At 42.3% G+C, this 144,179-nt stretch overlaps 4 protein-coding genes across 5 annotated transcripts in view; 2 read left to right on the forward strand and 2 right to left on the reverse strand.

Annotated features, from left to right (window-relative positions):
* Nucleotides 1-13,979: 13,979 nt before the first annotated feature.
* Nucleotides 13,980-24,779, reverse strand: ppp4r2b (protein phosphatase 4, regulatory subunit 2b). The gene is made up of 9 exons (XM_087840521.1): nucleotides 24,629-24,779; nucleotides 23,906-23,987; nucleotides 21,974-22,144; nucleotides 20,934-21,027; nucleotides 20,816-20,853; nucleotides 20,629-20,703; nucleotides 20,398-20,538; nucleotides 18,852-19,150; nucleotides 13,980-15,409 (listed from the first exon to the last, which is right to left on the reverse strand). Exons 1-9 carry the CDS (start codon nucleotides 24,660-24,662, stop codon nucleotides 15,039-15,041), a joined length of 1,305 nt encoding a protein of 434 aa, XP_087696647.1. The 5' UTR covers nucleotides 24,663-24,779; the 3' UTR covers nucleotides 13,980-15,038.
* A 2,844-nt stretch (nucleotides 24,780-27,623) lies between these two features.
* Nucleotides 27,624-44,350, reverse strand: gxylt2 (glucoside xylosyltransferase 2). The gene is made up of 7 exons (XM_087840522.1): nucleotides 43,921-44,350; nucleotides 35,352-35,550; nucleotides 34,220-34,351; nucleotides 31,872-32,123; nucleotides 31,420-31,543; nucleotides 30,429-30,601; nucleotides 27,624-28,824 (listed from the first exon to the last, which is right to left on the reverse strand). The coding sequence occupies exons 1-7, from the start codon at nucleotides 44,205-44,207 to the stop codon at nucleotides 28,648-28,650; spliced, it is 1,344 nt and encodes a 447-aa protein (XP_087696648.1). The 5' UTR covers nucleotides 44,208-44,350; the 3' UTR covers nucleotides 27,624-28,647.
* A 926-nt stretch (nucleotides 44,351-45,276) lies between these two features.
* Nucleotides 45,277-100,429, forward strand: shq1 (SHQ1, H/ACA ribonucleoprotein assembly factor). Of its 2 annotated transcripts, XM_006784751.3 has the most exons (12): nucleotides 45,277-45,343; nucleotides 46,241-46,407; nucleotides 46,542-46,606; nucleotides 51,891-52,019; nucleotides 53,231-53,391; nucleotides 53,466-53,578; nucleotides 53,667-53,764; nucleotides 61,458-61,615; nucleotides 62,137-62,190; nucleotides 79,425-79,548; nucleotides 88,042-88,162; nucleotides 99,228-100,429. In XM_006784751.3, the coding sequence occupies exons 2-12, from the start codon at nucleotides 46,265-46,267 to the stop codon at nucleotides 99,862-99,864; spliced, it is 1,803 nt and encodes a 600-aa protein (XP_006784814.2). In that variant the 5' UTR covers nucleotides 45,277-45,343; nucleotides 46,241-46,264; the 3' UTR covers nucleotides 99,865-100,429. The 2 variants fall into 2 exon arrangements, with proteins under 2 accessions (XP_006784814.2, XP_087696650.1); XM_087840524.1 differs by lacking the exon at nucleotides 45,277-45,343 and having other exon boundaries at nucleotides 46,232-46,407.
* Nucleotides 100,430-140,480: 40,051 nt separating this feature from the next.
* rybpb (RING1 and YY1 binding protein b) overlaps nucleotides 140,481-144,179 on the forward strand; it is an 18,847-nt gene continuing 15,148 nt past the window's right edge. Inside the window, exons 1-2 of the mRNA XM_006784750.3 lie at nucleotides 140,481-140,640; nucleotides 141,252-141,377. Coding sequence (XP_006784813.1) covers nucleotides 140,615-140,640; nucleotides 141,252-141,377 — 152 coding nt within the window. The 5' untranslated portion in view covers nucleotides 140,481-140,614. The remainder of the gene's footprint in view (nucleotides 140,641-141,251; nucleotides 141,378-144,179) is intronic.

Raw genomic sequence — 144,179 nt, forward strand, 5'->3', positions numbered from 1 at the left:
CATTAAAAAAAACAGTTTTATTGATTAAAAACACACTATATCGGATTCATATCGGTATCGGCAGATATCCAAATTTATGATATCGGTATCGGACACAAAAAAGCGGTATTGTGCCATCTCTAGTTAAAAGCAAGAAAAATGTGCAGGCGTGAGGATTTGAACAAGTTTGACGAGGACAAAGGTTGGTGGTTCAATTCTTGGCAGATCCAAAGTAGCGCCAAACTATCCTTGGGCAAGATACTGAACTACAAGTTGCTCTCTGATGTATTCATTGGAGGCGTCAATGTGTGTGAGGACAAATTGCTTGGAGGGATTGGGCGAATGAAGCTTGTATGAAATGCTCGAGAACAATAGAAAAGCAGTATAAAGGAACAAGTCTATTTACCATTGGTACTCCCTGATGGTTGTGGCCTCTTTCAGCAGGATAGTTCACCCTGAGGTGTTGACTTGGCCTCCAAATTCCCCAGATCTCAATCAAGTCGAGCATCTGTGGGATGGGATGGACGAATGAGTCCGATCTATAGAGGCCCCTTCTCACAACTTACAGGATTTACTGCTATCATCTTGGAGTCCAGCTACAGGGTTGTTTTGGCAGCAAAAAGGGGCGGGCAGACAGGCGGTCATAATGTTGCGCCTTATCAGTGTACATGTTCCTCCCTTCTGTAGCCTATCACAAAAAGACTGACTTAAAATTCCTTTATGAACTGGCAGTGCTGTCTTCAGTTTGTATTATTAGTCAGTCTGGATAGTTCATGAATCCCTCTCGTCTCCATTCTTGAGTCTGCATCACTTATGAGGGATGATTATGATAATGAGGGGTGCAAGCTCAGCCTCTCCCTCTGTGTCTGGTAGAGTATAATTGATGACTCCAAGCTCTTTACGCTTGACCAAACCCAAGCCTCGTGATTTATGTCTGGGTACAAATCTCCGTGCGCACTCTTTTAATAGGAGATAACAATGTGCCATGCAAGGCAAACTATAAGATATAGCATCAATTCTGGGTTGCCCCACCAGCAGCATCACAGACTCCTTAGAGATTATTTGATCACGTACCTGTTTTGCTACCTCCGTGTGTTTTTATTATCGTTGGGATGAAAGTGTTGCTCTTCCCTTCCCCACATGGTTTGACAGTTCAGTGTTTGGCTTGGACTGAGGGACTCATCAGTTTAAATGTCAGCGTGGAGAAGAGGCCGACATTCCGGTGCACTTACCCATTAACTGATAAGGAGGCGGCTCCTCTGCTTCCTGCGAGCGCTGCCGATCCCAATGCTGTCTCACTATGGAGACGAAAATGGTCATACCTGCTCGATAAGTCTGGAAACTCCACCTCAGCTTGCCAGTATTTACAAGCAGACTGTTACTGCCTCTATATGAGATTTTACACATAACAATAGAATTCATCTCATTCACGTCTTGCCAAAAAAGAACACACACACACACAAAAACCATGTACTTGACCTACATTAACATGGCCAACTTTTTCCATCTTTTTGCTCGGTGTGACGATCCTCGGAGGCACGGCATCGCTCCAGCGAGTTCAGCATGTGCTGAGACTGTGTTTGCACATGTTGGATTAAAGAGAACAAGCTGCTGGATAAACAGGAAGAATCGCTGAACCGCATGTTTGTGTCTCAACATCAGTGGAAAAAAAGGGAACGCTCAATTGTCGAATCGTGCCCTCTGGGACTTTGATTTTTCACAATAAAACTTAAAACTAAAACCCCAAAAGTACTGCAGATGTGAAACTGGAGCCCAGCAACATTTTTTGGTGCTTTTCTTTTAAGTAGGCATCCGTATTGAGAGCGATTGTTCTGACCTTGACTTGCATGACAGATCATTAAGATTACCGCGCTAACCCTGGTAGATATTAAGAAAAGTGGATTTATGGTTTCATGTGGTTCTTTTTTAGTTATTGCTACTATGTAGCTACTATTAATGTACTACCATTAACTCATATGTAATTTTTTAAACAGGTCCCGGAAGCCAAAAATAAGAAGAACACACACGAGTGGATTTTTTCTGTGTAAAAACTATAACCATAATTTTTCTGAGTGAGCTGGAGAATAGCAAATGACATGTGTTTGTGTGTTGCTTTTAAATGCATTTTATCACTTCAACACATCTGCTGTGAAATCATGCAGTATGAGACAGTCAGGAGAGATGAATCACTCTCCATACGGTGGACAGTGATCGGGTACATAAAAAGAATAATAAAATCCACAAGGACGTATGTCATTTACCTCCTCGGGATATGAGCTCAGACAACATCCAGGAAACTGACAGTTTGATTTCGAGCTCTTTTCCACAGAGTATCCTGCCCCCCTCACCCCTAACCGGTGGCAGCAGATGCATCCCCCTCCCCGAGCCTGGTTCTGGTTAAAAGGGAGTTTTTCCTTCCCACTGTTGCCAAGAGCTTGGCCATAGAGAGCTGTCTGATTCTTGTGTTTTCTCTGTAATGGTGTAGGGTCTTTACTTTACAATATAAAGTGCTTTGAGGTCAGTGATCTGGCGCTATATGAATAAAACTGAATGGAACTGAACTGAAATATGGGAACGGATGTTAGAATGTGTGCTCACAAAGCAGTAACACATACATTTTATTAACTACAAACATAGGCGTGAAGTTAATTCATAATGAGTTTATTAAACTGAATTATAAGATGCCCTGGAGAGGTCGCCGATCCATTGCGGGGGAAATGCAAATAGGCAAACATTTACGCTCACAGCCACACTGATGGCCAATTTAGAGTCACCAATTAACCTAACAAACTGGAGCACCCAGAGAAAACCCACAAACTGCTCTTTGAACCCGGGATTTTCTAGCTGTGAGGTGAGTCGCCCCATCACTCCCACACACACATGCACTTTTTGTTCTCCATGCTAATGACATTTGTAGGGAATTTGGAAGAAACATCATCTATTTCCAGTGTAATCGTTGGTTCATCTCCTATTATTTGACTTTAAAAAATAAATTTACATTAAAGTGACATAAAATGTTTTGTTCAAAAGAATGTGTCTAAAAGCTCATACAAAAAGTATAAACCTATCTATGCATATCTATATTTTATTATCTATCTATATTTGTTTTATTGATCCACCCACCTCTGTTGAAAAGCACTGCAGTAAGAATCGCAGGCTCAAAGGGACCTGGATAATTGACAGAGAAGCAGTTCCATGGTCAGGTGAGACCAGCTCCCTCATTATTCAGTGGCAAACTGGGCAGATAATAAATCTGGAGTTGGTTCAAATTGTTGAATTTGTGTTATTTTACATACGAAACCCTAAGGAATTGTCTCTGTATTGAGGGAGGACGTTATTAGGCTGAAAATATAAGACAATAAAATGTAAACCTACTAAAGACACAGCAAAAATGTTGTACTTTCTTAAAAAGAGCAACAAGGTGCAAACCGCTGGTTACACTCAAGATTAGGAAATGAGATCAGATCTTGCCAGAAAACCAAATCCATCCAGTCATGAAAAAAATACTTTGGGCGGATGAAACCAAGGTCATCTTGTACCAGAATGATGGGGAAAATGTTTAAAAAAGGAAAGGAACAACTCACGGCCCAACACATGATCTCTCAAACATAGTGTTAATAAACTCTAATGGACTGGTGATGTATGGCTGCCAGTGGAACTGGGTGTCTAATTTTTATTGATGACACAGATCGAAGGATGAATTCTGATGTATACAGAGTTATACTCTTCTCAGATTCAGCCAAATGCTGCAGAACAGATGAGCCACAGCGTCACAGTGTAGATGGATATTGATTCAAAGCAATCTGTAAAAGCAACCTGGAGTTTCTCAAGGCAAACAAATGGGATTTTTTCAATGACCAAATCAGACGCCTGATCTCAACCCAGTACAGCATGCTTTCTAGCTACTGAAGACAAAAATCAATGCAGAAAGTCCCATAAACAAGCAGCAACTGAAGGTGGCTACAGTAAAGCCTCAGCAGGTCATCTCAAGGGACGGAAACAGAGCATTTTGGGATGTCCATGTGTTCCAGACTTCAGGCGTTCATCAGTGAAGACAAAGGAATTTCATCCAAGTCTGTACATATAAATTATGTTAGTTTAGTATAAAATCCTCAACAAATTCTTACTTGGTTAGCTTTAGGAAAACATTGTGGTTTGGGTTGAAATATGCTCCTTTCTCAGCACGAAGAGTGGATGTGGAAAGATTACACTAACCCAATGTGTTACCAAAAACAAGTATATTAACAAGTGTTCATATGTAACGATTTAGGAGTGACAGATCCTCTTGCTATTACTTAAAGCCATAAATTTTACATGCTTGGAATGAAAACTAACTTACTCACACAGTAAGTCAAAGAGGCTGACGAGAATGGAAGGCAATATTTTGCAAAACCCTGGATTCGAATAAAAAAATCCAGCAGCAAGACAGGGCTGTCAAGAGACTTGCGGAGGAACAGGAAAAGATAAAAAGTAAGTTGTATGGTTTGAGTCAAAGAGGGAAGGAAGAATATTTTGAAAGGTTCTTAATTAACTCTAAGAAACCTTCACCGGGGTTTGATACAGCTGCACCGTGGCACCATCACTGCCTGCTGCTCCTGCTTCTGTCTTCAAGTCATTTCTTTGCACTTTTGCTAAAAGGTCAGGACGGGCAATAAGGCAGCAAGTTCCCTGTCTGCTAAAGCCGGTGTGCCACCTAATCTTCTCTTTAATTAGACAGACGGCTGGCAGAAACAGGACTGACTTTCAGAAGTGACATCTACTATCAGGGGTTGCCAGTGAACCTAGAAATATAATTTCTTCATTTAAGAAGAAATTCAGAACTTAGAATGAAACACTGTATTATATATTTTGGCCAAATGAGAGCTTTATAATGTGAAATGTATCTTTGCTTTCCATCTAACAGCCTTTCCTCTTCTGTCCTTTGAATGAATACAAAACTCTTTGAATACTAAAGACACATTAAATGCCTCTGAGTACGTTTTTGACCCTTGCGTGGTCTTGTTAGCTTCAAAGGCCCCTTTTCCTGTGTTTTGTTTATGGCCCAGCAGAGCCGTAACTCACTGCAGCCCGTCCTCCCACACCCGCTAAACTATTCTCTCTGCACAGTTTCCTGGGTCAGATCGCATGAACCTCTGTGGCTCCCTTTTCTGCAGATTTATTGGTTGACAGCTAATTTATCCATTATACACATTCCAAATTATAGGCTTCGGTCAACAGGATGGCGGCAAAAGAGCAAGGATCAAGAGAAAGAACGGGAAAGACGAGCTGTCCACCACATTACCCACTGGATCCGAAGGACTCATCTCACCCCTGAGCAGGGCCTGATGTTTGCAGGCTCAGCCAGTGAGGTTTTGGCTTTGGAAGGAATCAAAGCTTTTGATCATTGCCTGAGTCATACTTGTTAGAGAATCTCTACTTGTGTTTTTCTTCTACCACCCACTAACATTACTGATATCATCTTCATGCACATTGTAGTAACAAATGCAAGATCATTCATCAGCAGCTCCGGGGTTCTTCATGACCCTGGAGTTTCTTCAGTGGTTCTTGATGTTATATGGGGGACAAGCGGGTATAATGTCCAGTGACTAAAGTGTTAATGCTCCCCACTCCATTCTAGATGTTCAAAAAACTTTGTGTGATAGTTAGGAAGTTAGGAATAGTTATATTTGCAATAGAGAAATGTTGACATTTTTGCCATTTTCGCCATCAAGTGGTGAACACCTGATTAGCCCTGTATGATAAGAAAAAAAGGAAGAACGTGCAAATTAGTGAGGTTTAGAGATGCCAGTAAGTGTATTTTTTTAACTTGACCTAGCTGATTAGGCTCAGTTCCACCTCCCTGCAGTTCTGTACTTGATACCGAGGCTTTAACGTTTCATCTCACCCTAATAAACCAAAAAAAAAAAGCAACTAAAAGCATTTATCAAAAGTCAGCAAACTCTTTTTCAATTTTCCTTAAAACCAAATTTAATTTAAGCAGCTATTCTGGAGCGCTATAAAGCTTCAGATACGACCCCAACCCCCCTGAAATAGAAATTAGCAAATCTGATTCATGAAGCTAGCTAAGCTAACAGCTATTCATGAAGCTAGCTAAGCTAACAGCTATTCATAAAGCTAGCTAAGCTAACTGCCCTCATATTACTCCTGGGTCGAGCAGTTTGATGCAGGTTACAGGTGGAGGTTTGTCTAAACGTTTGTCCCTGTACAAACTATTGCTCAGCAGGGTAGGTATCGATGTGTAACCACTTCACTGTCTATTGTACTAAAAAGTAGAAAAGTAGACCCCCAATACTCCAGTGTCACAGTCTTGCCACTGTAGTCTGTAGAGGCTGTTAGCAAGCCTTTAGAATTTCAGTCTTGTTATGTCAAATAACATTGTTTGATCAGGTCAGTTCAGAAAGTGCACTTTGAAGGAGTCCACAGGTATCATTTAGATACAGTTACTTTGTCTTGCCAAAAGAAAATTTAGTCACAAGTACCATACAGCTTTGAAAAAACAAAGCCTTAAATATTCCAAACTCCCAAAACGATTGTTGAAATAATGATGGAATTAAAATCCACCCCACTCTCCATCGTTAAACACTGTTGTTTCTGTTCTCTTAGGAACTATGCTAGCATTTGGCTTTGATTCTGCACATCTGCGAGCTAAACCAACAGCGCCACTGTACTAAATGAAATGGCGGGAAAAAATAAAATTAATCTGTTCTTCATTTTCAAAGCATTTCCTCTCTAGACCTTTCCAGCAAGCTCAGTGAGTCCTGCCTGTTGATTTAAAATAGTGACAGGAGGCCTATTGTTGTGTTGAAAGCACGCTGCTTGTGGCATGGGATTTTTGTTTTTTTCTGGCCTCCCACAGCAGCAGCTTTCAGCCATGCATAGCATGTTCTCTCAAGCTACATTTCAACTTTATGTTCTTCCAGCTGAAGCTTAAATCAATAAAGCTTAAGTGGCCACAACAGAGGAGCTTGTGTTATTTAGCTGTTTTTGAAGGCTTCAGACAAAGAAATGCTGAATGCATTTATTTTTCAGAGCTGAAGTGAAGCGCGCACTCAGTTTGTTGCTTATTTTTGCTTTTGTCCATTAGAATAATAACTATATGTCTGGTTTTTGCATGGACAGGTATCTCAGGCAGATCCTCTCCCATGTGCCTCTTCACTGTGGCCAAACAATCCATTATCATCATCATAAAGCATCCTGGCAACCTGCCTCCTCAGCCACAGGACGCACACATGCACAGACCCACTCAGAGGCCGTATCACCGCATACACACACACAATCGCTATAATTGCACCTTTATTAGTCTCCCATTCACACTTTTTACAACCCGGCGCAAAGAGCAGGTCGCATCTCTGGAAATGGCCTCTAAAAGCACGGGACTGTTATAAACAAGACCCTCCAGTGCCATTAGGCTGAGTGGCTCAGGGAAGCAGGCAGGCCCTATGCTGCCAGCATGGTGAGTAAAGTCAGTTAGTGTACTTCACAGGAGTGTCACATGCAGAAAGGCTATCAAGGAAACTTTTTTCTGTTACACTGGATGGCCCGTGATGCTTTTTTAAGGTAAAGACCTGGATGTCAGCTGGTGGCATCTTAGCTGAAGTGCTACAGATTGGACTGAGAAGCCATCAGGGTCATAAGAAAATCATAAGATTCTATCTATGTCCATCTAACCAGGATGTAGCACATCCTAGATGATGATTTTAATTGTGGGCAGACCTCCACTTCTATAAACACGCATACAAGACATGGGTGCCCCATAGCAAATATGGTGGCTGCACAGAAGCACATGATAGATTTGTAGTTATGGCGCTAACAAAATACAGTCTGGTTGCAAGTGAAGGAAAACTTTGAAAACATCCACTCTGAATGAGGAAAAACGTCATGCTGGATATATATATATACTGATATATAGACTAAGTAATGTGTTAGGAACAAACAAATGTCATATTGTTTAATAGAAAATAAAATGATCGACCTACAGAATTCAAAGACATGTCAGTGGCCTCCACTTGTAAAACCCTTCCTGTTTTGGGGGTTGCCCACTCTATGTAGACTTCTCATGAGCTTGCAGTGTACGACCAACGTTTTTCCCATGAAAGGTTTACCATCCATACATCACACCATGCCTGTATCCCAATTCAGGGTCTGCAGCCTTAAAGTACGCAGCCTCAACGATCCGCAAGGACCGCGTACTTAAAGACCGCTAAGGCCGGAAGAGCGAGGCTTGTGAAATGGGACGGTCTAGCCTTCGTTGCGCTGCCCAGGTTGCCTAGCAACCATGATACTAGCAGCTGGAAACGTTTCATACAGCTTTGTTTGACAGAAATGAAGGAGAAAATCTTTTGTTCATTTGTTTGTTTGTTTCTACATGAGCTTTGATCATTCTCTGTAAGATTAAGCTCAGCTATTGAACGGCGTATATTTTAAAGTAAAGGCTTTAAAACCAAGTTAGTACAAACGTCACTAATGTCACATAACTTTGCCGACATGTGGCCAACAGTAATGTTTTAATGTTCTTCGTTATTAAACATTTGCACATAAATAAGTGACATAATATTCAGTACTTACTTAAAGTTTACTCTTCGGGCGCCCCTCATCCGCCGTTTTTTGCGGCAAAATTATCCACACCCACCGCTGCGCTATGCATTCTGGGATATGTTGGGCCACGAAGTCTACACCGCCACGTCTTTAAAATTCAGGGAAATGAGGGACGCATTTCAAGCAGCCTTCGAATTGGGACAGCCTTCGTCGCGTCGCGGTGACGTAATCGGCCTTAAAATGCGGCCTTTAAGGCTGCAGACCCTGAATTGGGATACAGCCCATATTTCTGTCTTTTTGTGGGGTTGTGCCACCCCAGGGCCCCCTTTAGTTAAACAACTGGCACAAATTGTTTTCAGTTTTGTTTGTTTTGACTTTTTGCCAATAAGACCCCATGTGACCTTACTCTGCAGTGCCTCTCTGGACTGCTTATCAAATATTGTAGAAGACAGCTCAGGCCTTCAGGCTGTTTTAAGTGTTACATAAAAGATTTGCGAAGCTGCATCCCGTGGTTGCTCATTTCCTATTTTCTCAATATTGCAGTGTCTATGGGACTAAGATGCACAGCTTTCAAACGTAAGGTTAAGCGCTTCAGTACGAGTCAAATCGACAATCTCTTTTTTAACACTGACCTGATTTTCCCCAGCCAGGCTCACTGCCAGCATTTTATCACCAGCCATAAATGTCACATAATGTGTAATGTCCTACAATTTCCTGCCTTGGCGTTCTTGACAGGTCTTGAAGCCGATCAGAAGGATGATGCTGAAAGGCGCTGAAACAAATAGACTGGCTAGATCAAAGCATTAACCCAATATACTGTCTCTTTGTGATGATGCCATTCTGACAGCAAAGTGGAAATTCAAACAGCAGCCACCTGAGGACGGTGCCCTCAGAGTGCACCGCCTCCACGAGGAGTTGCATAAAACTCCACTCCGCAAAAACCCCCAGTCTGGGCATCAATCCCTACCTTTTTCAGCACACCCATTCAGGACATTACATAGTATTTCTCAGTGTCCGCACTTTGCGAAGCGCTTCTTGTGAAGTCTGTCCGGAGGCCTCCTGTGGTTGAACCAAATCCATTTTTAGATACGCCTCATGTTCTTGAAATACGTAGAGACTTTATGTTTTTTTTCCCCAGCGACTTGTCTCGTCTGCCAACACACTGAACAGAGTCCCACCCACTGCTGCTGCACGCCGTTTTGACAGAGGGGTTCAGAATGTTAAACCCTGCTGTGCATCAAATAATGCAACCTGACATTGACACCAACCTGCAGACCAGAAGAAATCCAGCGGGGACACTAGCTGTTTACAGAAAGTCAAAAAGACACCGAACTAGCAACCAGATACAAGCAGCATATTCAAATAAAATATTTTTGTCCCGTGAGAAACGAAACACGTGGGAGTTGATCGGATGCGGTTCTCAAACAGGCGTGATAAATGCATCGGTAGCAGGAGCAGCCAACACGCTGTCTGGCTGTTAGACGGTGAAGAAAAAGACAGCTGTGTCATCTTCATTCACAAGCAATCGCAGACTGAGCACCCACAGAAAGAAAATTAGACGGGCGAGGGTTCATTGTGCGGACAGCGCTGGATGGAACCGAAAGGGGTCATGATGATTCAAGGCAGTGTATTAGGAGGCATACTGAATATGTCACCATGAGCAGCAGCAGCGAGAGGACGCGGGGGAGGAGGGGGAGAAAGAAAACCTGGGCTGCATTCTGATCTTAGAGGAGGATATAAGCATGTTTGGTCTGCCTGCGAAACTAAACAGTACCCTCTATTGGATGACACAGAGATTGCGTCTGCCGGTCTCTTACTGGTCAGGGAGGACGTGCTGATGCTGACACTGCTGCTGCTCCATCTGTGAACTTTCAATCCTATTGAGCCACTCGCATGCTCCAATCTGTCATAATGACTTTCAAAAGACTCGGTATATTTCTTCTTTTAATCCTGTCACTGTCGCTGACTGTATCCAACGCTGAACTCCTTCCACTTAACACGACGACTCAGGGGAGCGATTATGATTTGACAAAAACTTCCAAAGACACCCCCAATCCCCAGTGGGGTGCAGAGTGGGTTGGATTTTAATTTCATAGTTATTTTACTGAGGACTTTGATCAAAGGCTCCACTTTATTCGCTCCACCTATCACTCCAACCTCTACATAAACTCTTATAATTACTTGCTAACAACATGTCTGCCGGCAGTGAGACAATTTACACCATGTGAAGGGTTTTGAAATATATATTTTTTATCTGAAAGATGTTTTCTTTTCTTTTATTCCAGCAGTTTAAATAATGCTAACACTAATGGTAAAGCTACTACTATTGTTGTTATTATTACTATTATTACTGATTATGTGAGACAAAGTTTTTACAGGAGCTCTGTGATTCATATAAAATTAATCAATAGCCTGTAGAAGCACTAGCATTTGAGAGTAAGGTCTGGACTGCTATACCTTCATGTTTGAGTCGATGACTGCAAGTCGCCCAAGTAAATGAACCCAAATCATCAAGCCTCCGCCACCGTGCAGGACAGTTGGTATGAGGTCTTTGTGTTGATATGCTTTTGGTTTACCCTAAATGTGATGCTGTTCATTATGACCAAACAGCTTCACTTCAGTCTCAACGGTCGGACAATATTGTTCCAGAGGTCTTGTGGCTTGTTCAGATGCAAGTTTGCAAGCTTAAACCGTGCGACCAAATTCTCTGGAGAGAAGACGCTTCCTGCTGGCAACCCTTGGCAGCCGTACTTGTTTTGTATTTTTCTGCACTGTCATGAAATTTAACATGGTAACTGATTCCTTTAATATCTGAGCTCAAGGGCAGGTTGCCATTTGGGGTGAGTAAAATTCAAGTATTTTATTAGTGTGTTGCTTAACATTAATTACCAGATAAATACGGATGCAATTTGCTAATACCAGCATTTGCTAACAATAAAAGGCTCCAGTCTCACTTTTAGCTCCAAAACTCATAACGGCAGATCGTAAAATGCTGACATTGATGTTTCAAACTGTCAACAACCAATGGGTTACATGACGGTGGTTATTCCAACATTTATATACAGTCTATGGGAATAACATATGCACTAAAGAGTAGTTATGAAAACCACAAAACCTATGAAAACTGCCATCTTCCTCTGTGGACAGCACCTGCCATTCATGAATCTCGGGTCAGATTAAAAATCATCTTGGGTCAAAGCTGTGTTTAATATCCCTCCGGACCTGGCATTTGTCTCCCTGGAGACTAGACTTCAAAGCCCACCGTTTAATCAGAGCTGCACAGATTAATGCAGTCCGCTCTTTATTTCCTCTGTGAGCCTGGATAAATTTCAGCAGTGAAGGCAGCGGCAAAAGATGATAATGTGAACATACAGGCAGAAGCATCTCTTATGCTTATGGGTTTACCGAAGAAAGAGAGGTGAAAGGTCATCTTTATTTAAAAGTCAAAGGTTTACTCCTTTTTATATTTCCATTGTAGCCATAGGCCCAGAAATGCTTGTGAGCTTTAACAGAAAACATGTCTTTAATATCTCCAAAGTCAAACAGATCATGTTTTTTTCCTCTTTTATGTAAAATGAAAAATTACATCCATTTTTTAACATCATTATCCAATTCAGCGTTGCAGTGGGGGCAGGAGTCTCTCCCTGCTCTCACAGGGCAAAGAGGAAGGGTACACCTGTGAACAGAAAACATGATTCTTGTAATTGGCCTATGAGGAACCTAACAGAAGTACAAACTGCACTTCGTACACCATGTGCGCATGATGGCATCAAAGCTGGACATTAAAGTCGACCGCTACACATGTAACAGAGGAATAAACCTAACAAAGCAACTGCTGGAGGAACAGAACAGCTGCATTTCATTACAGGTTGTTGTCATGCAGGCTATGTGGCACGTTTTACCTCGGCTCATAAAAGGATTAGAAGCTCTGTTAAAGTTCTTAGCACCAGCTGTCTTTCATGATCCCAGCATGTTATTGCAGTGCTGCCAGTGTTGAGGCTGAATTGCATCAGTCAACATGCAATACTTGGAACAGAGTTGTGTCACAATGCAGGGTAAACAACAATTTTGATTTTTTCTTCTCGTTTGTTCTGATGAATTTACATAAGTTATCATTACATTACTATCTTTAATACTAAGTAGTGCTGTGTAATACTTTAGGTAGTATTGATCTGATACAAAGTAAATACAGGGCCAGTAGAGCAGTGTGTCGTGATTTATGAATTTGACTTTCCTCAATAATTAGTTAACGCAACAAAACACACCTTTCAGCTTTTCACGTATTTTGAAAACTGGGTTCTGATCCAAAGCAGTTTGGATCATTGTGTTATTTAAATGCGATATAGGCTATAAATAAAATAAGAGGACAGAATGAAAGTATTGATCTGATACAAATACCACCGTTGGAATCAACTATCAACATCTGGACTGATCCACCTACCTTTACTGTTAAAACTATGATATGCCATGTGTGCATGTGATGCAGAATTAGAGTACAGCAGAACTTTGTATGGCTAGGAAAAACCAGGGTACGAAAATTATTTCCAAATCAGAAACTACTGTAAAACCAGGCATCCATGTGCATCACTCATTTTAGTTCGAGGGCCACACGTCTCATCAAGTGTTTTTATATTATGTATAAAAACAATTGTTTTGTTTTTTGATCTTAAGTATAAAAACATTCTGAAAATTCAATTTGATTTTTATATTGCCACATTTACAACAACAATTGCCTCAAGGCACTTTAGGGAAAAGACCCTTCAGCAGGGGTGGGGGAACTCCAGGCCTCAAGGGCCGGTGTCCTGCAGGGTTTAGATCTCACCATGGATCAAGACACCGGAATCAGATGATTAGCTCATTACCAGGCTTCTGGTGAACTTCAAGACATGTTGAAGAGTTGATTTAGCCATTTAAATCAGCTGTGTTGGATCAGGGACATATCTAAAACCTGCAGGACACCAGCCCTTGAGGCCTGAGTTCCCCCACCCCTGACCTACAGTATTGGAAAGGAAAATCAGCAATCACATGACTAACACTTGGTGACAGTGGGAAGGGAAAACTCCCTTTTACCAGGAAGAAATGTCCAGTAAAACTAGGCTTGGAAAAAAAACATAAGTGGAAATGTGCCAGGATTTGCTTAACCAACTTATCACCAACACTCTGTGGCAATCTAAGCCATAGGTAGCAACTTCATTATTAAAAAGGGCTGTAAAGCCGACAAGGATTCAGACAGAAATAATATACGGACAGTGTCAAGTCCAAATATTACACAACCATTTAGTGAGCTGGACTTCCTGCTCATTCACAAATGAGCACGCACACACACCCAAACTGGACCCTGGAAAGAACACGCCCCTAAATTAACTAAAGCCATCAAAAATATGCTTGTTGTTCACATCATCTACATATTCCTAAATAATTAATGCACAACATGAATGGTTAAGTGAGCAAGACCACCAACCATAAAAATGTTAACATTTATTGCTGTTTCTGAATACCCCATTGAAAGCAAAAGCATTCAGAGTATACACAGAAATTGTACAATTAGATATGGTTTCACAAAGGCAGTGAACACATACTGTATTACAATCTACAAAAAAATCTACTTTACAGAAATTTAAAATTCTAAATATCAAAAAGTACAGCTGCAGAAACAAGTGTAGAACTGGATCCAGAAAACTGCTCTGGATATCGGTTGGTGAAACAACATGGTGACATCACAATACAAAGAAAGCATCTGATCTTTGTACTTACAGCTGGTATTTGGAAACTACAACTGGCAGACGAAACTAAACAAAAAACAAATATACGTCAAAATAACTCATTGAAATGATCATAAATTATGTTGGTTTTATGCATCCGAAATATCATTTTACAAAGGACGCCTCTACAAGGTAGACCGTCATAGTACTGTTCAGTAGGATTGGTAGTGTATCAATGTGGGGTGGGTTAAACAGGACACGGGGGGGATCTCACATCTCTGGTGGAACACACGTTGGTTAGTTGGTTGCCATAGTTTAGGTCAGGAACAGATTTGCTGGTTTGTTTAGCTTACATGTGAAATTCTTAAATAATGACGATCTGATGCAGCTCTGTTCTGACCCTGGCAGTGTGCTACACTACGGTTAAAGACTACCAATCCTGTAATAATGTCAAAATGGCTGGAGTGAGTGGCATTAAACAACCAGACCACCACAGAACTCAAACAACCCCAGTGAAAGAGACAAAAACAAAAACACAGCTGCAGAAACCAACCCCCTTTTAAGGGAAACTTAAAAGCAAACTTAAAAACAGAAGAGAGGAAGATCAATAAAATATTCCAGTTAAAAAGAAGGAAAAGAAAAAATTTTTGGGATGCCCACATCAGTGCCAGGTAGCCATTTTGGAGGAGTGTCCAAAGCGTAACGAGGCGTTCTTCTTGTGTTTGAGGTGCTGTCCTCGTTCCCAGTGACAGTCAAGCTGGAGTCAAGGACAAGCTGGTTTATGGTCACACATGGCTGCAAAGGGAGGGGGAGGCTCTCAGTCTAGTCCTGCTCCATAGGCTCCTCGGTGTTCCCAGTGTTTAAGATGGCACTTCCCATATCGCCCTCTGTAGGAGGTTCACTTGTACTGCTGGAGGGAGTGAGAGCTACATCTTCACTGGCCGCTTCTGCTCTCTCCTCTATGCTACAGCTGCTATCACTGCTGCTACTGCTGCTGATGACTGGGTCACTGTTGCTCTCCTCACTGTCTCTGCTGGTCTCGGGGCTTTCCAGGTCGCCTGTGGGTGCCTGCTGCTCTGTCTGATCCATGTCGCTGCCCTCGTCCTCTGAGCCGCACGGCACTTCCCTCTCGGCCTGCTCGGCCTCCTGGCCCGAGTCTGCACATGCATCGGCCGCCGTGCTGCTAGTTGGTTCTGTAAAGAAAAGTGCAAAAGAGCAGAGGAAAAACGAAATCAAAAGTAGTTCCAGAGGGGGAGGGATGTACGCGATCCCAACATTACACTGGGGAGTACAGTATGAAGATATTTACAGAAAGAAAATTATATATTCTTGAGAATTCACTCTCACCTCCAATAATGCTTCTGCATTATAATAAATTAAATGTTACCTTTTGTATCAGTAAATGAACTCTTTATGTGGTTTACATCATTTAAAACTATCCTTTCATGCCTACAAATAATTCCTTTTTACTTTACTTAACCATCTGTCCAGGTCTTGCACTACGAGTACACATACAGAGGTATTCTGGTCTAAACTACTTAATGCGAGAACCACAGCCACCACATTGTCATTGCAGTAAAAGGTACTGACAGCATCTTCAGGTATCAGCAGACCTGGCCTCTTAAACCTGGATTATATTGTGCTGAGAATACAGCTGGAGACCCAACGGCCAAGTAGTCATTCGTATTATACTTGTTTGATATCCGCTTGAAGTCCGATGCCTGGATTGTAATGCAAGTTCACCACAAACAAACAAACAAAAAAACAACAGGCACAGAGACGTCTGCATGAATCCTTTTGCTAACAGCGTAATGATGACATTTACACCAGTGGAACTCGCAGACTTGCGAGTGCAGAGTAATCCCTGCTTCATCGTTAACAAATCCAGCACCACTCGGCCCTCAGCTCGGCTGTCCCTCTCTTCTGCCAGCTGCCCAAATTACACACACTGTGCATCAAATTATATGGTATTAATAGGACATGGGGTCAGTTTTATTTTCAACACTATTCCTTAGTTAACTAGTTAAGCTGCAGCTTACATCAATGACTTGATGTACTGTATGTAGCGACAATTTATGAAACTGGACTGGAAACTGGTTACAATCAATTCCTCAGTCATGATGTCGAATACTGGGCAAAAAAGCCACAGCGCACCCCTCCCCAATTTCAAAAGGGACTTTATAAAGACAATTGTGTAGCCTGCTCTGATTATTTGGTCTGAGAGCATTTTTACCTTAATAAGACAAAGAACATTTTCACATCAGTAGTCTGGATGTAACTCACTAAATTAAATGACACAAAAAACAAAAAATTGTGAGGATATAGACATGGAGTAATTTCTAATATGCATCTTTGAACTTGTTTGGTTCACCAAGTTGTCACAAGTGAAGGTGCTGCTGAGAAGAACAGTGACAACATGAAATCCACGGTTGAAGGAGTGGGAAAAAAAAGCGTATTTGCAACTTACCAAACAGTTTCCAAAAATGTTCAAACAGATGAATGACTAGTTAACTTCATAAATATTTCCCACAACCACAGCGCGGAAACAACTGTGGTTACTACTTTAACAGAGGAAGTTACATTGAACTGCATGCAGTCACACTTTACACAAAAGGTACTGCTTGAATTGTTCAACAACCAACAAGAGACGCCAAAACATGTGTTTGTGAAAAGTACCCTTGAAAATCTAAAAGCCACAAGTTGTCCCTTTATTCAGATCAAAGAAAAAGTACCAGATGTTCACACCTTACGTGTTATAGTTATATATGTTAGAGTTAAAGCCAACTCTGACTTTGATGTTTCATGTTGCAGTGTAAAGTCAGAGCAAGCATGTCATTTGTAAGAAAGTGAGTAGTCTCGCTTTTCTTTTCTTTTCTTTTTCCACATAAAAACAATTACTTTTTAACCAAAATAGTGACAAGCTGTTTTGCCGTACCATGACTTGTTCTCCAGGTTCCCTATGGTAAAGTTCTGAATAGGGATGCACCGATACCGGTATCGGCCTCGATACCACATTTTCTAAAGTACTTGTACTCGTTAAAAGTCCCCCGAAACCACGGTCTGAGACCTGTCTATGCATGTAAGGGGTTAATCACAGGCGCCGAGTGCCCGCCCCCAGGCCCCGGCTGCAGCTCAGAGCTGAGAGAAGGGCAGGCGAGACAAGTCAGCCGTGTGGAACTATTTCAAAGTGAACGAAGACGCGAAAACAAAGGCGGACTGCAAATTGTGCTCAGCGAAATTGTCCAGAGGAGGCTCAAAAGGTAGCGCATTTAACACAAGTAATTTAATCAAGCACCAAAATCCCAACACGACAACGAGCACAAAGAGTTTACCCACGCTTATTTACCCATGCTTATTAGCACAGAGGAGCATAGCTGATGCTATAGCAGTGGGACGGAAAATAGTTGGGCATTTTAAACATTCCGCCTTAGCCTACTCCCGCCTCGAGGACATTCAGGGACAGCTCAACCAGCCAATAAAGAGACTCCAGCAGGACGTACAGACGCGCTGGAACAGCACGTATTACATGCTCCAGTCCCTCATTGAGCAAAAGCGAGTGCTGGGGGTGTATGTGTCCGACACGAACTCCGTGACTATCTCACCGCTCACCAATGGGCTCTTATGGAGACGACTGTTGCCATCCTCGCCCCCTTTGAGGAACTAACTAAAAAAGTGATCAGCTACGACGCACTAGCCTCTGATGTCATCCCAGCTGTGACTGTGCTTGTGAGACTTCTAAACAGAGAAACAGACGAGTAAATACCTCTCAGCCCCATGTAGCAGTGTGGAAAGTGAAAGGCTTTTTAGCTCAGTGTCACACATTATAGATGAAAACAGAAACAGTCTGACTGCTGATAATGCAGAAAAGCTACTTTTCTTTAAAAAAAAAAAACAAACCCTGCCACCCACTTTTTCTCTCCATTAAGTGAGTCATCTTAGACTTGATGTTAATACCTACCTCAGTTGCACTGACTGCCACAGTTCTATGTCGGTGGATGTTGTTAGTTTATTCAAATATTGTGCACTAAATAGCAAAGATGTTTATTAATGCCCCTTGTGTTGTCCAAAGCGGCAGAGTTTACAATAAACTGAAAACAATACTTGAGTTGCACTGTCACTGTTTAAATTGTTTTCATAATTATTTATTCTGTAATATGTTGCATACAACATGCTTTTCATTTTAAATAAATGTTCTTAATTCCAAACCAGTCCCTTGTTTTTTTTTGTTAAATTATAGGACTAAAGCTGTTACCTGTAAATTTAAATCATGTTTTTATTAAGTACTCGGTATCGGCAAGTACTGAAATGCAAGTACTCGTACTTGTACTCGTTTCCAAAAAAGCGGTATCGGTGCATCCCTAGTTCTGAAGCATGTTTTTGAACAAGGAAAACTATCACAAAGCATCTGAGCTGTTTCTGTTTTTAAACTCTGTAATCTGATTGTTAACTGGGGTTGGTTTAGTGCGCTAGAAACCTGAACAACCAATACAGCCAGCACATTTGCACGATCGCTTGTATTTTTCATTATCTACGTTTGTAGAGTCAGCTTGACTTTGTAGCCTCAAACTGCTCAGTACTAAATTTATTGCCTTAACGTCCACAACCAATGAACAAACAGCTCTGAAGAACACCTACCTTGGTCTTCAGTGGCAGCAGCACTGCTAGAGGCTTCATCCTCCTTATATGCAACCTTTTCTTCTTCCTCTTCTTGGACCATGGCTTCTGCTTCTTTTGAGTGGCAGGTGGCATCTGAAGGCCTCAATGCATCCACCCCATGCTCCTCCTCTTCATCCTCCTCCTCATCTTCTTCCTCTTCATCCTTGCTGAACTTAAGTCTCTTCACCTCTTGCTGTTCAGCTTCCATGTCCTCTTCTGTTTCATCGTGTTTGTTCTTTACCGAGCTTCCCGGGGATCCGCCTGATGCCGAAACCTCACTAACAATGAAATAAGAAACCAGAGATACACGTGAGACCAGCAGCTTTGATTGCACTCGACAGTAGTGATGGGTCGTTTGCGAACGAAATGGCTCTTAGAGCCGGGTCTTTGAAGTGAACGACGCAAGCCGGCTCCTTATTGGGAGCCGTGAGTGTTGTTTGTTTTTTCCCCCCCCTTTCTCTCACCCTCTCTCTCGCCCTTTTTTCCGCTAAACTCCGCACGCGCGGCCTGTAATTTGCACTGGGCAGAGGGGGGAGGGGCGTTAGTTACACTGGCAGTAGCACAGGAACAGAGCCAGAGAGAAAGAAAGCAAGGGACAACAACGTCACATTAGAAAGGTATAGTAATCATCCACTATTTTCAGTTGCAGATGATAAAGGATTCAGAAATCATGCAGGCCCATATGACAGAGAATGTGCATCTTCTTTTTGTTTTAATATTTTAATTTATATTTAATTGTGTTGTGGTTTGCAGTGTTTTGTGTTGTTTCACGTTAAATTTGTTTAAAAGGAAAAAGCTGAAAATTTAAATAGTTAAAAGTTTAAAATGTAAATAGTTGTTTTTTGTATTATATGATTTATTTATTACATTTTATGTGGAGTGAATAAATAAAGTATATTTATGGTGGCCCTTAGAGACAAAGCACGTACAAACTCCAAAACACGTACAAACTCCAAAACACGTAAAAACGACAACAGAAGTGCTCCAGGATGCTAGGGCGCAGTGTTGAGCTTTTGTTACCTAGTGGCTACACAAGCCAGGAAGTACCAACAACCGGATTTGGGGTGTGGTAGTAACAGGTAAATGAACTTTTTTTTTTTTAATTATTTGAATAAATATGAGTGCTTGTCTATAAATACACAAACAATACACACATGCTTTCAATTGTGTAATTTAAGTGATCTGGGTAGCTCTGTTTTGGAAGTTCAGTAAACGCTAGAAATGTGTTTTGGAGTTTGTATATGCTTTAGAGTTTGTACGTGCTTTGTCTCTAGTGGCCATATATAAACATATATAAATAAAACCACCTTTTTTACATTAGTAATTCCTTTTCTGCATAATGTTATATTATTGTTAATAATTAAATAATTAAAGCAACAAAACAACCTGAAGAGCCGGTTCGGAGCCGAAAGAGCCGGCTCTTTTTAGTGAGCCGACCCGAAAGAGCCGGATCTCTAAAAAGAGCCGGAAATCCCATCACTACTCGACAGGGTGTGCTCCTGGTGTGTTAAGAATTCGGACATACCTGGAATCTTTGTCGCCATCTGGGTCCGTGTCAGTGTCTTTGTTGTCTGTGCTGTCTGGCAGACCATTAGCTGTTAGTGAGCTGGCCAGAGAAACTTTCGGTCTGTTCAGTGGTCGTGGAGTTCCTGGACCATTCACTTTCCTATCAAAAAAGCAAACCAAAACAAATAAATAAATGAAAATACATATTTTTTTTTTTTAAATCAGGTCAATAATCTGTCCTCAACACAACCTCTCTGTAAACGCAGATGTGCTTCCAGGAGGCATTACTCCATTCATTCTATTCACAGCACTGCATCCATTTTTCCTGCAAAAGCATGAAAGAGAAAAAAATATTAATGCATTATTAAAACCCTCTGCATGGACACTGAATGCAGATAAATATTCTATTAAACTCTAAACTTGAACACATCACTTACTCTGAGATTGGATGGACACAGCTTACCACCATTACATTCTAGAGGGAAATAAAAATTTCTAAGTTAATCACAGACGTTATTAGTTGAAAAATAACTAACTTTTCTGTTCATGTCTTACCTTCTCCACCCCCCGAAGAAACTTATCTGTTCCTGTATAGTTCCTCTTAGGTTCTGTAAGTAGCTCACACAGGCGCTGGATCGTGAACGGGATTCTACAAATGGAAGCAGAACAACAGATTCACCATACAGTGACCAGGACAAGTGTCCTTCAGAAGGTCCATGAATCTATTTTATGTGGTTCGTAAGTGGGAAGTCACCAGTTATAAAAATCAACAGGGAAGGACAGATAATATTGAGAAACACTGTTCTGAGCTCTAATAGTCTCCCTTTAAGAAATGAGATTCAACTCTGTGTTGATTGATATACCCCCAAATCACAACAGTCACCTCAAGGTGCTTCATACTGTAGAGTAAAGACCCTACACTAATACAGAGAAAACCCCAGCAATCAGGTAACCCCTTACGAGCGAGTTTTATGGCAACAGTGGGAAGGAAAAGCTCCCTTTAAACAGAAAGAAACCTGTGGCAGAACAAGGCTAAGAGAGGGTCCAGTTGGGCAACCAGTTGAGGATGAGATGAAGAGAAACAAACTTAGTTGGGTACAACTCTAGTTGAATCAGGTTTTGAACAATCTTTGTGCTCTGCTAATTTAATCTAGTTTTACAGCATAGCCTTCATCTAGAACTGGTCTTATGTGGTCTAGATTGTGCTGAAGGTTTGGAGGTGGGCTAAATCCCAACTCTGAAAGTAGGTTATAAATAGTAGCATGGTTCCTTTAACTATAGGTTTAACAGCAAAATTGTGCAAATAACTGAACTAGTTGTTCAGTACACTCATTTATTTAAAGCTGCCAACCAAAAATTAACTTGAAATGTATCTAAAATTGATGAATAAAAGTACTGTTGACACACATTATGCAAAATTCTGAAAGAAAGTGCAAACTGACTGGCCTGAAAAGACTAGGGCAATAGGAAATGCTTTCACAACAAGCAAAAAGAAAAAGTGTATATGTGCACATATAACACACAGGGTAACCTTGCTTGGCTTCTCTATTGATACCACTTCTGATTCACGTGTTCCACTTCAGCTCAGTACTCACCCATTGTATCCGTTCACAATCTTCAGAATTCTCTCCTTCATATCTTCAAATGGAACAGACTCCACATTGGGATTCACAGGACCTCTTTGCTCAGGTGCTGAGGCTCTGAAGTCATCCATCACTTTCTCCAATTTAAACAGAAAGTAGTTCTTAAATTGAGACCATTGAACCCTAAAGGAAATACAGTGAATAATTAGAAACAGGTCAACACACTGGCAGAAGACATGTTAGAAGCTTAAAACAATTCAAAGTTCAGCATTTCCATCACTGTGACAAATGGCACATAAATTAGAAACTGCAATGTTGTTAAAGTTGACAGACCTATGCTATATGAAAGAAATGGACCCTTCCACTGTATTTTTACAGTCTGAAATCTACCCCACACTTTTGTATTTTTGCGATTATCTAATAAGGCCAGGTAATGTCAGATACCACAAATCATTTTGGAAATCAAATGCCATCCATCCATCCATCCATCCATTCACTTCCGCTTATCCTTTCCAGGGTCGCGGGGGCGCTGGAGCCTATCCCAGCTGTCATAGGGCGAGAGGCAGGGTACACCCTGGACAGGTCGCCAGTCTGTCACAGGGCCAACACACAGGAACAGACAACCATTCGCACTCACATTCACTCGCACATTCACACCTAGTGGCAATTTGGATTATCCAATTAACCTATCCCCACAAGCTGCATGTCTTTGGACGGTGGGAGGAAGCCGGAGTACCCGGAGGGAACCCACGCAAACACGGGGAGAACATGCAAACTCCACACAGAAAGACCCCGGCCTGATGTTGGAATTGAACTCAGGACCTTCTTGCTGTGCGGCAACAGTGCTAACCACCGTGCCACCGTGCTGCCAAATGCAATATAAAAAACAAAACAAAACAGTCAAATAAACAATTTTAAAAAATGTTAAAAAAAAAAAAAAAAACTTTATTGGTTATTATTATTGATTATTCTGTGAAAAGAGTAATTTTATCATGGCCTTAAAAACATGTTACCCCTAGACTGAATATGTGTTTACGTGTGTAGTAAAATTTTACCAGGGTTAGGTCTATCTGCAAAAAAAAAGGGCGTTAGGCAAACACTGTGGTTGATGTTTATCTGTTGTGTCAAATCAGTTTGTACTAACCATAAATGTATGAAAGTTAGATACTCCAAAACATCTTTAGCTCGACACCAAAACTACAACCACACACACTGACTAGCTGCTTCAAATCCCTGCAGAGGGCCCTGGACATCTGACACCTCCGTTTGAAAAAGCTCTTACAACACTTACAAAAAGAAAGCTAGTGGTCATTTTGTGTACACCTCTTGTCATTTGCCACCGTTTCCTCCTGCTGGCTTGAGGGGCTGCTGTCTGCACCAGCATGTGGAATTGTGGAATTTCTGGTAGCAGGTCAATGCTGACCCACCACAAACTCCTCACTTCCTATCCCCAAAATACAGGTGAATGCCCATCATAGGTCTTTGTTAGTACCTTAAACTTTTCTCATTACAATATTTTAATAATTGTTCTGTTTACCATTTCCTTTTTAATCACCCAACCCCACGTGTTTATTTGGCCTATTTTCTTTAATCTTACGCCTTATGTAAGAATAACGCACTTAAATTTCAACAGTACTTACTACAGGATACTGCAGTAAGAAACCCTTATGATTTTAAATGATCCCATTATAAAAACGTGTGTTAACTAATATAACAGCAAATTGAATTGACTTATAGTCATGAAAGCTTTGAGCCACACATGCTTTAGGCTGTTATCTCAAGTCCAAAAAGTCTATAAAATGTCATCATACAGGGCCTATTTAAAATGATAACAGTTGTATTTGTGTGTGTGTGTGAGAGAGAGAGAGAGTGAGAGAGAGTGTGTGTGTATGAGTGAGAGAGAGAGCAAAGGGATAAAATAAATAGGTCTGTAGTTTCACCTACATGGTATCGCCAGTTTTGGCGATATGGCATAGAAACTGTTCCAGTAGAGGAGATGGCTCCTTCTTTCCTTTCTTGTCGAAATCTGTTAAGATGAAAAATAAAATTAAAAAAACCCTGACTGGCTTAACATGACCATTTAACTAGTGGAGGTGCACAGGCTTTGATTTACCTCAGCTTTCCCAACAGTTTTGATAACTCTGCCAATAAACCTGGATATTTTGTTTACTTTCAGTTATAATCTACTCTAGCCGACACATAAAAAGCTGGCAGCAGATCCCTGAGGAATCACCCTGTCTCGTTAAAGTTATCTATTTACATAACCAGTGTTGCTAATTCGCTGGCTAGCCTAAGTTTAGCATGTTAAGTTAGCCAGAAGACCATAGCCGGCAAATAACTGTACAAAAAGCCGGTGACAGTAGTCATATACTTAATACATATCTGTGAAAATATTATCAGTTACTGAGGGCAAATACATAAGAACTTTTCAGTAAATCCGAAGGAATAAGTTGTATTTTCTCGTCGTTCTTTCATGACTAAACCATTTCCGTGAAACCGCTTATAATGCTAGCCTTAGCTAACGCTAGCCTCGAGTATCAGCTAGCTAGCGCCATTAGCGTGAGAGATACAATCCGATCATTTGTTACAAAAGAGTAATCTGGGGCGGACACAAATATCGTGTGGTCTCGGCCGATGAAAGAACAAGAGAAATAAACTGAGTATAACCTCTGAGAGCTTCTTGAAGCGAATCAATTTCCATCACGTCGTTGCCCTCTGTCAGTCTTGTAGATGTAAAAAAGCAGACTGGCGGCTAGCTGCGGCTGCTAAGCTACAACCTTACAGACAGGCAAAGAGGAGGAAGCATTTTAATATGGCGCCGTGAGGTCACTGCCTGTTCGCTGAAACACACGGGGGGAGTGAAGCACTCCACTTATGAATGAATGTGGATTTACACAAACAGACGGAGAAAACGAGACAGTGTTTTAAGGGGCGACATTCTTTTAACACAATATCGACTTAAAACAAAATTTATACCAAAACAAATTAATCTTAAACATAAAAAAATATATTAGAAAAATGTGAACCAAACTAGTAATTTAAATGTATTTATCAGCACAAGTTTTGGATTTATGCTATCCAATACAATGCATGTGCATTTCTTTTTAAACGTGAAAAAATGCATGATGGCTGAATGCCAATCTATTTGCGTTATGTAACATTATGATATACACATATAGATGTGGGAAATTCAAGCTCAGCTGTATAATTTTTTTTAATAACAAGTGAATCAGAATGATTTGTATAAAAGTACACTGAACATAAAAAGATGCTGCATGTGAAATATCGATACATTAAGATGCTATGCACAGATACAATCTGGGACTGAGAGGCACTCATCACCATTTGCAGACAGAGAATATTTACAAAGATATTTTTCTGAATCATTAGTTATGATACCTGACAATTTAAAATGTCTATTCTAGATATAGATTTTGTATCTTAAGTTACATTTAGACTAAATTTAGGAGGGGTGTCAAATTTAGGTTTACCCACTGGGAAGCTGTGAACACAGGAGTTTGACAGCTGACATTCTTTAATTAACACCATCCCTGCCAATGACAATATATTCCAGCAATATGTTTTGCATATTCTGGGAGGTCTTGGATGATTAGTGATTCATAAGTCACTGGAAGGTTTGAAACAATACTCTGGGAAAATGTCCATAATTTAAGAAATCCTTGATAATATTGTTTATTGTCTCATATATTCTTCCTACATCCAATTGGTCTGTGCACACAATGGCCTCTGTAAATAATTTCCAACATATTGCTTACCATTATATGATTTATTCAAGAATACCAGTTACCATTTACAAAGTATGGGAGGTAAAGAAATATATCCTCATGTAAAAACAAAATAATCAATCTTTATTTCTTTACATATTTGTTAAGGGCCCAGACATGGCATCTCAAATCTTAAGAGAAACTGCCATTTAAAAAGGAAAAGAAAAAAGATATTTCATCGTGTAGACGCTTGTTTACATATTCTATATAGCCTTCAAGTGTGAAAAAAGGCACATGATAAGCAACAAACCACAATCTACTTTTTCCAGGTTTCTGGAGCCCTGATAAGTGGGTCAAAAGGTCCCCGGGCCTTGAGTTTGACACACACGATAGAGAGTTAGGTGAGTGTTAGCTTCACTTTCAAATCGCTTTGGCTGTATTATCATATTTGGATCAAAATATACTGACATCAGATACTTACTGATCTTGTTGAAACAAATCTTCAGTAACCATTGTCTGTACTCTGTCACCATCTAAAGAATATAATTCATCCTCGTTTATTGTTTCAAACATATTAAAACACAATTGATTATTATGCAGTCATGGTGAAAACAAACAAACACACAAAAAAGCAACAACAAACATTTGTATTAGGACATAATTAAAACTACCTGGTCTTTAATAAGTCTTAAAATGAGATGAACAACAACACATGACGTATTATTATACCGTGTTATTAACAAAAATAAGGCCAACATGTAGAAGCACTGTATAAAAACTAAGGACACCCTTACTGCTTTCTAGTGGCCAGGTGCTGCTAATGAAATGCATTTGATCATTGATCATCAGCAACCTCTATAAAAGTTTTGGCAGTTTGCTGGTCTGAGATCAGCAATGTTCTTATAGTAGCAATTGGTGCTCTCCATCAGTCTTGGAAGGGGCCATTTACAAATAATTGTAAGAAAGATTATTTACCAGTGGAAAACATTCATTACAGCTAACAGTCTTCCACTAAGTGCACATCCCAAATTCACCCCAAAACAGAATGTGCAATACTTGGAGGAAGTTAAAAAAAAACCCAAGCTGTATCTCTACAGGCCTCAGTTAGCATGTTAAATACTAAAGCTCATTGCAGTACAATTAGAAAAAGACACTTGTTTTGTTTTTTTCTAATTGTTCTGCAATTAGTTTGTTTGGAATGATTGGCAGGAGAAAGTCTCCTCTCCATAAAAAAATCCCAAAGAAAAACAAGGCAGCACAGCTGATGTTTGGAAGATTGTATCTGAACAAACTATAAGACTTCTCGAACACTGTCTCTTAGACAGATGAGACCAAAGTGGAGATTTTTGACCACAAGGTACAGCAAACACCAAACAAAGCACCTAATACCAGCTCTCAAGCATGGTGGTGGAGGGGTGATGATTTGGGGTTGTTTTGAAGTCCCAGTCATTGAGCAGACTGTTAACTCCTCTGTAATGCATAAGTATTACAGAGTCAAGACCATCTCCAACAACTAAAGCTTAGCCCAAACTGGATCAGAGAATGGCTGAAAGAGAAAAGAATCAAGGTGTTTTAATGGCCAAGTCAAAGTTCAGACCTGAAACGTACTGAAATTAACAGAAGTGTGCAAACCTCAATGAACTGAAGCAACACTGTAATGAAAACTGGGCCATAAGTCCTCCACAACGATGTCTGAGTCGCACAGGAAGTTATTACTGCTACTCAATTTTTCACACACAGCTTCTGCCTTTTGGCTTCATTTTTGTTAAATAAACAACACAGTGATGTGTCACATGTTCCTGTCCTTACTTTAAGACCTGCTCAGAATTAGATACTTTTTTCTTTTATGATGTTGTGATGTGTAAAACCTCAGAGCTGACAGATGTGGTACGTTCTTTTCACCAAGACTATATGAGCATAAATGAGACTAAGGTAAACTCAGGACATTGCATTGTTTTATTAAGAAACACACGCTGAGTGTACAGCTATTTTCAGTTTCCAGGTTGAATGATTTGATACATTTGGCTCTTTATACCCCTTTAAAAGCAACTTTAAAACATACAGCCCATGCGTTCACCATTGATCACATGGTACGTACACCACACATCAGATTACAGGCTCGGAGACTCTCTCAAACACACAAATCTACAGCACTTATTTTCTTCTGCCAGGAAAAAAAAACGACAGACATGAATATTTATACGGTACATCATCTGCTGTGGTTTGACACCTTTTTTTTTTCTTCCTTTTTTTCAAAATCTAGCACTTTTGGTTTTGATTTCAGTCGAGTCGTGTTGTATCTAATGGAGACATATGTGCAACAACAACAACCTTCCAGTCCTAATGTCAAAGTGCATTGTGACATTCAGTATTCAACACAAAAGTCTACATTTCTTCTGCTGTGCTGTGTGTAATACTGTCAGCGGCATTTGGCAACTGCAAAACAGACCACAAACTCAAATACACACATTCACACTTCAAGTTATTTGCTGATAAAACATTCACAATTTTAGAGGAGTGGTTTATAAATCTACTACTTCAAGGTAGTAAAGCTGTCCAACGTTGACTCTGTGTAGCACATACACATCTCCCTAATGGTTAGGAGGAGTACTTCAAATGCTTGTGAGGAGAAGTAAAAAAAGACAAGACACCTTTGTACAAGTCTTGACAAAAACACGGCTTAAATTTTTCTTACACACTTGAGATGAGCTGATACTTTCTAGTTTTCCAACATTCTTATACGTTACATCACTTGTGATGTCAAAATAAAGACGGTTATAAGGCAAACCTATTCGGCGACGTCACTGACCAGCACTGTATGCATAGGGTGATTACTCATCACCAGAGGCTCATAATGTTCATGAGACCCTTATTCCAGAAAGTGTCATGCGCTGAACACTGCAAATGCAGAGCCACCAGTTTGATCTGAGAATCCACAGGGACACCCACTTTCTCCATCAGTTATTTATGTGGCCTGACGTGGCGGACCACTTTGTCCTCAAACACCTTCCTCATTGTCTTTTCGATCTGCTTGAGGAAGACTTGGGGAATCCGACCACAGAGCGTGTTGACCGTGTCCAGGAACTTGGTCTGGATGGGGTAGAAGAGCGACTGGAACATGTTGTCCTCAAAGGGAAACTGCAGAGACGGAGACATCGGCCCATGTCAGTTCCAAACCCAAAGTTTTGTGCGTTTGTGCGTTTTTTTTTTTTGTTTGATCTAGAATATATCACAGGCTAAATGATATTTACACATTCGGTTGGCAGGGGTGGGGCGGGCCTCAGTATTAATCATAAATTACGACCCTGCTCGTCTTTAAGAGGCTTATCTCAGCAGAGCAGGGGGGAACCGACTCTGCTGCCGGAGAAAACAAATTCTAATTTTAAACTGACCCAGATTGTTTCATGAGTGCAAGGGGAGAGAATTTGAAATCACAAAATAAATAGTCATAGCTGTTCTTTTTTTCTGAGCTAAACAATGCTGCTACAGAAACAGGTCTACGTACACTTATATGTAGAATTGCTCCTTTAGTAGCTTGTTGGGACACATTTTCATTTGCATGACTTCCACTCTGTATTTTAGCAGCTTTATCAGAGCTAAGCAAGTATTCCTCCAATCATGACGCCAAGCTATGCTACAGCTTTCAGGCCTTATTGTAGCACAGTGGAAATTTGTACTGAGCAAGTGCATCTACCTGAATGTGTGTTTTGCTCCACTGAATTTGAGGTATTTTCCAACAACTACCACATGAGCCTGTGGTGGAAGTGCTATGACCTGTCATTGCTTCAGTTGATCAGATTCAGCAACATTATTTGCCCCAAAAATGAGGTCAGCTGATTGCCTGCACCGTTGCCTCACAGCAAGAAGGTCCTGAGTTCAATTCCACCATCAGGCCGGGGTGGAGTTTGCATGGGTTCTTTCCTGGTACTCTGGCTTCCTCCCACAGTCCAAAGAAATGTAGTTAGTGGGGATTAATTGGAAAGTGTAAATTGCCCAAAGGTGTAAATGTGAGTGCGAATGGTTGTCTGTGTCTATGTGTTAGCCCTGCGATTCACTATGTGTAGTAGTAGTGTTCCAACTGTGCATCACTGCCATACTGAGTCAGTAAAGCTTGATTTTATATGTGTGAAATCAACATCCTAACTAACGTAGTAACTGCAAACTCCTTTTAATCCCCACACCGCAACCTTCCATAATATTCAAACCATTGTGGTATGCTACAACCTGATGTGTAGCTGCATTTCTCAGGAGGTGCACGTCAGGTTCCTTCAAAACATCAACATGTCCCAGTCCTATAAGACTGCTAAAAAAGACCTACCATTAATTATTTTATTAGTTATCAGTTATTTATTAGTTATTAATCATCTCTGGCTCTCTTCCACGGTGTGTCTTTACTCCATCTTCCTCCCCTCACCCCAACCGGGCGCGGCAGATGGCCGCTTCTCCCTTAGCCAAATTCTGCTGGAAGGGTCTTCCTGTTAAAAGGGAGTTTTTTCTTCCCACTGTCCCATTGTTGTTGTTGTTGTTGTTGATTGTTGTTTTTTATTTTTCTGGTTTTCTTTGTATTATTGTAGGGTGTTTACCGTACAATATAAAGCACCTTGAGGCAACTGCTGTTGCGATTTGGCACTATGTAAATAAAACTGAACTGATTATAAACGTTACGTAAGAGGTTGTGGCGTAGGGATAAATGTAAGAAGCATAATTCACACATAACTTTCAGATCCTCCTGGGATACTCACATTATGGATTGCATCATAGACTACTTTAAACGCTGGCTGCTTGTCATCATGATATACGCCACGGTTGCCATGGAGGATGGACACGCCTTCCTCTTCAGCCCCTTTGCAGTTACTACCGTACATACAGTGGTCAGGTCTGTAGTTCCACTGGCATGGAAAGATGAAGAGACGCTCTGGGGGGGGGGGGACGACGATGAAATGGTTTATTTCTTTATCAGGTAATTGCATCAATGTGTTTCTTGAAGGGGAAACTAAATATGCATCCAGACATACCAGAAGATTGTAGAATATACAGAGTTGGGAAAATAGATCGTTTTAATGTCAGCACAGAGAACAAAAAACCTGCTTCTGCTGTAATAGAGGAGCTGATCATTGAATTGCATGATAAAAATCAATAGAAAAAGAAACACAAATATTGATTAACTTATTTGTTCCGAATCCTCAATAGTAGTGCATTAGCTTAGGGAACATGAGGTCCTTGATTGATATGTACGCTACTACCAGGAGAAAAAGTTTCCTCACCAAGAAAAACACAGATCAGAAAAACGCTGATGGACCAACATGAATATATGAATATACTCAGACAGCAGAGAACACAAAGCGCTTTATATACAAAAACAAAACACTCCATTTGGCTCTGAGCAAATGCGAATGATGCCAACTCTGTTGACGGCTCTGAGCATTTGATGCCTACATCTGGCGACTGCAGCTGGATCTCAGTTTGCTTTCACCTGCAGCCACAGCCTTGGTGTTTACACAGCCAGATTCATGAAGCAGACTTTAGCAAAAGTGAAAATAAGATGCAATTTTTGGAAACATGTTGATGGTGAGAAGCTGTGGTTTGGGCTGTCTGCAGACTGGTATTTCAAAGTGCACTCATATGCATGGATAAGCAGTTTGGATTAGGCCTTAAACATAACATAACATAGTGCAATTAATGCATTTCTTATGTATACAGACAAACACACACACTTGAAAAAAGAGCTTGTACCTGGGTTGTAGTGGAAGATGATGTTGAGGAGGTCCTGATCTCCCCAGGTGATATGGTTCTTGTATTTCTGGTAGAGTGGATGAAGAAGATCCTCCCAAGACAGGCCAGTAGGGATCATACTGTTCTGAAATACAAGGATTAATAAAAAGAACAGCTTAAGAGGAGCATTAAAAAAAATAAATAAATAAATCATCAAAGGCGGAGCACATTTACATTCCCGCTTCCATGTGCAATCTGCTGCCAGTATTAGAGCTGTTAAATTGAGTTCTGAGGGCAGAAGTCTGTGATGCTGTCATGGTAATCTGGAAAGCTTTAATCACAGCCCACTCATAGCACTCTGCCTGTCACTTGAGCTCAAGGAAACAGCCCTTCAGAATGCAAATAGGAAATTGCAGCCCACTTTAGCTTTCTACCGATCAGAGTGTGGGGAAATAGTACTGTTTTGACCTTACTTTGAACAGCGTGCTGCGGATCCGTGTGAGATTCATCAGCATGACACCAGAGTTGACGCCCGTGACTCCGTAGAAAGGGTGGCGGGCAAACCGGCTGTACCAGCCAATCTTGGGTACCTCGTGCTCTGGGGCCATCGCTGCCAGCTGCGTCCTGTTGAAGGACTTCAGTAGATTCCAGATATCATCCATAGGGCGCAGAAACAGCACATCAGTGTCCACGTAGAGTAAAGAGTCCACGTCCTTCAAGATGACCTGGATGTACAATTTTAGACGTGAATACAATATTTATGCCAGCGGTCCCCAACCTTTTTTGCGCCAACAGACCAGTTTATGTCCGACAATATTTTCACAGACCGGTCTTTAAGGTGTCGCGGATAAATACAACAAAATAAAACCAGTACCCCCAAAAAAAGATTTATTCATAACACACGGGAAAAGACCAAGGAAACCGAGTTAACGATAAAAACGACAAAAAATAACAATAAAAACTGATAAAAACCCTGAAAACCATAAATGTCACACCTGAGCCTCAACTCTCGCGGCCCAGTACCAAACGACTCACGGAACGGTACCGGTCCGTGGCCCGGGGGTTGGGGACCGCTGGTTTATGCCACACATTATCAATATGTACTAAAAAAAGAATACAGGGAAAATTAATTCCCAAATTCAATTAAATTTTATTTATATAGTACCAAATGCTAACAGCAGTTGCCTCAAAGCACTTTATATTTTAAGTTACAGACCCTACAATAATACAGTTTGTTCGTTTGTCCAGTTGGGCTGGAGGAAAATTACTGTTAGAGCGGTTGCAAAAAGACTTCGGGTCCTTACAAGTACTCCGGTGCAGTGGTTTGTATCATGTATATCTAATAATCTCCAATTTGTTTATGTAAATGGAGAGTCCTCTTCAAACACTGAAGTTAATTATGGAGTACCACAGGGTTCTGTGCTAGGACCACTTCTGTTTACATTATACAGGCTTCTCTTAGGCAGTATCATCAGACGGCAAAGCACATGTAAATGAATGTCAGTATTAATGAACCCCAACTATCCCAACCAATACGTGAAGCTAGCTATTTCCTTCAAAACATACTGTAGTATCTGCTCTGTAGCAGCAAAACAGACGACTGCTTTATTTTTTCCTGGCTCAGCTGACAGGAAGATGCAGAGGAAGAACACTAAAGAACAAAGTGGAGGATGCAGTGCACAAGTTTTAGTTCTTCAAGAGGAAATCTGGGTTTCATTACACTGCTACAGGAATGTTGCGTGACTTTACGAAGTCAAACAACGTTACTTGGAAAAACAATTAAACCAGCACCAATCCAATCTGTACAAACTAGAGTTTACATGGAAGGATAAATGAAACAAAACACAGAACCTGTTGTTCATATACGGAGAGAAACCGTAAATATGTTTTTTCCTTTAAATACCTCATCCATTTGGAGACTGGTAAAGATTTGTAGCTGCTTTGACTGACACATGTGCTTAAAGAGGATGCTGTAGTTGTGGTTAGACTTGAACCAGAGCTCTCCACAATGTTTTTTATGTTGCTGCCTTTTGAACCTTTTTGCACGGCGACCCTGAGCGGTCAAACGGACTGCAACTTAAGAAAATGTCAATAAAGAGAAAGATGCTGAAAAACCGCGTCTTTTTCTCCCCAACAACATCAGTGAGTCCTCTGCTTATTCTAAGCATGTCACAGTGCCATCCTTCGCATGTCAAAATTGCTTCAATTGTGAGGTTTTTATATTGAACTTCCACTGTGCTTTTGAGTCCTTTTTTGCAGCCTTTTCTATTTGTTTTAATGCATTTGACCTTTCAGGGCCACTGTACTTTTGAGCAGAATTAATTGAGAAATAGTACAGTTTGCTGTGTGTTCCAGCAAAACCTACTAGAGGATTATACAGCGTTGGCGGGTGAAGTCCATATATGGTAAGTTACGCCTTAAAATAAAGCCTAATAAAGTGAATAGTGAATGTCTATTGATTGCCTTGCAGCAAGAGAAAAAAAACACCTATTGATCTGCCACATGTTCATTACATGGTAAGAACGCTGGCTGTTACTGCAATGAACCGTGTCAGAAAAAGGAAATCAATAGGCGGGCATGAGTCTCACTTGATGGAATTACTGGATTTGTTCTCTGGGGAATTCTTATTTGTTACATAATTGCTGCTGAGAAGGTATGAAATCATCAATAAACAAGCCAGTATCTAGCTGTAATCATCCAGTGAAGAGGGTAATAAGATTGTTTAAGCAGAAAAAAGATGGATTAACATTTTTTTCTTAACACCGGCTAATGACATTAAGCATGGTGGGGATATTAGGTGAGATAAATGTGTCAGGCTTACGGGGAGGAAGAGTCTCTGAGCAGCGCAGGGTTTGAAGAGCTTCTTCCACTCGTCAGCGTTTCCCACCGAGAAGGAGATGGAGTAGATTCTGTACTGGAACTTGGCTGCGACAGAGCGAGGCCACTGGTTCAGCTGAAAGTAAAGCAACATGCGGTGTGTTACGCCAAAAAAAAGGGTCTAACTGACTTTGAGTAAGGCAGGCTGCATGAGAAAGAGTCAAGATAAACAACAATTAGACTGAAAGCTAATCTCCCTTTCGCTCTTTTCACAGACTTATCAGCTTGTGCAGGTGGCCATTTCAAACAATGAAGTCACGTCTCCGGCTGCTGATTGGCTCTTTTCGGTACGCGTGCAGCAGCCAGCTGCTATTTTATTAAAACGCAATCATCTAAACAAGGGAAGGCACCATCTTAAAGCATGGCGAGGTTCGCTGAAGCTCGCGTTATCCGACCAGTTAGGCGTTAAATCTCTCCATAGTCACCAGTTCAACAGTTTGGCCCTGAGAAGAGCGAGAGAGACAGAGAGAGCGCCACAAGCAGGAGGAGGATAAGAGATCAAGGGAGGTGAGACTAACCTTTCCTGTGGCTCCTTTCTGCTCAAACCTGGCATATGTGTCACATTATTACAGGCCTCGGCTACCACGACTCCCCCCTCCCCCCTCATGAGAATTTTCAACACATGGCAGTGATTCACCGCACACAGGAACGCTGGCTCACGGGGCTTTTAGGATTAAGATTTAAAGCTGTTTAAAAGGTACTTCTGGTGATATTTGTGGCCCATCAATTGAAGCAATGTTAAAAGGCTGTTAGTTACAGTATCAGTGGAACTAATCAAAGTCACGCCAACGCACCTCCGCAAAGGTGACTTTGAGGCGGGGGAGGCGGAATAACGCAGCGTGTCTCGGTGATATATTACGCCGCGGCCTTGAGATAAAAGGGTACAAGAGTGAGTAAGAGAGGCTCCGAGTTAGAACTGCTGTGATCTCGGTGTCATCTATTACAAAGAAAGGAGGAGTGTTTAACATGTGCTGTGGTAACTCACAAATCAGAGTAAGATCCTGAACAGCAAAGCAGACAGCAAGGTGCGTTGAAAATACAGGTTTTTGGCTCAAAACACATTACAGGGTTCTTACCCTTTCTTTAAACTGCAGGGCCAAGGGGTCCTCAGCAAAAATGTGAAACTTGATCTTCTTTAAGCTGAACAGGAGGGCTGATTTTACCATGGTGAGGGTCTCGTTCAGACGGTTCCCACAAGCCACCACAGCCAAATGCATGACGTCCTCCGCCTTGGTGCGCCTGGTTACGGGTCGGGCTACATTACTCCGTGGTTTACTAGAAAAGAGTAAACGTAGAAGATGAAGCACTGGCAGTCTTGTATAAAAGAAAAACAATAACACCTCAGTATAGTGAAATTACTATATCGAGATCAATAGCTGGCAGTAATTGCAACAAAAGATGTGCCGGATGTCGAGTTTTTCCTCCACCTAGCTGTCCGTTTTAGATTTCAATGGGCCAAGGCCACACGTTTGGGCGGGGTGGGGGTGTATGTGCTGACAATCACAAACCTTGTTCCCCTCACTCATCGCCTGCAAATTGGCCTGCAAGCTGCAGAGCTTGTGAAGAGCAATTTGTGCTCAACAGATGGACCACAGCACAGTGGAACCAAAACATACACAGAAAAATGAAATTACTGAAACGGACGCCATAATTTCAGACTTCCACAAGAGCTCTAACCCATATGGTCTTTGGAAAGCTGACACCTATATTTATATTTCTTGTAAGCCAACATAAACTGATGGCTTTTGGTTATAACTACACATATATCCCCATGAACACCATTTACAAAAATACCCCAAAATAATATTATACTTAAGCACGACACCTTTAACTTTTTACTTGGTGGGGAAGCCCATAAGTGAATAAATAGATAATAATTATTAAGATAATTCTAAGTTTTTTTAACCTTATAAACCCTACGTAATTGTACTGCTGGAACATAGTTCATCACCAAGACAATTTGATGCTAGGTTTTTGTTCAGCAAGATAATATTCACATTTATGCCTTAAAGCAAACGTTGTTGTGATTTGGTGCTATATAAATTAAAGTAAAAATATTACATTTTCAATGAAAGTATGCAAATGCCAGAAATAAAATGCTAACCTCGAGCTTTAGCGTCACCTCCACTTAGCTCCAGTGTTTAGCATGACGGCTGCTTCAGCAGTTTGATTTAGCCACACTATTTAAAAATGTCCTTTATGTTATAGAAAAAAACTAATTAAAAAAAACAACAACAACACACTGCATATGTAAAATATCAACCCAATTTGAGATTTTTAGATTCATTCTGTCATTTATTTATTCAGCTAAAGGTTTTTACTGAAGATATTACCGTTTATTTTCTACCACACTCAACGGCTACCAAGCTAGCTGCACACAAACCACACCAAAAAAAAAAAAACTTGGAAGAAATTTTGAGAGACCCACAGTCAAGTGAAAAACAGCGTTTTCAAAAGATGTACTGTGTAGTCCTGTTATAAAGAAAACTAAGTATACCCTCACTGCTTACATCGGAGTTGTTTACATTTGATTAGCAGGTGCTGCTAATCAAATACATAGCGCGGTGAGCGCCTCTATAAAAGCACAAGTTTTGACAGCTTGCTGGGAGCAAACATTCAGATGTGTGTTAAAACAATGGCACAACCTTTCCAGGAGTCCACACTGGGAATAATTATATCTGTTAAAAAACAAATGCATTCAGCCTTAAGCTCTTTTTGCCACTTGTATGGATGTCAGTATTAATAGTACCGGCTTCTTACTTCAACAACAAAAACATCATTTGGGATTTATATGGATGACAACAGGAGGAAGTGAAGAATTTAAAAAAATAACAAGCAGCTATCCCCCTATTGAAATGAAAGGTCAACTATTTTTCTCAGTCATGTTACATGTGCGCCTCAGTATATCATTTAACAAACACCTTCACACACGTCTACCTCTGCGAGTTCCCACTGGACTTTGCTCTTCCATGTTCAAAGGGAAGAGGGTTCTTTATCGGGTTTAAGCGCTCTCTCTGCAGAGCAGCGCGGCCTAGCTCGCTCTATGATAGGGAAACATTTATGTGATGGGGCAGCCTAAAGTTAAGGTCAACATCATCTATTTTTCTTCTGTGTAAGCACTACATGGGGCCGCTTGTGATAACAATACCTTCAACATGAATGTTGACATAGCCAAAGAGGAAAAAGCTTGGCACCAAAAAAGAACAAAGAACCTTTTGTTTCAACATATAGCTTTTTTTGCTTTTTTTTTTCTTTGAGGAGGAGAGCTGGGGAAGGCAAAATGGAGAAGACAGTTGTAGAAGACATGTATTTCCTCTGCGTCTGAAACAAGCGGGAACCTAGCATAAAATGGATAGGAAGGGAGAAGAGTGAAACTCGACAGGTGGGTTGCAGGGCAGTCCTCAAGCGTGACACTTCGTTTTCTGCATGGGTGCGGGACAATGATGAACTGCAGATTAGGATGAACGAGAAGGTGCTGAGAAATCTGTCCGCCACGCTTCAGGGGCTGATGTTCTGTCAAGGTTGTTGAACACACAACCCATTTCCCCACAGAAAAATGCATTCCCTATCCCCTGCAAGGATGCAATCGCGTTGCACTTAGTCATGCAAAATAAATAAAGGCTTTTTTGCATAAACCTGAATGACAAAGACAAAAAAAAACGACATAAAAAATACATAAATAATGTGTTTGCCACATTAAGCATGGGCTGCTCACATAATGGTTTGTGTCATGGCACCGCTCCTCACATCTGGAAGCAGTCAAAAAGCACAGACGAGGTACAAAAGGACTTGAATTCCTTATCGGCTGCATAGCAGGCACAAGAGGAACCCTTCGCCTACAGAAGCACCACCACCGACCCTTTCACAGCATGCAAGGAGAGGAAAAAGGCAGCACCTCTACAGATAAAAGAAAAATGTACAAGCGCAGAGTAAAGCCTGTCCCAGAGAACACCTTGAAGACATTTAATTAATCCGAATGTAACTCTGTTCTGGACTTCTGACCGATGTGTTCGCATTAGTTTGAAGAAGCCCGTCTCAAAGCGGTTAAACAGAATTCAGCTGATTAAAGTTGAGACTATACGACAGAGAGTGCCAGAGCTACTTCTCGGGGCTGATCCGCTGGATTCTTTGCTTGAATTTTATTCAGCTGGGGCACAAGAGAAACAGAAGAAAACCTCCGATCGCATGTGACCACTCATGAACAATCACCGACGCAGCTGCCACAAGAATCTGGTTTTATGTGTTCATTTCAGCTGCCCTCTCAGAACATTTGCATTCATCAGCATGCTCAGCCGAACGTGCTAAAATAAACATGCAACGTGTCAGCGCAGTTCTTAAACGACCAAAAGGCGCTGACTCAGGCCGGAGATATTCACTTTCACAAACTCTAAAACCCAGTAAGAGATTCATCAGAGAGGCCGATGCAAAGAAACCCGAACAGAGAGCGGCAGGCACGCACTGCTGCCATTATCATATCCTCTTTTCTGTGTCCACCACAAACCTTGACCAAGTTCTCTACATATTAAATGCAAATCAAAGTATTATACAGCAGTAGGATGCACTGATACTAAATATGGACATTTCTAATAGATTTTAAAACTTGATTCCCACACATAGACGGTTAAAAAGAAGGAAACAGCTTCTGGGTCTGAAAACTGAAGCCACCTCATAAATGTCTAATAACCAAAATGGCAAGATGGTTGCAAAAGATGGTTGCAAAAGGACTTGGGGTCCTATAAATGTCTATGGGAAAATGGCCCTCGGATTGATGTCTGTAAACAGTAAGTTGCTTATTTCATGCCATACTGAATCTTCTTCTTCATATTTTATGAACCAGATGTTTGATTTAGCTACGATTTTATGCCAAATGCACTTCATGACACAACCCTCTCCATTTATCTCTGCTTTGGACTGGTACTAAAAGTACACTGCCATTCTGCCTAATCGTGTTTTCTATACGCGCCTACATGCAGGTCTAATGTGTAGAACACCAAACGCGGAAGAGAGCAGAACTTGTAGGCGTTTGTGTGCATGGAGGCAAGTTTTAATGCAAGCCTGCACCTTCAGACTCAAGATATGAAGGAGCATACCAATGGTTTATCATCTGAAAATCAAAATGCAAAGGACAGTAACAACATGTCTGGCATCTGGATAAAACGTCACGCTCTTCCTCCTCACCTCAAGCCTCATCTCCTGAACTGAATTCGGGGCTCTAACACACGAAAACATGCATAAACATTCTTATTTATTTACGATATTGTGACAGTTATTGTCAGCAGATGTGACATGTGACCTTTCCATCTCCGAGCAGCTGACGTTAAGTCGGCTAAATAACAAAAACAGATTGATTACAACTGTTTGATTACATTCTCATACTGTATGAGTTCTTGAAGCTTCCAAGTCCAGCAATGTTAGACCCGCTAACGCCAGCTAACAGCAGCTAACACTGACAAAAACACCAGCGCTTACTGACAGAAAACGTTGAGGATATCCTCAACATCAGTATATCTGTCAGTGCACAGAAGCGACCTTCGCTGACTCCTCGACTCCTTTTACCTCCTCCAGACTAAAAGGGCTCACTAAAGAGTAATGGTGATCCTACTGTATCTATGACTACGCTCTGTAATCTATGGAGATTTTCCACGCTGCACTTTTAAATTGATTTTTCAAAGTTTTGACATTCTAAACGTTGGAAATACACATCTTGTCCCTGGCCTATAGCTTCATGGGATGAGGTGGTAGTGATAGATATGTCATGGGTAAACTGCTGCTTCCTTCAGCAGAGTGATACGGCTGCAGTGTTGGGAAGGTTACTTTTAAAATGTATTCCATTACAGAATACAGAATACATGCCCCAAAATGTATTCTGTAACGTATTCCGTTACGTTACTCAATGAGAGTAACGTATTCTGAATACTTTGGATTACTTAACATATTATCATGCTGTTTACAACTACATGAATGTACTATTGCTGTGATTTATTACTGTTACTGAAGGTCCGCGGCTCCGAACCGTAGTAAAGGGACCTCTGGCTAATACGGCGGGTTCTGTGTCGGCTTGTAGCCGAAAACTAGCTTTACTTTGTTGTCTGGGTCAACTTTGCTAGCGAGAGATAAAGAGAGGCGTTGAAAGGCTGCTCCAACGGAACTTATTGTTTTTGGAGGAAAACACGAACACAGCGTACAGTCGAGTCTTAATAGCTTACTTACAACTGGGCTCGTCAGGCTCTCTTCTTGGCTGCAGTGGTTATTATTATATTTACATGCTTCCAGCTCCCGTTTTTGCTCGATGACAGCTCGTACTTTTCCTTTTTCTCCCTCCCTCGCTCACAGACACATAACGGGTATGGCAGTCCATTCTCCCTGCAGCACGGACTACACTGCCTATGATGCTACATTCTTTAGAGCTATACCTGTAGCATTCTGCCTATTAGCTTAGCACAACAACAACAACAGGCGCTCTCTCACCCAGGAAACACGCAGAGAGAGAGCGTCACCCTGTAACCATGGCAACCGTAACGCTGCCGCCTGGAACTACAGAACGTAGCTGCCAAACAAAACCCAAACAGGCCTGACCCGCCACAATATGAAACAGGGAAGTACCGCCGTGTAATCCATTTATTTCAACAAAGTAACTGTATTCTAAATACCACCTTTTTAAACGGTAACTGTAACGGAATACAGTTACTCATATTTTGTATTTTAAATACGTAACGGCGGTACGTGTATTCCGTTACTCCCCAACACTGTACGGCTGATGGATGTTAGTGGAGAGTTTAGCAAATGTGTGTTTGGTGAGATCTTTACAGCAGGTATCTCCATCTCATATCAGAACATCCCAGATCTTTAAGCATATATGAAATGTTTATTTAACTTTTACCAGTAAGAGAAACCAATGGTATATAAGAACCAAAAAAGCACCACGCAAACACCTCTTTTACAGTGATAACAACCATCAAACACCAGCATGGTGAGTTCCTATGCCATGACTGCCTGTGTATCACACACCCCTGCAGCTCAAAGACACTTTGGAAATGAAGTGAAAGTGGGAACTACCACAAAAATCCGTTTTTCTAACTTTGGCATGCGTAAATGCGATTAACAGCGTAGTCAGTCATGAAAAAAAATGCAAATGTGGGGTTGACGTTAAAAGACTTTCTGTGAAAGCTGGAATGTGCGCAAGAAAACTTCCAAAAATGAGTTGAATACACCAATCACCACCTCCCTGATCCCACAGTGACATCTTCAAATAGCTTTATTGAATTGTCCAAAAGTTTAAAAGATTTTTTTCCCTATAATGTCAAACTGCCAGAAACGAGTACAAAGCAAACATCTGGCATCTCTGAGTCCTACTCATCCCAGTAGATCAAAGTTTTCGCAGCTTGGCTGATCAATGAATCAGCTTAGTGCTCAGTAAATGCTTCTACTATTAATCATTTATTATCTTTATTTTTGTCGTTGTTGTCAAGTTCAAAGCTATGACTTTCAAACCCAGCTCTTTACAGATGAGGGATTTTACCCAGCCCCACTCTATCTTTCTGCCTCAGAATGACTCATTTACTGGCAATTTAAAAGTGAGTTAGCCAAACTAAAAGAGAGGCAAAACACAAGCACCCTCTCCAGCCACGTCGGGCTGCACAGGCAAGCAGGGAGATTTCAAAAACCTCTCCGAGCTGAGTGAGTGCTCACTCATGCAAGATGACATTTTTATAGCTATGCATAATGCCACCGCAAGGCAGTGACTTCTTTACTGGGAAGAATGCTGCTTAGCTATATCTGAAGTGACAGGGCAGGGGATTTGTTTCGACACAGAGTATCAACACCAGTCTCACCCTGCAGATTCACGCTTTAACGCAGTGCAACAAAGCATCTGGAGGACAAACTGAAGGTAATGAAGACGTCAGAGTGAAGGAACGGGAAAGTTACAGGTAAGGATCGTGAGTCACAGAGCCTGGAACTAAACCCTAATTCTGTTTTTAATTAAGCTGAGGGCGGGGGGCACATTAACCAATCACGCTCTGTTTAAAAATCGTAAAAAAAAAAAAAGGAAAAACACTTCACATTTTGGGCGTGTGGACCTCGCAAGCGTTGGGCGTTTGAAGTGATAAAGACAACAACGCATTATAGCCTCCAGTACGTGTGGGTTGGGGCGACATAGAGGACGTTCTTCGCTATTTTTGGCCACAGGAAACGGTGTGATGTGTCAAGAGGAAATTATATGATTAGGGGAAAAAAGGCATGTTTGTCTAATAAGAAAGCTGCACAGGAAATCTGTTCAGCGCTTCAGATTCACAAACAAAGGGAGAGATACAAGTTATGAAACATGGATTGAACAGACAGTTGTAATAAAAGAGAGTGTTAACTTAACTCTCCGTTTGTGTCGTTATGATTCTCTGTCAGAGCTTTACAGTCTGCAAAGTGTGTCTGCAGACCTGAAAACTACTCTTTTGTTCCCAGTCCTCTGGCCCGATACTCTCAGCTTGAGCAATGAGACAAAACAAAGTTGTTTTTTTAGAGGTTCTGGCAAAGATCCTCAGTGCTCTTCCCCTAATCGCAGCAGTCAGTCTTGAGCATTTTCCAACCTGTTCGTGTTTGTTTAATGGCCACCGGTGACCCCTTCCACCCCATCTTCCTTATCAGCGTGCAGCACACATGGAGGAGCGTGGTTTCTGCAAAGACGCAAAGGTCCTTTCACGGCGTAACGCCTTGATGGCTTTTATCTGCCGAACAGTGTCCCCAACCTTGAGTACGGCTATGGAGTGGAATACATATTACGGCAGCCTGCCAGCGTGGGTAATCTCCACGGCCACATAGTGGCCATTATGGCACAGCTGGCATGCAAGACAGGAGGAAATGCAAGGCTGAAATTAGAAAGCTGGAAGACAACATGCCCTCAATCTTAAACACAAATAGCAGCTGACGATATCTGAGATACTGCCACAGTGCTGATTTATTCAGGTCATCTGTCTTTGTGGCAGCTTCTTTGTAACAAACGAAAATAAAAATCACACCTGATAAGCTTTTCTGTAAATAGTTCTAGCAGACTACTTCCCATAATGTCTGACTCATGTTCAAGTGAAACCAAATGGGAGCCCAGGCTGCTCCGCACACAGTAGCAGCCTTTATGAAGTGCACTTTGTCTTTCAAGGTGACCTTTTACCCCATTTAACACCAACAGAGGACCATGCCCCGCCTTCACACATAATAAGGCACAAATGATCGAGATGTTGAGCTCACGTGACAGTTCATCACCCTGTTGTGCTTTGTGTTTGATCTCCTCTTTGACAACACTTCCACCTAACCACATCAGTCAAGCTCTCTGGCCATATTTCAGCCACATACTTTAGAAACTCGTGTCTGCAAAAGCGAAAAAAGAGAAAATTAAAGCAGCCCAGCAGATGCATGATGGGGTGTCCTTTAAAAGATCTGGCTTTTGTGAAGCCTGCGTCCTTGAGCACAACGTAGGCAGTTTGATAGATGAGGATAAGGCTCACTCAAAGCACGATTATAACCCGACACCCTCACTTTGAAACTTCCCAGAGGCTAGGAAAGATGGGGATGAGAAAGCGGAGACGTTCATTTAGGGAGAGCCTTGAGGAAATCGGCTCTTAAACGGAAACACCCCCCACCCCCCTCACTCCTCACCTCTTTACATTCACGCTGGCCCCTCTACTAATTGGTCTCCCCTGTTTTCGTCCCTTAAGAGGCTCTTCCGGACGCACGCCGACTCCTGCGGGCGATTTCCTCGGAAACTTTGCAACAACATTGTGCTCGAGCAGGGAGGGCGACTGGGAAGAGCTGCTGTCCTCCTCCGGCTCCTCTCCAACTTCTTTCAACAGCGGATCATCCGCGGCATTGCCCCCCAAAAAGTACAAAAGTAAGAAAACTCCAAAACACACGGCGATCACAACTACTTTGCAGTGGATCCGCATGGTGAGAGCAACTTGTTGCGGTTGGAAGAGGCGGTCGGGACTGCGCTCATGTCTGCGGCGGAGGGAGGGCAGCGCGAGCTGACATTTTCTTACCGCTCCCCGCTCGCATTTTTCCGCAGATGATGATGGAGAGCGGAGTGCTGCTTCTCATCGTCCATAGAGGATTATACGGCGGAGGCGTGGCTTCCCCAGCCTTGCCGTAATGATTGAAGTAATAGCGCCACACGATATTTCGACCAGACCTAAAGTATCTGAAGCTTACCTTCCTGAGGCAATGCTAATGCTTATGCTTAAATCTTAATAAATGCAATAGATTAACGATGGTGTCAGACTAGCTGCTGATTTGGCCATGGGAGTAATTTCATTCAGGGGATGCGAATTTTCAGCGAATTTAACTCGCGGTGCTACACTAGAACTGAGGGTTAAATATTCAATGTAAAGATTCGTGGTGCTTTCTTTCTTGTGTATGATCGGCACAATCCTTGTCTTTGTGTTCCTTATTCATGTATTTATTTTACATAGACATTTAATGTAAAACCATTAATGAAAGTTAAATCAGCTCTGACTTTGGGTTTCACAGATCCTGTATTTAAAACCACGCTTAGCTAAAAGTGCTTCAGATGACTGGGGATAGAAGAGTACAAACAAAAATGATCTGCTAGAATACTTACAAGTTTGCATTGACAAGGGAGTGTTTCTCTTTGTGTCACACCACCTACAGTGGAGGTGCTTTCATCAAGTCCAAAATTAAGGGAATGAAAAATAGATGTGCGTCACTTGAGCAGTTACATTATTATTATTATTATTATTATTATTATTATTATTATTATTATTATTATTTTAATATTTTAAATAATAATATTAATTAAAGTATCAAGAGTGGCTAAATGTCTTCATTGTCCCCAATTTCAGCATATATCTACTAATATATAAGTTATAAATAATTTTAAATAAATTGATTATTATGTCATCTTCTGACAAAACCTTAGATTTTTCATTTCAATTGTTGACAGTAATGATTTTTTTAAAATCAGCACTTTGTAACTGCCGTTTTCGACTCTGCATTACGGTAAAAGATGGACGCCACATCAAAGAGCAGCCAGCACTGCTTTTTGGGATAAGTCACAGTATTTGGGGTGAGTGTGGCTGCGTGTTAACTTTTTTCAACATGCGTTGTTTCAGCGATTTACTTGAACGTATTCGCAAGTCAGTTTTCAATAAATACAGCAGATTAAAAGTCCTGTTGTAGCGGCTAGTACTACTGCGTGCTACATCAGCCCCAGACATGTGTTAGCTTGCTATACAGGCTAGTAGCTTGCTAACCACGAGCGGAACTTCGTTTAAAAAATTTGTCAAAATTGTTTGGCATAAAGATTATCAATACCGCTCTCGCCTCATTGACTAGCACTTAATGTCGCGTAATTGTTATGGTGTGAGGTTAAATTCGGGCAGTTAGAAAGCTAATAAACAACACGTTTTTGAATAAAAATGTTTATTGTTTATGCACTGTGTATGTACATACCCAATTCATATTTCGCTCTTAGACTGCGGTAATGTCACGTTAATGAATTGCTTACAGATGATTAAGAAATGAATTTCAGCTGTCACACCGGAGACAGGTTTTTCATTGCAGCTTCAAGAACATGATAAGACAAAATTTAGAGATCTCACGTGTTTGCCAAAAAGCAGTACCAGTTTTAATGTCCAGATTTCTTTAACGTAGTTTGGTGTGATACTGCGTCTAGGCGACCGAAAACATGAAGGACTTAAAAGCTAGCATTAAGCCACCAGAAAGACCCCTTTTGTAAGTTACTAAAGATACAAGAAGCTGCCCGTTATGTTTGACGTGACCTGTGTTGACAGTTTTCACTGTCAGTGGGACGTACGTGGTCTGGTCACGTGGTCAGCAACATTTAATAGAGTTATCCACCAGGTGGCATGCTATAATCAGCTGCCCCGTGTTAACACGGTCGGGCATGCATTCCTATACAGTGAAATTGACGCTTATGTCATTTCTGTAATTTATGCTACAGAGCAGTATTACATCATCATTCAAGATGATAACGCCTGCGTTTGACCTGAGCCAAGAGCCTGACCACCTGATCCTCAGCATCCGTGTGCCCTACACCAGAACGTCAGACTTTGACCTTTACATTGATGGAACAGATTTAAAGTTTTTTGCAAAGCCCTACTTTCTGAGGTGAGTTAAGCAATGTACATTTAATTGTTTCAAATGGCACCACCTACACCGGGCCTAAATTAATATTCAGAATGTTTGTTTGTTTTTTTAATCGCAATGTTGAACTTAAAAGGGACGTAATATTTGATTTTCAGGCTAACTCTTCCTGGAAGAATTATAGAGGATGGAAGGGAAAAGGCAAAGTTTGACATAGATAAAGGTAGGTCGCACGGCATTAACGGTATGACGCAAATCAAAAGCTTGCTTGGGTGTTTTAGCTGCTCTAATTGGGTACCAGAGGACCACCTCCCCCTTTGTAAAGTTCCTGCTTGTGAATGTCTCTTACTCTGCAATGAATAAAATATCAGCACTCGATGAGGCAAGAGGGGGAAAAAGCAACTGTTGTCGTTTCCATTGTTTAAAAAAAAAAAGCTTCTTGTTAAAAAAAAAAACATGCAACATTTCTTTTCAGTATCAAACATCTAATCTGCTGATATTAACCACTGAATTATACCATAATTTCCAATAATCCAGAAACTGAATAGGAGCTGCGAGGAGGCTTCGTAGACTGAATGACGATTCAGACACAAGACCTCTGGTATGAAACGCAGTGTCCCTGTGTGGAGGGATACACAGTGTTTCAAGTACTTGGGAGAATCTGTCACTGTCCTGTTGCACATATTCACTTGTTGTATGGCCCCGTTTTTCTTTTTGTAGGAGCCTGGCTGTGTGTTTGGGTGCTTTGTCAGGCTGCAGATTTTATTTGTGACCAATGTTATGTGATGTTAGCTCATAACCAGCTGTTGTTGTTTAGCCGGCTCGTTGTCAGCTGTCTGGAGACAGGAGGGTCGCACGTCTAATCTGCTGACGATAAAAAAAACAAATTCAAATTCAAATTTTATTTGTCACATACACAGTGCAGTGAAATGCTTACACAACTGCTCGTGACCTAAAGAAAAAAGAAAAGGCTGTGAATAAGATAGTAAATAAATATGAAAATTAAAAAGGGTAAATTTAACTAGGAAGGAATAAAATAAAATAAAATATAAAAATTAAAGTTAAAAATGAAATAACTGTACAACACAAATTAGAATGAAGGGTAAATTTAACTGGGAAAGAATAAGATAAAATTAAAGTTGAAAATAAAATAACTGTACAACAAAATACACAATACACAGTATAGAAATATATAAGAATGTATGAGAAAAAAATAAAAAAAAAAAAAAAAAAATATATATATATATATATATATATATATATATACACACACACAATAACAGGAGCTGTACAGGTATTAAATGGAAATGAAGAAATATAATGTCCAGTGTTGTGCAATCCACATTATTAAGTGTCTTGTGCAGTGCAAATATGCTTAAAGTGATTTAAGTGATGAAGTGAAAACAAAGTCCAGAATGTCCAGTGTGTGTGTACGAACCATATGTGTGGGTCGGTACTGTGCGGTGGTGTGATTGAGAGACCATATCGCCTGCGGGAAGAAGCTCCTCCTCAGTCTCTCTGTGTTGGTCTTCAAGGAGCGGAATCGCTTTCCTGACCTCAACAGAGAGAACAGTCTGTTGTTGGGATGGCTGAGGTCCTTCACGATCTTCCTGGCCTTGGTCCAGCACCGCCTGCTGTAGATTGAGTGCAGGTCAGGGAGCTCGGAGCGGATGGTGCGCTCAGCTGATCGCAAAACTGCAATAATATTGGGAATACATAAGCACGGTTTTGTGTGTTTCAGCCCGACTTCCGTTCAGGACATGAGGCTTGAGGTGAGGAGGAAGAGGCTGTGGTAGAGATGAATGAGAGAGATGATGAGAAAGAGATGATGAAAATATGCACAGATAGATGTTAAATGGTCATGTATAGCTTGAAATGGATACTTTTCATTTAAAGATCACAAATAACTTCTGAGTCATACTATGACTGTGGCCGGTGTATAGCTACATACATAAAATGCGATTAAATGGAACGGCGGTGTCCATCCTGCCCACTGTATGCAAGATGTTGGGGCAACACGTTAGCTTTATGGATTCTTTCTAAGTTTATTAGAAGGCATCAGTTTGCTGGAAGATGTAATAATGCACGAATCAATGTATAAAAAAACCAAAGAAAACTTACTGCACCTTTAAGATATTCACCATGGGGAATGAAATATCAAAGCAAAAATGTGGCAGCAGCATGCTTGTTTGAGGTGTCTATGTGAACACAACTTACAAGTGGTACTTTCGGTAAATGCTAAGGTTGTAGACTGTATTATGTATGTACATAGTTTACTGTAGCCATGCTTTCTTTGCATTTACTGGCTTTACAGAGCATTAGACCCTAATCAAGACTTGTGGAAATCTGAAATAAATTGAGGTGCACACATCCTGGTTGTCTGTGTGAGTTTTGTTTACCTTTGAAAAGGGGTCAGACAAAAGTACAGACAGCCTGACAGCAGTCTGCATGTTTCTGACAAAGAGGGATTGTAACCGTAGAATATTTGTAGACACAAGCTATCTGTCTGCCATGGTCACAGAATACATTCAGAACGTCGTGTACAAAAGATAACTCTCAGAAAATGTGTGATGTATCTGAAAGATACAGACAGAATAAGGCAGTATGGAGCTTTTCATTCAACAAGGTCAGCTTGACACAGAAGTAGTGGTCTTACAATCTTTTTTTTATTGGAGACATAGTTGGTAACACGACGTCTTTTGTTAATTCAGGATGTGATGTGATTTCTTTGTTTCTGCTTCAGAGTGTGAGCGCACTTGAGGTTTTTTTTGTCACATTGTTTGACCCTTCTGTCATATATTTGCTTTACCCCTTTAGTGTGATTGTTTTTTTTAAGGATAACTCAGAAATTTGAGCAGAAGAAGAGGCTGGATTCAACATATAATCACAGACTCAGTTCTAATTTAACATGGAAAACGTGGGAGCGATTGTCTTAATGTTCCCAGGGAAATGTTGTTTTGGTTTTATTGCTTGAGCAGTGATGTTTCATGCATTAGAGCTCAGAAAGCCTCATTTAAACATGTTATGAATATGCAATTTTTCCTGTCAGCTGACATCTAGATCACTTTTAGAACATGTGATTCTGTGACGATGTGGCACTTCCTGTAGATTTTAAACCGAACCTCTGTGTTCAGCACACGTTACCTTGGTAATCTTTTTAGGTGGAAAAAATGAGATTCACAGTATAAATGTTCTTGCTTTAAACCTGCTGGCTCTCTGGGGACTTTGCTGTGTGGAGTTTGTGTCTTGTCTCTCTTGGGCTTCCTCCCACAGCCCAAAGACATGCATGCTAGTTTAGTCGGTGAGTCTAAATTGGCTGTAGCTGTGGCCATGAGTCCGCCTCTCTGTGTTAGCCTTGTGATGACCGAGCAGACAGACCTCACGTCTTGTGCTGTGACAGCTGAGAATAGGCTCTGACCTTCTCCTCTCTGCCTCTCCTTTTAATGACTCCAGTTTGGGTGAAGAAGGGTGTTAAGTGGATATCAAAAATAACATTTTTTTCATACTTTAGAAAACCAATTTTGTTTGTGTTTGATTGTATTTAGACTTCATGGCATATTGTGACAAAATTCTGGCTGTGTTTGCTTCACATGATGTTGGTGATGATGTTGCACTGTCACAGTTCCAGTAGCAGTCACCGATTGTACCTCGGGGGCATCTCCCCTTTATGCTTCAGTCATTCAATAAATGGTAAATTAGCCTTAGCTGGTCATGTTATTTTATCCCATTTAAATGGATGCTGGAGCCATGTTTAATGTCATAATGATTACAGAGTGCAGGAAGCTCTGTTGCACTGACTGTGACAGCTCATGTGGGATTTTCTTTAACTCTTTAATGAGCAAATCATAATGCTTATGAGTGTGATGTTGACTACTTCCCATCACTGTGGTCTGTCTTTGACGTTCCTTTGCCCATAATCAGTCATAATGAAGCCGTCTTTACGCAGACATCTGCCTTATGGACTCTGACACCTCGTTGCCTGTCTGTCAGCATGGCCCCAGTTAACACGCAGCGTCTAAATAAGCCTGTAACATCTGCTAATAAAGCTCCGCTAATGAGTGTCCTTGTTTAGACTTATAATGAGCAATCATTAAGATCCCTCTTCCGGGCTCTCCATTCTGCAAGGCCTGCAACTCGAGCAATTAGTCATCTCCCATTGTAAAGCACTTCAAAGCCCTAACGCTTGGGTGCATTGAAAGTTTATGAGGTCTTTAGGCAACCATCAGATTATCTCTGCGTCGTTGCCAAGCCGTTCAAATCATCAATCATGTGTTGCCTATTTAGTTTTAATAGCGGTTCTGTGAAGCAGCTCCTGGAGTATGAGGCACGGTGCGGACAGATGGCCTGGTTGATCAGCAATGGTTTGTTGTAGAAACATGCATGGGAATCAGTGACTTCAGTAATCCATGATTTGAGTTGGATTTGATGCTGTATGGTGTCAGGTATTTGTCATGTTGTTAGGCAGGACTTAAGATCTTCTCTGATATTTATTGTGGTGTCTCTTAAAATGTCTGTGATCTAAATTCTCATCTAAAAGTTACCCCAGCGCAGTGTGAAGTCTAAAAGCAGCTTTGTTTGGCTCATCAGCAGTCACACGCACTCAGTCTAAAATGTTATGAAATGCAGGAAAGCAAGTAAATACTCATTTGAGGAATGCTAATTATCTAGCTTTGCAGGTCAGCTAATCATAGCTACAATTTTAACCATTCCTTATTATGATTTTTCTTCCCCAAAGGAAACTGCAGGTTTTGAAAAATCTTAAAAAAAACATTGAATTAAGGTACAGAACAGTGTCTCTCACCCTGGGTAGAGAGTAGTGTCGGTTGGAAAACAGTTTTTGTGTCTGGCTGGAGGCTGTTTAGATGTTGTGTACTTCTTGTGATCTAAAGTATGGAGACATTGGACTGTGTGGGCAGTGGCTGCCTTTCCACTGCAGGGTGGGAAAAACAGTCTGCTTGTTGCGACTGTGGAGCCCTACTCAGTAGGTTTATCAGGCATGCTCACAAGTACATACCCCACAGTAGGTGCTTTTTCCTACAGCGGCGGTTCAAGCCCTTTCACACACTCTGCCAGATGCTGGGGGGGTCTGCTCGCCAGGAGGGTCGTGAGGTCAATGTATGTGCAGGTGCTTCTTTGTGTTTTGGGTATTGGGTGGTTCTCGGGTACCTGGAGCCCTTGGACCCTGATCTCTGTTCACACCAGGGAGGGAGGCCCCTAATGGAGTCGGCTGCACATTGCCTCTGGGACTTCCATCTCTTGGCGCCCTTTTAGGGCCTCCCTCCTTCTCCTGGTGGGATGGGTGCACAGATATCGCAGAGATGTGTGGTCTTAGGTCTCCAGTCCTCTTGCATCATGGATGGCGCAGTCCTCCCAGATCTATTTCTGTCTGCCTCTGGCTCCTGGGGGGTGTTATTGCTGCTTCCCGCCCTCATTTTTAAGTACATTTCATGACAAAGACACACAGTACATTAAACATGGGATCTCTTACACGTGCTATGTTGCTATAGGTCTTTTCACTCTTTGGGTCCCTAAGGAGACACCGGGAGAGCACTTCGAAGGTCTTCAGATGCTAACAAGTCTCCTCGCCCCAAAGGGCTCCCGTTCAGCCAAACCATTGGTGGAAGAAGTGAGTACTGGTAAGTCATTTATTCATTTGCTTACCTCGCTTGTCCAGACAGTGTTAAGTTTGTGCACACGGGTGGAAAAGATGGCATACACTCTACAATGGTGGCTAGGGCTGGGCGATATGACACTGGGCGATATGACCCAAAATTCATATCTCGATATTTTTAGCTGGATGGCGATATAAGATATATCTCAATTTTTTTTTAAGCCATAAGGTAAGAACAAAAAGAGAGTTCTTAGTCAAAGCTGTGTCCCAGATGTCACACAGGCATTTTTATTAACATGCAGCGTAGATGTACATGAAGAAATTACTCAAAAATAAATTATCAGCATTTATTAAATAATAATGCTCCACAAATAAAAGAAAACAATGTTGGTTTTGTGCATAACAAAAAGCTCACAATTGTGCAGTCAAAATGTAAACTAACAGACGCTGGGTAAAATAACAAAGAGACAGATTTCACAGCTACTCCATTCCCAAGTTCTACTGCGTGACTGACAGCCTGGAGTTTAAAATCTGCTTCGTAACCGTGTCTCTTAACAGGTGCCATTTATGGTCCTTATACACACACAATACGGTAATATTACGTTGAAGCACAGTACGTATCACCCCGCCGTTAGCCGTTAGCCGTAATGCTCAGACAATCCATGAAGCGGTGCAGCTCCGTAGCTTACCAAAGTCGAACTAAAACATTTATTGACAGATTGCTGAGCGCCGTGTATCACATAAAAACGGTTCGCGGTCAGTAAGCACAACCAGAATTCATACATAAGGCGCACTATCGATTTTTCAGAAAGGATTTTAGGCCATGCATGTCGTTAGCGCGGTTAGCTCGTTAGCGCAGTTAGCTCGTTAGCGCGGTTAGCTCGCTAACACGTTGACGCCGTCCAGCCCCACGCACGGGGAGATCCGCGGTAACTCGTTAACAGAGATTTGCCGTGTCCATCTTGTCGTTGCCTGCAGTTGAAGCGATGGGGGAGGGGGAGTTGTGTTCAGTGAAGGAGAGGCGAGGCCCAGTAACGTTGCATAGAGACAAAAGTGAACGAAAGAGAGGCAAACTTGCGGCTCCACAAGTATAATTATAATGTAACATAGACTATATCGATATAAACGATATTGTCACATCTTATATCTCGTATGAAAATATATCGATTTTTTTTTTTTTTTTTTTAAATCGATATATTGCCCAGTCCTAATGGTGGCTTTTTATCATTTCTAAAGAGTGCAGTGAAAGGGTGGGAGATAATGAAGACGAAGATGAAGAAGACTTTGATTGGCAGGTTGAGCAGGAGATTTACACGGAGAAGTCTGAGGAAGAGCTGAGAGCCCTGCAGAAATACGGCTTTGGCAATCAGAGGTGTGGAGTATTTGCCCGACTGCAGGTAAGATCCATGGAGAGATGAAGGTGCGTTACAGATTTGGACTTTAACTCACCCGTGCTGTAAATGTTCTTCAGAAAGAGCTCAGTGACGTGATCGACATCAAGAACCCAGAAGGAACATCAGCAGCAGAGAGGAGGCAGGCTCGGCTGGAGGCAGAAGCATCAGCCTTCTCTACTGACCATTACCTGTAAGTTTAACAAGGCTAAAAACCTCTCAGGTAAAGCATCTTTAATCCTCTTCTGTTTTTACTCAGTTATAGCTGCGTGTAATTGCAGGGCTGATTGGTTTGAGGATGGTGAGATAAAGGGGCTGCTGAAGTTTAGGCCATGGTGGACAAAGCTGAGCCCTTCTTCAGAGCAAGAGGGCGAATCTGGTGAGTTTATGTCATCATCTAAATCTGTTTAATTACTGTTGTTGAGATAAGTCTCTGCTTTGGCTGTTTCTAAAAAGGAGACATAAATTAATAAGATAAATATGCTGTAATAAGAAACATTGGGTGACAAAGTACTCATGTCAGCAAGTAAATCTCCTGCGTTTGAATCAAACTAAAGTAAAGGAACAAGTGCATTACTCACTAAATGCACTTAAAAGTATTAAAGAAAGATGACTTGCTCTTGAGAACATGGCATGATACTGTTATGGAAAATGTTAAAATGTTCTTACTGATACATAAAGATGTGTCAGCAGCGTTTCAGGATTGTAGCTGGATGACACACAGTGTTTTTTGTCTACTGTAGAGAAAGTCCTGCAACACAGATTTGTTTACATTTGTCTTTTTAATGTTAGATTTATTGTAAAATATGACAAAACCAGAGTTTTTAGTTGAATCAGGATCGATAATCCCACTAACAAATCTTGCAGATCTGTTGTGATTGGCCCACATTGGACATTTTTCTGTGATTGGTCCAAAGTCACAAATTTCATTTTTACATGTTGTGAAAGGAAACAAAGTTGGAAAATAAACCAGTAAAAGTCCCAGTTTTGTCACTGTACGGAAGCTTAACTACATATTTAATACTTGAGATATCTTAAGGCAAGGAACAGAGGTGGAGTTTTAACAGTTTCTATCACTCAGCCACACGATGCTGATGGGGTATTGTCATCACTAGGGCTGTTCGATATAAGGATATATATCGGATGACGATATAAAAACGTCTATCGTTTCATTTTATGCTATCGTTTGTTTTGTGGTGTCGCAAAATAAACTGTTTACGGAAATATTTTTTTCATTGTTTTGATGGTCACTGTAGTGGCTATATTAATTTCTTAAAGTTCTCTATTTCTCTTATATTTAATATACCACACTACGGACGGACAAGCGCCTGTTTTTATGCATTGTGGTTAGCAACAACGACGGTAACAACATCGCGTGTCCGCTTGTTTATGTTCCATGTAAACCTTTCACAATAAAGCTCAAGATCCTGTTGAGACTTTTCAAAACAAACTGAATCACGTGAAAGAGCAGATTATTTACGGATGAGAAGTAAAAAAGAGCCGCCAGGTGCAAAAAAATAAACCTTAGACTCAAACGTTAGAACAGGCTGTTCCCCGCAGCACGCCGTGTAATAAATACTCAAAAAGAAAACGGCGGCCGTTACAACTTATGCCAAAAAATGTATCGTTTCATGCATCAGTTAAAACACTCGACTCCAGCTACATGACGCGCAGCTGGAAACACTTCACGCAAGTCGAGCTGCACAAGATTCACAGAATTTGTGAAAATGTTACATTTTTGTGATTTATATCGTTATTGGGACGATAGATGTCTTATATCGGGATATGAGATTTTGGTCATATCGCACAGCCCTAGTCATCACCCTGCAGAGCGGGCGGACGCATAAGTTTGTGAATGCGATAACTCAAGAACGAGGAACATAGGAGTTTGAAGCTGATACCATAGGTATGTTGACTAAAGGTCACAGACGAGTTTGAATCTCAGTGTGAGACCCCTGCTGTAGGAGGTGTAGTAGAGTGGAAAGGTAAAAAAACATTAAACTGAAATACTCTGCATAGTAAAATCTGAGCACTTTAAAACTGAACCTGCATGTGCATTTTAAATAAGTACTGAAAGTATCATGTTAATGATTTCAGTTACTTTCCATCACTGATCTAGAAACACTAAGACCTGATACCCAAGTTTTGTAGTAGTTTAATGTGCTGTAATGTTTGCAAAGTAAACATGAGCAACTTAAATCTGCATTTTTACATTTTTAGTGCATGCTTTACCGCCCTCAGTCTGCATCCTTTATGTCCAATTACTTAAAACGATGTCAAACACATTCTGTGACCTAAATGCGGATCATTCATCAAGCTATTAGAACAGCAGCAAAGTAATTACTGAATGCTACCAGGAGGTGGCATGACATTTCAAAAATAAAGAGCGCAATCATGCATTGTTTATTATATAAGTTTAACCTCTCACTGATCATTTTCCCATTCACTCTATTTTAAATCGTCTCCCCAGTACTTCTGCGGATTGAATCAGAGCGAAAAAGAGTGTTACTGCTGAGCTTGTCAGACACTGACAGTATATGAAATCCTAAAGGACGCACAAGTCTCTGCAGTGGGCCCTTCTAACAGAAGGACAGACATCAGCTTGTGCTCCCTGCTAAAAGTGCCTCGGGGCACTTGAACAGGAAAGACACTTGTCATTATGAAGGATTGAACTTGGACTTTCCCTAATCTCTCCATCCGTCTGCTGCCTGCTGACTAATTTAAACTATCATTTTTTTTCTCCTTTCTAAAGATTCCCCGTCTGCTTACATTAATAGTCTATGAATTTAGTTTGAGAAGAGTTGCTTGTTGTCTGGAGGGGTCCCGGTTTCCTCTCTTTGTTCAGCCACTTCCACGGGAGTGATAGCTTGTGAACCCTAGCACTCTGAGAGACCGTGTAATTGTGCCATCCAGCCTCCCTAACAGTCTGCTAATTCCAGACCTTTCACTGCGGCTCACAGCTACAGCCTGTGTGCAGTGAATGGATGTTGTACGCTTAAGGGAGGATTTAGATTAAACAGATAGCAGCGTTGCTGGAGGGAGTGCTGCCGGCCGTGCTTTTACCAGCGCTGACGAGCAGCCATCAGTCAGCGCGGCAAAAGCCATTAGCCTCATCTTGGAGTTTAGCCTCCGACGAACATTACGGTTCACTGTAGCTCCGCCGGCTCCCTCTCCTCATTCTGCATTCTAAGACAGAGTGGCTCAGTCGGGAGCCTGGGCGTAGATAAATGGGCCAAATTAAACTTAATGGCTTGATTGACAGCTCGAATAGCATTAGCCTCAGCCGAGTGTGAAGAATGGCGTCAGTCAGGAGATTTAAGCGGCTTGCCGTCAAATCTTGAAAGCGTGCTCATGATTTTAACTGTTTGCCATATTTTTCAAACGGAGATCTCCAATTCCTCTATCTGGGTTTACTAGACCCCCCCCCCCCCATTGCTTCTGCTAAGCCTGATATATATGTCACCTGACAGATGGATGTGGACCCAAGTGCTAATGAAGTAGAAAACAAGAAAACCGGCCCCTTTGTGCTCTCCAGTGTCAGGGCCAGCGCGCTGACAGGCCACAGCTGTCCACTGGAGGCCTGTATTAACGCACTGGTCCAGCTTAAATGCTCCTGATAGCTTGGCCTCTCTCTCTACCTGACACTCTTTGTGTCTTTGTTATGGCTGGATGTAGAAACCGGACCTGTGACCAGCTTAGATGGTCTTTTGCTGATTTAGGCCGCAACATTGCTCACGTCTGAACAGACTGATCATTAAATGTCCCTTTGATTCGATCTTTGACATCATCACAGTGTGAGTGCGCAAAATTAACCGACTCTCTTATGCACGGTCAAACTTTGACCTCTAGCATTTGTGTGATTCTGAGCGTTTTCCAGCCCTCAGCAGTGTTTTGACCAGGCATATTTGCTCCATGCCATCCGGCCATCTGGACCTGTAGAGAGCAGTGACGAGCCAGGCTTCCGTTCCAACAGGAGGATTTAGGTCAGAAATTAATTTGCAATCAGCAGAGGCCCTCATAGGCTGTGTGCTAATGCCCACTAGAATCGACTGGCTCCGTAGTGGAGATGAATGAACGTGGCGGTGGGTAAATCGGGTATGCGGAGTTAATAGAAAATATATCAGCAGCACGAAGCTGCTGGGTCTGTGCTGAAGGAGAGAGAAGGCTGCTTTGTTTTTCCTCAAGTGCTCATGCATCCTTGCGTTTGCACGCATGCATGTATTTGAGCGACACAGATGCGCATTCACTTAGATAGCTGTTACTTAAGCTAGTGAGTCACTTTGGTGTTTCATATTTATAGCTTCTCCCCTTATCTCGGTGCCTGTACCGTTACATTGAAAGTGCACATGCACGCAGATCTTTGTGTCTGAGCTCTCCCTCTGCAGCTACACTGACGAGGGGCTCAGGTAGTGTCTGCAGGGAGCTGAAACCTGACGTAATGCAGCAGGAATCTCCTTCGCAGCACAGCCAAGTTCCCACTGCAGCCAAGGAGATCACTCTGAAGCGCTGCCTGTGCGCGTGTGTCTGTGTGTTTGTGTGTGTCTGTGTATATCAAATGTGTTTGCGTGTGTGCATTTGCTCCAGCCAGCACACACCTTGCACACCAAGGGCTCGGAGCAGGGACTCTCTTTTTCTCATGCAGAGAGAGGGATTGCTTTCAGCTGTTTAATAAGCTGCTTGGTGGGGGGAGTTGGAGTTACAGCATGTTGCCGCAGACATTCAGTATGCCTTTCAATACCGAATGATCGCAGATCGCTTAAAATGGGATTGAAGTCTGTTTGTGTCGCCCCATTAGGCTTGCCACAGATCCCCATTAAGCAGATGTCTCTTTCAAAAGACAACAGTTAGCGAATTTGCAGAGAGAAAGGAAGCCGAGGTTTGGAGATTTTCATGTTACAGAGCTCCAATTTTTCTTAATGCAAAGCCGCTTTGAAACACGCACAGTACTAATAACATCAGCTCTGCTAATTTAGCTTATTTAATGTGGGCCTATTTGTCCTATTTTGCTTCTGCTCTTCAACACAGAATCTAATCAACAATCACACCACAGCCATGGACTGGGCAACAGTCAAAATGTGTGTGTGAGAAAACAGCGTGCAAACCTTCAGTCTGGGTTTCATCTGAAGACACCGTCACAGATGACAGATTCTTTTTCTCTTGTATAACCTGTGCACAATTATTAGGCATGTCGTATTTTGGGGGATTAATTTGATTATCAGCAACTACAGCGCTCGCGATCAATCCAAAACATTACAAAGTCAAACCTGATTATTTAAGACAGTAAAAGTTTTGGCTTTTGTAGAGAATATCTGTGTGTACGTGAATTAGGGCTGCACGATTAATCATTAGAAAATCGCGATCTCAATTCATACTTATGTGCGATCTCATTTCCAAATGACAACGATTTAAAAAAAAAAAACGACGATTGTACCGCATTTTGATCCGGGACGTAATCTGCATGAAAACAAGCGCTCACTCTTCCTGCTCAACAAATGACAAGGGCGGAGCCTTATACCATGTGATACAGAAGCTGGCTGCTAAAATTAGCAGGGAAAAAACAACAGAGAACACGTCAGGGATGACGAGAAAGTGACTGGAGAAAATCCGTCCCGGTCAACCACCCAAACATCAATAACGGGAACCTTATACAGCGCTTCCCCATACACGTCGAACTCCCGCAGGCACAAAGAAATTACGGAGGCTATCACTTATCACCTGACCAAAGATATGGCTCCCATCAACACTGTGCAAAACGAGGGATTTAGGGAAATGATCAACACCCTAGACAAACGCTACACAGTGCCGTCCCGCAACTATTTTTCTATTGTTGCACTACCTGCTCTATACACGCAGTGTCGAGCGACGACAAAATGTGAGACATTTGTTGTTTTTATGTTTATTTATTGTTTTTATGTTCAGTCTCAACTGTTACGAAGTTGATGTGCAGTTAATAAGCGCAATAAATATTTTTATTGGAAAAGAAAATCGTGAGAGAATCGTGATCTCAATTCTAAGCAAAAAAATCGTGATTCTCATTTTATGCAAAATCGTGCAGCCCTAACGTGAATGGTGGGCAGTTATTGGTGTTTAGAATTATTGTGCAACTAAATTACATTTTGCAACTACATTCCACAAAAAAAGGACATGAGATTTTGAATATGTTGGATGTGAAATTGTCATATAGCATTGCAATTTTGCGAAAAATGCATCCTCAGAAAATGCATGAGAAAAAAATGAAGTCGACATCAAGCCATCGTGAGCTGGTCCTGATGTTTCTGAAGGAAAAAAGGAAGAAATGGAGATTCTGGATTCATTTATTTGTCGCAAGAAAGCAGCAGCATGGAGAATTTCACCGTTTGATCCAGGAGTTGAAGCTTTCGTGCATATTTCAGGATGTCAGTCTGAGCTCTCGCTGGTAGAGTTGGGACCACATTTGTGGAAGTGGAGAAATGCGTTCAGAGAGAAAGAGATTGACCCGGAGCAGCGTCTAGCCATGTGCTTGAGGTAAAATAGTTATTTTACTGTGAAAAACGTGGTTGGTGTGAACGCCCGCATTGACTCTAAACTCTAAATTTACAAATAAACATTTAAAACAACATCTGTGACCAGTATAGCAACCCTTTTTTCTTTTTTTCTGTTTTTTTCCAGTCATCAGCCTTCCATTCATAAAGCCTGTCAGTTCTCAATAGGATTTTAGGTGAGGTGAGGCAGGGGACTGTGTCATTATTCTTTCATCTTTTTGCGATGGAGCATTGTCCTCCATAAAAACCAATCTCTTCTTGACAGATTCAGATCTTTTCCTGCACCTGCTTGAAGACGGTGTCTTCTAAAAACTGGCAGTAGTTTGCGAGCTGATTTTGAGGCAATCTTTAATCCAAAAGGTCGATTTTAATAACACCAAGATGTACCAGTACCCTACCTCCACCTTGCTGGCATCTGGCGGAGCTCTGTGCCTGTTACTGATACTGATCTGGCCTTTCAAGAATTATTCTCATTTCTTCAGTCCATAAAACCCAAAAATCTGTCTTCAGATCTTTCTTGGCACAGTCTTTAACTTAACTTGGTCAGTGGTGGTAAGGTTTCAGTCTTGGACATGAACTAGAGCTGACCAATTCACACCATGAGCCACTGCTGTTTATATTGTTGGGAAACGCACAGCGTTTATGCAACAAGACATAACTGTATATCAGTTTGCGGTAAGAAGACGATGACTTTTCTTGCCCTGACACAGTGGATGTAGTAAGACAAGGAGAGGAAAATCCATTTGATGCAGTTGTTTTGTTGTGTGGATTCTGGGATTTGAGGAGGTGGACAATGGTTCCTGCAGGTACTGCTTGTTAAGACTATCATTTGCTCTTGCTGTCCGATCTTATTGAGTGGCACACTACACTGTGATCTTTTATTTGTTAATAAAACTGGATATCTAATCCAGCATCATCTGAATAAGAATAAATAAGACAGGTGTTTTAGTTTTCATTGACATATTTTCACATACAGCTGGAATCTCCAGTATTTCGGCGACGTGCTATGTCTATCACGGATGTGCGGTAGTTTGTGTATTTTATTTTCCCTTAAAATGCGTCAGGATTGGTCACAGATCTGTCCATATTTAACCCTACCTCACGTCTCATTGTAATTCAAAGGCTCTCTTTTGTCTGTTCAACACGACTACAACACGAGGTTAGCAAAATGGCACGCAGCTCATATTTATCCGGCTTAGTGTGGACATAATCTTCAAGACTTACTGCACTAAACCTATTTTTATTAAGCTGTTTATCCCTGCAGTGAGACTATGTGGCTCACCTCGATGCGTGCTGGTTTCAGTATGTATTTGATGTGAAAAATCGTTAATTTGCGTCTTTGACTTGTGGCCGAGGAGCTTTCTTAAATGATGTGTCTGTCGACTGTTTGTAAAGTCATTTACTGACAGTACGTTGCAGGGAGCTTACCTGTGAGAAGGAGCCTAACCACTGTGACCTCTTCTCACACCCACAGCTGGATTCTTTTTGTGTGCGCATTAAAAACTAGACTGCTTCGTGTGTTTTGACTGTTAAATCTTTGGTCTCGTGCAGCTGTACCGTTCACTGATGATGAGAAAGAGCAGCTGAGGAAATTCACCAACCGCTCCTACCTGCTGGACAAGGCGTCTCGTTACCAAGCGTGGCTAAGCCTCGTGGACATCCTGCTGGCTTACACCTACGAAGTGCGCTCGACGGAGGGGGAACACAATGTGAGTGTGTGTGTGTAGATATGTGTGAAGAGGAAACTCCTCCTGAGCAGCACTTATCCTTGGATAACAAAGCCCTCTATCCTCACATCCTTTAGACCGCCTTCCATTTTGTTCAGAGCCTTAAGAGATTACCAGCAGATCCTAAAGCTCAGTCCAGGTCTCCCTGTGTCACTTCACTAAAGGTAGCTGCTGCAGCAAGGCGAGAGGAACAAATCTGATTGCCTTGTTAAACCATGTGGTAAATATTTGATACAGCCTTAATGTTGAATTAAATCTCAGCTATGAAAACAAAATCTGTCATAGGTGAATATTTTAATTCCACTCGGTATTATAATGTGGAGCGAGCCCAGAACAAATCCCCACTCCCCTCCACTTTATTTCCAATGGCTCGTAGCCTGCTCTTTACAGAACTCTGAGCATCTGCTTCGCTGTGGTGCTTTCACTTAATTTCAGTGTATGTTCTTGTAGCGTTTCCTGTCTGTTATTGCACCGATGACAAGTTTCTCTCTTCTTCCCTGCAGGTGGAAACACCGTGGACTATCAGAAAACTCAGTGGGACTCTGTGCTGGCTGGAGGTGAGTGAATTATAACGCAGCAAGAAGCACTTCAAGAGTGCAAACCTTCGTCATGACAACTCACTCTCTGGACTGTATTCATTTTTGAGGGAACAGTATTCATTTTGTTTTCTTTGTTTTTTTTCTTTAAGAAGTTTGCAGGCTTTTGTTAGCCTGTTGAAACCCATTTTATATATTTGATGAAGTTGGCAGATGTGAAATGTTGAAAATGAGCTCAAAGGTTAATGTGATATGTAGAATCCCCGTATATCATTCTCTATATGCTCTCAATGCAAACAATGGCAGTAGGAATAGTTTTATTTAGCTCTATGTAGCGTTATTATCACTTTGACCTTCAGATCACACCTTGACCTTGAAGGAGAGGTCAGAGGTCACGCTCTATATGTTGACAATACCACACCACACTTCTGATTTATAAGGCCTTTTGTCAATTTCCCACCAATAAATCATGAAGTTGACCTTGGAGACCTCGGTTGGTGTAAGCTAAATTTTGTTGGGTTGCTAACATGACTCCACTACAAAGTTGCATCAGAGTTCATTCAAAACCTTTTGAGCTGTCGTGTTCACAGACAGAACGATTGGTTTTGAGATGTATGCGGTGCAACCTTCAACCGACCGCTGGACTCAACCCCAGTATGCTGCGCCTCTGTGCTACCCACACCCTCGAGAAGCACGGCATGCATATGTATACAACGACTGTCTGTAGCAAATTCAATTCAGTTTTCTTTATATAACACCAAATCACAGCAAGAGTTGCTTCAAGGTGCTGTATGTTGTAAGTAAAGACCTGACAATAATACAGAGAAAAGCCCAATCATCAGACAACCTAAAACGAGCAAGCACTTGGTGACAGTGGAAAGGAAAAACTTCCTTTTAACAGGAAGACATACTAGCAGAACCAGAAGAGGGGCCTGAAAGCTAAAGGCTCTGACTCCCATTCTACTTTAAAACTCAAGTAAGCCCACAGTCCAAGAACAAAGCGGCAGAAATCATGGCACAACTGTATTTCAGCTGCTATTTGTAGCTGTGTCTTAGACCAGCGGTCCCCAACCTGTATTGGGCCATGGACCGGTTTAATGTCAGACAATATTTTCACAGACCGGTCCTTTAAGGTGTCGTGGATAAATACAGCAAAATAAAATGATACAACCAAGACAAAAACTGTTTGTAAACTATTTGTAAATATAATAATAAACGTGAATTCACTGTGTAACCGGTCCATGGCACAATAAAGGTTCGGGACCGCTGGTAACTTTTATCAGCAGAGTCCTCCTGAAATGCGCCAACCACATTGAGAGTAACATCCTCCTCTCTGCCCCATAATGCTCTCTGGTCGCTATTAGGGATGGGTATCGAAACCCGGTTCTTGTTGAGAACCGGTTCCCACTGTTTCAATTCCTTGGAATTGTTTGCCATTTTTGCAAACGATTCCCTTATCGATTCCAGTCGCCCCGAATGACGTCACCACCTTGTGGAGCGTCATTTACCTGGCAGGAAACATGGCGGCTCAAACACTCAAAAGTTTGGTTATACTTTACGAGAACGGATGACAACAGGGCAACTTGCAATACTTGCAAAGTAGATATTTCATTTAAGGGAGGAAACACTACGAATATGCAAAAGCATTTGCTCACAAAACACACGATAACCTTAAATGAATGTCGTGTTTTTAATTCCACTCCGGACTCGTGAATCTCGACCCAGCAGCAGCGGTAACGTTTGCACGTCCTCTCCCGTTAATGTGGCAGGTAAATAATCAACTAACAGTGCATATTATGTTAGCGCGATCTGCCTCATTACACAACCTGCCATTACTGTGCGTTTAGGTGACCATGATGAGAGAGACAGACAGAGTCTGGCTCAGATGCTGGCAGTTCTCGCTGCAGTCTACCGTTAGCATCTCCTTTCAGGTCAGGATAGACGAATGTCACCGAACAGTGACTAAGTTTGTGGTCAAAGGCTTGCACCCATTTGCCACAGCAGATGCCCCCGATTTTCAGTAAGTGAATGTGTTTAATTGTAGGCAGGGACATTACTGGATATTCTTGTGTGATTGCTACAGAATAATTTATGTTATACTTTGTTATTGCTACAGAAGAATATTTATTTTATTATTTTACATTTACAATTTTTTTTCCCCGGGGACCCTGTGACACCCCATTGAAGAGCCGTAGGCTGGATCTCTTAAGATCTCACTGCTGGGTTTGTAAGGCCATGGTACTCCTAAATTTCTCTTGTTCAAAGAGAAGATAAAAAACAAAGTTCTAAGCTAATCGACATTAGTGTTCTCCTTTTTTAAAAAGAATCAATAAGAAAAGCGATAAAGAATCGAATCGTTAAACAGAATCGAAAATGGAATCGGAATCGTGAAAATCTTATCAATACCCATCCGTAGTCGCTATGGTAACGCAAGTTACTAATAGCATTGAAGTTTGCTTGCAAACCCTCCTTCTGGAAAGTCAAGTGTTAAGAAAAAAGAAGTGCCAACCTTGTTTGGCATTTTCTGCGGTCTTTGTAAAATTATTAAATAAATGAATAAAATGCTGTGCCTGTATTGAACCACAGGCTGTTTTTGAAATAACACAATTTGGCTATAACTAAGAACGCTATAAATAAATATAAAAGTTTAGCTCCTCTTGTTATCCTCTCAAGCTTGTAGCTCCACAGCAGCTACTGTCTGGCGGGTAGGCTGGATGTGGTAAAAAGTAATTAGACTCTTGAGGGGAATGTCAAAAGGTTTTCAAATGCATCTGCGAGTCTGTTGCATATAAAGTTTCACTTTGTGTAAATATATCGATACCCTGGCTGATTTTTTTTTTTCTTCTTTTTCTTTTTTCCTTGCCTTTTCCGTTACTGATATTTGCACTGAAGCAAACAGAGCGGGCCCAGGCTCCATCTATCTGTCAAACCAGAGGCATTTACTACAGCAGCAACAGGCGCTCCCAGCTGAAATTCTGAGTGTGTGTGATCTGTCTTCTACTGTCTGCTCTCACAACCTGCCATGAGACCATCGCTTTAGTGTATAGAGTGTGTTTGAACAGCATCAGACACAGGAGTCTAACTTGTCTAAAATCTCCATCCAGTCTGTTGTTTTCTGACAAGTTTGCTTTTCACATTGACACCGCAAAACAGCAGTGAGTGCATGGTCCCTGACAACCCAGCTCGGCCATGTTTGGGCAGAAATTCCATTTGCTGTATTTTGTGTCATCCAGTTACACCACAGTTAGTTATGTTGCTTTCTGGGCTACATTATCATATAAAGTATTTCTGTGAAATTGTGCAAATTCTAGATGTCTTTGTCTGTGTGCGGTTTAGACTTCACAAGTATGATATAGTACAATACTCTGTTAACCACTGATTCTTGATCAAACTGATAAAGGGATTAGAGAAATGCAAAATGGTTTTGACTCATTTGGCTTGTTTAAAGGAACCGGTTCACTGAGAAGTGTGCATAGATTTGCTGAGTAAATCCTGACCTGAAACAGATATGCTTGCTTCAGAGCTTTCACATTTTACTCAGCACTGTTATCCAGATTACACATTAACGCCGCTTCTTGGAACAAGATCAAGTATTTTGTTGTGCAATATATTGTCAAATGGGAAGAGGTGGAAGTGACCAAAAAGCCACACACGTTACTGTACTCCTAGTGCCTGGATAAATAGGGGAGGTTGTTTCAGGAACAGCATTTGGTGTGAGATCTTTGCTGAATCAAGCATGTGGATCATCTGAAACGAGATTTCAATACCGGATTGGTTGAGGCTTGGTAGGTTCTGCTGGAAACTGTGCTACTGGATGTGGCTGAAGGCAGCCAAGGGGAAGAGGAAATGGGGAAGGCACAGCTAGTTCGGCTTTGACACCTTTTCATAAGCGACCTGCTTTTTCGAAATTTTAAGAAATGAAAGTCAAAAAGCATTTCAGGTCATATTAATAAACTGCTAGAGCATACGCCTCCCATGATTATAGGACCAGTTTCTTGTCTGTGTGTTGAACTAGCTTTAGATTAGACACCAATGCCACGTGAAGGAAGGCGCTTAACAATGACACAGAGAGACTGTGGACACACTTATATTGCTGCATGCAGCTACCTTGTTTCACCTCATCTCATTACTCAACGTGAGACTATTCCTTTGCAGTTTCAGTGATAGGTTTATTCATTCACTGAAATGCAAAGAAACCATTGTGCTGAGATGGCAGAGATCATTCCACGGAAAAGGGAAGATTACTTACTCTTTTTTTCAGCGCACTTAACATGAGTGTGACTGCAAACAGGCGGCAAATTGTGGTTGTTTGGCTTAGAGTTAGGTGTGGGCAGTGCTGAAGTTCATTTGTTTATTACAACATTATTACAACATCACTAACACAAACCATGAACTGGCTTCTTATTAACAACCAGCAACTATTTTACTAGTAGAGCCCGTTCAAGGAGACACTAACCAGTGTCTTTGCAGCTGCAGATATGCTTTAAATGCAGGTAATCATAACATTGTGTTCCAAAGAGGACGTCTAGAAGGATGCACTAGTGTTTCTGAGACTGTTCCTTTTTAAAACATGGCTGTTGTGCATAACGATTGCGGGTTGCAGCTTTCTTGCAACAGTTCTTCCAAATAACACAAATGACTGAAGTCACTCGCCACAGGAAACTAAGAGACAAAAAAAAGTAAAATGGAAACCTGTTCCGTTGACTTTACAAGAACCAGTTTGAATTTTTAGATCATCACAGCAATCAAGTTTTTGGAAAAAGTTGGATTTTTTTTTTTTTTTGCATCCGTTTAGGTGTGTTGTTTCAAACTTTGTATGGCTCAAAGTAGGGTTAGGTTTAAACGTCTTTATATGGGGGCGAGAGATTCATCAGTCAGTGCCCTCAGAAAGACACTCTAGGGGAAATGCCCACTCTCACTCAGCAACACATGAGCCAAGTTTGAAGTAGATGGAATAAATGTTTGTCGAGACTGGTAAAAAAAAAACATTTCCTAAATTATTAGTTAGATTACCATCAGTTGTTATTGTGTTAGCTTTGTTTGGCATTTTGGTTTGAATAAAGCGATATCCATCCATCCATTCGCTTCCGTTTATCCTTTTCAGGGTGGCGGGGGGTGCTGGAGCCTATCCCAGCTGTCATAGGGCGAGAGGCGGGGTACACCGTGGACAGGTCCGCCAGTCTGTCGCAGGGATAGACAACAATTCGCACTCACATTCACTCCCACATTCACACCTATGGGCAATTTAGATTTTTCAATTAACCTATCCCCCGTAAAGCGATATCGATTCAGTAAATCCTGAATCAATTTTTTTACAAATGTATTTTGCCAGAAACGCCAGAATCTCAGGTTAAACTTACAAAAAGACATAAAAATAGACACAAAAAGCCCCACGGCGTGCACATGGACACGCCGTCAGGGCTGAAAGGTTGTCTCTCTCCAACCAACATTGACTGAACCAGCAGCAAAAGAAAATCAAAACTACGCTTCACATTTGAGAAACATCTTCATTAGTTCCTTCTGACTTTTGCTGTTTTGTTTCCACCATGATAAAATCACACTTCCTGCACGGCTCTCTCGCTCTCTCTGTACATCAAGAGCAGTTTCCAATCAAAAATCTGTTTTCTGCATTATTTGCTTATTACGCACCAGTCTACCGTTGTTGGTCGCACCGTTTTGTTTTTGTTTTTTTTACAAAATTACTCCTTAAAAGAAAACAATTTCTGCTGTTCAATACTGAAGAAATTTAAACTTTTTAAAATTCTGCCAAATTACAAAACACTTGGCTGTGTCTCTAATAAACCTTTGTAACTTTGCTCTGCTTCATTTCAGCAGCATCAGGTAATGTTGATTCATGGTTTTTGATCTACTGCAGAATATTTTTAAGGTGGTTATCTGCTATAAAAAGCCAGGCCAGGAAAATCTCCTTCATGTTTTATCCTCAGTTACTTTGACACAAAGACATCTGCTGTGATGCTCACACCTCTGATGAAGTCTCACAAGTGTCAGCTTTGTTTTTATACATAGATATGAAAATATGGATATGTACCGAGAAATGATCAGAATTATTATATTTCTGACTGTCTGAGTCAAAACTGAAACGAATCAAATCGGGACCTTGTGAATCAGAATTGAGTTTTAGAAATCAGTGGTAATATCCAGCCCTACTAAATACCCACAAGCCACTTCTTATTGTTGCCACAGAGAGTAAATTTTAAAGTTTGTCATGGGCGATCGTGGCTCAAGAGTTGGGAGTTTGCCTTGTAATCGGAAGGTTGCCGGTTCGAGCCCCGGCTCGGACAGCCTCGGTCGTTGTGTCCTTGGGCAAGACACTTCACCTACCGCCTACTGGTGTTGGCCAGAAGGGCCGATGGCGCGATATGGCAGCCTCGCTTCTGTCAGTCTGCCCCAGGGCAGCTGTGGCTACAACTGTAGCTTGCCTCCACCAGTGTATGAATGTGAGAGTGAATGGGTGGATGACTGGACGTGTAAAAGCGCTTTGGGGTCCCTAGGCGGGACTAGTAAAAGCGCTATACAAATACAGGCCATTTACCATTACATTTGAGAACAAAAACAACAACACCAAAGAGGTATATAATATAAGTTCTACACAGCCAGGTTTTCTTTGCATTAGCTGGTTTGACAAATCCTAAAACCCCAGGTGGAGATGAATGGTACCACAACAGTGGTTATCAATGTATAACGTGCGGAAGGCGGTGAAAGAGGCGAAGCAGCGCTACGGGAGGAAACTAGAGTCACAACTCCAACAGAGTGACTCTAGGAGTCTGTGGCGGGGACTAAGGACAATAACGGATTATAAAGCACCAACAACCGGTATGACGAACACGGCCGTGACTCTGGCAGATGAGCTGAACACTTTCTATGCTCGCTTCGAGGCTGCAGCTAAGGACTCCAACGATGCTAGTGCTAGCGGCGCTAACGGCTGCAGACAGGAAGATACTGCCAGCACCGGAAATGTGCTCGTCATCTCCGAGCATGAAGTAAGGAGACCCTTCAAGAGAGTGAACACCAGGAAAGCAGCAGGACCAGACGGCATCCCAGGTCGTATCCTCAGAGACTGCGCATACCAGCTAGCTCCTGTGTTCACTGAGATATTCAACATCTCTTTATCTCAGTCGGTGATCCCCACATGCTTCAAAGAGTCCATCATTGTTCCTGTCCCAAAGAAACCCCACCCTGCTTCTCTCAATGACTATCGCCCTGTAGCCCTCACCTCAGTAGTGATGAAGTGCTTTGAACGCCTGGTCAGAGACTTCATCATTTCTTCACTACCAGACACACTGGACCCACTACAGTTCGCTTACCGTCCAAATCGTTCCACAGACGATGCCATCTCTCATCTCCTCCACACATCACTTACTCACTTGGACACTAGAAGGGGGAATTATGTTAAAATGCTCTTCATAGATGTCAGGGACCAAGCAGTAAAGCATAAAGGACACAGGTGGTTTAATTCAAAAAGGGGTTTTTATTGACCCAAAAAATATGAAAATATATTTAACAAAGCCAAACTCAAATAGGCAGACCAATAAAAGAGGTCAACTCAATAGACTAAACTGAAGATAATAATTAACAAAACCTCAAACAAACATAAGATAAACTGACCTCCTGAAATGACACACGGGGGAACTTAAATACCGGTTTAGCTAAACCAAATAACACACACGGGGGAAAACAAAATGGCTGCCATATAAGCAACTAATACAAAACAATTAAACAACCATGAAACACCCCCCAGACAATGAAGCATGTGGTGCAATCCAATTAGGCCGTCATTGGTATTTCAGGTCTACCAGCCCTTTGCCACACCTTTTGCCAGACGGAGAAGCCAACTCCCAGGTAACTCAAACAAAGAAAGATGTATTAATATAACATAAAACAGAACTTTGACCTTCCAAGGTTAATATGTGTGCACGCCATATAAACATTGGAAGGTGTGATGGAAAAATAAATACATTTAATAGAGAAACAATATTGAACAATAGACTAGACTATTTTAAAGTAGTGACTGTAAATTAAACTAAAGTGAATCAACGGGTGGTGAGGTGTGGAGCTTACCATGTGTGGCATGCCATCACACACCTCCCCTCTTCAGAGCTCTCGCTGGAACAGCGAGAGAGATAGTCAGCAGTAAGGTTCTCCTTGCCTGGTACATGGTGGACAGTGAATCGGAATGGCTGTAAGGCCAGGTACCAGCGGGTAATTCGCCCATTTGTGTCCTTCATCTGCTCAAGCCACTGGAGTGCTTTGTGATCAGTTTCCAAGGTGAAGTCTCTTCCCAGTAGATAGTAGCGGAAGGAGTCCAGGGCCCACTTGATCGCTAAGGTCTCCTTCTCTACTGTGGAATACCGAACTTCCCGTGGAAACAGTTTCCGGCTGATGTAAGCCACTGGATGGCGGCCTTCCCTGGTTTCCTGAAGGAGGACAGCTCCCAGGCCCCGATCTGAAGCATCAGTCTGTAATATGAATGGTTCATCAAAGTTGGGACTGTACAAAACCGGTTGCTTACTTAGTGACTGTTGGATGTCATGAAATGCTGCCACTGCCTCCTCTGTCCACTGGATGTGATTGGGGGAACGAGATCCCGTCAGGTCTGTGAGCAGAGCTGCCCTGTTGGAGAACTGAGGGATGAAACGACGGTAGAAACCTGCCATGCCCAAAAAGGATCTCAGCTGCTTCCTTGTTTGGGGCAGGGGGGATGATTCCATGGCCTCGATTTTGCTGACCTGTGGCCTGATAACCCCCTTGCCGATGACATGGCCCAGATATTCTGTCTCAGCAGCGGCGAAAACACACTTTGACGTATTCACCGTCAACCCAGCTGAGTGCAAGTGGTCCAGAACAGTTCGCAGGTGTTCCACATGCTCCTCCCAGGTGTTGCTGTGGATAACAATATCATCCAAGTAAGCAGCAGCAAAGTCAGAGCAGTCATGTAACACCTGATCCATTAGCCGTTGGAAAGTTGCTGGAGCTCCATGTAATCCAAATGGCAAGACTGTAAATTGGAAAAGCCCCCATGGTGTTCTGAATGCTGTGAACTCTCTGGACCGTTGAGTGAGTGGGACCTGCCAGTAACCCTTACACAGATCTATTGTGGTCAGGTACCTTGCTTTTCCCAGACGTTCAAGTAGATCATCAATTCTTGGTGTTGGGTAGGAGTCAAACATGGATACGGAGTTCAGGTACCTGAAATCAATGCAGAACCTCATACTCTCATCCCTTTTGGGTACCAAGACCACAGGGTTGCACCATTCGCTTTTAGATCTTTCAATTATCCCTAGGGATAGCATCAAATCAATTTCCTTCTTCAATGAAGGCAGCAGACGTTCTGGGATCCTGTAACTCAATCGTCTCACAGAGGCACCTTCTCGTACCACAATATCATGTTCGACAATGTCAGTTCTCCCTGGATTCTCTTGAAAGACTGCTGATTTACACATTTCTCTCACCTGCTGCTGCTTGTCCTCTGGGAGATGGCTGAGATCATAATCCAGAGAGCCAGCAGGTGGTAGATATTGCTCATCTGCTTCATCTTCTTCAGGCACTTGCCGTATGAGCATTGCATCCGCCTTGTGTTCAATACGCACCACCCACTCCTTCAGAAGGTTTATATGCAAGACCTTGCTGGGGCGCAACTGCCCTGGGGTGGACACCTCATATGTGGTAGGTCCCAGCTTCCTCATAACTTCAAATGGCCCCTGCCACTTTGCCAGCAATTTGTTGTTGTCACTGGGGAGGAGCACGAGCACCTTTTGTCCTGGCTCAAACGAACGCTGACGAGCAGATTTATCATACCAAGACTTCTGCTGCTGCTGGGCCTCCACCATATGTGATTGAGCAAGTTCACTCATTTTCTCTAATCGTTCTCTCATCTGAATGACATAAGACAAAATGTTATTGGGTCCCTCCTCCGTCTTGTCTCCCTCCCAGATCTCCTTTAACAGAGTTAGAGGGCCACGAACCTCATAACCATACAACAGCTCAAAAGGGGAAAAACCTGTGGAGGCTTGGGGGACTTCTCTATAAGCAAAGAGTAGATATGGCAGCCATTGATCCCAATCATTACCACTGTTGTTGACAAACTTTCTGAGCATCTGTTTCAATGTCTGGTTAAAGCGTTCTGTCAGCCCATCAGTTTGAGGGTGGTATGGTGAAGTTCTCAGACTCCGGATACCCAACAACTGATAAACTTGCTTTAACAAAGTAGACATGAAGTTAGTGCCTTGATCAGTTAGTATTTCTCGTGGAAACCCAACTCTTGCAAAGAACTGCACTAAACAAAATGCAATGGGCTTGGCCTTTATAGATTTTAAAGGGAACACCTCAGGATATTTTGTGGCATAATCTGTTACAACAAGCATGTAACGATTTCCTGCTTTGCTCCTCTCAACAGGCCCTACAATATCCATTCCCAGACGCTCAAAAGGAGTGCCGATGACAGGGAGAGGTTGGAGTGGAGCTCTATGGGGGATTTTGGCAGATGTTATCTGACACTGTGGACAACTTTTACAAAACTGAGCCACATCTTTGCTAAGACCAGGCCAGTAGAAATGATGCTTGATGCGAGCTGTGGTCTTATGTTTACCAAGGTGGCCAGCCCACGGAATAGAATGCCCCAAGGTGAGAATGGCGTTTCTCACCTTCTGGGGAACCACCAGCTGCAGCACCGACCCCTGCTGACGATAGAGAATGTCATTTTGCAAGATGTACTCGATGTACTCACTGTTGAGAACCTGTTCCACTCCAGGTTCCTTTTCTTTGGCCTTCTGGAAAAGAGATATTAAAGATTGATCAGATTTTTGGAGTTCAGCAATTTCAGTTGGAATAGTAAACCCTAGGGGTGACGATGTTGGCTCAGCGTCTGTTAGTGTCTGCACAGGTGAAAATTGGAATTTCTCCTGCCTTCTTTGTCTGCGGGTCTTCCGTGGCTTCACCACAGTTGGTTCAAACTCCTCATCAAAGAAAGGCAGGGCACTCAGGGTCTCAGAGTAGGTACTGACTTGCTTAGCCTGAGCTCTGGTAACGGCTACATTGCACTCCTCAGTCTGCTCAGACTCCAACAAATCAAAAAGCACAGGAAGGTCACGCCCTAACACGGCAGAGTAAGGCAAACTGCTCACAACACCCACATTCAGCAGATACATCTGGTCCTGAACTTTAATGTAGATGTCAGCTGTCGAATATCTTTTCTCATCTCCATGGACACAACAGATTGAAATTGTATCACTGGTGCGAACAGTATTAGGTGGGGCAAAATCTGAGTGAATAAGGGACCGAGAACTGCCAGAGTCAAGAAGGGCATTGAGTAGAACCCCATTCACTTCAATCTGACTCATTTTGATGGATTTGTCACTCTCCTGCTCAGGATCAACATTAGAACGGGGGGCAAAGCACATTTGTACCATTTTAGCAGAATTTCTTGGGCACATAGGTTTCGTATGGCCCTCTAATCCACAAAGATAACAAATGAGCTTCTTACCGGAGGCCTTTGGTGGTCTAGTGGTAGACTGAGGGGTCTTACTGGTGCTTGTATTTGCTGAATCCAGATGGTTTTGCTGAGGTATCTTCCAGGTGTCCCTCGATGCCTTCCATGCATTATGGCTCCATGCTTGCCCCTTCTTTCTGGCAGCAACAAAAACATCAGCTAACCGAGCCGCTTCCATTGCTGAGCCAGGGTTATGTTCTCTGATCCAAACCTGAAGCTCAGGAGATAACATTCTGAGAAACTGCTCCAAGATTATAGTTTCACCAATGTCATGAATAGTTTTACCCTTTGGCTGGATCCATTTCCCATAAAGCTCCTTCAGTCTCGCATATAGCTCACGAGGGCTTTCATCTGGTTGAACGTCCAGGGATCTGAATCTTTGCCTATATGTTTCAGGGTTAATGTCATATTTTGACAGAATAGCTGATTTCACTTTATCATAGTCTAATGAATCATCAATGTCCATGTGAACAAAGGCACCTCTAGCTTTACCAGTAAGCAAGGGTATCAAACGAAAAACCCAATCTGATTTCTGCCATCGATAAGCTATAGCCATACGTTCAAATGTGATCAGGAAATGTTCTATATCATCAGCTTCAGTTAATCTTTCCAATCTGCCCTCTATTTGTAGGGGAAACTGAAATGCTGGTGAAATGGCTGGATTGGAATTAGTCATAACTGGTTCAGCCTGGGCCTGCTGAGCAGAGGAAGAAGGATGAATATCAGACTCTAATGGTTCAGAGCGAGCCTCTGCAGAATCTGATGGTGATGTTCTGACTTGGATTTCTGACTGCAGAAGTCTAAACTGATGTTGAAGGGCTTTAAATCGCTGTTCTTGTCGTGCATTTAACTCACTCTGTTTTGCATCCCGGACGTCCTGTTGTCCCATGTGAGCATGTAGCATATTGACTAGATCAGACAAAGTAGGCTCATTTTCCACCCTCTCCACAACTTCAGTGACTTCTGAGGCTCCATTTTCCTCCTCTTCACAGGTTTGTTGAGCAGATCCCTTTTTCCTTTCATTCTTGCCACCACGATGCATTTTTCGTCCTCATGGGGAAAAACAGAAGAAAGAAAAAAAAGAAAAAGGACCTGTGTCCAATACTGGATGATCCCACTGCTGCCACCAATTGTCAGGGACCAAGCAGTAAAGCATAAAGGACACAGGTGGTTTAATTCAAAAAGGGGTTTTTATTGACCCAAAAAATATGAAAATATATTTAACAAAGCCAAACTCAAATAGGCAGACCAATAAAAGAGGTCAACTCAATAGACTAAACTGAAGATAATAATTAACAAAACCTCAAACAAACATAAGATAAACTGACCTCCTGAAATGACACACGGGGGAACTTAAATACCGGTTTAGCTAAACCAAATAACACACACGGGGGAAAACAAAATGGCTGCCATATAAGCAACTAATACAAAACAATTAAACAACCATGAAACACCCCCCAGACAATGAAGCATGTGGTGCAATCCAATTAGGCCGTCATTGGTATTTCAGGTCTACCAGCCCTTTGCCACACCTTTTGCCAGACGGAGAAGCCAACTCCCAGGTAACTCAAACAAAGAAAGATGTATTAATATAACATAAAACAGAACTTTGACCTTCCAAGGTTAATATGTGTGCACGCCATATAAACATTGGAAGGTGTGATGGAAAAATAAATACATTTAATAGAGAAACAATATTGAACAATAGACTAGACTATTTTAAAGTAGTGACTGTAAATTAAACTAAAGTGAATCAACGGGTGGTGAGGTGTGGAGCTTACCATGTGTGGCATGCCATCACAATAGACTACAGCTCTGCATTTAATACCATAATTCCCTCCACACTCACCACCAAGCTGGAGCATCTGGGACTCAGCTCATCTATGTGTCAGTGGGTCTCCAACTTCCTAACTGGCAGACCACAGGCAGTAAGGATGGGCGGACATGTCTCAGCCTCCACCACTCTCAGCACTGGAGCCCCCCAGGGGTGTGTTCTGAGCCCCCTGCTGTACTCCCTGTACACATATGACTGTGTGGCCACTACCAGCTCCACCACCATCATCAAGTTTGCTGACGACACCGTCGTGGTGGGCCTGATCTCTGACAACAACGAGACGCCCTACCTGAAGGAGATTAGGAATCTGGAGAACTGGTGCCAGAGGAACAACCTCCTTCTAAACGTCAGTAAGACAAAGGAGTTGATAGTGGACTTCAGCACTAAGCAGGAGAGGAACTACCAGACCCCCGTCATCAACGAGTGCCCAGTGGAGAGAGTGGACAGCTTCAAATACCTCGGAGTTCACATCACGCAGGACCTGTCATGGTCCTGTCACATCAACACCGTGGTGAAAAAGGCCCGTCAGCGTCTCTACCACCTCAGACGCTTGAGAGACTTCCGACTGCCCCCCAAGGTGCTCAGGAACTTTTACTCCTGCACCATAGAGAGCATCCTGACGGGAAACATCTTAACCTGGTTCGGGAACAGCACCATGCAGGACAGACGAGCTCTACAGAGGGTTGTGCGTTCAGCTGAGCGCACCATCCGCTCAGAGCTCCCTGACCTGCACTCAATCTACAGCAGGCGGTGCTGGACCAAGGCCAGGAAGATCGTGAAGGACCTCAGCCACCCCAACAACGGACTGTTCTCTCTGTTGAGGTCAGGAAAGCGATTCCGCTCCCTGAAGACCAACACAGAGAGACTGAGGAGGAGCTTCTTCCCGCAGGCGATACGGTCTCTCAATCACACCACCACACAGGACTGACCCACACATATAGCTCTTACACACACTGGACACTCTGGACATTGTTTTCACTTCATCACTTTAAGCATATTTGCACAACACTGGACATTATATTCATTATATTATATTCATTATATTATACTCATTTCCAGTTAACATTTGTACAGCTGCTGGTATTTTGTGTATATATATTTATATTTCTCATACATTCTTATATATGTTATATATGTCTATACTGTGTATTTTGTTGTACAGTTATCTTATTTTCAACTTTAATTTATATATTTTATCTTATTCTTTTCCAGTTAAATTACCCTTCATTCTAATTTGTGTTGTACAGTTTATCTCATTCTTAACTTAATTTTTTATATTTTATTTTATTTTATTCCTTCCTGGTTAAATTTACCCCTTTTTTATTTTCATATTTATTTATTTATTTCCTATCTTATTCATAGCCTTTTTTTTTTTTTTTTTTTTTTTTTCACGAGCAGTTGTCCAAGCATTTCACTGCATATCGTACTGTGTATGACTGTGTATGTGACAAATAAAATTTGATTTGATGTTAAGTCTGGCACTCACATAAAAAAAATAACTCTTCTTCCATATAAAATGGTCCCTATAATTGCAGCCCACTCAGACAAGTTATGATGATGTATGATCATATGACAATGGTAAGAAAATGGTGATTGAAAATCTCTAAAGAATGTAAAAAGTATAATGGAAAAATACACTGCAGTTCCAGCAGATTAGAGTAGATTTATGCTTTCCCACAACAATGTGACACTTCACTCAGTATTTTTTAGTAAGGTATGGCTTAACAGCTTGCACATATAAAACACATTCCCCCTGCAGATAATCTGTAACACACTTAAAACCTGCTGTAAATAAAAGAATCAGTAACAATGGGTTTAAGACTGTTTTAACTAAAACTCAGAACATAACCTGGTCCCGACCTGGTTATATCCTCACCGTGGTGATTTAACCAGATGAATAGAGAGCCATTCTATTAAAAGACTGACTTCAAACTCAGCGTAGCTCACAAAAAGCGTAATCTGACCTCACAGTACACCCCTCATGACACATGACTAGATTTAAAGACGGGACTCTGTTTCTTGCTGAAACATTGTTGAAGTCCACTCTAAATTGTAGTTGGTTTGTACTTTGGATTAGAGGTGGGCGATATATGAAATATACTCGATGTATCACAGGTTTTTCCACATATGATGGTCAAAATGGCTTTACCGTAACCATCGAGTATAAATTGCCATGGCAGTATTAAGCTGTCTCCATGTAATTCACTGTGAGGTTTTATTTTCTCCCACATTAATGCATCATTAATCACCTGAGCATCTGTGTGTATATACTACCAGATTGGGAGGTTATTTAAACATATTGTGATATATTTCGTGTATCGCGATATAGCCAAAAAAAATATCATCATATTAGATTTTCCTCATCGTCCAGCTGCTCTTTGGATTATTTTCTTTTGAGCTCTTAAAATTTTTCCACCACTAATCAACAATCAGAACTCCTAAATTGTCACTTACATTGCCAAAGGAGGGAAGACAAATGCAACTTTAAAATAAAGTTACAGAGTGGAAGGATGTTATCTCAGTTGTCCAACACTACAGAGATAAAGTCACATTTTTGAGGAGGTGCACATCTGCTCCACTGTTATCCCTTCACACACAGCTATAAATCAAGCTTAAACCTCGACCGACAGTTGCTGCTACACACCCCGAGAGCTGCTCAGTCATTGTTATTGCGCATAGGGGCTGTGGGTTGTTCTTGCCAGTTGTCTCGCACTTAGGGTAACATGCTTCTATCCTACATCTGCCAAAACAGATGATGCACTTGAATATACGATCCTTCATTAACGCTAGGGACATACTACACTGCACATGTGGTTAAAGGGTCCCAGAGGGCATTTGACTGTTTAGTGAGTGACGGGATCCCAGAGCGTCCTCATTAGGTTTCAGGCACGCACACATGATTACCACTTGTGATCAAAATGCAGTTCTAAACAAGTCTTGTGGGGGTTCTTGGAGGCGTTTAGGAGCCTAGACCTAGACCATGGTTTGAGAGGAAGTAGTTTCCCTGTTGTGCTGACAGGGAAGCACAGAACAGTCTTCACCTGCACGACAGCCCTTTGCTGCTCGTCAGTCAGTCAGTAGAGCTGTCAGCTCCCATTGAGGGGCCACCTCACTCAGTCTCCCCCTCCTCCACCACCTCCTCGCTCTGTTCTGCTCTACAATGGATTCCTCTCCGTCTCTGACTGCCTGTCTATCTGTGTGTCACTGCTGATACAGCTCTGCTGCTTCGCTCCATTCTGCTGTCTGCTATCTTTTTTTAATGCTCTGACTTGACTCGCTCTCTCTTTCCTCGCTTATGCCAAACATTCCTCTTTCCCTGCCACCTTATCCCACCTCCCCACCCCCCATCTGCTGCTTGTTTACTTGTCCTCAGTCGACTGTGCTGGTGTGACTGTGAGTCCCCCCCCCCACTCCCCCCCTGCGGCAGCAGCAGACCTTATTTACACTCTTGCTAAACAAGCCCAAGGGAAAGCATGATCCCCAATGACATGCACTTGCAAGCTTGCAATACATCCTTAACAAGCCACAAAGAAAGAAAAAAAACGAGGGAATTTGAGGGTGAGGGGGATGATAAAAATCTCTCGTTCTGTCTCCAGGCCATGTCCATTAGTGCAGAGAACATCAGAGAGTGATAGCAGTGATTAAAGAGAGGCAGCAATTAACAGTCCAGGGCTGTGGAGGTGTTTAAGAGTTGCAAGCCTCTATTTTGCCAGCTCTATAAATGAGTAGTTGTTAGGAGTAATTACAGAACCATCAACTGCAGTTTTCACCAACAAGGGCCAGTGTTCAGTCTAAGAATAAGAGGGGATGGAAAAACCTCAAGCCCTTTCAGCCAGCTGCATCTTTGTGTTTCCCTTTCTGTGCTCTGGCTCTGTGCAGGATACTCTTACAAATGTCTTGTTCTCTTTCCTGCAGACATACAGCTCCCTGCAAGAGGTCCTGGTGTCATTTGGACGGAGGGTTTTGTGCTACCCGCTCTACAGACACTTTTCGTTGGTCTCTCTTGCGATTCATGACACGGCTAAAATTCTGCATTCAGGTGAGACACGCTTACCAGCTACACCGGCAACACGCACACATATGCACAAAAGCTCATAAAGACCATTATTACCTCTGCAGACTGGTAGTGACCCTTTGACATCTGCCACATGATCTGCAGTGTTCTTTGTGGGTTTTGTGGTTTTGAGTTCAAACTAGAAGCTAAATCAACTCTAATTTCTTTCCACTGCGAACACGGGATCTTGGCTAATTAGTGGTAATTGATTCTGCCCACCCCGTGGTTTCTGCAGAGCAGCGCTTTCATATGTAAATGGGTTTTAGCATGTGCAGTCAGAGTCTGCTGCGCGTCCGTAGCCTGTAGGATGCTGCTCGATCGAGAGTGCGTGCTGCTGAAAAGGCAGCCTGATAGCCAGCGTGCTTTGCATGGAGTATTGTTTAGCAGAAGCAGCCTGCCACTGATGGAAAATGGCCCATGAGAAGACAGCAGCGAGTGTTTGAAAATGATATTCCTCCAGCTACGCGAGAGAGCGAGAGTGGCCGGGCTCCCACCCCCTCAGGGAGCGAAATGTGGATTAGAGGAAAACGGACTGTTGACTTTGATATCTCAAAGCTCCACGTAATCTTTAAATCAAAAGCCCCCGCAGACAGCTGAGAGTCAGCAGTGTAAACATACTCAGGATGTGTGAGGGCTAAGATTATCCAGCTTGTGATGATTTTAACACTAGCAAACGACAGAAAATTAAAGGCCTTTTAAGCCCCAGATTAGCATTTCCTCGCCTCATTAAGTAGGAAGATGAGTTGATCAGGAGAGGCAGGGAAACAGCAGTTAGACTCGCTCTTTCCTTTCTGTCTTTTACCTCAGAGCAGAGATTTCTCTTGTTGAGCCCAAACCTGGAAATTGTTCCATCTCCTTACACCTCAAAGAACATCTTATTCCAACTCCACTCTGTGCATAATAAGAAGCCAAAGCGTCTGTTTATTTGTTTAAATTTAGAGGGGGGACTTAATTTTTTAATATGTAATAATGTTCCCTCCCGGCTCATAACCTTCATTATTTACAAGAATTATGAAGAATAAGTAAAAGGGCTTCTCCTTAATCAACTGTAACACTACAGTAATTCGTTCTGTTGCATGTGTGAGGCTGCCTTTCCTCCCAGCATTACTTTAGACACTAATTAATTTGTCAGGATAAGGCGAATGGAAATGCACGTTCCATTTTCGAGGTACTTCATTTAACTGTCTGTACAAGCAAACATTCATATTAGCAAAACAAACCCAATAATGGCAGCGAGCAGATTAAGGCCTCAGAGGAAGTGTTATCCAGGGGTAAATATTTGAACAACCTTCTGGCAGTTTGGTGAGCATTCTCAAGGAGCTCCTCCACCTGCTTCCTAAGAGGCTGTAACTAAAGAGCCACCGGGCAGGTAGAGAAGAGCAGAAAGCCAGTCGGAGTTAGGAAGTGTCGAGGTGGGCACCACTGTCGCGCTGCTGTCGTGATCAAACAGAAAGGACGGTACAGGAAATGTCAGATGTGTCCTTCGATAAAGGTCCGCCATGTTTCTGTGTTGTTCATTCACAACAGCACCTTTACAGCCAACGTTTCTTTGGAATTTCTTGGGAAAGTTTTACATTTGTGGAAGTCAAGTTTTAGGTCGAGTAAGGTGCTCTGGTCTGAGTAATGAAATTTTACATTCAGGCCAGGGTGATATTTTATTGGATGAGATTCAGGCTATGTCCACACCAACGCATTGTTTTCTCTCCGTTTTGGCCTCCCGTCCACACTGAGACTGCGTTTTCCCCAAGGAAACACGCAGCGTTTTGAAAACGCTCTCAAAAACGAATACATTTCAAAACGGAGCTGTTCCATTGCAGTGCGGACACTCGAAAAACATTTTAGTCATGTGATGCAGTCATGCGACCAATTAAACAAAGATAGCGGAGTGCATTATACAGCAGTTGTTTTGATTGCTCTGAATTTTGACAGCCCAAAAAAAGATGAATATCAGTTTGTACATGTTCCAGATAGCTTTTCTTCCAATTCTTTAATTCTCACTCGCTTTTGCACATGCGCAGGAATGGAACGTAAGCGTTTTCGGACGTTTCAATGTGGACGCACAACTCTGTAAAACCGTCTGAAAACGCCAGTGTGGACGTGGAGCGTTTTCAGACGAAAACGCCATTTTCACGTTTTTACTCTGAAAAGTTAGAAGCAAAAAAGATAATATCATTTAAATGTTATTGATATGAGTTAAAGAACTTTTAGTAGATTTCCTGTTCCCCAAGTCATTCATGGTGGCAGGGCTATCAAACAGAGAAAGTATTTACCCCCTTCCTCATCATTATTATTTATTTATTTATTCATCTTGTCACACTTACATTTTTCATATAATTAAACAAATTTTCATATTTGACAAAGATTCCCTGAGTAATTACAAATGCAGTGTTTAAATGTTGACTTGATTTACAGTCAGGGAAAAAATTATTTGAACCCCTGCTGATTCTGTAAGTTTGCCCACTGACAAAGAAATGGTCATTCTATCATTTTAATGGTTGGTTTATTTGAACATTGAGATTCAGGACAATAACAAAAAAATCCAGAAAAATGCATTTCAAAAAAGTTATAAATTAATTCACATTTTCATCAATCAGTAGGACTTCTAGCCCCCAGGTCTATCTTATACAGACAGCGAGCTGCCATTGGGAGCCTTCACAACTTGTTATGCGTATAAAAGAATGCTGTCCATTGGAGCAATTAATTTCTGCACCATGGCCAAGACCAAAGAGTTTTCCAAGGATATGAGGGACAAGATTGTGGACCTACACAAGGCTGGAATGGGCTACAAGACCATCACCAAGCAGCTGGGTGAGAAGGTGACAACAGTTGGTGCGATTAGTCACAAATGGAAGACCCATAAATTAGCTGCCAATCTCCCTCGGTCTGCAGCTCCGTGCATGATCTCACCTCGTGGAGTTTCAATAACAATGAGAACGGTGTGGAACCAGCCCAGAACTACTCAGGAGGAACTTGTCAGTGATCTCAAGACAGCTGGGACTATAGTCACCAAGAAAATGTAGGAGGAGGAATGCTGCCTATGACTGAACACCATCCCCACTGTCAAACATGGAGGTGGAAGCCTTATGCTTTAGTCGTGTTTTTCTGCAAAGGGATGGGACAACTGCACCGCATCAAGGGAGGATGGATGGGGCAATATACCATCAGATCTTGGGTGAGAAGCTTGTTCTCTCAGCCAGGGCATTGAAATGGATCGTGGGTGGATATTCCAGCATGACAATCCATGATCTAAAACACATGGTCAAGGCAACAAAAGATTGGCTCAAGAGGAAGCATATTAATCCAATAGAAAATCTGTGGAGGGAGCTGAAGGTTCAAGTTACCAAATATCAGCCACGAAACATTAATGAGTTGGAGAGGATCTGCGAAGAGGAATGGGACAAAATCCCTCCTGAGATGTACGCAAAACTTTTGCCAACTACAAGATACAGCTGACCTCTGTGAATGCCAACAAAGGTTACAAAAAGTACAAAAGCGTGTTTTGAAAGAGATCAAATACTTATTTCTTTCATGAAAATGTGACTTAATTTATAACTTTTTTGAATTGCATTTATCAGGATTTTTTTTGTTATTGTTCTGTCTCTCACTGTTCAAACCCCAAAAAACTTAAGCAAGGGTTAAAATGATTTTTTTCCCCCCTCTGACTGTATAAAGGGAAACCACTGTCCAAATCTACCTGGCTCTATTTAGGGAGCCAGGTAGATTAGTAATTGCCTCCCTTGTTAAGTCATTTTACTTTTCATAGCACAGTAAAATATCCACTTGCATAAGGAACCACTGGGTGGCTTTTTAGTGTGAAAATTGCTGAGGAGGAGGGAATACTTTTTGGACTTTCCCAGTGGAAAATACACTGGGAACCATTGTGTTGCAAAGTTAAAATGTTTAATGTAATGAGTGTTTGTTCCAAGCCACAGGTCTGAGTCTTTCGACACAGTCTAGTTTTTCAACTTTCGTACTGGCTATGACATCCTCTGTAGCTGCCATACGACACCAGAGTAAGGTGGTTAAGCTAAGGCGCTGCACCAATTTGCCACTGACTTTTGACATTAGTGCTTCTTTATAATGCAAAAAACCAAAACAAAACTGAGACATGGTGCTGAAATTGCACTCATTTTCCTTTAGATATGAAGCTGCTCTGTTTTTAGTTGAAGACAAGGTGGCGAGGACCATTTTTAGGTTATCACGCAGTGGTTTTACTGGTCTTTGTGAAGTTTTACTCAACATGTTTTAAGCAATAAATTTAAAAAAATGCTGTGGGCTGTCAGTAGTGTCCTTCAAGATATTTGTAAGTAAGAATACTTTAAATTCCTCATTAGAAAAGGCTGTGACAAAGATGGCTGAGTTTGTGTTTCTCACATACATCATTAAGTCTTTATGTAAAAAACATAAAAACTATTTAAAAAAAAAAGATTACTTTGCTGCTGCAGTGTCTAGAAAACACAGCAGGCTTTTGTTTTTGGTCCACTTCACACCCACCACCACACTGCATGCCTGCCCAGTCTGCAGCCATGAAGGAATTACTGCTCTACATTTTGAATGCGTCTCCCTCCCCACTCATTGGATAACCCAATGAAACCTAATTGAAATGCCTTGCTCACTTGTGCTAAACCCTTCACCAACAATCAGTATGTTAAACTCAACCTTTGCTCCAGTTTTCTCCAAACAACTTAGAAAGCTTCTCTCTGGAAAAGAAAAAAAATCTTGGAAGCAAGACCTTTTTTTTTTGCTTCACACAATCCAAGCCTGGATTTTTTTTTTTTCTTTAAAAAAGAAAAAAAATATTTCTTTTATGTTTTTTCCTAAGGCCACAGTTCCCTGTATACAATGCCATGCTTTAAATGAGCACCAAATGTTTGTTCAAGGTTTTCCTCGCTGTGAGTACGCTGTTTATTTTGATTGGTCTGGAATGTCTCTGGACAATGCCAACAAGCTCTCTGGAGGTGGAGAGGAGCATTTTCTCTTGCCCTCAGCGGATTGTTGGCCACATCATATGGCTATTTATATGCCTGATTGAAGGATAACTGCTGCAGCACTTTAACTAGCTCTGTGCTTCAGGAGAAAATTCCTTTCAGAATAACACACGTGTTCAGTGTATCGTCTTGATGCATGCTCAATCATGCAGGTAATTAAATCCAAAAATTTGGTTCTGTTCATCTGGACGTTTTCAGTGGGAGAAACATTTTGTCACTCGTCCGTGCAACTTTTTCAGTCTCAGCTGACTGCAGGTTTCCCCAACCTTATAAACAGTATCTTTGCACAATGACTGAAACCAGCACACTGAATAAACAATGGGCTGTGAGGTCAGGATCCAGGAGAGAAGGACAACTGCTGCCTAAGCGAAAACCCTTAGTGATTCCGTATGTGTCAGGAGTATCGGAACAGTTGAGACGCATTTTCTCCAAAGACTGCGTGGCTTTCAAACGCCAAAACACACTCGGCCAAAAATGGTCCACGCCAATGATCCCTTGACACAAACAGAGCAATGTAGGTACTGTTAAGTGCCAGGAGGATTGCCATGACTTATACATTGGGGACACCAAACAACCTCTGGACACATCCTGGACAGGGAGGAACGCTGGTTTGAGCGGGGAGTCAAGGAGGCCATTTACGTGAAAAGGGAAAGACTATCTCTGAATCGAGGAGGGGGCCTAAAGGTACGTCTTTTTCTATCAGCTCACTGTGGATGGTACTCATGGTCTTTGATCAGTGGTTGTTGATCAACGGCCATTGCAATTTGCAAAACAGGGAAGGAATCAAGGAACTGACCTCACATCCCATTGTTCCTTCAGTGGTGCTAGTTTCAGTCATTATGCAATGGACTGTTTGTAAGGTTGGGGAAACCTGCAGTCAGCTGAGACTGAAGAAGTCACTTGTGAGAGTGACGAAACGTTTCTCCCACTTAAACGCTACGTCCAGATGAACATATTCATTGTGGTTCTGTGTGTGATGCAGTTGGGGTGTTGAAAGAAGAAACGGTCTTTCTAAAACAATTTCAAAACACACTGTCAAAAATGTCAATAAGGACTGAAAGTACACATTCTTTAGTAGATAGTTTGACAGTAGACATACATTTTCTGTCACCATCTGTATGTTTTATCATTTGCATTGAATAAAGCACATTCTATCCTATTGGCTTAAAATTAACAAATAAACACTTAAAAGGTTTTATATTAAATTAAAATAACGCGTTTAATGTGTTGTGGCAATAGTTATACAGTTAAGTGTATGAAGGCAAATAAAGAGCTATGAGGTGCTGCTATTCTTAGACATCAACTGCATATTGGGACTTTGCAGCTCTGGTGGCTTCCTGGTGGATATTTCTGGTGGCTGTAAACATACATCTTCTGTGCTCTTGCTTTGATAGATGAGAGCACACATTTTTCCAAAGCAGCCTCTTGGGATGAACTCTGCAGTCATAATGACACACAGTCCTTCTCTCCAACATTAAATCAATCACTTAAATCTCTCTCCTTGTTGCTGATTGGCTTATTGTTTGTGGGTACCTCAATCCAGTCACCTCCTCTTCTGTCTCCTCCCAAAATAAACCAAGAATATACAAATCAGTATATTTACGCACAGAGAACAGCCACAATATTAAACTTTTTTTACAGTGTGTTGCGGCGTCTGACCACATTAAACCATTAAAAATGCAGAGTTTGTGAAGTCGGCATGTTACCCTGTAATCATGAACAGTGACCAAGATGGACTTTTATATATGTGGCTAGAGACCGGTCACATCCGTAATACATCAAAGGTGGAAAAGAAGAAAGCTAGGAGCCATTCACATGCTGTGGAGACGTGTTTTCATTTGTCTCTTCACCTTTAGACTGAAAACATGAAAGCTCATGCCTTTTGTCATATCATCTGATTAGGGCTCCCCTTCACAAAGGCAAAAGGACCAACACGACCGGCATCTGGATAAAACATCATGCTCTTCCTCACCTTGAGCTTCATCTCATAAACTGAATAAACATTGTTATTTATTAACAGTATTGTGACAGTTATTGTCAGCAGACTGGACGTGCGACCCTCCATCTCCAGACAGTTGACAATGGCCAAATAACAATAACAGCTGGTTATAAGCTAACATTATGCCAGCTGATGAGATTCCTCCCCCCCCCTCCTCAAATAACAAGAACATATGAGAGCTTATTAGCACTAAGCATCAGAGTCCAACAATATTAGGTCCACTTTTAAGACAGTTCTGCTTACTGCGGCTAACACGGGCAAAAACAACAGTTCATTCATTCTCACCTTTCATCAGACAGAAGCGAGCTTCACTGATTTATCGATGCATATTGGACATATTGGAGTAAATAGACGTGGACACCAGCTGAGATAAACAGCGCACTGGCAGCCTACACTCATTACAGATGAACGGCGTTTAGAGTTGTTTGTGCAATAACGACCACCAAGGCTGGGATTACGGACTTGCATCTGGAATCTACTGGCATCACTGCAACTTTAATGTTGTTGCCGCTCAGTGTTAATGAAAGCACCACAAGTCATTAGTGCAATAAATTATTTTTGTGCCTAATTTTAAAATCTAATTAAGCATAAGCTTGACATTTCTAAAGTTTTGCAAAGACAGATTTTTATGAAAGAAATTAGGAGAGAAAAATAAGAAACAAACAGGATTAGAAGGAAATGAACGACCACATCTGCTGTGTGCATGAAGAGCTGCATAGACGCAATGCCAGTGTCTCCCCCTGCAACTCCGCCTCCCCCCAGGCCCTCGGGCTTGTTGTAGTTTTCAGTATGAGAAATGTCACTTTTGGAAGTTATAGCATTTCTAAGGTTAGAAATGTAAATCAAACCAAATGTACTGCCAACTGCCTAAGAAAGACTTTGAGAAAGTGAGAAGTCCTTTAGGACCAGGCGGGATTTCTTGGACAGAAATAGTTTTTGAGCGCTGTGGAGGAAAAAAAAAGGGGGGGGGGAATCAACAAGATTCAACAAGATGCAAATTTCTAAAAAATTCAGCTTTTACATGCTACGTCTAATTAATTGATGTAACGTCAAATCAGAAGCAAAATGGATACAGATAAGGATGCAGCACAGTAGCAGAACAGGCAGGCTTAAGATTTATGTCAAGTGGAAAATCATCAGAAACATTCAGAGCTATTTTTGATAAATCAAGGCAAAGCAGTGTTTGACAGAGTTTGAGCAGAAACACTATTAATTTGACAGACTCCAGAAATAGAGTTGTCATCTTTGTCTCAGATGAACCACTTCTCTTTTTCCTAAAAAACAAAAAACCCATATGGATGAAATTACTCTGCCGCTCGCTGGGATTTCTCTCTGATCCTGTATCTTGGCTTTTATGTATGGAACAATAACTGCAAGCCTTAAGACACATGCTGCATCTGCCAGCAGCTGGAGTGCATTGTCATCCTTAATAGTGAGCACGAATAACACTGTTTTTCCATTTGCCTACCCCGGCTGTGTTGCCGTGCCCAGGGAAAGCCGGCGTCCTCAAATGCCTGCTGGATATTCACAGAGTCTTCAGAGAGAATGAGCCGGCATACATATTGAACGATCTGTACATCACAGACTACTGCATCTGGATCCAGAGAGTCAAGTAAGTCAACCAGCACACACACATGCAGACACCTCAGAGGCCTCAATCCAGATAGAATTACCTTCAGAGCCATGCACTGTGCCATTCAGACTGCCCCCTCCCGCGACGCTTCAGTGTCATTTTGTCACAGCAGGGCCAATCGCACGACCAAGCCTGCGAAAGATGCAGTTTATGTGGTCAAAGTACCATCAGTGGGTGTTAAAAGAGCCAGCTGCACTCACGGATTCACTCTGTATGAAACTTTTAGGAGCTCATGCGCGTCTGCGTGGGCTTCTCCAATCTATGGCGGATGCGACCTTTTCCTAGAACTGCAAGCCCAAAGATGCCAGATCTGCACTTTCTTCCCAAATGCCACAGGTCTGATGGCTCTCTCCTCCTCCTCCCCTCCCCCCTCCTAGTTCATATTTAACAATTAGTCACATTTTAAATGCGAGCCCGCGAGCACATTACAGAGTAATGAGCTCAGTTTTACTCCTGGCCAAGGTTCAGCAAAGTGGTGTGCTCGTCTGGAAAAAGCCCAGTTGAAAAATGCGCGCCTGATGTTGTAGGCTCAGCGCCCAGATGCAGACACGATAAAAGGTCTGCAGGGATTTAGCGGTCTCTACCTCCCTTCCTCACATTCTCATTTCTACATTTTTCCAGCAGAAGTCTTGAATGCTGCTCTTTAAAAGAAATAGAAAATGCAGCGGATGCTGCGTTCGTAAAGGGTGGGAGGAATAAGGAGTCGGGTTCAGGGCTGTTTGAGACAGAGCAGAGAGAAGACGCGCACTCGATCTTAGTCTGTAAGCGCACGGAGCTTCTGAAGCTCTTGTCAACTCACAGAGAAAGTCGATCAGTCTCTTCCGAGGCACACCGGCGCACTGCTCCTCCTCCCTTCCCTCCCTGCTCTACTTTGGAACTAAATGTCAGCTTGACCAAACGTGCTGGCTGCCACTACACCCTTCATCGATCATTAAACGGATTGGCCCCGTGATCTCTTAGCACTGACCTGTGATTGAATCATTACATTTCTCCTGTCTAAATAAAAGTGTACAGTATTTTTTTTTTTTATTTTACAACCTCCCGTAGGCTGTCATGATGTGAAAAAAACAGTAGAAGCACTTCTATCACCTCCTGCCACTTGAGAGAGCAACCAAGCGTGAACAGATTTTTGTTGTTGTCGTTCTTTATGTATGAGCACGCTGGCTCACACTCAATAGAAACCTCATACAGTCTTCTCTCGCGGTTTATGAAACTATGTTCCCATGTTTGCAGTGTAATATTAAAAGGAGCCTGCAGTCAGAATGCAAAGCAGCAGCGCAGGAGAGCGAGGCGGCAGCGGTGATTTCCACAGACCAACCTCCTCTATCACACATGCGGTTTGTTGTGGCGGCCCTCTTTGTATCATCTGACAGGTTTGATGACAGATCGTGTAGGCATTGTTTTCCCACAGTGCGAGATATTCCCCCGCGCAGGATTTGTCATCCTCCGCTAAGTGAGTCGTCTCTGGGAGCCCAGGCGGTTAGATGAGATGTAATCTATATACCCCCCACCCCCCCGGTGCAATCCCCGTATCCTGTCACTCCCTCTCCGCTGCTGCTGCCGAGGCATATGCGATCAGCTGTACGTGATAGACACGGCGATTAATGGATGTTTGCTGGCTGCAGGGGGGGGGGTGTTTGATTTATTTAATCTCCTCACTGTGTCCCACATGCGTTTCTACTTCTAAAGTTCATCTGACTGCTGAGACATCGGTCTCAGATTTACAACCTCGTAAAGACTTCATCATGATTTAAGCCATGGGGCAGGCGCTCTCCTCTACGCTCTCAGACACTCGGAGCAGAACCCCTTTGCACTGAGATCAAGCGCGCAACCTCAAAGCAAATTGCGCTTCCCGTTGTTTCAATAATGAGGAACTTTTTTTGTTTTTTGTTTTGGGTTATATTTTTCCCCTCACTGGAGCGGTCACTATTTCACACAAACACACACAAACATCCTTTTGTTGGGCATGGTTTTTAATCCGCCCTCACACATCCTTCCAATCCTAATTATCTCTGAATTGTTAGCAGACAGTATTATTTCAAATGGAGCAGCAGCCTCTCCAGTCCATTAGTTTCACTGTATGCTTTTGAAGGTCTTCAGCTGCCAAAACCCCCACAGAGTTGCTGGACTGCACAGGAAAAAAAAAAGAGGGGGGAAATAAGCGAGTCGCCTCACTTTCTTTCTTTGTTTTGCCTGCCTTTATCAAAAAGCTTGGAGACAGGCCAACACAGATCCACGGCAGCCAGCGCACACGAAGCTTTATAAGCCTGTTGTTGTGTTACAGTACCTCAGAGAATCAGAAGGGCCGCAGCTTCCTTTTACCACACAAGTTTCTCTCGCAGCCACCCACCCACCCTTATTAATTGGGTCAATTATAGTCTAGCAGGACAAAAAAAAGAAAAACGCGGAGAATACAGACTACAAGCGCTTCAGGGTTAGTCTGAGGAGAGGATGAAGTGATTAGCAAGAAAGTTTAGTCTGCTTTTTCTTTTGTGGAGCAAATGTGTGAATTGCCTCTGAGATGTGTGAAATGGACATTGACACATTGCTGCAAAAACTGGAAAATTGACAAGAAGCGGCTTAAGGATGGGCCGAGCCTCGCACCACAGCAGCTGAATGGACAGACTCAAATAATTGTGAATGGTAGGTGTGAAGTGAGCAGTCCTCAGAGACACAATGGGTTTTGTTCTCAACTGTAGAAAAGAGAGTGCATCACAGAAAAGCATGAAAAGCAACAACGGGCAACTGTCGAAAAATGAAGTTGTAGGCATTCTCTTTCCTGAGACCAGTTTTTTATTTTTGGACAGCGGAGCAGTCCCTCGCTGGCTCTACGCGCTCACCCTGCCTCCCTCACCTTGTTCAACCTCAGCGTTGTGTCCTCGGCGGCGGCCGTCTGGGACATTTGTCAGCAGCTCTGACAAAAGCTCCCCCGCGGGTGGGGCGGGGGAGTTTCTGGAGCTCTAACAACTGCAAGTGTCTCAGGGCAAGGAGGTCAAGCGTGGGGTCAGTGTGTCAGCTGAGGCGTGTGGGTCAAACACCTTGAAAGTGCCCTTGTGCTCAGTGTCAACACTTTCTCCCCACGCTGCCTAGGACGACTGGTGGTTTTTGCCTCAGCGTAACTCTGTGTTATTGTAACACACGAGTCAAATACTACCCAGGTTTCCCCTTCAGCCTTTGGCACTTACAGATGTTTTTGTTTCACTTGTGCTCAAAGCTTTTCTGTTCACATTAACACAGCTCATGTGTCAATCTCCCAGCTGATGTGACACCCAAATGTTTGTTGGGAAGGGACTTCCAGCAGACAGCACCACACAACTGTCAAACAGCTGTCCTGAAAGCTTTGAAACAGATAACGGAGCTGCTCTATCTGCCGTTAGCCGCATCACTGAACGAGATCCTTAGAGGCCCCACCAGGCAGAACAAAGACACCAATGTCTCCCAGCTAACAGGGATAAGTAGTACAGATTTCCTCTCAGCAGGAGTCCACTCCAGATTTTTGTCTTGAATACACAGCTCATCATAAACACAGAGTACTGTGCTTAAATAATTTCCTAAACCCTCGTGTGGAGTGTTCACTCCAGTTAATTCAATTGATTGTTGTATTTTTTTTTTCTACAGGCGTATCAGAAAAGGGTGTCTAACACTGAATTGTGTCACATTGTGAGATACTAGAAAGAGATGTTAGCAGTGGCATATGAAGCAGACAGGCTGGAGAAGTAGAGGACTTGAAGGTTTTTTGTCATTACACAAGTCAGATGGTAAGTGAGGAGACAGTAAAAGCAGAGAAAAAGTAAAGAGCTGAGCATTTGTAGTAAAGATCCCATAATCCCAAAAGTAGAGAGTAAATCCAACTGGAACATTCTGACAAAAAGTTTCAAAGTCAATCCTGAGGACTTTAACTTCTTTGAGCTCAGACCAAACTAAAGCCTGCAATACTTGGAGCTTTTTTAAAAAATCCTCTTAAACCTAAGTGATGATGTAGGAATAGAAACTTGTCACTTGAGACGCTTCTTTTTATCTGCCACCAAATCCACAAAGGACTAAGAAAGAGTAAAATAATGCTTTTTCTAAATCTGTGTTTTGTGATAGATTAATTTTTGAGATTTGGGAACATGACAACCCAGTGAGAATCCTTATGGATTCTAACTGGTTCCGCTTTAAGAGTCACCACCATCTCTAAGCAGTAGATCACAGACAAATTAATTACATCCTGTGTGGTCTAATGTTTGTGCATGTTGATGCTATTTAATCTTTTCGTTGTGATCAGTTTTGGTGTCATTACTCAAAAAAAGTAATATTTAACACCATTTAACATGAGGCTACAGTCCGACACACCAACACAAATCCCTACCCAAGTGAGGACACACGATCTTTCCTTTAGTATCCTGAACACAAAGCCAACAGTACAAGCAAAGATGCAAACCAGCACAAAGACTATTTAAAGTGATCGTCATGGCGATTTCGACTTTAGAAACATGAACAGACAGAAATGGAGGCTGCAGCCTGACTGTTACTCAGTTTGTTACCTGTTGAAGTTCAGGCTCTGGCTGCTGGGTTTGGTCAGCATTCAGTCAGCTTTGATGTCACTCATGGGTCTTGGCTAGCTTAGTGTTAGCATGCTGTCCATCCAGGTGCTTGCAAAGAGCTGAAGTTCCTTTAGTAGTGTATTGTTTCTGCATCCTGTTCCTGGATGCAGTTTCTACTTTACCATTGTGCTGTCATCTTCTTGTGGAATAAAAATAGATGTAATGTCCATATCAGATGAAATCAGCTGATAGTAGTACAAGTGGAGCCAATAAGCTGGATTGATAGGTTAGCAGGCCAACAACTCTAAGGAATTCAACTACTGGGAACTGGTTCTTAATTGCCATCCCTAATGACAACCCCCAAAACCTTCACAAAATAGTTTCATCATTGGCTGATCTCCCTTTCAAAATGGAGTCTTGCAGTTCTACAGGGGTGTCAAACTCTAATACACAGTGGGCCAAAACAAAGTCGCGGGCTAACGTTAATATTTATTGAAATATATTTATTCCTCCAGATATAAGAATGAATCTTTTCTTATGGACTCAAACACGTTTTGCTGAAAAACTGAATATGGAACAAGCAAAGCTTAATACTAAACAATATATATATTACTCTCCAAAAGTTGATTCTGTTCATCTGGACGTAGCGTTTTCTGGGAGAAACGTTTTGTCATTCATCCAAGTGACTTCTTCAGTCTCAGCTGACTGCAGGTTTCCCCAAACCTAAAAAAATATATATATATTAGCTGTATAATACCAGTAGCCCAGCTCTAATAGTAATTTGGTATGGCTTTGTAGGCCAAATGTAATTCGGCTGTGGGCCAAATTTGGCCTGCGGGCCAGAGTTTGACACCTATGCAGTACTACACCACTCCCAACGATCCTGCGGTTTTTGTTTTTTTGTTTTTTTAAACCCCTTCCTGTCCTCTTGACCAAGTGGTCAGAACAGAGCAGGAAATAATTTTCCAGCTGGATTTAGAACAGTATAGAATCTTTCCCACCTATCATGAATGTGTCAAACCAATGATTTTCCAATATGAATTTCAGTTTTGGGAACATGATGTAAATGGATTATTTGCACAGAATCTTCATTGATGTTGGAAAAGAAACTACAAGCATGCTTCTGATCATACTCGTGACCTGAGGGATGTGATGCACCACCTTCGGGCTCGGACGCTGGGGGCTCTCCCACTAATCGACTGATGTTTGGTTCTCTTTCAATCTATGACATGGAGACCAACCCTCGCAACCACGGTCGGTTAGAGGAAAATGCGTATACCCTGACCAGTTGTTGAGTGGTTGCTGACTCACACTTGGTGAAATTGCCTCCTTGGGCTACAACATCTGTGACACCAACCATCAATACTTTCACATTCCTGGCAAGCATTCCTATTGTCCTCCTTGTGATTGCTTTAGCTGTTAGCAGATTGCTACAGTTGGCTGTAATTTGCATGGAAGATGCCAGCATGACTCTTGATGAGTAACACCTGAAAGACTCAAACCAGAAACGGAGACCACAAGTCAAAGTTCTGTCACTGACACCAACATGTTTCAGAAGGTGCAACTTTTACTTTGAAGGCAAACAGTCTCTTTTCCTGGTTTTTGCAGAAACGTTGGTGACTTTCCTACCAACTATGGGCAATCACAAGGGGGTTTCAGGGCAGCAACTTATACCTGTTTGCAAGCAATTTGACATAGCAACCACAAGCAACCTCCTGCAACCACTCGCCAACCAGTCATGAAATGCAGTGGAATAGTTACCAGGCAGTTGCAACTGGTGTCTAGGGTTGAAATTTTCTGTTCCCAGTTGATACAATTCGGTGGAACCTTTTTATGATGTCAGCATCTGTTGATCTGCTCTTCTCACATCCTTGCAGCAAATATGTTGTCTTCATAAGCATTTTAAGCCATTATATGACCAAAAAGGCAAAAAAAAAAAAAAAAAGAAATGGAAAAAGTTCCTCCACACTTGTCTGCTCAATTGTGTGAACCATCTACCAGTGTTTCAAGGGTCCTCAGGCAGCTGTAATTGGGGTCTCAAACACTGGTTCCCCAGATAAATACATCTGTGTTTCTCATTTCTGAAACGGGAGAGGCTACAGCGTCCCGGACCGTTTCAGCATTCAGTCACACTGACGGATCGCGTCTCCCAGCGTCGGCTTTTATCCCCCCCTTCAGCCGGTGAATGATGCGTTTGCGAGTTACTCTGAGGAAATCTGGTGCTTATATTACACAGATTTCTGCGTCTGAGGACAAGCTTTATCTGAGATGTTTTCAAGAGCACAGACACGCTGAATGAGCTGCTCTTTCACTGAACACAAGCCTGATGAAAGAAATGTCAGATTGTAATTTAGCTCGGCTCTTTCACAGACAACGCACAGACACACACACACACACTCTCTCCCTTCACGTTCTCATCTAAAGACTTTGGCAGATGGAGGCGTCTTTGTCTCGCCAGAAGTTTTCCAACCCTGAAAAAAGCCACCCCTCCTCAGTTTAATGAAGGCAAACCACAACAGCAGTATAGTAATGACTGGATTGTGTACAACATTATCCCTCCCCCCTCCTGGACAGGGCCTTTGTGTTCACTGCAGGCCGAGCTTCTCCCACCACAGAGCAAGGGAGGGGAGAGAAAACAAGCGCGCCTCTCCAACGCTAACTCAATAATGACTTCCCACGGGGGAAAGAGAATACAGGGCAGTCTTTGAAGTGGCTGTGCTGCAGGAGGCTTCTCTGCCACAGTCTCACTACAGGAAGGGTTTTGCAGAACCTGGGACCCTGAACAGGCTCCATCATCATCATCATCATCATCATCATAATTATATGAGGTTACATTAAGCTATTTGTGATTGTTTAAAACAAAAACAGTGACTTTTAAACTCGGCTTTCCAAAGAATGCAGTGGTTGTCTGTGTTCACACATAAGTGACAGCTTCAGACAGCGTATACTTAGAGTGAGCAGTGCCCACAACAAACAGTTTCTGGTGCTCGTCTTGATTTTTTTTTTTAATTTTCTAAATGCTTGCATGTATTTAGAAGCTCTTCTCGTGTGGTGCGTTTATGTGCTACTGCCCAAACTGGAAAATCATCTTCAATTGCATTAACCAGACTTCAGTCAGACGCTTCACATTTGAAGTAATTTATTAGTTACAGCAGAAGAATACAGTTAAAGTTTGGCATGTTGGCTCCTAGCTCGTCACTTTTCTACGTGTCTGTGTCTGTAGATGGCAGCTTTAGTGAGTTAGACCCAATCAGCCTTGAAAGTTTGTTAAATGGGTACTGAAGCATTTAATATGTTACAGGTGACATTTGTTTAGTAGGATCACTTCCTAGCTGGGGTTTCCTTTTCATGCAGCTTTCTTGACAGTGAAGATCATCACGCAGCTGTCTTGCACTCGAGTTGCAATATCCGTATCCACAAGTGTTTTAGGTCTGAGTGACGGATTTCATCATCGTCGGAGGGTGAATGCGAGGCTGTGTGTGGATGTCTGTAAACTCCAACTACACATGCTAACTCCAAGACGACAGGTGGTCATGCATGGTTTCCTTAAGCGATTTTTTTAATTGCACCCGGATCTTGAAATTCCGGGGACTTTTGTTAATGAACTAAAAAGACCCTTCTGATAGTTTGCCTGCGGCTCCTCGGTGCTGTGAAGATGAGGCGAGTTGAGACTTCACAAAAACGAAACGATGGCATTACATCTGCTGTCTTGTCTCTCTGCTCTCTGTGGCAGAGCTGTGGGTCCGTGTGTCTGTCTGGTGGGTGGAGCTGAGACGCATCTGGCAATGTGGTGCCTTCCCACAGAGATGCGGGGTGGTGTGGCTGTGTTTATTTGTGATTTGTGGATGCAGTGAAACCATCTAAAATTACACTTATTGCCAACGCCACTTCTATTCTTAAGCAGCCAAGTTCTGTTTATGAGAAGAGTCTCTCAGCATACGTTGGCAAACTGATTTTTGCGAGGTATTGCAGAGATGACCGTGAGACGAGTGAGAGAGACGGTTGATGTTCAACCAGACTGTCACCTGGCGAAAGCCCTACTCGAATGTTCCTGAACTTTGACATTTGCCAACATGCTGGCACCAGCTGGGCATAATTGCTGGGCTCAAAGTTGGAGCCACTGACATCAATGACTGTGGGATGGGCTACTGCAAGAAATCCACCAATGATCACCAGCCCTGAGATTCTGTCCACCATGATTTTCGTTCCATGGAAATTAGAACAACTTCTGTTTTTAAACAATCAGTTTAAACATTACCTAAGTGTGGACTGGGAAGGTGCAGCTGAGAACAAGTGGATCACTTATGCCGGGCTCACACTGTGCGATTTTTTTTCAGTCGCGCGATTCAGCTCCTGCTCAAACTGTACGATTGACTCGCAGGGGTTAGAAGTTCGTAGGTCACGATGCAGGGTCTCACACTATACGGCCCGATGCTCTGATGTGACCCGAGTGCTCACACTGTGCGTCCATAAAATGAAGGTTATAAGAGAAATTCTGTCGCTCGCTCTCCCTCTCTGTCTTTCACTCACACAGACACACACCACCGCCACCAACTTTGCTAAATTGCTAATGAAAAACATGATCAGGCAGCTGTGATTGAGCAGCAATGTCTATCCAACTATTTTCACGGTTGTTGTGGTCGCGATAATTTTGCGAGGCCACATCGAAAAGGCTCGGATGAGCTTTCCAAAGTTCTACAAGTGCCTCCATCGCTTGTGTCCAGATCACACGCTGCACTGCCGTGCTGCGCCGTCTTTTTCGCTGACATTTGTGTTTGCGCGTGCGCAGTGTGAGAAACTGCAGTGACACCCTCACGACGGTCGCAAGGATTTCAAACAGGTTTGAAATCCTCACGACCAAGCGATTGATGATCGGGAGCTGGTCGTGAGGTGTTAATCGCTTCTCGTTACCCCACGTATACTACACGATGCACGACGCATGATGAAGGCCAAAATCGGGCCGATCGCCAAAACGGTCGCACGACTCAAAAATCGGCTCAAAATGGGCCAAAAATCGCACAGTGTGAGCCCAGCATTATCCCACCAATCTGCAGTTGATTCTCTTCTGGCTGTCGTGGTGCCGAGAACGGGTGTCCTCATGCTACAGCACAACTCTGAGATCCGTTAACATAGTTCCTCCTGAGGTCCTAAATGAATGCAAAGCGCCTACATGCTGCTTCCATAAACACTTTACTCACCAGAATGGGGAGCTCATTAGGAGTGCACGGTAATGAGGAGCCATCCTGGTGCTCAGCAGTGGGTTAATTGGGCCAGAGAGAGCAACAGCAGCCGTGTGTGAGAAAAAGAGTAGCCCCTCTAAACATACACACACATGGTTTCTCCCACCCTGAATGGACACAGTCTGAATCGCAGTGACCCGCAGAGGTCAGCTCGTAATCACCATGGCAATGAGAGGAGGGACAGGGGATGGGGGCACACACGCCCTAACTGCACCGGGGAGCCCAATGGCAACCACTTAAGTTTTTGGCAGCATGGCATGCTTTCCCAGCGTGAATAATGTGCAGGCTGGGGCCTCCACACAATCTTATGCCTTTACACAAACGGGGCCTTGTAGGAGGACATTCATCAGCAATAAAAACGCGTCTTTCTTCAAGCAGTCGCAACTATAAAACGAAAGCGGCGGGATGGGAACTCTGTTTAATGTACTGCTTTATGAGGGCATTCTCTTCATCTTAATCTTTGGAGACATTTAGCTGTTTGGGCCTCAGCCTGCGCGCTCTCTCTATCCACGCTTTTATTGACTGTATTGCAGTGTGACTGGGAGCACAACTCCACCGTCTTTAGCCTCTTAGGGCTGATTTGCTTCCGCACAATGCACAAAGCGCTCATGTTTATTCTGGTTTGTTCCAGCTGCAGCATTATTATTGGATGTTTGGGGAGTTTTTTTGTTGTTTTTTTTCCTTTTCCTCTCCAGCATCGAAACACTCAGGATATATTGACCTCATCTCGACTAATCGTGCCATACGCAGCGGTTGACTTAGCCATTTCATATTTATAGGTGGAAGTGTGCATGTGATTTTTGCATGCACGGACTGAGGTAGAGAAGGAGGAATAGGAGGGGTCTGCTTCCCTCTGTAATCCCTCTCGGTCTCTTATCACCTCTTGCAGAGAGCGCAGCAGTTGGGGGAGGGAGGAGAAGATCCCAAGGCTCGTGTATCAGCAGCGCTCATCTTCCTACATTATTAAACATCCATATTTCCATATTTCATTGAGCCCCCGTCGCCTCTGCAAATCGCGGTCTACTTAGCATTCATATGAGAATGGGCTTTGGTTAATGGGTATTAGATTTGTAGATGGTTATCCTGTGGCTATGTCTTTAGTACGCAGAGCCAGTCGATCAGTCAGTTGTCATGCCGCTCTCTCTCCCAGGTACCACTGATGAAGTGGTAGTTGGATCTCTCTCTTTTTTTCCGTTCCCTTCCCTGTGTGTAAGTGTCGTATTGAGTTGAAACTTTCTGCCTTCCTAATTACTTTTTTCCTCTGTTTCATCTTCACAGGTCCAAGAAGGTGGCAGACTTGGCAGCAACGTTGGAAAAAGCAACCCTGCAAAAAACCGACTTGGAGCTGGAAATCGACGAGTTAGAGGACGCTGCGAGGATCGTGGCGGTCGAAGAGGAGCAGCAAGCTTCCAAGAGGGCTCCCGTATCCAGCGACGACAGCAGCAGCTCTTCTGACAGCAGCAGCACTTCCAGTGACAGCAGCAGCGAGTCGTCTAGTGAGAGCGAGGAATCTGAGGCTGAAGAAGACTGCACCGAATCCAAGGAGGGAGGAGGAGAGATGTTCAAGGACAACCCTCCAGAACCCCAACCCTCCGCCTCCGTTTCTCCCACCCCCCAGTCACCCACGAGCTTTTCAGCAGAAAAAAGGAGAGAGGATGCCCTTCCCTCAGCCTCAGAAGGCTCCAGACAGCTGATTCAGGTGCTGGGGGAACGGGTGGCAGAGGAGCTGAGAATCTCTCCAGACTCCAGCCACAAAGGAGCGAGACAGCCGAGCAGCGCTGCGACAGAGACTGAAGGCACGTCTGGGAGGAGCAGCGGCGGGACTTTGTTAGAGCCGAGTCCTCGTAGAAACCCTCTGCTCATTGTCCAAACACAGCAAGATCCCGATGCTCTTGAAGGGGACTCTATCAGCTGATGGAAAGGAATTTGAAAGTTCCAGGATTTCATTTTAAACTCCTTGTCAGATGATTTCAGGAAGTGTTTTTGTTTTTAAGGATTTCTCTTCTGTATTTGAAATTACTGCGTGTTGTTTTTGTCGTGTAATTTTAGGGTCTTAACCCTCTTAAAGGAATATTTTTGTACAGTATTTGTTTTTTGTTAATGATAAAACTGCGAAATCTCAATTCTTCTTTAACGCTGCAAACGTGCAAAATAATCTTGTTTTATTAGGATAGTTGCAGGCAGCCGAACCTACTGTTTATTTTGTTTGTTTTTGGCCTGTTATCTGTCTACTATCCAAGCGGCACACTTGCTATACAAATACATCCGTGCTCTCTGAACATAGTGTGTGATTTTATATGAATAATTTCTGCTTCTTTTTAATTATTCATGTAATTTAACAGCGTCTGCGAGCTCAATCCAGTGCGCTGACATCTGCTAACAGTGGTCTCTATTAACCATGTATATTTACATATTTACACAGTCAATCTGCATATTCCTGTCGGGCTTGAATAAACAAAACACTGCAGGAAACTGACAAACTTTGTGTGTGTGTGTGTGTGTGAGATTTTTGAGATCTTTTCTTTTCCTAACAAATAGCAGGAAAAGCGCTAACCTCCTAAACCCTCGGCATTGATTGAAGTGGAAAAGACTCTGCCTGCACTAAACAGGGCAGCGGAGCACGCCGGAGTGATTGATTCATCTGGTGTGAACGGAAGAGTGCCGTCGACACAGCTCAATATCATCGGCCGCGTCTAACAGGCGAGACAAAACAAACAGGGAAGCACATGTCATGCAGATAGATGAGGTCTGCGAGCGGGGCTGCGGCACAGGAGCTGTTTGTTTGAGAGATAACAGCACCCTGGGGCCAGAGGGAGCTGCAAGATAGAGGGGCAGAGGACCAGCGGAGACTAACTGACGCTCCGGACTCTTAGCCCTGAAGATGTCCGCATGCCGTATCCTCTCTGCTTTAGCGCTCTTTGTGTGGAAATAAATTTCCCTTGAGTGGGACTTGATTCCTTTAATTGAGGGAGAAAAAATGCCAGAATGACCCACGTTAGCAGAATTCCTCGGGCTTTGTGATCCTTTCGGATTATAACTGAGCAGAAAGAGTGACTGATGTGGCACAGCTGCAGCGTTGCCCGAGGCGATTTCATGAGGAATCTCATCCAGTGTGATTGGAGGCAACTCTAGAGCCACCGGTGATGGTGGCTCCTTAGGTTGGAGCTGTCTGTAGTATTATGTTACAGAGACGGATGCTGTTGTTAAGCACCTCCCAAGACGGCATCGCCTCCCTCGCAACCACCCCCTTGGGGACGAGCGCCATCATCACTGCGACTGAGATGAGTTACGGTGTGAAATTGGGCCCATTTTAAACACCCCATATCATTCTGGGGACATGAGTCCTGGGACCGCGTGGCCCCTGCAGGCGGTGGTTTCCTTCTCCCCACTGGCTTTTTCATATTGATTAAGTGACACGGGGCTCTGTTGCCATTTTTCATCTTAAAGTGGCCTCCGTATTCCTCCATTAGTGCCGCCGTTCTGGAGCCTGACTGAGAGATCTGCGGCTGAGCTCGCAACTTCAGTCGGTTCTTTTTGCAATTAATACTCTCGGCCGACAGACATTTTTCAAGAGGCTAGGCCGCCGTTAAGTGAACGGAGCTGATTAATTAAACAAGGCAATAATTAATGTGACACGTGTGCTTTATTTGGACTTGAATTTGATAAATCAGCCACTTACCAGTGTAGTAAGTGTGGCCCTTTGACTTGCAGGGCTCTAAAAAAAACTGCAAGTCTAATTAGGGTGGTCTGTGTAGAGCCAATTAGTAACATCGGATGACTAATAGTGAAGGTAACTCTATTAAAGCTAGTAGTATAAGTTTAAGTAAGAGGATCTTGCACAAGCACCATTTCTCATGCCCTTATCACTCGACTTATCTTTTTAAGTAAAAAAAAAAATCATCTGTTCACAATCCAGACCTGCTAGGCTTTAAATTATTATGCCAACATGAACATGAGCAGTAAATGGGAGTGGGAGCTGATTCTAATGCACAGATGTAGTCTTGAAGGAAGCGGTTGCTATTTCTGTTTATTCACTCTGTTTCTGAGCTTTAGAGGGTCACACTGACTCATCTGTCCAGCGCTTCCCATCCAGTGATTGCGTTCATTGAGCCATCAATGAAAAGATTGAATGTCTTACTCGAGTACACCCTTCCTGTGCACTCATTGGGAATAACTCGTCTTTCACGTAGTCTAAGACGGATGGCAGATAACATCACGTTCCAGATACCTCAGGTGTCGGAACTTGGGAATAACAACACTCTGGTGTTAAATCCATCATCTTCTGGAGCCGGCTGCCTGGATTCACTTAGCTGGAGGTGTCAGGGGTGAGGCCTAAACTAGGAAGTATTTTCTGATTGCAAAACTCATGTAGCAGGGGCAAATATCAATGTCTTCTTGCTGCAGCAGGGGCAGGTACAGATGGAGCTTCCCAAAACCTCCATCTGATCTCCTGTTCCCAAGCTCATGGACTTTTCTTCCCAGTAATCAAGTGCCTGTCTTAACTTTAACTTAAAGACATGCCTGCCTTTTTGACCCACTCATCAGCTTAGCAGTTGTTCTCCCTGCATCTAGTCTTTATGCTTAACCATCTCCTGGCTGTAGCGTTATATTTAGTGGGCAGATACGATGTTGGACTGATCTTTCCAAGAGCAAGAAAGGAAATTTACAGTTCTTCTCCAGAATACTCCTTAAGGATGAAGTCGCAAAGGTAGGTTTGGAGCTTAACTCCGATATATGTGGAACTTAAATGCAGCATCATGTACCTTAGTCCCTGCTGACGTTGACATCATGCCCTGACATTCATGAAAAGTGACGCAAAGGCTAAGAGTAAGTGTGCGAACCCTAGGTGCCCTCTGTAGAGCTAACACGTGAATTAATTTGCAGTTGTTCAGGCTGGATATCTGTGAAGATTAAACTAACCATGTGGCCTTTTCATATAAAGAAGCTGTAGAGCAGCTGTGTCAGTGACCCTGCTTGGCCTTACTGTGAATACAGATATAAAAATAATCTCACTAATGTGGTAGGGATTCCTTCCCCGCTTTTTGTTTTATGTGGGAAAGGCAGCGCCAAGGACGGTGTTGTCACTGGCCCCCCTCTCCCCGTGACACACTGCCTCTGGTTGATTGTAATAGAAAACTCAATCTCCACTCCTGCTCCTGAGAGGCAAAGCGATTCTGGTGCTTGAAAAGATTAATAGCCCTCTAGAAGAAATGAATCAGGTGCTCCTCAGGGTCTGACTCCTCCAGTGGGCGTGCAAATAGAAACCCCTTTTGTGTACCGTCTCCTTTCTGTCTCGCCCGGCCCGCCGCGGCTCTCCCGTTTGTGGCCTTCCGTACTGACTGGTGTCGCTCCGAGGCTTGGCAGGCGACGAGAACGGGAACGGCGGTCGGACACTACCGAAAAAGAAGCATTTCCCCTTTGGCTGAGTCTTCCGGCTTTGTGCTCGGTCCTCTTAAAATGACTGGCGTATGGTAATGAGGGAATGAGTGCATGGGATGTGTCTCTCAGGCTGACAGTGCTGACAGGGAGGGATTATCTAAATGGGCTATTTTCATGCTCTTAATCACAAAAGAAACATTGAAACACCCCCCTTTCCGCAGTGTGTGGGAGCGTACGTGTGTGTGTGGCTGTGTGTTGACAGCGCCGGCATCCACTTGTCGTCAGTAGCGTTGCCTGGCTGATTCACTCTAATTGGTGTGAGCAATGTCCGTTAAATCACTCCCTAACTCTCAGTGGACATGTGCTATCAGGCAGCTTAATGCTGCAAATTGCCTCTACCACGCCAGAGCCGTGTGTGTGTTTGTGTATGTGTGTGTGTGTGTGAGAGAGAGCGAGAAAGCCTCTCATCGTTGTACCACCTTGTTAAGTGCGTTGGGGTTGCAGGGATGTTGTTAAGGTGTTAAGGTAGAGGAGAGTTATCTGGAAGAGTAGCCAGGCACGAGGCTCGACTCCGACCCGCTGATATGTGAACATAAACGCTCGACTCCTCCGCTTATTGCATTACAATGCTCCCCCCAAGGACATGACAGCTGAGAGACAGTACAGCTTGTCATAATTTCACACTTGTAAACAACAGCACATTCCTAATGAGGCTGCTTCCACATTGTGCTGTCTCGAGCCTGCTCCTTCTTTTGTCCACAACAGTTGTTCCTTATCTGAGCCAGTCCACGCTCGTGCATATGTCTCTGCGCTTTCCAAAAAAAACAAGTGTGTTTGTTTTCGGAGCTAAAACAGCTGTCAAACACGATTAATATTTCAGCGAGAGACTGTGCCTGAGGGAAAGTCTAAGTGCTAGGGGAGCTGGAAACAACAAACCAACACTGTTGCTTTCTGGTCTTCTCCCGCTTTGTCTGCTGTATGCGTTCGCCCCCGACCCCCTCCTCGGTTCGGCTTTCATGGAGTTGAGCAGGTCTTTTGTGACTCCCCGGAACGAAGAAGTGATGTGAAATCAGAATAAGCCAGGTGTATCCCTTCATACGTTGTCGATTGAACGATCACAGGTGGAGGGTCTTTGATATTTCCTTCCAGAGATGAGGTAAAAAGAACTTCTGAGCTGAACCCCACCCCCACCGTCGAAACCCCTTCCACAAGACGGTGTTTGCTCTGTTCACAGGACGTGCCCTTTGGCCTCTCTGTGATGTCCGTGTTTCTTCCCCGTCCCGCTTTAGAGCGGAGCGAGCTAACAATGCCTCACGGATATAAGAACGCTGACAAACAGACGAGGAACAAAGATTTCTCACGATTGTACTCCGAGACAAGCTCCCCTGCTATTGCCTGCAACAACATCTTGACACAGATAAAAGCTTCTGCTTACATGTAAACACAGAAACACACTCAAGTACTTTTTTTAAAAAAGAAATTCCCCGCTGGTTCCAGTGCCTCTGCAAGCATGCACCAAGCGAACACATGCATAGACTGTTCCGCCTGAAAATTGCATGATTCACAGTTCAGAATAATCTGTATTTAATATTGATCAAAATCAGATTTTTTTGTCTGCTTGTTCACTCTACAAATAAAATGTGACAGCAAACGCGCGCCCTTAATATAAAGACTTGTTTCGGACTTTATGTTTTCCAATTTTGCTTTAAGTTATAAAGTTATTTTGTTCTTTACATATGGCCTAATAATTATCCTTATTGCTGTTTTAGAGGAGCGGTGCTTTAAAGGATAGTTGCAGATTTCTGTCAGAATCTGCAGATTATACAGTACAAATAAAATGTTCACGTTTCTCCAACGTTGTTTTCCCAACAGTTTCACTAACATCTACAGGGGATGGCCAGGAAGCGTTCACGATGTCTTATCGGGCGCTTCTCTGGCGCTGATAACTGGCGTCTGGCTTGTGTCAGTGACCTAAAAGACGGATTTAATGTGACGTGACCATTTAAACAGCAGTCGCTTTCTAAAACATCAGATATGTATTGGATTCAGTACCACATACGAAAGTGACCCAGATCGGATTTGAAAATATCGGATTTGCGCTGTTCACACTGTCATAGCATGATCGGATATGGGTCGCAGAGGGTCAAAAAAGTCGGATTTGATGCGCTTTCACCTGCAGTGTGAACGTAGCCTTAGTCTTCTATCTGAAGCTGCTTTGACTTCTCTTTAAGTCCCCCCCACTGCGCGGTGGACGGGGCTTAAATTAGGAGTTCTGTCTCTAAGCCCATCCTACTTCGTGGTGGGAGGGGCTTCTGGACTGACAGTTCACATTGTGTAATGACTGCATTAAGGACAGCGTCTCCTATTGACATCACACAGATGCAAGACAAGAAAAAAAACTCCCTAAAGCCAAGTGACATTACCCGCACATGAATTTGACCCAAACTGTGACGTGTGACAAATGATCCATTTGAGCAGGAATAAAATAGCAAACAGGAATGAGCTGACCGACATCCCAGAATCCACACAGCAAGCACGATACACTGTCAGCTTTTGCCATAGGCTCCATGGCAGGTGGGTGTGGACGTCAGCAGAGACTCTCAAGTCAAGTCATCTGACATCTACTTGCTTCACTGCCGAAAGTTACGCAGTGAAATGGACCGTCACAGAAAAAAAGGCCATAGCGAAAGAGAGACTAAGGGTGTTTTCACGCCGGCTATGTTTAGTCCGTTTAAATCAAACTCATTTTCCACTCTGGTACGCATTGCAAGTTCCAGATAAACCCCTTCCTGGTTTAAACACATATGCTTTGTATTCTGGGATGCTGCAGGGTACCGTAGATGTGGAAAGGTCAGTACAGACTAGCAACGAGCCGTGAAATAAGCGTAAATGTTCACCATGTTCTTCAGTTGTCCACAACACAGTGCCTTCTTCCTATTTATACTTTGAGCGGACCGGGCATTCTCACATGGTTTGTAGTGACGCACTTTGGTTTGCTTGGGGTTCACTTGGATTTTTTTCTTTGTGAAAAGCAACCAAACCACAGGATAAAACTCCAGACTTACAAACCCCGAATCAGTAACGGTAGTTAAAACAAGATGCTTATCTCCACTGCAATGATGTAGCATGTGTTCGCTTTAATTAAAATGTTTTTATGAAGTTGGTTTTTCTTTGGACTTCTGCTTCATGCTCAGTCATGCTCATTTAAGCTTTGTGTGTCTTGTAGGCTATGCATGTTAGTCTAATAACTAATAAACAAAGTTTTTTTCCAGGTTCAACTACGGACTGGCGACCTTTCCAGCGTGTACCCTGGATGGATCAATAGCTAAAGCATACCTTGAAAAATCAGCATTTGTATAGGTTTCTTGGTCAGTCAAATTATTGTTTTATAATCAGGATAAGTTTCTTCTTACAAAACATTGCAGAAAAGTATAGGGAGTCTTGCATCAACCTCAAGATTTTTTCTATAACTACACATAACCATTGTTAGAGAATGTGTTAAATCACTAAACATCTGTAATAGCCTTACAAATCCTATATTAGCCATGCTCTATTAACTAGTGAAGATTAGTGATTGATATTTCACAGTGTAATACAGCTGTTTCCTATGGCGACATTAATTGTGTGGTAAAATCAATGCATAGATTTAGTTCTACTGAATTACCAGTCAGACTGGCTTTGCATGGACTGCTTGAATTCCTGTTGCGGGTCCCTTCCCAGAGGGTTAGTATTACCGTTTCCAATTTTTAATTATCATGAACACTGTGTTCAATTATTGCGCTTTTAATAACTTGCGGTAAACACTACCCTAAGAGCTTGTCAGTAATATAAACGGAAGCCTTCATTGTTACCGCCTCATAAAAACAGAACATCTCGGTCTGCTGCTGTATGCCTTAGCTGTCTGCAGGCTCTGCTCCCCCATTACACAACACATTACGTAGTTTAGTCATTCGAACAGTATATTTTGTTCATTAAAAACTGGCGGTCTCAATTCAATTGGTTGCGAAAGTGTTTCACGCAGATAAACACGGCCGACTCCCGGACAAGACCCCTGTTAATATTGATTATATTAAATGTGCAGGGGATTATTTCATGTACTTAAATCCAGCCCATTAGGAGAAACAGAAACAGAAAAGACTTGTAGTATATGTTTGTTTTCCATGATTGTCTCAAAACACTCATCTAATACCACGATTCACTCATAAAAATAGGCCCTTTTGAATTTTCCTCACTATAGCTGAAATGTGATGGATTTCATCTCTGCCTATGGCCTCCTTACTTATCCTCTCCCATCTTAAACTCGCTCTCGTTCCAAATATCTGTAACACTGATGTCAGGCGAAGCATGTGCACTCCCACCCAGTTGTGCAGCACCTCTTCCTTTCACCGCTATCGCAATGACTTGGCCTCCCCCGGGATGTGTCGCATGAAAGCAGATACCCACATGTGCTGCTGTGCCGATCCTGTCAGCATGTCACGGATCGGCAGCCCGCCGCGTTTCTCTGGCACGGAGAAGTGTAGATTACATCGTCATGGTGCCGAGCCGTGCCTCCCAGCTGACACACGGCATCAACGTAGGAAAGAAAGTGGGGGCTTAGGTGGGGGGGAAATCACTGTCGGGGTTGCACGCTTAAAAAAAGAGATTCTTGCCTTCACTTTTCTTGGAGAGAAATTTTGCTGCTTCTCACAAATGATTTGATTTGAGGCTAAAACATTTCAGAAAGCATGTTAACAAAGAGCAGCATCACTAAAGTGTCATTAGGTTTGCAGACTGTGGCGCTTTGGCCCTGACGAGATTTCTACACTAGTGTGAGTGGCAGCTTGCTGGACTGTCCTGCGGTTGAGCTACAGAATATGCGCGTTGTACGTTAATGCTGTGTCAACTCTGGGAACAGCGTGTGATCAGATAAGAAATGATAATGTGGTTAAAATGACCTACAGGCTGAGTGACTCAGCACTTAAAAAAAGATAAAGGCTCCATTTACTTGGATCCATTTACTTGTACAGGAGGCTGTTGACCTTTGCACCCCGGCAGAGTGTCTGCTGTAAATGACCTTTAGCTAGTCCAAATGGCGTGGGATGATTATAGAGTACCTGTGTGTGTGCAGAGTGGGGACTTTGATCTCTCTGAAAGTGTGCTGAAAGATTTGATCTGATAGCAGCTGAGTGTTTTTGCATTGGTTTTGTGGGAGTTTAAAATGAAGAATTATCTCTGTCTTTATTTTAAGAATTTCTAACAAAGAATATAAAAGCTAAGGTGATAGTATAAAACAATCGCAATCATGTTGGAAATCTTTAAGTACATGCTCCAGCTGAAATTGCCCTCATTTCTTTCCAACGTTGGAATTAATGTTGAGATTGTGTGCGCCTGTTGAAGTGAAAAAGTAACCAGTAGTTGAGCTTCTCTGAAAAGCTCATGTGTTTGATTCTTCACATTTTGTCACCTTTCGCCTGCACGCCCGAGGAGCGGCAGCACGAGGAATGGCTGAAAGTGTTCGAATGACTGCTTTGCCTCCATGGACGTATTAAAGTGAAGCAGAAACAAATTATGCTGTAATTTCTAATTCATTCAAAGGGCTTGCTCATTGGCACATACCCTAGAGTTTACAAAGCTTCCTTCACGAGGCGCCCAGATGTTCAACACGCTTTGCAAATTTGGGCCGTAAAGCTCAAGCCCATGCATGACCAAGTCTGGCTGACTTCCCATTGGCTTCTTACACACATGGATGGACTGGTATCAAATATCCATAAACGGTGTCATCACAAGGTTCTGAAAGACTCAAAACCTCCCTGATTTCAACTTGTCCAATGTTGCTCGGTGTTGCCCTTTTAAGATCATCTTCTCTTGCACCTCTAGACTGTTCCCAGTGCTGCTTGAAGACTGTTCTTTACTCTTCATCACTGCAGACCTTAAACCTGTGAAGAAAACCGGTTTTGTGTCACACTGACCTGGTTTCCAGTTTCCAAGTTTCCAGTTGAATGTTCCAGATGTTTGTGGGGGCAGAGTTTACGGTTGTACCTCCGATGGCTCGTCTTCACTTCTCATTAAACTGTGGGGTTTACAGAGCTCAGAGAAATGCTCAGAGAAATGGATTCACCAGCTACACCTTCTTCTTCTTTAAGTAATGAATGCAGATATAGATATAGTAACATGTTTTGGCCCATATGTTAATGCTACCACACAACCCTGCACTTTTTCTAATACCTCTATATACTGTTCATTTTTAATTTTCATCTTTCTGCCTTTTCCACCATTTTTTCTTTTCCTTTTTTATTAGTCAGTCAGTATTTTCAGTTTATTTGCCTTTTACTGTTCAATCAAACTTGTTGCAATCAAGTTATCCAGTCACTTACTCAGTTTGAGTCCTTGTTATTTTCCTAGTTTATACCCTCAGTTTGTTCCTCACTCTCTTCTGACGATAACTTTTCGATGCGTTTTGCTAATCTGGACTTTTGAAGAGTTTCTGGTTTTTGCCTCTTTGGCTGCCACGTTTGCCTCGCCGACTGTTTGATTGTGGCTTTGGCCAATAAAGTTTTTGATTTTGTATTTAATCTCCCTCTGGTGTGTTGTGTTTGGGGTCTCCTCTTTGAACCACTGCACACCTATCTGTGATGTTGAGCTCTTTGCACCGCGTTCAAATGTGGGCATGTGGAGCAGCTACAAAACATGCATGTCTTTGAAGAGACTACATACAAACGTACGCTTTTGAAGCATAATGAATGTCATACAGATGCTCTGCCTCACATGCCAGAATTCTGCTTCAAAAGCAACATCATATTTTGTGTAAACCAAATTCTAACTGAAATTTCCACAGCAGCTGCACAATCTAGTTTACCCCCTTGTTTTTACTCCATTTTTATAATCATGGCAAAAGAGTGAATGAGAAAGCGAATGCAGCGAACATTTGTTTTCAGTAAGAACCAGACGAAAAGTTTCATGTCCCATTTGAAAACAGTATCCAGTCTTCCAGGTTAACAGTGGGGTTCATTGAGATGGTGCAAGTGGCTTTGCGTTACCCAGTCATCCATAACATCTATAGAAACCATGGCATATTAACAGGGCATTGACGACCAGGAAGCGCAAGCTGTTTAGATTCAACATGCGACGGGTGTTAAACACACCACCATTCCTGTTTAGAAAAAAACCTACTTACTCAATGTAGGTCTAGTAAGGAAGAACTCCACGACCTAATTATTCACAACCAACATAAAGCAACATCCATGCAAGTCAGAGTTAGAACTTTTCCCCATATATGATTTTACTGACTGATGCTCATCGGCTTTTCAGTGACCGTTTGCTAAATGAAGGTCATAAAATGAAAGGTCTGAACACTGCTAAGTAAAAGTGTAGTGTCCTAAGTAGCTGTGATAATATCTGTTTTGCACCCAAACAGGATGCGACTTGTTCAGCCAGCTTGCTACTCGTATCCAAATGTTGTCACTTGAGAGTTCAAAAAACTCCATGGCCATGTCAGTAACAATGAAAGTCCAGAAACCAGTGGGTGACATGACAACCAGCACTGGGGTTATTACCCAAAATAAGTATTTATTGCCTATATACTCCATGGGAAAGTAATTTATTACACTACTTGTCATATTACTTTCACATTATTGCCTAATATGACCTGAAATGCACTGTGACATAATTACCAACTGGAAATACAAAACCCTGAGTTTCATAGTTTAAAAATAAGTTTAAATTTTTTATCCTAATGAGGACACACAGATCTTTCTGTAAGTGTTTCAGTTTGAACACAAAGCCAACAACAACAACAACAAAACAAAGTAAAAAACCAGCCCAAGGAAACAATCAACAGCACGATTCTACTGGAGAAACATTCACAGAAGAAATGGAGGCAACAATGTTGCAAACCTGACTGCCTTTGTTACCTGTTGAAGTTCAGGCTCTGGCGGCCGTGCTGCGGTCAGCATACACTCTGCTTTATCTTCACTCAAAGCTTCTTTGTGTTAGCATGCTGTCTGTGCAGATGTTTGCAATTAACCAGTATTGTATTAGCAGTATAATGCTGTTATTTCTTTCCTGGACAAAGTCGACACTTTCCCATCACATTGTTGTCCTTTCATACAAGAAATAAAAATGTTCCTCCTTCCTGAGAATTGAGATCAGCTGATTGTAGTAGACAGGAAGAATAAAAGGCATGTTTAAAGTTTTTTCCCCTTTTTAATTGTCTAATTTCTAATTTCTTTCATAGTTGTAACCATAATGTGGCAACTGAATTGATTATTTGTTTACTTACTTGGATTAGAAAAAATGTAATGTGGTTAAGGGAATGTATTATTTTATGCAGCGTTACATCCAACACATATATACATACAACATATACAGTGGATGAGATCATGTCTATGTTTGTTTAACCTATTTTGTTACATTTACTCTTTGCAAACGCCAGAGAGAACGCATCACGCCCAAAGGATCTCATTTTAAATGAGACACATGAGAATTCAACCCACATTTTCTAACATTAGCATTCACTATTTGATCAAAAGACTTCAAAAGTATATTTTTGGTAATCCATCTACTCGCAGCCTGGTCCAGACCAGCCTCTGATGTCAGTGAACAGAGAGGAAGGGTGATGGGAGTGCAGGATTCAAACTAAAAGTACATGCCTTTTTTTAATGCATCCCAGCCCTCGTGTGTAACGCTAACCTGCACTAATCTTACCAACAGAAAAATCAATGAGGCACCCGCCCACCATTCATCCCCGCCGTCGGCTCAGGAGACTCCAGCCTTCACGTATTGTGGGATGTTAGCGTCACTCGTGGATTTACTAGGGTGCCAACAAACCATGCACTTTCATTCACACACCTCTCCCGAGCCTGGGGGTAATATCAGGACACACTGCATACTCTGCTGTGAATCTTATCAGAAGACAACAGGACCTCCCTCAAGAGCCCACAAATATGAGATAATATGTCACTTCCCCAAGTGGAACTAACGACAAATGCTGATTATTTAGAGCAAACCGCTGCTCTCTCTCATCCATGCAAATGTGTAGTGCGGCAGGGCGACCTTTTCTGCTATTGAGCAGAAGTAAAGGCACCGTGCGCTGCCAACTCCATGGCAGTAAAAACCAGCAAAATCACCACAACATAATGACTTATGCAAATGAAATCATTAAGCTGATGAATGACCTACTGATGAGCAAATATTACCTTGTCAACATACTTATCCTTATTTAATGGGTGGCACTTGAGGAATGGTTTGACACACGCTTGTTTTTATTGCTTGTTCAGCGTTAGAGCAAGGAGCGCTGGAACAGCTAGCCTGGCTTGCTTGCTCCAAAGGTGTTTCTCAGAGGACGATGCCCTTTAAGTGTTACTAAAACCGATATTTCTCCCGTCCACACCATTTTGGATCTTAAGACCTGTGTGATGTTCCTCTCTGTATATGCGGGGGAGTTCGATAAGTGCTCAGCGTTGAACTCTACCAGAAGCGTTCCTTCACTCTGAAGGGTCAAGAGGCTGCGGTGAATAAACACGGGAGTGGATGATTCTCAGTATTTATCTGAGGGAAGGAAGGAGAAAGGTGGAGAACAACATATAGTGGGGAATCTGCTGCTAGCACGACCGTTCTTGGAAATGTACATCTTGACAAATTTATCCAGTATGTTGGAGGTTTCAGGAATGTGACAGAAGGCATCGTGACAGCCTCTAACTGAGAACAGACCATGATTTTGGACAGTTTTGAGTGGAAAAAGAAGAAACATCTTTTTGTCATTCAAACTGTGAGATTTCTATTTAGAGGCTGTTGGAGAAAGTGCGCTGTACTCGTGTCAGCTTGTTAGTGTTTGTTCAGCACGATTATTATCAGAAAGCAGGTAGGCTGCTTGGCTTGTGGGCACTTCTTTATAAGCATATCGTGTGGCCACTGTGTTGGAGGTTCATTTCTCCTGACAGCATCACTTAGCAACAATATCGAGAAAAGCTGTTTCCTTTATGACTTGGCCATTTTAAAATTATGACTCAACCGTGTCAGCAGCGTGCAGTAAAACATAACACTCTCGGAAGCCGTCTGCAGACTTTGAACGGATGGTTTCTTCACCCATCCATCACTTTGATTTTATGTTTAGATGAAGTTGTTTAGCTGAAACTTGGTACATGATTAAAGGCTTTCAGGGCACCAACAGGAGCTTGTCAGAGGCCACCAAGTACAGCAAAGGACATGTTTAAACAAGCCGATAGCCATCTAGAGCGGTTTGTAGGCACTGCGATACACTGAGCATGCCACAGTGTCACAGCAGTGTGTTCACCACCTGTTTATTTGCTAACTTGCACTAAACACAATGCGAAGCTGATCTTACGTGTGGCAAACCAGAACCAGAACAACACATTCTCACTTATCTGTGAGAATGCTTCATAACCCCCCTTTTCATGTTTTATTATACTTATTTCTTTCAGGTTAGTAAACCTTTAGCGTCACTTTTTGAAGATGTCAAATACCAACAGACAGAGATGTCAGTGCAGATAGAACAACAACATGAACTCCCGCTGCTATTTTTACGCGTCCCTTCTGCTTCCATTTTTACTTTTGACTGTTACTGTTACTGTTTAGGCATCAGAAGCCAGTGTTGGGAAGGTTACTTTTAAAATGTATTCCATTACAGAATACATGCCCTAAAATGTATTCTGTAACATATTCCGTTACGTTACTCAATGAGAGTAACGTGTTCTGAATACTTTGGATTACTTAACATATTATCATGCATTTTACAACTACGTGAATGTACTATTGTTGTGTGATTTATTACTGTTACTGAAGGTCCGCGGCTCCGAACCGTAGTAAAGGGACCTCTGACTAATACGGTTCCGTGTCGGGCTCGTAGCCGGAAAAATAGCTTTACTTTGTTGTCTGGGTCAACTCTGCTTGCGAGAGACAGAGAGAGGCATTGAAAGGCTGCTCCAACGGAACTTATTGTTTCGGAGGAAAACACGAACAAAGCGTACAGTCGAGTTTTAATAGCTTACTTACAACTGGGCTCGTCAGGCTCTCTTCTTGGCTGCAGTGGTTATTATTATATTTACATGCTTCCAGCTCCCGTTTTTGCTCGATGACAACTCCTACTTTTCGACTCTCCTTTTTCTCCCACCTGGCGCTCACAGACACATAACGAGTATGGCAGTGCATTCTCCCTGCAGCACGGACTACACTGCCCATGATGCTACATTCTGCATTCTACATTCTGCATTCACAACAACAAGAAGAAGAAGGCGCTCTCTCACCCAGGAAACACGCAGAGCGAGAGCGTCGCCCTGTAACCATGGCAACCGCAACACTGCCGCCTGGAACGACAGAACGTAGCTGTCAAACAAAACCCAAACAGTCCTGACCCGCGACAATATGAAACAGGAAAGTACCGCCGTGTAATCCATTTATTTCAACAAAGTAACTGTATTCTAAATACCACCTTTTTAAACGGTACCTGTAACGGAATACAGTTACTCATATTTTGTATTTTAAATACGTAACGGCGGTACATGTATTCCGTTACTCCCCAACACTGTCAGAAGCAGACTGTTAGGCTCAACAAGTACTTGTTTTAGGCTCGGGCAAAAACAAAAAAGAGCACTACCTCACACCTTTAACCACGTGTTATCAGTTGAACATCTCTCATCTGCGACAAGCATCTTTGCCATTTCCTTGATTGTCAAAATTCTGTGACAGTGACAACACCAGCAGTGCACTTTAGCTTACACTGTTAACATTGTATTATTGTATTACATTGTGAATCCTAACCAGGCATCAGTGTGTGACAGGTTTGTAGTGAGAACAGGCTGACCGTAGCTGAGGTGTGCTGGAGATAAAGTACTTAGGACTTTGTCTGGTATGAATGCACTCAGTAGCTTAAGTGAAAGCTTTGACCCGTTTGTAACACTGGAGTAAAAGTCAAAGGATCAACATGTACATTTTATTTCATCCTCTGCACGGGAAGGATGTCAGAAGCACAGAATCTAAAACCTCATCCCAGTTGCATCATTCAGTTTTAGAAAGTGGGAGCATAGTGTCCGTACATCTCTTTCTGTGCTGTAACGCATGCAGCTCTCCTATTTGACAGAGCCTACAATGGATTTGATGATAAGAAAGTAATCCTGCCAGATCGTAATCTTCACCCTAATGAACTCTAACCTGACATAAAGCCCTACTGGTGGATGCCTTCAGAGTAGTTGCTAGGAGATGTCTGATTTAACTTACATCAGTAAGGCAGTATATATCTGTGCTTTCAAATGATCAAATGATTTTTCCTCATGTCATTGCATATTTTGCTTCCAAATGACGGTTGTGTCGTCTGCGGGACGAGCCACGCTTCGTGTGCTCGGCACAAGCTTTGCAGCGATAACGCAGAGATCTCGTTCCACCGTGAGACTGCGATTACATCTCAGCCACATGAGCCTCCACGCTTTACACTTACTCACAGGGCAGAAAAGTAGAAGCACCGTGGAGGATTTTATGTGTTACAGTCACATGGATGAGTGGAGCACACGCAGCATGCCCTGGGCCTGTTTCCACTGTGCTAACACTCGCTTCAGTGGACAAGGACAAGCTGCAACCTTCTCGTACACAAAAGCAGCGGGCAGCGTAAAAGTCTGATCTGACACAGCTGCTTGACTCTTAATGGTGCATTTCACATCGCGACAGCCTTTCACACAATGTTATGACCACAAATTGTTCGCGTTATGTGAGACCATTAGAGGGATGCACACATACTGTATGTGGAATTACCACAATGACCTCTCTGGTGATAAGCTATATGTTTTGTGCTATGTACAGAAATGTGCAAAAAGCTTATGGATGTCTTTCCCCCTGAAACAAAACTCAAGAATCTATTCTGTGTGGGAATCCTTGGAGTCCAGTCTTTGATCTGGATGATGGAGGTTTTCTAGACTGTGAAGGTCCCATAAGACTGATTCTATCACCTTATCTCTACCATCAATATGAGGCTGGCATTGGTTGTGTTTGATTGTTGAGTAGAAAACCACTGAAATTCATCACTGGCTTTTTGTCCGTAGCCAAATGTTAAGCTACGATTAAGACACAGAAGGTTTAAAAGAAGGTATAAAAAGGGAAAACAGAGGACACCTCTTGTGACTGATGCTAGTCATCAGCAATAAGCATACTCTGAATAACCCTCCTCTCTGACTCTACCAAGGACCTTAATTTACCAAATGTATGTCATGTTTTCTTCATTATGACCTGGAGCAAGCAGAAAAAGCCATAAACTTATTAGGAAAATGTCTACAGAGGTCACAGTACAAGGGCGCCAAGGGCTGTTTTCCCAAAGGCTTCCATATAACCAGAAGTCTTGTTGCACTGTGGTGGTACTGGTTAGCTAGCTTGCTACTCTGAGCCTGTAAATTTAACATTTCTCATTTTCTTCCCCCCAAAATGAACTTCTCTAATAAAAATAAAACAAACAGAAGAAGAACAGAAGAAAAATGAGCTGGGGGGGCTGGGGTGTATATCGGTGTTTTATCTTTTACTTTATTAGGCCAAACCTTAACTCTTTAAAGTTATTTAGGTTTGACGTAAGTCTGTGACAAAGCCAATAACGCAAAGCTTCCTCTCACTGAGTCATTTCTTGTGTGATTTCAGGAATCAAAATGTCAAGAAGCTGCCTCAGAAACTGAGTTACCAGTTTTGGTTTTTGGCCTTACAGTTTAGCTTTTTTAAAGAGTGTTCAGACTGCTCAAGTCTACTGCAAGTTGTCAACACTGGACGTTGACAACATGAAGCAATAACTCGAGAAAGAACGGCAAATCGAAGCTGAGCTGCCCAGGGCTTCGGTGAGGCTTCATCCACTCATAACTTCCTTGGTCACAGGAGGTTTATGCCAACGGGAGACGTGTAGGCATGTGGATCCCACAGAGTAACTGAACAATGAGAACTCAGCTACAGTGCAGCCGGCCTTACTTGTTTAGAACGTGGTGAACACATGCTACATGGACAAATATACTGGTACACACCACACCTTGTTATCTTTTAATTCAGTTTCTCTCAGTCCCATAGCCACAAGCGTAGAAAATCAAGCACCCAGCCATGAAATGTGACTTTATGAACATTTGTGAAAGATTGAATCGATCTTTAGAGCTTTGAATTCGAGCGTGGAAGTGTAATAGGATGAAGTTTGTTGTAAAAAGTCAGTTATTCGACAATCTGCTGGAAGTTGTATTATTACAAAGTAGAGTAAAGTTACAGACTGTAAAAGAAGCCAATGCTCTGCTGACTCAAGAATTGTTCCAAACTGCCTCATTAAAATCAGCACATAAAACTGTGGACCAGAGACTTCACAGCGCGGGTATCCACGGCTGAGAAGATCTTGTAGACGTCAAGTGTAGGTGGCCCAGTATTTCTGTCTTGATCAGTTCTCTGAAACTGATTTAAAGTGCTTCTACTGTTGTTGTCAAAGAGATGGTTGAGCTAAAACTCCTAAAATGTATATTATCTTGTAGTTTTTTTATTAGTATTACCAATCAATACACCGGCAAGCGATTCAGAATAGCTTATAGTAGGCAAACAATTGAGTTGTTGAAGTAGTTGAAGAGGTCTGCTGCACGGCAGTGAACAGGTTTCTCTTAGCCTGAATTTGGTAAAATCGTATCATTTATTTAATGAGTGTGCACACATAAAGAAACGTGTATCCGTTCACATCAAACATTACTGTAAGATAGTTATTAGTTATTTTAATCTACAGCTAATATTAGTCTGACAAGGCAGAGCCAATTCCTAAAGGGTGGATAAGAACACGCAGCCTCCGATGGGGATTGAAGCACTACAATCTTCTCTATATTGATTTGTTTTTGCCACTTGGCTTGTTAATGACGCTAGTTTTATTTACATGCACGATTAACTCAAGCGCAGAGTGTTATCAGCAGCCTTTTAATTGAATCAAATCCACAGTAGCCACGTGGCGCACTCTCGACTACCTCTCCCCCCTGGCAGACAGCAAAGGGCAAACTGTCACCCTGGGCAAGGAAATCAGGTGTATTAACAAGTCAATGAGAAATTCATGTGTGTATAATTTCACAGTGAGCACATCTGACCTTTGTTAATGATGCCACTCAAAGCTGCAGGTGGTGTTTTTCAAATGAAGTCTCGGGGGAGCGGCGTGCACGGCTGCCGCGCTAAAGCGGCTCATTGCTCCTGACTGGTAGGAAGGGATGGAGGAACACGCGCTCAATCAAAGGACAAAAAGTGAAACTATAGGGAGAGCACGGTCCAAATCATTTTACATCAAAACTCAGCGGGTGCTCCCTGTTGATTTTTTTTTGTTTGCGCCATCAAAATGGAGACCATGTCACCGAATTCCTGCGTGGCATGATAACATGTTTTCATTGGAGAGCGCTCATCTGTGCATATACCCCCACCAGCAGCACCACCTCCCACCAGCAGTAAAGACAGCTGAGAGGGGGAGGGGTGTGACTATACTTACCCTTTCATAGGCTGGCTTTCTTCTCCACCAGCTAGTGCGGAAACAGAGAGAGAGAGCGCCGGGCTTTTACACTCACAGTTAAAATCACTCATGTGCTTCCACTGTGATGTATCACTCTTGAGATCCCCCACCCTCCCTATCTGAAAATTACCCTTATATTGTGTCTACTCCACGTGGAGTACTGTTGGTTTTTGAGGTAGCGCTCTTATTCAGGGGGGTTAGAAAGTCCTTGAAAAGCAATTTATCCTCTTCCGTTCACAGCCACCTTCCTACCTGCTCGCTCTCGCAGCTATTTTCAACCATCTCCTCCTCTCATCTCCTGGAGTCCTGTTACTCCATCTTAATTTTCTGCTCCTTTCATCACCTGCTGACTCACCCTCTCCACCTTACAATCCTTACCCTCCCCACCTTCTGTACCTCCTATATTACTCTTTCTCTCTTTCGCTGCATCGCACACTTATCACATCCAGTATCATAAGAATCAAATGTGAAGGCCGGCCACGCTTTTCCTGCTTAAATCTCCCCATAATGGAGCCCAAGGGTATCTGAAATTGAGTGTGAAGACTGCATCAAGGTCATTTACTCCACCCTATAACATAGTGATGGATGTCTTGTCTCATTGCTCGATTTGGCTGCCCTACTTGACGAAGGGGGAGCGTATCCCATTGCGCTCTGGAGAGAGTGTTGCTTTTGCGTGGAAAAGTGGCTGAAAAGTCGTTCCAAAGAGATGAGGAAAGGAAATAAAAGATGAAAAAAGGTGAGAGAGATGGAAGAGGTGTAACAGGAGGATGCAGGTACTGTAAACATCCAATATGAGGCTGATGAGACAGACGTTCAGTGTCCAGATTCTTGAGAAAACAATTGAAGGGATTAAAATAAAACATATTGATTGCTGGATGGATGGCTCACCATCTGTCAATACACTAATCTGCCAAATTGACTTCACCTCCCAGAGCAGTGTGCGCTTCCAAACAGCTGGATTCAGTCATAGAAAACCATAAACACCAGCCATAGTCAGCTGAAACCTTTCCCAGGCGCCTGTGATTTATAATCCCTTGGATCATGCGTATGTGCACACTTGTGGGAATTACCATAGCCCGTGGTTGAACATGTAGGGCTCAACCCATGTGCTTGTATTGTAGGGGTAAAAAGGGTCGTACACTCTGATAAGCTTGGTCAGAGAGTGGACTCAGTCACGTCTCTGCAATTTTTCTTGCTCCATCTACTTTCTCAAAGGCTGCACAGCAAAGCTGGAAGAAATGACCCATGAAGACCTTTTTATCCGATCAGTCATTTGTCAATTGTCGCCATCTTTTTGCATGACAATTATGAAGTCTTTTTCATTTGATTTACTTTTAATAGACTGCTGAATGGCATTTGGCTTTCAATCCTGAGTGTGTGGTGGCACATTTCAGGTTTAAAGTCTGTATTTTTTTTTACGGGCATATAAACAGTTTGTGAGGCAGCGCGGTGGAGCAGTGATTGGCGCCGTCGCCTCACAGCAGGAAACTTCCTGGTTCAAATCTGCCGGCCAGCTTGGTTGTTTCTGTGTAGAGTTTGCATGTTCTCCCAAAGACGTGCATGTGAGGTTAACTGGTAATTCTAAATTGGCCACAGTGAGCTTGCTGTGCTGCAGGCATCAGTGATTGTCTGAATCTCTGTAATAAACTGGTGACCTGCCCAGGGAGTTCCTAGCCTCTTGCCCAAAGCTCAAAAACTTCTTTGACTCTGAATTTGATTGGAATTTGGATGGATGGATGGATGGAGGGATGGATGGATAGATAGATGGACATATGGATGGATGGATGATAGAAGGATGGATGGACAAATGGATGGACGGATGGATGGATGAATGTATGGATAGATGGACAAATGGATGGATGGATGGATAGATAGATGGACATATGGATGGATGGATGGATGGATAGATGGACATATGGATGGATGGATGGATGGATAGATGGACATATGGATGGATGGATGGATGGATAGATGGACATATGGATGGATGGATAATAGAAGGATGGATGGATAATAGAAGGATGGATGGACAAATGGAGGGATGGATGGACAAATGGATGGACGGATGGATGAATGAAAATTTCTCAGATATCTAGCTCCTGCTTCTAGGTACTTCACCAGCTCCTGTGCTGATTCAGGTTTATATACAAAATACAAACAATCAATAAAGCAAGACGTATTATTATTGTTTAAGACTGGATTCACCAGGGGAAAATTACAGAAAGTAATTAAAATTGTCCCCAAAGGCAGCTGCAGCATTAACGCTCATCCTTCCAACATATTTAACATGCAAGGACTGCAGTCCCCGGGGACACTAAGAATTAGCTACTGAAAAAACACACAGCCAATAAAACGATATGCACACAGTAATAATCTGTTATTCAAAATACTTAAAATATCTTTAAAATGACAAAACACAGACTGCGAGTTAACATGTAACCTGTAAAATAAATACATTAGTAAAACAGAATAATAATATTTAATATATGCTTTTATTTTCCTGCAGAAGAGCAATACATTACTAATTTTTAAGTTTATATTCAGTATTTTTTCTTTCAATCTAATTTGAAAAACAAATGTGAGGAGAAGGTTAAAATAGTGTAATCATTTAGAAGCTTTATCCTAAAGGATAATTTCCATGTTGCTTTTACACATTTAGAAAAGCATTTCTTTAACCAAAAAACTAGCACACAGGTGAAATTTCCCCGGTGAGCATTTCAAACTGCTGGAACAAAACAGCCAATCAGAAAGTACCCACTGCAGCTCTGATTGCACACTGTGAGGCAAGCAAGATGAAGTTACAGCAGACATGTCAAGGCAAATGGGCGGGAAGGGGGGCATAATTATTCTTTAATAGATAACTTCTTTATGAAAGATAATGTCTGCAAGTTAAGCACAAATCTTTTTCAGCCTTTAGATATCAGAAGACTGAGACACGAACGCAACGCTGTAAAACTCATAAAAAGCATCAAGAGGATGCAGCGCAGCCACCAAACGCCGTGTCCTCCAGTCTGAGGCGTTGAGCTGTCAGATTTTTAATCAACAGGCAGGTAATTGACAAGTGAGGTGTGACTGTCTTAGTCTTTATTCAGTGTTATGTTTGAGAGTTAACAAAGCGTGAGATTGGGCCGTGCCTCCACGCTGCACATTCTCAGCTTGCAGGCCTTTTGTTCTGCAGCCCTTTGTGGAGCCTGCCCCGGATTCATTGAAACTCTCCACTGCTGAGTGAGCTGAAGGAGCTGCTTTTTTTTGTCACACACTCTCATTCTCTCCTCTACACACACACACACACACACACACACACACACACACACACACACACACACACACACACACACACACACACACACACACACACACACACAAAGGCTGAAGCTCTGCCAGCATTTCGTGGGATAATCTACCTTCCTGAACGTTTGCTAAAGCACCCCTGCTTCCCTCCCTCCTGTGGGATTATGATATTATTTTATGCCATGTTAGACCCCTAATTAAAGATTGTGAATTATTATGTAGTTTCAGTTTGCATTATGCTCCTGAACTAGAAGAAGGTGATAATTATTACATTTGGTAAACTGATTTGCATTACATTAGACTGTTGATTTATTGTGAATGAATGATATTGTTTTATGATGCATTATACTGCTGAGTTATAAGAAATACTGTTCACAGAAAGTCATCGTCTCATTTGTCTGATTAGAAGAGAACAGAGCATACTGCCCCATTTCATCAGGAGCAGATAAACAGGGAGCCAAGGTCGTAGCTTAGGCGCTGTGTGAGAAAGAATGTTTAGGCTCTGATGATTAGGTGGGGGCCACTAGAGGCTATAAGAGTTTGATCAATGCTCCACCATTTTGAGATCTGATGCTGTCTGTTGTATGGTGTCCATCTCCCACGCGTGTGTTCATTAAATCATCGTTTGACTTGACCCGGCCGGACCAGTGTGGTTATTTTGGGTTTTCCTCTTGTATCCATTCCCAATATTTGAATCCGTAACAGTTTTGGGGGCTCGTCCTGTGGTATTGGGATGGAAGTTTTGGAGGCTTGGACGGTCCGAGGTGGTCAGACGGGCAGACATTATCCGGCAATCGAACTGAGTGGACAGGCGCCTTTATAAAAGAGGTAGGCACAGGCCTGTTGATTTTATCCGAAGTGTGCTGAATTGGACGATGAAATTAAATGTCTATTCAGTAAAAGTTGCCGGTGAGTGTCTGTTTTGATTTTGAAGAAAAATCTCATGAGTGTTGAAACTTGAAGTAAGGTTATAAGTAATAATACTGAGTTAGAGGCTCAAGGTAAAGAAAATAATACTGAGTTAGAGGCTCAGGTAGTTTGATAGGGAATTGGTCATTTTTGTGAGTTAGAGGCTCCATTGGTCTAAAGGATTGCATCTGTGTTGGCCATGTTGAGAGTTAGAGGCTCCATTGTCCATAACGTTGCATCTGCGTCAGTCATACTCTTGTTTTAGAGGGTTGACGGCGGTTTAAAAGTATTATAAATTTTGTTAGAACGGTGGTTAGAGGCCACTAGGAGGCGCATAGCCCGGAGGTTACGCTCCCTCCTGGCCGCGGACGCGCGACCTTGACCTGTCGGCGAACAGGGTTAGTTCAGTTGGTCACTGTGGAGCTTGGGGCACTCCAGAATAACTAGGAGTTAGAGGCTCCTTATCTGCGCTTTTTTGGGCACTGTAAATTGACTTAGGGACTTTAGAGATGAGGCCAGATACAGTTAGAGGCTGATACTGGTTAATTGATTACAAAAAAGTTGGACTTTCTTCGGTTGGACCCGTTATCTTAAATTTGTCAAAATTGTGTAGGCGCTAAAACTTTCAGGCCTGAGAGTGATTGTAAATATAAGACGTCTTTGTAAAATAACATAGAGAGTTGAGTGTGAAACGAGGCTGTGTGTGACGACAGTGCGCTGCAGCGCTGCAAGCTATTTTTAGATAGTGTGTGAACATGCAAATGAGGTGGCTGCTGTGAAGCCCATAGAGGACTTCCTGTTTAGCGTGTTATTGAGTTTTATAAGTATAATTTGCAAATAATAATACATGCCTGTAATTAAAACGCTGATTTTGCTGATTACAATATTACAAATAAAGTTTTAAATCACTACGGTGAATGTTTAATGTTTGGCTGAGTTTTGATATATGAGAGACGGCTTCGCAGCTGTTGGGGGTAAGTGACCGGAAACTTGCATGCCCATAAAGGGCAACTGCCTGACTGTGTGAACTATGCACCAAGAGAGAGAGTAAAATCTAGGTGGATGAATTAAATGGATGTTGTAAGAAAAATAGTAAATGAATGTTTTAGTCTCTTAATACAGGTGGATTTCTCTCAACCAGGAGACCTGAGTACAGCAGCAAAAGGATAGATTAATAAAATTGGGACGACACACATGCCAAGCTCTGGCTCAAAATTTTACAGTTTGACCTCTCACTTTGTCCCCACCCGAAAAAGAAGCTTAAAGGACATCTTCTCCTGCAGTTATCGGCTACCATAACTGGAAATTTTCAGGCAAGTTTTTCACTGAATTGTTTTTGGCACCATGTGTCCCTGAATCTCACAAGCAAGCCCTAATTCCTGGTTGAAGACATGGAATGCTGTTATTTAAGGTGGTAAATCAAAATTTGGGAAACAAAATTAAAAACACACAACTAGAGAAATGCCTTGTTTGAGAAAAAAGTTAAAATATCCCACCCACAAACGCACATACACGCAATGAAGAAACAGCTTACACTCATGAACACGTGAAGATTTTCCAGCAAGGTTAAAGCAGCAAAACTTAATATACACCTGATGTTAAATGATAAAGTCTATCCACTACTAACAAATAAACTCTCTGGGTTGCAGGACAACAACTTGACTTCAAAATGACAGACACTGGTAAATCACAAACCAGTGATGAAATAATAAATTTAGTGGTTAAAAGAGTCGAATTGTGACATGTTTTTTTCCTGATTGAATAATACAAGAGATTACTGAATGAAATAAAATTTCTTTTTTGAATTATTAAACATGATCTTAAGAATTTTAACGTGTACCTGTGTTGTCCTGTCAACTTGGTGGGTTATGAGTTGATTATATAGTGAGAAAAAACAAAAAAAAGGGGGGGAGAAGGCTGACACAGGGCCTGGCCCCTCTCTGAATAACATAGCCAAAACAACATTATTTTCAAACAACATCATTTTCCTGTTCGTCTGTTTTTGTTTTGTTTTTGTTTTTTCTCTTTATGCTTAATTACAGGCTGCTTTGTCGGCCCGGAAAGCCGAGGCTGACCTGGACTCCTGCTCTCCCCTCTACTACCTTTGCTCTCCCTTCTACCATCTTTGATGTGACCCTGACCAAATGCTACAGCAGCTGGACTCACAACAACAGCCTGAGAATGTCAACAGTGCTGCAGGAAAGAGATCTCATGCAGCGGAGACGGAGAACGTTAAATCCAAGGCCCGTTTCACTACACGGGGGAGATTTCCAGACAGCTTCAGCTGACAGAGGTGTGACGAGACGCCTATTAAGCCCGGATGAAAAGTGAGGCCGAGCAAAAGAATGCTGACCTTAACAACTCTGCATCAAAACTGGGCAGGACAGTGATGGACCAACACGGATGATCGGGCAGCAAAAAGGGCGTGCCAGAGACACGAGGAGTAACTGAGGTCAGAAGGCACCTCAGATTGGACAAAAGCACCAGAAGAACATAAGCTGAAGGCACAGGTGTCGGGGCTCGGTCAGGAGCTGACCTCTGAGAAGAGCCGAACAGCAGAGCTGCAGAAGGCCGTGGAGCAAAGCAAGGAAAACATCAATAAACTTCAATCTGACGTGTACGGAAAAGACTCTGAGGTTTCTGCCCTCAGTGAGAGCTCAAGACATCAGAGCAGAAACTGAGCATGCCTCAGGAGGAGCTGGCTGCTAATCGAACCCATCAGTCAGGCTTAGAGTCCCAGATACAGGACTTGAAATCAGCCCGGAGCTTGCTGGAGCAGGAGGTTGTCAAACCTGACGAGAAGCTCCAACACCAGGAGCAAACCCTGAAGGACCTACAGAAGCAAAAAGGGTCAAGTTAAGGAGGAGCTGGACAAGGAGAAGATGCAGGACACTGGAGAAAAGGACTGCCTCAATTGGGGTCAGAACCAGTATGGAGAGAACTTTGGGCAGCAGCACCAATGGACCCAAACGGACTGAAAAGGAGGAGAGCAGGACCCCAGAGCGCGCTTCAGGCCATGGTTTACCCAGAACACCAGAACAGGAAAGTGATGAACACAAACACACACACAAACACACACATCTACATACACTGACTCAGAATTAAGAGAAACACACATATGAACACATATGCACTCGTTGATTGACTGAGAAATGACACACACACACGCACACAAATCGAAATGCTGATTCAATTCACTGAGAAGTGATCCACACACACATACACATACACACATACATATACATGTTTGTGCAATGAAGAGTGATACACACACGCTGATGCAATGAAGAATGCTTTACTAACAAATGCTATGCTGATATGCAAAATGTTGCACACAAACCTCCAAATACAGAATTTGTTACAACAACAAGAAGTAATTGATAGTTAATTGGTTAAATGCATTTCATGTCACCCAGAGGGCATTTGTGTAGATTTAGGGGACAGGGTCTAGAGCAGTTTGGTTATGAAAACAATGTCTGTGAGTGATGTCTGTTTATGGCTCAAGGCCTCAACTGAATTGTTTACTGTGCTTCACACAGCCTGATAAGGAGCAGTGGTACAGAGTGAAAATGATGAATTAACGGTGTGAGCCTTATTTCGGAGAGTCACATGTTTGTGATTGAGATTTAATTGAAGGAGGAACACACTAAAAAAAAATAATAATAAAAATAAAAATAATAACAATAATAAAATATAAAATAAAAAGAAGAAAAGGGGGCCAGCCCTTGGAATTACGTAAGCATCCTACATGTATTTAACACAATTGCCTCAGGCTTTAAAGATCTGTACAAAATTCAACAGGAAATCATAGCTTCCCTGTATTTCCTACATTGTTGACATGCTGGTGAGTGCTGTTGCTCCACAGTAAGAAGGTCCTGGGTGCAAGTCCACAGTCTGGTTAATTTGCAGTGGTTTCTCTCTGGGTATTCTGGTTTCCTGCCACAGTGAAAAGTCATGCAGCTGTTAGAGCTAGGTTAATTGATGATTCTAAATTATCCGTGAATGTAAGTGTAAATGGTTGTTTGTTTCTAGGTGATAGACTGGTGACCGGTTCGGGGTGCACCCTGCCTCGTAACCTATCACTTTAGAGTTATTTCCCAGCCCTCGTGCAATTAGGATAAAGATAGGAGGATGGTAGTTGTTGTAGACCCATTCAATTTTTATGGTAATCAGAATTTAGACTTTGTTGAACCGTAGGCAATATGAAGACAACATGTAGTATTTAAGGGACCAAGTAGAATTTGGATAAAAGTTATTGAATAGTGTTGAAATAAAATGACAGAATTGTGAAGGATTAAAATATTCCAGGAGCTTAACTTACTCCATCTGAACATGTCTTAATCGTGTAATATGAACTCAAAATGCACAGGTTTACTGAATATGAAAAGGTTGTGTTGATTTAACTCAGTTGTTTAAGTTTCTACCAAAGCAAAACATTTGTGTGCAACTAGGGTCCACTATTGACTGAAATAAGTCCAACACGTTTTTGTCAGTGCAAAAAGAAGTTACGGTACCTGTATGCTTACACAATATTGTCCCGGGACGGAGAAAAACTTTCTGGTGAAGTTTTGGTTGATTTTGGGTTTTGCTTAACACTAGGTTGATTTTATCAGTGAGGTTTGGATTGTTTTCTTTCTCTAAGAGAGAGAAAGATGGTTTTATGTTTGGACATGTTTCCAACGGGCCCCAGTATTTGTTATTATATGAGTATTTTATTGGTTACGTTTGTCTTTGCTTTTGTTACAGTGCACTGAAATAAGAACATCTGAGAGGAGTGATCCACCGGTGGTGATATTTTGGTATTTTGTGAGTTCCTGATTTAACAAATCAGCTCTTTAATCCAGGCCTGAGAGATTGAACTTTAAAGCGCTATAAAACATGATTACTAGAAACAGTCGCAAAGTATTTTTCTCCATAATTATAATGGGCTCTGGAGAAATTCACTTATATGGGACATTGATCACATGAGAAGTCCTGAACCTAAAAGGATTGCAGCGAGTCAATCCAGTCCAAAAAACAAGGAACTGTTTTTCCTTTAAAATGATGACGTCATCTTGCTGGTGATGGAGCCTCGAATAGGTTGCGTGTGAGACTCCATTATCAGCAATATCTGGTATGAATGTGTGTGAATGTATGCATGTGACTGGACTGTGATGGACTGACGACTAAAAGTTTAAACTGACTTGACACTGAGACAAAAACGATACCGACTTTAGGATTAGTACATGTCTACAAACAATTCACCCAGCTTGTAAAAGAAGGGTGGATGTTTTGTCTCGCTTTGTTTTGTTTTTGCAGGAGTAGGAGGACAGAGACTAGGGGGGGAGGCTGTAGCTTCACATGAGTGTGAACTGCAGACTTAACCCTTTGGTTGCTAATTTTGAGCTACGGATGTTTCCATTAAGAAAATTGTGTTTTATTAGCTGTGTTTCGATTAATGCAGCACATTATATTGTTGGGAATGTTAAATGCTAAAGTGAAGAGAAGCTTTGATTTCACTCATGACTGAACATGTTATTATTAACCATAGCGGGCCACTGTAAAAAGTCAATCAATTTTGATAGAAAAAGCAAGAAAAAACTCTATTGATACCTACACAGCAAATCCAGCATGTCCAAATTAGCACTGTCAGATTTGATTTCAACAATTTTAAAGTGTCTATATGGGTCCACACCAGAGAGTGTTAATTTGACTCTTTTTGGAGGGTTGGTACGTTAACTCTGATTTAGTGTTAAACACCAAATCTCTCTGGAGTTGATAATTTGGCACTTGGTGTTAAGAGTTTATATATTAACTCTCAAAGAGTATTTTAGTTTAACTACGTAAGAGTTATCTTCTAATTAATTCTAAAAAGCGGGAATTTTACTGTTCTGAACTTCTAGAAATTTCTTTTGGAAATAAACATTTACTAAAAAGACGCAATGGTTTTTGAAAAACATTTATTCTGAACTGTGCACCACAATTTCAAAACATTTTCTGAAAGATGTAACAGTGTACATGTTCTCACTTTCATTAGAATTTTGTTTATCAAAAGGTCTGACATAGGTGAGCTGGTAAATGCAAATAACAGCATTCTCATCACTTATTTCAATAAATACAAAATACAATATGCACGTCCTTCATTCATCACTTTGTGGAACTTCAACGCACTTCTGCTCTCCCCCATATTCCATCTTCACAAGCATATCCTATGTGGAGATTGAATAAAAATTAGTTGACACTAATTAATGGCACAAATCAATTGCAGCACAGTAAAAAAAAAAAAGAAAAGAAAAAGGAATCCTTTTTGAGCCATTACTTGTGTAAAGTATTTTCCCAAAAGACAAGGACACAGACAACAGGTAATACTGAACTAAATGTAAAACCTCAACCTTTTTCATTTTCACCTAAAACCGTGTGCACAAAACTCTGGAGGGATCTAAGTGCTAACGTAGAACTCAGTCGGGACTTGGGACATCTGCTACTGCTGTTTGCTCGTTTTTTATGGGAGATCGTTTTCAGGCTTCAAGTAGCACCATTATATCAACATTTCACATTCTAGACATTGTTTTAAGTGTATTTGACCAAGAAATTTGACTGAAAATTCACATGCAAGCTTTTTTCAAGGCTGTGGTATTTGCCCGCAAACAATACCTTTCAGCTAGCTAAAACAGAATATTATGCTATCAGCGAGCAACATGGCTAATGCCTTTCACACAGCTTTGTCTCAACTCCAAAGAGCCACAGAAGTAAAAGCTAATAACAATAATTGAAACAATCTTTGAAAACATGACTTACCAAGCATGGCAAACAACTCAAATATGTAGAGCAAAATGTTTTGAAACGCTTCACTTCAGCTTCGATCGGAGCCGTGCTGGGGGCGGAGTCTGTGAATTTACTCTATTGGTGTCATAGCCCCTGTAGGAGTTCAGAATTAAGAGGTCAAGAGTTAATGTTTCCATTGTAACACCTCCAGATTTGAAATAGAAACACTCATTTTTAACACTCGATTTTAACTACTATCATTTTACACCTCAGAGTTACATTAAAAGAATGTGACTCTACTTAGAGTAAAATTAACACTAACACCAAAACATTTAACACTTTTGAATTTGCTGTGTATAAATAACAGGGGAATGATAAACTTGTCACATTCAAAATAGAGATATGTAATGACAAACCTTGGTCAAAGTCATTTAGGTTCTCCATTGAAATAGTCAATAATTTAGAAAAGTAAGATAGAACCGACAGGGGCATGTGCTGAGATGTGGTGCTGCACAAGAACAAGAGCAAAATAAAGAAAAATTATTGTGTTTAGCTTTGATAAATTAAAATTAAAATGTACCATTACACTCAGAGGATCAATATGAAATTGAATATATGCTAATTTTGTATGAAGTACATGACTGATAATTGTTCTGTCCTGAGCTTTTGTTTTTACAGCACCCACTTGACCACACCAACAGTTTCTCGCCACCAAAAGCGGGTACTTGCAAAGAATAGGGAGGAATATCATCAGAAGTGGGAAAGGTAAGCCCCGATGGGGGTGATAATGTAACACACCCAAAGAAAGATTTTAGGTCTGACCAACCGTCTCAGTCGTGGGCAAAACGATGACAGTCAATAAAATTCTAAAAGATAATTTAGTGACAAAAAATATCAAAAGATAAAAGATAAAACAGTCCAGTGTCCCATTCATGAATCAAATAAAAACACACAGTCCCAAGGCCAGAGCCAGCTATGCCACATGGCCAGTTGCACTCCACATGTTGCCTTTAACAGGGGTAGAAGTTGTCCTTGGAGACCCACCACCCTGCAAGCATATAGCCAGTGATCACTCCAACCTCTGCAACTCTGCTGCCCTTAGGCTGTGGCATATAATAGGCCCTGGCCTGCACAGAGAGACAAAATGACACCTTCAGTATAAAATTCATAGTGCAAAACCCATCCATCCCAAACATATCAGATTATCACATTACATACATGCACAGAGAGACAAAATGACACAGCAGTGTTTGTAGTGTGGGCTATAAGTAGACCAGTGTATCAGTGCAATCAAGTACACCTGCCTCTAATTAGTCCAACCCGATTCCAGCCATTGGCTCACCAAAAATGTGACACACACACCAAAAAACCACTCCCAACCCAGTGCAACTTCACACAATAATATGGAGCTGAATTAACACAGGCACACTAGTCTACCATGTTACAATAACACCATTAATTTCACGTATGGTCAAATTCTTAAAACTTGACCCCAAACATGAAAAATTCTTCAAACATTTAGAGACAGAGTGGAGTTCTAGATAAACATAATGTAGCAAACCACATAAGGATGGAGCGTTGGAATTAATAAGATGGTGAAAAAACACGCAGGAAAAATGTTGATCATGTTGATTATGTTTATTCCAGTGTGCAGAGATTGGCTAATCTGACCAGGAAATGTTATAAAATGGATTGTCGGAACAATCAGCGTTAAAGTCACCTTTGACAGTCCAGACTAAGATGGCGTTGGACATCTTCAGGGCGGAAAAGGGTTGGTGTGACCAAAGTGTGGTTTGGCTTGTTGTATGTATATTTGATAATGATATAGCTCTGGATGGACCAGTTACCAGGGCATGGAAGGAGGACAGACTCATTAAATGAGGAGAAGGAATTTTCTGGGATTGGAGATCCTCTGGGTGAGTGGTTGACTAAAAGCCTGCATAAAATAAAAGCTGTCGTTTGTTATTGATTGTCAATAGATTGATAATTGGCCACATTTACAGCTGTATTGACTTGTAGTGGACGTAGTCTACTTCATGTTTAAGTACTCTAATTAACAGATTGAAAATAGTGACATTAAAGGAAGAACATGCAGCGCCACGCTGTCAAATGCCAGTGCCGGTGGGGCTTAGTGATGAATCAGGTGAGCTTCATGGCTGAATTAAAACATAGATGCCCCTGCTGTGGTCAGTAAGGGATAAAAAGGGTGTGTTTTACTGTTATTTTAGCATCAGCATTATTGTTACATTAGAATCATATAACAAGCATTGCATTGAACATTTATTGAAGCTATTGACATATTAACATTTGTATTACAGTGATTGTTATAACCCCATGTTAATCTTCTATTTACAGGTGTCAAAAGTAGTCAACAAGTTCATGTTGAAGTGAAGTTCATATTAATACAGGTTTTGTTTGTAGACAATTGTGAAGACGCAGGCTCTGGGCGGAGCCAGGTGTTGAACAGATCTAACATGACAATTAAATTGATTTCATTCCCTAACACAGGATAACAAAATTGGAGCAACGACACTGGATAGGAGAAAGTCTGATACTTTCTAAGATATGAGCTCACTAACCTTTTCTTTTAATTTTTTAGCTTCATTGAATGGACACATGTTAGAATTAGAAATGGCTAATTTGTTTTTTATGTCTTTTATTAGAATGAGTGGTTTTAATCATTTTATATATATCTTGCAAATGTGCTTATAATGAGTTGGCACTCGGTCTTTTGAAGGTCATAAGCTTCGTTCGGCGATAGTCCGGACTGATAAAGTGTAAGAAATGCCTTGAGTGCAGCGGGCTAAATGCAAACACGCTTACACACACATACACTAAATTAGGATAAGTCCTTGGGACATTCTGAATATTCTAAACAAATTCTGAACCACCAAAAGATCAGTGGACAGCAACATTAGATTGTTAGAGCTAGGAAGAGAGGTGTTTTGGTTTTCTGTCTCTTACAGAGAAAAGAACAGACACCAGACGAGGTCACAGATATACGAGGATCCTTTGCAGCAGAGACAGACACGGTGACTGCTGAATCATCAACTGGGTTCAAGTGTCATGGCATTTTGGGCTCCAGTTAGTCACCTAAAAAGGATGGATCAAATAAACACAGCAATAACCACGAAGGGGTTGACGGAAATCCAGGAACACCACACCAACGACGTTCGAGAAGCTGTTGGTCATAAGGAGAACACCTTTCTGTTCCTTTTCCTGGGGAACACAGCTGTGATCCCAGAATACACAGATCATTGTTTGAAATCGGGGCAGAATAATCCCCTGATCTGTGCAACGACTGAAGGGTTGTCTAACCCCTGAGGTTGAAGGAAACAAGAGCAGAGGATCACCCGACTGGAAGACACTGGTGCCTACAGCAATAAAATAAAGGTTAAAAGCTCCTCGGACAGAGGTTCTAGTCCGAGTACGTTTGGAGGGTATAAGGTAGCACCGAAATAAAGCTGTGGGAGAACTGGGGAGTGATGGGAGTATCATCTGTACCTACTGTTGTTGTTGTAATAAAAGTTTTCTTGCATCTGAACTGCGTAAACACAGAGGTCATCTCACATATGGTTCACCCAACAGGGGGACAAAAGGCCTCAGGAGTAAGGAGAAATGAACCCGGCAACACTGGATTGCAGGGTGTAAGTGAGCTCTTTATGTCTAAAGAGCTCATCAGGGGGAATTGTGGGATTATGATATTATTTTATGCCATGTTAGACCCCTAATTAAAGATTGTGAATTATTATGTAGTTTCAGTTTGCATTATGCTCCTGAACTAGAAGAAGGTGATAATTATTACATTTGGTAAACTGATTTGCATTACATTAGACTGTTGATTTATTGTGAATGAATGATATTGTTTTATGATGCATTATACTGCTGAGTTATAAGAAATACTGTTCACAGAAAGTCATCGTCTCATTTGTCTGATTAGAAGAGAACAGAGCATACTGCCCCATTTCATCAGGAGCAGATAAACAGGGAGCCAAGGTCGTAGCTTAGGCGCTGTGTGAGAAAGAATGTTTAGGCTCTGATGATTAGGTGGGGGCCACTAGAGGCTATAAGAGTTTGATCAATGCTCCACCATTTTGAGATCTGATGCTGTCTGTTGTATGGTGTCCATCTCCCACGCGTGTGTTCATTAAATCATCGTTTGACTTGACCCGGCCGGACCAGTGTGGTTATTTTGGGTTTTCCTCTTGTATCCATTCCCAATATTTGAATCCGTAACACTCCCTTCCCATCACAACCCCACTTCTTCTCTTCCTCCCCTCTTCTCTCCTTCTCCTCCTCCTCCTTATCGGCCCCAGTGTAAGCAGCATGTGGTTTCCTGCCAACTTCTGGGAGCTGTGAGCAGCCTCTCCAAACAGGAACACGTATGAAGACATTCCACCACTGAAGGAAACAGTGTCCTCAACCGCAGCTCCCCTCTCACTCCCCTTTTTTCCCAGCCCCTCCCAACCAAGAGTCTTCCACACAACCCACACAGCCCCGCCGGGGCTTGACCATCGGACAATCAGCACACATAAACACACACAAACAAGCACAAAAACCACAAGAGCGGGCACAGACTACAACCATTCAGCACAGGCATGGAGATGGAAATGAAGAGGGCTGTAAGTCTGGGTGTGTGCATGCATCTGTGTGTGTGTATGTGTGTGTGAGAGAGAGATAAACAGAAATTGTGGGAGACAGAGTATGTGCATAACTATGCATGAGAGGGGTGGGAGAGAGTATGTGCATGGGAATGTATGAGAAAGAGAGAGCATTAACCAGAAGGATTGAAGATTAATGTTGTAAAGAAATCTATGATAAGCTTATTCCACATGATTTATCACCATGTGCTCACACATCAATTTTTTGGCTTGAGAGCAGGAGTCTCAACTTTTCTCTAGTGTGCTCATTCACCCCACTTGCGTGTAAGATGTTGGAGAGGTTCTTCTACTGTATGTGTTTTTCAAAATTTATTTATTTTTTATTAGTAATCCATGAAAGCGCTCGCAGAAAAGCAAGCATTACACTGAAGAGCGCTGAGAGAGCTGTTGGAGGGCTGTTATGCGCCTGTTACAAGAGTAAATTTGTTTAACATCGCACGAGCGCTCTTTAAAACCAGACGGCAGATCTGGGTAAAAGCAGTAATAACAACGGCCGTGCTGCCAGTAATTTTGATAAATGGGGCGAGTTAAAGAGAGAACAATACAGAAGCAGAAACAAGACTCACCTGGGAACTGCCTGCAGGTGAGAGGTCAACTACATGCAATCGTGGTAACATAGTGGAAATGGAACAGACACAACAGGAGTCCAAAAGCTGTTATGGCAAAGTGGGAAGATGACTTGTGGTGATATCCATTAAGGAATCTGCACTAAAGGGAGGTGGGGAGCAGAAAGAAGGCTTTAAATCACTTAAATGATTATGTACTAGTGCAGAGCCTGTTTGGAGAGTTTACGTCTGCTTAATTTAGTATAGCCACAATTTACAGGTGCGCCCTAAACGCATCACGTGCAAAAAACGTGAAGTTAGTTTTTTGAAAAGAATACCGCCAGAAGCATACACTCACTGCATGTATGTTTGTACTTTTTCTAAGTGCGATCGTGCAGGAGATTGTGAACTGCAGGTTTCTCAAGAGCCTCTCGTCCAAACTTCATGACTGAACTAGAAAGTTGATTCTGGTCATCTGGATGTTCAGAAGGAGCAAAGTTTCGTCACTCAGCTAAGTGGTTTCTTCAGTGTCGGACTGAGACTGGACTTTTTTCTTCTTCCGTTGCTTTGAAACGCTACGTCCAGATTACCAGAATCAATTTCCTGGGATTTCCTTCTCTTGAGCATGCATCAAGACTTTTAGCAGAGGAAACCAAGGATAAAAACAATTAAGCACAATCTAATAAAAAGCTATATGTATTTTCTAAACCTATATTTTCACACCTCTTCAAAGACCCGTTTAAATGCTAAAACTGGCCACTTACTCTTTGCACCCTTGGCTCAATTTCCTCTTTTAAAAGGCTTAACGTGGCTTAAAAGTCATCCCGATCAGACGGGTATAATTTTTCATGTTTTGTGTCATTTGGCTCAGTTTGTGTGGTTCCACTCTGCTTTTTGGCATTGGCTGGTATTTGTTGTTACACACTTTGTGACTTCTCTTCCCCTTCAGAAGTGCTATGTAAAGAACCTCATTACTAAAGCTAAAGTAAAGTAAAGACAAAAGGCTTGAACTTCATTTAAGTGAACATCCTGCGAAAGATAGCTGAACACGTATGTGTGTATGTGGGCCCCTCCCCCACACAGAGAGTGGCTCAGGCAGCAGTCACTGGTAACAGAGGACAACTTTTAGATCAAATTTGAGAACCTATTATCCAAATGACCTCAAAGTAAGCACTGAACTTACTTAGGTCACTATAGCAAAGCACGTGCCAAGTTTAAATGGATCAGATAAACCTTACTGAAGATAGCCAATGAACAGCCACAGTGATGAGCATACAATTTCTTGAATTATGAGTAAAATAAAGTTCTCCTCAGGGATGCAAGGTGTGGATGACTGAAGGAATGTTAGTAGGGAATTCTGCGATAGATGATCATTAGTCACTTCTCTCCTCCATGTGAATGGAACAGTGCCAAAGCGAGAAAGAGAAGAGGTGTCCTTAATCTGCAGTCCCATGGCCTTTTTTTTTTATCAGCCATTTCTCCCACTTTCTTCCAATCTTCAATCTTATCTTTTCTCCCACTTTCAAAATGTTCTCAAGGAATGAGTAAACAGAGTGAAATGGCCCATACAGAGATTTTCAGAAACTGATTTCTGGTGTGTTTTCCTGTGTGGCTGTGCTCACCGGGCGTGCACGTCTTTCTGTGTGCCCACACATCAACGGTTCAGTGGCATATTGAAATTGCACAGTGGGCTCCTGTGGTGAAAATGCAGAGGAGTTTCTGATCCTCGATGCAAACCGAAGTGCTTGAGACAAAAGAAGGTTTATTTTTCACTAAGTGCAATTGCAGTTGTTGTGCGATGGTGTTTTACTGCTATAGCTTTGGGCAGGTTTCCTGGAGACATCTGATTTATTTTTGACCTGTTAATAAATGTGTAATGCAGGTTAATCTTTCAGCTTAAATACACCGTGACACAAGCATGCAGGATAGTCTAAGGATTCACTGAACAGGACTTCATTTCCAATATTTTTTTTACAAGTGAGAACTTGTTCTGTTTTTCTCTTGTGCACTGATATCTTGTCCAGCCTTGAATTGACATGCAGTGCTCCAACCATTACATCATAGTACACATTCACCTTCACCCTAACGGTACCACTAACACACTTTTTTTAAAAAATTCTCTCTATATGCAGTATCTGGCCACAGCAGCTACTATTTGGTGTCCCATAGGCTTTCCTCTTGTGTTTGTTGGATAGCGGAACATCTGAGATCCCTGACCCCCATTTTGGTGTTTGGACTGAAACATTTTTCACTTTTCACATATCCAAATGGGCAGAATATTGTGAATGCCTATGAGGAGAAAAACCTTCCAACAGTTTATGCTTTTGTCCCTGTTTAAATGCATATCATGTCTCACCACTTGCTCTGACAGCAGGGCTTTCACCCTGTTTTTGACTGTGAGCCATTTGGAACAGCTATAAACATCTTTTTCTTAAGATGCGGTCGGATGACACACTGTACAAAGTAGTTCACTTCAAACATGGAGAAACCTTTAGGGTTAAAGGAAAACTGTTGCACGATGATTAGATTAGAGCTAGGCAATCACAACACCTGGTTAAGGTCCGACTGTGGCGAGGGGAGAAAAAAAGGACAAACGAGAACAGCAGGTTTGTGCAAACTAGAGTTTTCTGGATGAGTGTGTTTGGCAGTATGCTTCACGTGAGTGATGGCTGGTTGGACGAATAGCTTCTAAACCACACTCAAATCCACATTTTCAACAAGTTGGTTGGCTGCTATCTGGTAGGTGAGAAAAGAGCCAGGATTCAGAGCTTTTTCCTTTTTTTGGGTCATAATTGACACAACCGTTTCTTTCTTTTTCCATTTGTACAACCTCTTACACTGCTGTGAACAGCACAAGAGACGTGTACTAAACAGAAGGTTGGTGGTTTGCTCCCTGGCTGCTCCAGTCTGCATGCCAAAGCATCCTTGAAGATACTGAACCCCAAGTTGCTCTCCGATGCTTTTGCTGGAGTGTGAATGCATGTGAATGCTAGAAAGAAAGCACTTAGGTGTAGAAAAAAGTGCTTGGGTGAATGAGGTGAATGAGTGAGTTGTATAAAATACTCTTGAGTGCTCAGGTGGAAAAGTGCTATATACGAACCAGTCCATTTGCCCTTTGGATGGTCCAAAAATGTGCCCATTATCCATCCATCCGTTTTCTTAACCATTTATCCAGTTTAGGATCCTAGCAGGGCTCAAGCCTATCCGAGCTGTCATGGTGTAAAAGAGCGGGTACACCATGGACAGGTCACTGCACTGTTAACCCTCTATCCCATGTCCTCATCTTTCTATCGTGGCTATTCAGTCCACTTTAAGGATGAGTATTTGCACCAAAAAAGTAGAACATCAAATCTTAGAAGTGACTTTTTCATAACCTATCATTCCACCTTTTTACATAGAGAATACATTGATTTCAGCCATGGCAAGAACTCTTAGTGTTAGAGGTAAACAAAGGTGTGGAATTCTTCAATATGGACATCGTTCTTTGGGGGTTTGGGCTGCGTATATGTGTCTGTGTGTGTTGTGTCACAGAGCAATGATTTTTGATGAGCATGTTGGCTGCTGCAGAGACTGAACCCGTGATTCCTCCAAACACCAGACATTACTCAGATTTTACACATTCATGCCTAGAAGCAGTACAACCCCAATCTTTTACTCTCAGACGCTCTGCAGCTCTCTGGAGTTATTGGAATTCAAGGCTGCTTCACGCTTCAAACAAAGTGCTTGTTTGAGATGAGGGATGCAGTCAGATCGAGTCTCAACAGTTCTGAGTTGGAGGTAAACCAACAATCTGACAGCGATTCGCACTTTCTTCGAGCCTGGTGGAATTAGATTTCTTGCAGTTTTGCACCGGTGTGATTGGCATGACTGTCATCCTCCTCGGCATCATAAAATGCCTTCAAAGTTCTTTCTGCGTAGCTCACCCCTGATTTGTTTCACCACCTTAATGCCATGCTGTTCAAACTCGGCTCCTCACCTCTCATAAATAATGGATGTGGGCTAACTGTTTGTTTTGTGAAATCGTCTGCGAGTAATGCAAGCGCCTTGCTTAAGGTTGCAGTTGATGAGGGAGGGAAGAATCTGCATCATAAGAGCACTTCTCTCACCTTCAGGCCAGATGTTCTGTTCTTAAACACCTCCTTTAATATGCTCTTCATCCATGTTGTATCAATAAATTAGCTGGGCCTGCACAAATGTTGTGGTCTTCCCCCCCCCCAAAAAAGAAAAAGAAAAACATTGCTCCAAGGAATCATACAGTGAATACAAATGAACTCGACTCACTACACTCTGTGCAAGTGAGCGGTGTATAACTTGCAAGTTAAAACAAAACAAAAAAAAAAACATAGTTTTTTTTCCAGGAACTCATTACAGAACCAGCGAGGCAATGCGTAATGTTGTTTTGACTGAATTGTAGTTATCAGTAGGCCACCGTGATGAAGCTCAATTAGAGCAGCATGCTATGAGCTAAGCAGAGGTAATCACTGAGCGGAGGGCAAACTAACGTGGAGGCATGGATATTCACTCCAAACAGAAAAGGCGAGGGATTCACAATAGGACCTGGAGTCGTGGAGAGCAGCTAATGAGCCTACATGATTCACGCTTGGCCTCCCCCACAGAGAGCCTTGTCCTGGGCAGAGTGGAGGCGCGCAAGAGGTGCACTGCTTGCTCCAGCACATTCCAGGATGCAGCCTGTTAGAGCCGGGAGGGAACAGCGAATAAAAGTTTCTCTTGTATAAGGATTCTGTGTCTTTGTATAGTTTAGAATCAGTCAGGAGACCCGGAGAGTTACTTGTGCCTGCATGAGTAAACAGTAACTTTCCCACTTAGGCATTTTCTGATGTGGAGTAATACGGTCCATGAGACTGAATGATCAAATGTGGCTCTTCACAGTGGATGTATTTTAAATGCAAGAGCATTGCTTTTTGTGACAAACAGTGCACATTTAAGTGGACATAATGTATGTGAAAACACTTTTTATAGAGTTTAAGTGTAGGGCTTAATTACGTGATGATGTTTGCGTGCTCATGGAGATTCACCTGCACGTACCTGGGCTTCTTCATTCAGATAACAGCAAGCAGTCCTGGTGAAGGTGTAAGCAAAACTGATTGAAATGGAGCAAATATCAAATTGTTGACATGATTAAAAAAAGAAAGAAAGAAAAAACACACATTTGTCTATTTGGCAAACCTATGTCGTATATATATGTTTTTTTCTGTGAATAGCTTCGGTGTAACGTTTCTTTCCGTTTCTTTATTGTTTCTCTGTATTGTTTCTTTCCTCATTTAACTTCTGAAGCGCTTTTAATGCGCTTTACAAGTTCTGTGTATGTTTGTTTAATTACAAGAGTTGCAAGCTGTATCAGCGCTGCAACACTGCAATCTGTAGATATGTATGTGTGTGGGTAAAGGAGCGGTCTGTCAAATATCTGTAGTAGTTATTAAAATAGCTACTAAATATCCAAGCCAGACTTTTAAACCCATGGAAGATGCGATTGGCTGTTTGCTGGTCACGTGCTGAAGTGCAGTCAGTCGCTGTGCCGTGCCTCGAGCCAGCACTGAGTGGAGCCTGTCTGCCAACAGCTTCAACAGCGGCTCTACCAGGACCATACTACACTCACTGACAATTAAAGGAGGCCCTTTTTCTTCTTATTTTCGAGGACTGTTCTTCACCATGGGTGACAAAAAGAGCCCTACCAGGTAATGCGACCGCTCGCTGTCGATTTCGACTTGTTTTGCGCGTTTCGAGCTCGATATTTGGATGCGTTTCTCTCACACGGGGATCGTTTCTCCCTTTTTCAGTTGGTATGCCACAGCTAGCTAGAATAGTGCAGTCACTATGGCGGCTACTCGCTGCTTTACAGCCCAGTCAGTTAACAGACAAAGGGAATTTTTTCCGAGGATACGCCTGGCATTCCCTGAAACGCTCTTGAGTCTCGACGAAGCCTTTTGCAGGGTCAATGTCGAAATGGGCATTATTTGATATTGGTTTTGTTAGCCGACATGCTAAGCTTCGATGCCGAAATTTTTAGCAATGCTTGCCTGCCCGCTAGCCTAGCTGGCGATTCAATCGGACGTTGTGGATAGTCGCTCGCTCCGCCGCTGTGGAGATTTATGAACCAAGGAGCTCTAACTGCCGGGACTCGAACCCAATATTAATGACAACACCACCATGCCCCGGGCTTTGCTGAGGAGCTCGTTTATTACACAACGCGCTCTGTTTGTCACAATCCCCTTTCTTGTTTATTCGTGAATTATATCTGTGGTATTTCAGAAACTAACTTGACCTTAACATTTCTGTCGTTTGTAAGGCCAAAAAGACAAGCCAAACAAACCGCTGATGACGGCTACTGGGACTGTAGCGTCTGTACCTTCAGGAACACCGCCGAGGCTTTCAAATGCAGCATCTGCGATGTGAGGAAGGGCACATCCACAAGGTAACGTAGCTCTCGTTCTCCCTCGCTCTCCCACTCGTCTGAGCGTCTCGTCTCCCCCTCCTCCTCCTCTTGCCTTGCCTTGCCTGGCTGCAGCAGCATTGCATCGCAATTTATGGGAATGACAACTTTGATCGACAGCCTATTTGTCCGTGAGTGAATGGGGACTTGTTGATGGACAGTCTTTGCAAACACATCCCGCCGCTGTCTGGATTATCTGTAGTTTCTCGTCTTATGCGTGCTAAACATTGTATTTCGCGTTTTTTTTTTAATGCATCCGTCTAGGTAGGCTGCGTGCTTCACTAGCCAAAGGGGGTGGGGTGGGGAAGAGGGACCGTCCTTGATGATAGCTGTACAGCTACGATGCATCCACAACATCGAAGGAGCTGTTTTTTGTTTTTTTCCCTTGTTAACCCCCCATGGAGTCAAACAAGGTGAATTGCGTATGTGTCTGCGCGCCTTTCACCTACCTGTAGGATTGCAGATTGTCATTTAACACTCACACAGTCGGATTTATTGAGCCTGAGACTGATGGGAAGTTTATTTTTGTGGTTATGATTGGCGTTTGAGTGCAAACTAAACATGAATTTTTGGCATTTCAAAAGTCTTAACAGACTTTTTTACTGCCTGTGCCAAGTAGTTTAAGGCACCCTGATTTCAAAGCATGGCCTTGTGTCTCGAAAATCATATTTATCAGTCTAAAACATGTAAATTATTAACCAGAAGTCAAACTTGTTTTATTTCTCCTTAATCTGCTCTCAGATATTGCTCTAGATGAATGTCAGCATTTATAGTAACGGGGTTTGTGTCAGTGTTCCAGACATTTCCCCTAAGTTTAACTCAGAATAAAATCTGTGATGTCAGCAGAAGGCATTGTTTTATGGGAAACTGAGATGAAATCATTGTGTAACTTGAATTTCTTGACGGGATTCCCTTTCGTTTTTGTGTATACTCACGCCTACTCTTTCTGTTCTGGGGAATGTTTTTGATGATAAGTTGCGTGTGCCGTGACCTGTGTTTGTGTGCTAATGTCACCAGTCGCATAGTGGTAATGGAGAGACAGATGAGTCATTTGTGGGTTGGTTGACAAGTTCCCTCGCATTCTAACCTTTACAGCTGTGGTTTACCATAAGCAGCTTGTCTGACACTCCTGGCACATATGGGGAGAAAACACTAGACTGGTTTGCTGAGAATCCAAACGATTGAGCCCGATCTTAATTGTAAGTCTCCCCTCCCCCCTGATCTTTTTTTCCCCCAGCAGCGTGTAGTTTAAGACCACAGCTGATGATGTAGGCTGAGCACGCTGTATGAAAGCAGGAAGCGGAGACGAGTGTGTCATAGCCTTCCTGTTCCATCCCCATTTACCAAGCTTTGGCAACAGTCCAGTTTTCTCTATTTGGTAAAGCGCATGACATCATCGGTGTGGTTGTCACACATTCCTGTTTGATCTGAATAGTTAACCTTTGATTAATGCAGCTGTGTAGTTGTGGGGCTGCCTCTTATTCTAATGAGTACTAATTAGCCATCTTTTTCTTCACTGTTTGATGTATTCCGGCAAAGCTCGGGACGAAGCAAAATGCTCTCAGCTAAATGATTTACACTTAAGGCTGTGTGTGGATGTTTGTCTTGCTGCTTTTATCTGGGGCTCTACTTTGGATGTGTGTTTATGCATGAGGACACACGTGTTTGCTAATTAGAGCTCCTCGCTGCTGAAGTTTGATTTGGATCGCCAGTTTGTGTTTGCTACAAGATGAGCGAAGCTGGGTATTGATTTATTCAGTCAGTGTGACATGATTGTGTTTTAAAGCAAGTTTGAAAAAGCTTGTTTTGCGCAGGGTGATTGTGCATAAGCTGGTTCTTTTCACTCCTTCCACGATATAGAGTTCCTTTTCTGTGTCCTGGCCATCAACATCTGGTTAGTCACAAAACTCTGTTACTGAATATGTTTGGGTACAACAGGTAGTAACCAGCTAACAAAGTATCTATTTCCTAGTTACGTTTTGAGTCTGGGGGGTCTGGGAATCCAGTATCAGAATAATTCATTCTGTTGAATTTGATGCATCCTATCCTCACAGTGTGCACGAAGCCAGACACCAGAGGGCTGTACTACAAAGCAGTATCGATGTTGGGAGTTTTCAGTGTCATGCACGTGTTTCTCCTTTTGCCTGCTTAGATCACCATAGCAACTTATGCTGAGCATGCAACCTGGTCCAATGCAGGTTACATTCAGAGTTTCAGTGTAAAATTCAGAGATAATATATGTGTTTACGTAGATTTTTAATTTGCTGCCAAGTCCATTTTACACTGCAGGAATTACAGCTCATAAAACACAGATTAGAAATTAATCCGTTTGTTTGTAGTCTTATTTATCAGCAGGATTTATAAATCACTAGAAATTATTTAGCTACGATCTGGCAAACCCCTTAGTGATTTCTCCATCTCTTAACATTCAGCTATAAGACCGTGTTAGAGCTGAATGCACTGATGTTTAAATGTGTCAGTTTGAAAGTGTCAGAGCTCTAATGTGCAGCTGTCAAATCACAAATTAAAATCCAGCACTGACAGTGCACTGAGTGGAGATATAAATATATTTACGTATGAATATTTTTTTGTGCTCTGTTGCCTTCTTTCCTTACTTGCAGTACCAGTGTTGGCTTGGCTTTTGCCATTTTTTTTTTGGGGGGGGGGGGGGGGTAGGCTATTCATTATAAATCTATTAAATAGCATAGTTGATCCATATAGTGTTACTTCTGTGGACGAGTAAATGACGCCCCATTAATGTGAGCACCCACAGACAGTGAAGAA

This window comes from Neolamprologus brichardi, chromosome 5 (assembly GCF_056152115.1).
Source record: "Neolamprologus brichardi isolate AB-2024 chromosome 5, ASM5615211v1, whole genome shotgun sequence".
NCBI classification, from domain to species: domain Eukaryota; kingdom Metazoa; phylum Chordata; class Actinopteri; order Cichliformes; family Cichlidae; genus Neolamprologus; species Neolamprologus brichardi.

Bases quoted from the DNA above. Each gene is read 5' to 3' on its own strand.
- shq1 (XM_087840524.1), top strand. From the start codon at position 46,232: ATGCTACAGAGCAGTATTACATCATCATTCAAGATGATAACGCCTGCG. The intron at 61,616-62,136 runs GTGAGTGTGTGT...TCTTCCCTGCAG, and splicing joins CGACGGAGGGGGAACACAAT to GTGGAAACACCGTGGACTAT. The intron at 79,549-88,041 runs GTGAGACACGCT...TGCCGTGCCCAG, and splicing joins GGCTAAAATTCTGCATTCAG to GGAAAGCCGGCGTCCTCAAA.
- ppp4r2b (XM_087840521.1), bottom strand. From the start codon at position 24,662: ATGGAAATTGATTCGCTTCAAGAAGCTCTCAGAG. The intron at 23,988-24,628 runs GTTATACTCAGT...TCATCTTAACAG, and splicing joins GCTTCAAGAAGCTCTCAGAG to ATTTCGACAAGAAAGGAAAG. The intron at 20,704-20,815 runs GTAAGTGATGTG...ATGCTTTTGCAG, and splicing joins TGTGTCCATCCAATCTCAGA to GAAAAATGGATGCAGTGCTG.
- gxylt2 (XM_087840522.1), bottom strand. From the start codon at position 44,207: ATGCGGATCCACTGCAAAGTAGTTGTGATCGCCGTGTGTTTTGGAGTT. The intron at 31,544-31,871 runs GTAAGGTCAAAA...CTTGTATTTCAG, and splicing joins TCCGCAGCACGCTGTTCAAA to AACAGTATGATCCCTACTGG. The intron at 30,602-31,419 runs GTACAAGCTCTT...CCCCCCCCCCAG, and splicing joins CATCTTCCACTACAACCCAG to AGCGTCTCTTCATCTTTCCA.